Here is a 124,553-nt window from a genome sequence, read left to right as displayed (position 1 = left end):
GGCTGATGGAGGGATTTAGGCTTTGAGTACGTAGTGGGGAAGAAATACGAGTACAGTGCCGAGAGAAACACTCCTATTATACATATCGAGAAGTGGTATACTCAGTACCAAAGGTCAGTACCTATCCGGTGCACAATGTATTACACGTATAGAGCTATGTTTTACGGTTACAGAGTGGAGCATGGAGCGACTCTTTTGGTAGCTCCATGAGTAGAGTAACCGTTATATATTAGACCTCGCATAATATTTGGACCTGCGGTCGCCGATTCAAAGATACAGAATTTCGTTGTCGCGACAAAATAAAATGAGAAAAACAGGAGAAAACATTTAAGGTTTTCTTTTTGTAGGATTCGTTCATAGAAGACATTACGAAGTCACATGTCCTTCTTACGTAGGGATTACTCAGCATTTAGTTTCGACAGGAATCAGAGTCGACAAACCCTATAGACAAATCGATGATTTATTTTCAGGTATGTAGACATCGATATCGTGCACGTGGAACACATAGTTATCGTTTCGACAAAGTTGAGTCAAACTACTGTAGAACTCAGGACAAACCTTAACCCGTGCACACATGTTCGGAAAAAGGGGGGATTATTTTCCATCCCTAATGTATTTTGAAAGAAAATAAGCTATTTAGTAACCAATACGACTCCAATGTGATATTCCAGCCATGTGTGAGTCAATATTACTGACAGAGAAACAATTTGACGTTATACATCAAATCAATACGGTATAGCTGACGGCAAACTGTTTGACTAAGAAATGGAAATTAAATCATAAATCAAATACGGCTAAAGGTTTCTTCAGGACCAAAAATCAAAATTTCTTCCATAAGATTGTCTGATAAAACATGGAGGGTGCAGTCTTGCAATAATTCTGAGCCATGCCAAAATAACCGAAGGTAAGCTTAGCAGGTACTATTGAAGTACTATTGAAAAAATACTGATGTCCGAGACTCGGTTATATTAACTCGGGACACACGGCGACCGTGAAGGTTCTGGCTTGAGTAAAACAGTATGACGGAACTGCTGGATCTGTATTCTTTCAATAGACCATAGACATTAGAGTGTGTCCTTTCATAGACAGTAGAGTGTTTCTCTACTATCTATGAATAGACACACCTGGACTTGCTTAAACCACTAGTCCCTCCACCAAAATGTGATTACCAAAATTTATACTTCAGTTAGGGTATGCATACGCAAAAACAAATTAAAGATGTCTGATTCTAAAAGTGGCGGAATTGACATTTCTCCGGTAACAAAAGAAAAAAAACATGAAAAGAGTGAAATAAGTCTCGCCCGAGCAGTCGCACTATCAATAATAATTGCGAGAACGGTTAAAACAGCGAAGGAGGGTCTTTCGAATTTGTGTTGGAGACATAGACACATTATTGGAGAAGCAAGTTTGTGAAATCGTAGGTCAAGCAGATACTGAACGTGTCGTCACGAAAGATGGTATTCAAATAGGTTATGTAAAGTGATGTTTCATGCTTGCTGATCGTGCACATTTTGTATGACGATTCAGTCACTTCTGTGACGTAAAATTCAGCCTGCGCTTGTTAACACCTTGAACACCCTACACCTTTGTTTATAAATTGAACATCGATGCATCAAAGAATAGTGACTTATGTGAAGTTAGCCATTAACACGATTGGAAATAATTTGGGGAGAATCGGATCTCCATATTGTTCAAAATTCTCTTAGGTGCTCTATAGCTACCAGGTGCGCATAAAACAAGTGTATAACTTATAAAGAAAAGCAGATGGACTTACATTTGCAGATCCAACCGACACTAATTCATTATTCAATTACCCACTGCAAAACACACACATGTATGGCATTCGTTTCGGCGATGCGAGGGATGGTGGTAATATTTCGACTGATCTAGCAGTCAGACTGTACGCGAGATGTATCCCACATGACACGTCCAAATTTCAGATTTTGCCTAGTGAGTAATATTTGTTTACAAAAAGCTATGAGCAGTTTAAATTTCCAATCATCCCTCAGATTTCAGCAATTTATATCATGTTTGGAGGCATCAAAATTATAATTGGTAGTCGAATTTTCACACTTCATAATTTCAGTTTAAAGGCGAGTGGGCTGCAGTCAGAGTGAGTTACGTTCGTTAAACATGTTGCAATGATCCCTTACTGAGCTCACTCAGCCTTGGCTGAGTTATCCAGCGCATTAACTACTGCACAGAAAACACGTGATGTCATTTAAGAAGTAAATGATTGATATTGATGGGTGAAAAATTCGATGACAGCGATGACTGCCAATTTCTGAAGATGTCCAAAATTCGCAACAACGTAAACTTTGTTTGCGTATGGTTCGCCACTCACATGCTTGAGTTTTGTAACATCTCGCTACCCTGTTCCGCAAGACGATTTTTGAGAAGCTAGCCAAACCTGTAATTGCACTTTAATCGGGATTACCTTTCGTCATTTCCCCCTTCCACTTGATTAAAGGATAAACCTTTTCATTGGATTAATGTTATAGTGACAACACAACCGACTACTCGAATCGAAAAAATGGGGGCATACAGTCCATGTAGCCGACAATGAGATGCTAATGATATGCGTTTAAGGTCTCGACTAACTTTCAGCTGATTGCTCACTTTCCACTATTTTTATAGTATTTTATACAAAGGCACAGACTTATTCTACCTGCAACTTAAAACTGATAGTGATTTTGTAGCTCATTCTTTACTACTTTTCATAGTATTTGGTAGCCGGTATCAGATAGTTCGTGTTCGTGTCGGCTACATAGACGATCTGCCGAAAATGGTCATATATAAATGCACTAGTACCAAACTGAAAAATGCCGACTGCAGGATGTGAAATCACGGAAATGTGTCGATGGTCGTAACAGACGAGATGACGATATGGTTGTTGATCGACTTCCTCATGGTAAATCGTTTCCACAAACTTGAGTCATGCTTGAGTGAATATGTAACATAGATATCGATAAATTTGATCACACATTCTCTTGGTCTGTAGTGCTGTGACTAGATGAGAGTGGCAGCTCCTCAGTAATTATGTATATCTATTGCATTCTATAACGACATTTTAGTTACATTTTATCAGCAGTTTTAAGCCTAAACTGCTCAAGCATTTCTATTGGGGTCTAACCCCTCTAGATATTTAAAAGTTAAACCTGATCGGCAATACTTTCGATCTGAATTTGGGTGATACTGTTTGAGTGTTTCGAAAATTGCTATATGAAAACTGTAGTGGCACGCTTGCTGTTTTTTCGGGTTGAAACTATGCCATAGCATATTTAAAATTCCAAAATATCATGAATATTCCATCTGAAACACAAAAAACATTAAATATGTAAAGTGAACAGTGCATATGCATAAACTCTCTGAGCTTACAGGCTCTTATCACGTCTTCCTCGCGTGCTTTACGGTGGGAGGGACTGCAATTCACTGAAACAGCCAAGCCAGAAGACGTACGCGTGCAGTATCCAGTATAAACGAAGACTACGCATTTCTAGCTCTCGACAAAATTTAATTTTCCCCAAAATTGTGTAAATATTCAGTTTTTCGTACACAGTAACTGTTAACTAAAGCAAATGGGTTGATGTCTTGTAAGCAAATAGCTTGAAACCTATCGTTTTCACTTTCCGGTACTGAGGTAGCGTGGTTTTAAAAAATTCTCAAATGTCACAAGAATAATTTTTACAGATCTGTACATCTTCACTGTGATGCCGGAAGGTAGCAGTAAAGAAAACTACATTGCTACTAGCAGTGGCATAGCATGTTAGGCATATACAGTGACAGACTAATACAATACTCTCCTTTTCCTTGCGATCTGAGATACGGAAAGTTTTTAGCTCCTATGAACCTCGTGAACAGGTGAAAGGTCACCAACAAGCTGAGTGCATGTGTTTTGAGGTGTGGTGTACCCTGGTGTATACCATACATGTGATCAGACACGTGCCATTATAAATTTCAGAAAAGCCTGCATGGTCTTTGATTAAATGACAGTCATTTCAATAGTTTATTGCGAGAGATATCCAAATTTATTGAGCAATTGTACTCATGCTACGACGAATAAGTATGTATAGTGTTGTCGGTGAGGTTCTTGCCGGCCCGCAAATAATAGATTTTTATCAACGGCAACGCTGTCATTTATCAGCTGATCGGGTATAGGGTAAAACCGGTATAAATGTAAATGTATTTGGAATGCTATTTTAATCAACGGCAAATGTTTTCAAGAAGCAAAACCTTTGTTTAATCTCTCCTATCCTACAATATCTTCTCCGCCATGGCCGATAATGAAATGTATGGTAAAGATGTTAAAGGGATACACAGTCGTCGGAACTGCGCTCAAAGGTCGTATGGGGCCGATATGACCAATCTAAACCCTGTATGTATCCAAGGCACGATGGTGATTGATGAAAGGTAAACATAGTATTATTTTAAATGTTGCAGCTATGATGATGAGGTGCATCTAGATATCGTGCACGAATAAACAAGAAACTCGCAAAGCGCAGTTCCGACGATTGTTTCCGTTCACTTTAATTTATTCACGCTTTAGTCAAACTTTTTCGGCAGTTACATATACAAACAACAAAAACAAACAAGACAATGTAGTATTTGTTGTGAAAAACTTTATTTCATTTGCAAAGGACTGTACAATGAAAAAGGCAAGGTAAACAAGAATGCAATACCGGAGTGTAGGCACAGTTCGGTGGTGTTCAAACACCGGTTTTCATCAACCTAACTTAAACAAAATAACTGACTTTCTCTTAAGGGCTATTAACTTCAACAAAATATTTCAGTACAATTGACTGCATGGCTTGAAAAAAGCTAACGTTCAAGTAATAACTCTCCAAACACGAATGCCATACGTTGGTAGTATTTACACAACTTAACGAATATTATTCAAAGTTGACCTTCAACTCAAATATTTGCAAAGTTTTTATCCATTTCATGGAAGTTCAAAAATGCCAAGGGAAAGGTAAAGGATTATATACACAAATACAATATTCTTTAAATCTTAAACTATGGGTTATTATCAAGCCGCGGCTTTCAGTCTGAAATAACTTACAAAGGTAAATATAATTTGCGAATTCATCACGTTCGCTTTAATTTAAAGATCAAGTAAATATTGTTGGGATGTTCATCTTTGGTGTTCGCGTCGAATTACTGTATAATGCGGACTTTGAACATGAAAATGTCTCTGAGATCCGTTCGCGCCACGACATCACATGGTACTGTATCCAAAGGAAGGCGGTTGCTGAACGGAACAGCTTCGACTGGGTGACGAGTTAGTCATCTGAACGAAGTGTGCATCTTCCAATGCCGGGAATCTCAATGTCTTCGACGCACTTGGTTACCGCTTTGTCGCTTTTATTAGCCTTCACAACCACTGCAAGGCCGTCTAAATTAAGAGTTTCAGGAGATATTAGGGAGACAAGCCCATGCGGACCACTCCTTATCTGAACATTACAACGCATTGTGACTGCAACTGTCTTTTCGTTATAGTCTTTTTTCGTAACATGAGCGATTTCTTTTTGCACATCGCTGACGGATTCCACAACTGCACTGCCAATATGTCGATGATTGGAATCATAAATTCCAAACTCGTCATTCTCGAAAACTGCATGGATGCTAAAGGCGTAGCCCTGGTCGTGAGTGTCTGACCAGAAGAAATTGCTGTTTTGGTTCAACGATTTGCCGGCGAATGTGAGTCTTTTCCCGTAGCCTTTGCCAACACTCTGAAGTCGCAGAGGTTTTCCCTTGAATTGGTATTTCTCAGTGCCGTTTATGCGCACCTTATAACAGAAGCCGGTACTTATTCGCGGGTCTACATATGAGCCTGAAAATTAAGCAAAGTGTATGTTAACAGCTGTCCATAGAATGTTGACTGAGTGAGAATTTCAAAAAACAATCCAAGACATCGAAATTAACAAACAAGCACAAGAAAATTGTGAAAGTGATGCCAAATTCAGGATGACAGCATGCAGTACTTTAGAATGCCTAATTTCGAGGCACATGATGGTCTTTTTGACATCATGTGACGTCAGCACTAGTACGCAAACGTGACTTTTATCAAGTTCATCTGTAGCTTGTGACTAATATCAAATATTTACATTTTCCGTCACTACAATTCGCTTTACAGAAATATCCACCTATACTACATCCTGCCAAAATAAACGGAAAACCATTTCAACTGTTCATGTCGCATTTATGGACGATTTTTGTTATCATATTATTTCGCTACACAAATACATTGAAAAAAAATATCGTAAATTTCTACGTACGTACCGATTACGGCCATCTCATGGCGTCTTGGTTCGTAAATTTCATATTCAGTTGGTATATCGATGCCGTTTACTATAATCTTTCGTGGGCACTCGTTTTCACTCGGTGTAGGGCTGGGTGGCGACTGACAACGGACGAACCATTCCCGCCATACCACATTCTCCAAACGACGAAAGTTTCCTGTCTTTTTGAGGGAGAGTGTGTCAGACCGCTGTTTTCTCTTCCGTAGAGCCCTCAGCTCAGGCCAAGCGTGATCTTCTGTCATATTATCTAAGAGCAACGGAGACATGGCCTCGATAGGAGAGCTGGGCAAGTTAAGCAGTGTTGCTATCTCTTTGTTGATGCTGTTGTCGCACATCTTGTTCTCCTACCGGTCGTATTTAACAATGTCAAGGATAAGTCCGTTGCTTAAAACGTCTCTATTTGCTTTGGATCTAACTCAAGGTGGTTGCGTCCACAGAGTAGCCGGTACTGGTTTCTTCAGTTTAGTGTGAAACCTTAACTTGCTCAGTCGTGATAAAAGTCTAGTATATTTTCTTGAAAAAATACAAGACAGGAGCAAAGCTGATCTTGAACTTGGTGACCGACGTGCCCTCGTAAAATATACTGTTCTGGATTATTATATTGTCACTTGGTGTAATCGGTCGCAAACACAGCAGTCTACGATGCGTATCTGTTATTTTGATCAGTATCTGTGAGCACGGTACAACTTCCAACTTTATCAAATCGTGTCTACCCGGCAAATGGATATACGGCGATAACATGAACGATTTGTAGTAAGAATTTCCACACTTCGTGACTTTCACTTCTCCCGCACGTGTAGCACTGACTTGTGATTGGTTCAGATGAGTTCATTGAATATTAATGATCCGGCCGCCGGTGATGATTGGTTAGAATCTGGGTTTGCCGGGTCATGAGCAGAGCGTGATCACCTACGTGAAAATAGTCAATGAAACTCGTGGTTACAGCCTGGTAACGATGAAGGCGCGAAATTAACATGTCTCAACGGTGGCTATTCAAACGCAAAAACAAAGAAAAGGGAAAAAAGGTACAGAAATAATCGAAGAAATCGAAAATCAAAATCTGCTCCAAAAGTTCTGATTGAAACTCCAGGAACAGCATTTCTGGCCGCTGATATCTTTAATTTATACAGGGGGTTTCCCAGGTTTCGATATAGGTAAGTCAACCAGGTCATTTACGATAGGCGGTCAGAAATACACTGGAGTAACAGACAGACACGGCAGACCCTTGCAGTGCTTTAGGTCTCGTTCTTCATGGTTACCGTGGGCATTTTGGGATGCGTATTATTCGATGCAATGCAGAAAATGGGAAAAAATGTCATAAAAAGAGAACCATTTTTAAAAGACGAAGAGTTTTCTTGGCATTTTCATAATATTTTGGAAAACGCTGAGCCACCGGACCGGACCATTAGTATTATGGTGTGTGGATATTTACGCTTCATGTCAAAATATTCAAGACCGGAAACCTCATCCTTTACTGAGAAAAGATATGATTGATTTTTGAACTAAAGCATTAATGCAAACGTTTTTATCATCAATGCCTACCTACTATTATTATGAGTAATATTATCTATGTAAGAGAAATTGTTTCCCTCCTATCTATTAAATGGAATGTCTGTGATTGCACGCCACACACTCATGATGAATGAACTTGTCTGGCCACATGCTTTGTCCCAGTGAGTGAGAAATGGAAAATGAAGGCGCTATTTAAAACGCGTGTTTACCTCATTTTTCAAGGTGACACGTGCCGTACGGAATAACTGTGTGCAAATCACGCATCCTTGCAGAATGTGATAGACTGGCATACTGGGTGGTTCTGTACGATTGTTTGTCTTTGATAGATATGATAGTTGACTCATCCGTTTGATCCGCAAGCCGATGACCGTACCATATCTCGCTATTGATTACATAGACACTTAAAAAGACGAATACATAAAACTATATTAACAGACCACAGCGGACGTAACGAGCCAACGAACTTGACCAACAGCAGTGGATTTCAACTGGTGCTGAACATCTTTTCAGCTGTTAGAGAACGTATTGAAAAGGTAAAGGAGTTAAAGAATGAACGCCTTTAATATTTAGATTCACTCCCTGTTGAGGTAGATTTTGTTAATGCATCGCAATACCTTGTCAATGTACCATATTTCATGCATGGTCCTTAATCATTATAACATCTGTAAAGTAAAACTGAAGTGAGGGGGAAGTGCGGAGATCAAAGGCTGACACTGCGTATATTGTTCAAGCAAATCAGCTGATTGACCTATGACATCACTTCCAATGTTGCCAAACAAGTTTAGAGTCAGCAGTCACGCTGCGCGGCAGGCATGTTGGTTGACCTTGTCAGCACGGTCTATGTCGCCTGACAATCCAGAATGCAGACTAACATTTAAACGATAGATATGGTAACCCAGAAAATGTGTAAAATGAATACTGCAATGTAATCATGGTGAGCGCTAGTTGATCGTCCAAGTCGTCGGTAAGTCACATAGAAATTTAGGGAGACCTCGCTTTGACCTGCCATCTCATCATCAAAGATGCATCATGAATGATATTGACAAATTTGATTGAAAGTATGTACATATGAAACTCTCCGAGCAAATCAGTCTGAGAAATATTACCAGATGGAATTTCATACGATCATAGTGCATGAACAGTCAGAACACAGCTGATGAACTGTGTGATTGCTTGCACTACATCGAATATGTAGTCACAGCATACAGTTTTTACAGTTACTTGTATAGCTCTTTGTACATATCAGATATGATATCGCCTTGACAGTTGAGCAAATATGTACCATGGTTAGTTTTATCACCAAACGTTAAAACCGTAGTATAGTATTCGTCCAGAGGGCAACAAGCGGAATATATTCAATTTGCACAATGGATAACTCGGATGTGTGGAGTGCAATGTGTTCGGACCAAGGGGTGGGAGGGGCAACCATCCATGGTCTAAGAATGGTGTTGTAATATATTATTGTGAAAGCACGCCTGGTTGTTTTCCTCAGACTCAATATAATTTGTTTGACGCAAATTTCAGATTTTAAAAGGTGTTCAAGGAGTGGCTCTGAGTCGGTACAAAGGGCAAAATAATTATCAAAATCAATTGGTTCTTGTAGGTATCGAAAAATGATTAAAATTTCTGTAAATATGATTTTCCATTGTAATTTTAGTTTCTTCTTCTCTACCCAAAATAGTCTTTGATATATCACTAAAGACATTAATCAAAAACATTTATATAGATTGGGGTCAAAGTATCATGTTTTTATTAGGACTACGTGCAATGTAGAGTAGATACAACATGTACTACAAGGCACCAGTGGAATGTTTTGACCATCTTTAACATTTGCACCATTAATCTTCAGCACCTAAATTATCTTATAAGGACTAAAATATAATTTTAAATTGCTGATTTTAGTTCTGTGCCTGTAAGTGTTATCTCGATTTTGATAAATCGATATAGCTGGGCTAGATGCAAATTTTATTTGTCTGTTCTTGTGGCAGAGTGTACTCAGGAACAAATTTTCAAATCCTTTCAAAAATTTACATCGACTTGCTGGCTCACAGATGTGCTGATTACTTTTCAACTTCTCTCTTTGTTCATGCAAATTTATAAAATAATTATATCAAGTGAATGAAAAATAAAAATCATGAACAATAGTGTAAAATTCGCAGGATCATGGGTTTAGAATAAATTCCTTCTCCTATAAACCACCGTACTTTCTACACTGCAGTTTCATATATGTTCATGTTTGTGATGCAAATTACATACTTTGATAATCTTATTGTTGTATTCATAAAGTGAATCAAATCACACTGATCCAAGCCAATACAATAACAGTGAGTTTATGTGAACAGTTTGAAGCTACTCTACAGAACGAAAGACATTTTGTATTCTCTGTTTCTACATCTTAAATAATATGGATATGGAACTGCATAATCTGTATGCAAATTTTCTTTTTATGATTGATGCATTGAGAGTGAATACATGTATGGGGATATGGAGCTGCATAATATGTATGCAAATTTTCTTTTCACGATTAATGCATTGAGTGTGTATAAAACTTTGCCCATCATAGTCTTATATTTCATACACTGAATCTTTTCATGATTTGCCATGTGGTTATGCATACATTTGCCAAATGAATGAACATAATTTTCTATTTCTCAGGGATAGAGTAGCTAGGCAAGTTTATTCTTTAACACAAAAACCCTTTTGACAAAGAATCGTCCATTTCGAAAATGTTTTACTAATATCGCAGCTAACCAGAGCAGGTGTTCATATCACAGCTGTAGGAACGGTAGATTCACAACACCATGGCTAGCTGTAAACTGAAGTTAAAACATGGGTTACCTGAGAAGCAAGGACTGTACGATCCATCATATGAGAAGGATGCATGTGGTGTTGGTTTTGTTGTCAACATTGATGGATCCAGAAATCACAAGGTACTGTACATATATAAGATCAACAACAAATTAAGAAATAGAAGTCAGTTTTTCAGTTGATTCAAAATTACTGAAATCAAGTCTGTATATGTCTCTTCAGTGATTACAATAAGTCTTTCATATACAAATCCTATCGATGTCTCACTGCAAATAAACAGAAAATATGGCATTTCTTTCCCTATTTTGTATTGTTACAATGGTAATATGTACTGCTTAAAGGGAGACGGTCGTCAGAACTGCGCATGTGGGACTCTATTGTTTACAAACAATGTGTTTCATGCAAGATATCTAGATGCATCACTTCAACATGGCTGCAACATTTAAATTTTACAATATTCATCTTTAACAAACATGTTTCAACTTTCATCAATCGCCAACATACCCAAGATACAGTATTTACATTGGTTGTAGTGGTCCCTGGCAACCTTTGAGCAGAGTTCAGACAACTGTGTTTCACAGTTGATGTTTCATTTCTAGGGACAAAATATCACTTTTTGATATTTGTCATATCTTACCTTTTTTACTTTAGAAGAGATTTACTCTATTTAAGTGAGAGAAGTAAGTTGAATTACTCTCCACAATAACATGAAATTACTATTCACAGAAAAGTCTGACAAGATGTCAAAATAGGTTGATTTTTATCCTTTCCAGTAGGTTATGATACAAATGCTTGATTCATCATGTTTGAATTTTTATCACTTAGGCATTAAAAACTGCATTTCAGGTTGTAAAATGTAGATCTCTATTGCTGCATATCAAGTCACCTTTTAGACGGTATTTCTATTTTGAGTTCTGATTACATTTGACAGAAAGTAATTTAAATTTCATTTCAGAAAATATTAGATTAGATTCCTGGGTTTGTAATTTAGCATACATTATGTATATCATATCCCAGAATGCATAATTCTCACATGTAAAAGTAACAATATGACAGAAATATTATGCTTATAAAGCAGTGAAGGAACCATACAAAATGAAGGACTTTTTCGGTAATTGTAAAATGTATAGTATTTGTATATAGGCAAGTTACTGGCAGAAAAGGGTAACATTTCATTTTGTTTTAATGATTCTATGATGCTGCTTTGCATTGCAAGTTGGGATGTAAGGCCAGTATTCTGTGTCAACAATCTGAACAATGAATACACATACCGGTAGATTAATATCATAACTATCTGTTCTGTGATACATTCACCACGTTTTCTCCACTTCTATCAATAAATTAATATTTTAAAATTTCACTTATAGTGTTTGCAGGACATACAGTCATACACACTTAGACCATTACATCATACATGTACATGAAGTGTAAGTACAGGCAAATGATGTGAAAACTAGCACTGTAGCAGAGGTCATTTTATTATTTTGTTTGTCTTTTTTTCAGATTTTACGAGATTCTCAGATAATGTTAGAGCGAATGCAACACCGTGGGGCATGTGGTTGTGATGATGATACTGGTGATGGTGCAGGAGTCTTGACGGGAATTCCTCATGAACTCTTTGCTGAAGATCTCAGGTAAACAATATACTCGTACAAATGGTACTATAGCAGCTTGCTTACCATACAACATAGACAGCCAGTTATTGAGAAAACTTTTAGAAAGACCTTCAAGTGTGCTCTCAGTTTGCAGGTACATATCATATTACCAAGGCCCTAGCATTGGTTTTTGATTGATTTATACACTGGTATCTTCGTACGTTTGTTGTAAACACAATCTACTCTTTCACCATACATGTCAGTTAAGATATTTGACAACTCTTACATTTTTCAAAGTAAATGAAATCTGTCAAATGGAGGACCTAATCTAGTGTCCTCTTGTTGACACTGTCAAATGTGAAATTTAATGATAATTGAACAAAGTTGATGAAAGCCAGTAAATGTTATAAATAGAATATCTATAATTGTTGTACTATTTACTTCCAGTATTGGAAAATTTGTTAGATATTGTACTACCGGTATCTTATAAGGAACACTTTATCATTTGGATGAATTGACCCTTGAACTTTTGACAATGTCTGTTACATGTACAGGCAACTTAAGAAAATACCAACAAATTCACTTGTTAGGTAGTATGTGCCTTGAAAGTAAAAGTGAAAGACTTAGACTTTAGTTTAAACTTCCTCAAGGAATATTTCAACCATTCTCTTTCAAAATCAAGTCTTAGAATAAAAATCGGGGGTCATCATGCAAAATTTGGAACTGGAAGAACAAATAACCGATATTTGAAATTCAGAATGGCTGCCACCCTGTGTTAACTCTATGGACAAAAATAAAATTATGGATTTTCGAAAACTAAGATGGTGAAAAGTTTTCTTACACCAAGAGCTTTAAAATGAACCCCCACACCCACCCTCCGCCCCGACAAGTGGTAGATCAGAAAAGAATTGTAAAAGTTTGAGAGTCCGAATGCATGTATGTGTCCCAAAGGCACATTCTACCTTAATGAAGTTATTGACAGCTAAGCCAATACCTTATCCATGTAAAGTGCCATTGCACCATACGTTGATTGATATGGTATACTTACAGTGACTAAATTATAATTGAATGAGATGAGATGTGCTTATATAGACCATAGTCAGTAACATTTGTTTTGGAAGAAAGTTTTTAAGAAGCTCAACTCACAGAAGGAACTGAAGCCTTCTTCCAATTCTTTAATATTTGTGAAGGGTCTTGTTCTTCATCCTTTTCTTGCTCTTCAGAGGAACGATATCAAAAGTTTTTGTGTTAAAATTCTATTCTTCCACTTTGCAGGTCTTGTGATTGATCCATTATGAAATATTGGATCAATCACTACTATGACAAAGGAATACAATGTCCACCATTAAGTACACAGACTGTTCAGGATACGTGAACTCACTAAAATGTCATGCCAGATTCCATGTAAAGACATAAACTGATAGAATTATTGAAAGGCAGCCTGATTCTTCTCATGGTATCGATGTAATCTGTGACTGTATTTGGAAAACTAACCTTGATTATAATTTGGTTTCATATTTTATCATTGTTCTTCAGGAAACATGGCGTGACCCTGCCACCAGCCGGAGAGTATGCTACTGGAATTACATTCCTGGATAAAGATACTGCCAGTCAGTCTGAACAGTTGTTTGAAAACCTTGCATTACAATGCCAAATCAAGGTAACATATCAAGAAAAGTCAATTTTAATCAATTTCTACATTTTTCGGTACACTATAATAAACATAAATGTACCAATGTCTGCATTATCCAATTATAATATATATGTCCCATTTGTCCACGAACCATGGAAAATTTACAAGTAGTAGATTTAAGATTACTTCACACACCACTGACCACTTTTGCTGATTGAATAACGGGTCAGTGAGCAGATGTTCTGGCTGAGAGATTTTCCTGTAATTTAATTTCCAACTTTGCTGTTGGAATCTCAGACAGAATGAGCAAGTTGAAATAAACAACGACAGCAAATAAACAATCTTTCTTGAACGTCATGATTAGTAACGCTTGACATGAGGAAAGTATATTTCCTTGTCGCATGTCTTTGTGTCAAGGCAAACTGTTGTATACCCACTTTACTAGGTACATGCAGTTGGATGGTGAAGTACTAGTTTGTACAGTAGAGAAATATTTTCAACACACAATCATTGAATGGTAACACACAAATCACTGAGACTGTGCATACACATGACCTTTTATTTGTCACTCCATCTTTTACCGTGAGTGACATTGGTTACTTCAAAATACTTTAATTCTCTAAATATTACAAAACAAGTATTAATTGTTAAAGTAAATTAATCCAGACAATACAAAGCAAATATTAATTATCAAAGTAAATTAATCCAGACAATACAAAGCAAGTATTTTACAACAATCATGTTGTTTATTATGAGTTTCTGAAACTATTTACAATGAAATGAAACTTCCCACTTTACACAAAATTCTACTAAAAGCTAGGTTGCAAACCAGTAATATCTCTAAAATACTGGCTACTCCCACTTTTAGATATTGTTTTAGTGTACCATTGATTCAATTAATTTCTTATTACTCATATGTTTGAATATTGTGTACAAATTTGGTGTTGTCTTGATATACAGGTGATACACTGGCGTACAGTACCTACAGATAATAGCTGTATTGGATCATTAGCAAAGGAAGTGGAACCGTACATGAGACAGGTTTTTGTCGTCAGTCAAACTGAAAATGAAGAGATGTTTAGACAACAGGTGAATATAACTTTTCAAAATATCAGCTATCGGTTCATTATTTTTATGGTACAAACAGTGAAATGAAATACTACTGATATGCAAATCCTTGTTCATGAACAAGAAGAATAGCGCTGTTCACGGTTACAGGTTTGTTACTAAATATAGCTGTACGCGTGCAACTTTCTGACAAATATGCTGAAATTCGGACAAATTTTGTCGTTGTATGCGCAGCTGTTGTTGCAGCTTGTAGTCTCAGTCATCAATTCATACAAATAAGTGTGACACTAAATAGCCATTCTAACACTCGCAGGTTTTATTTTTCGTCGTTTTTGCGGAAAATGCAGACAAGTATTTATTGATGCATATTAATGAGAGAGAACAGTGACGTCTTTTGCGATCAGCGCTATTTGAAAACAAGTACTTCAAGCAAAAAAAAAGGTTGTTCACATTGGACAAATAGATTTACTTATCTGTGAAGTATAAGTTAATCACTTCATTACAACTTTGTTATTCAACGTTAAAACATTTGGTTTGCTAATTTGAAATACCTGAAATGGTCAAGTTTTCTTTTCTTAGAATCTTCCTCTGTGTGATTCTTAAGGAATGCATGTGGATATCATGTTGACTCCATGTTTTGTGTATGTATTTCCTCAAGATAATGTTAGCAGTCTTGATTTTATGTGTATGATGCAATGTTGTTTTCTTTGAATCACATTTCATCATAGATATTTTCTCTACGCAAACAAGCTACACATCAGATTCCAGCCAAGAACTACCGCTTTTACATTTGTAATCTGTCCATTGATACCATAGTCTTCAAGGTAAGTTGAGATAAAAATAAGTGATGTTGTGAAATAGGTCAATCACATAATACCCTGTGACCTTTAGATGTCTCTATCAGTGAAAGTGACTTGTTTTGGCAAAGGAAATGGGCGGTCAAGGTAAATGTTACTAGTGCTTGTTAATGGTAAAGACAGATGAAAGGTAGTGTCTTGTCAGTATATCGTTCTACAGTGATGGTCTATTGAGACTGATTTGTGTTTTGGAACAATATAGTTAGTATCTTTTAAGTTTGAAACACAGAGATCTATCTGAATTTCAAAGTTATGCAACTGACCTCACGTAAGGTTATGAAAGTGATCAATACACTACTGGTAGTTATAAAAACAGTGTACCTCTGTTATGAATAATTAATAGGCTACTGTAATGAGTATTCTAAAGTTGTATAAGGTCAAAAACCCAACTTGAAGAGAGTTTGACAAGCAGTAATAATGTAAACTTGCAGTATTGTAATAATTTTCTGGCCAAGTTGAATTCATAGAATTCCTCTAGTGTCTAGGACATCCCTAAAAATTTGTCAAAATATTTAAAAACTTGAAAAAATTTAAATTCAAGTGTACTGTACTTTTGATGAAATTCAGCCTGCTAATAGTTTGTTTGCTAAAATGTTTGACCATATCACTGTTTCCTCAGTGTACAGTTAAATTTGTATTTCATTCAGGCTAGAAATATGAATAAGAAATATCAAGCTACAGACAGTATACCGGTACTAGCTGATTTCAGTTCATTTTACTTCGATAACACCTACCACTTTATACATGATTATTTGGGCTTTTTAAAATTGAATCCATAATTTTTCACAGTATTTTTGCTGTTGATAGGGAACATAGGTGATTAGTTTTGAAGATGGGTAACATATTTGCTTCTAAAATAATTACTTTGGTATGTCAAGGGTATGTCAGGTTAAAAGACTGAAAAAAAACCCCCAGTGCAGTACATTTGGTAAAGGCCGCTGACTTTCATGCTAAATTCCATCAAAGTCTTTCACAGAGGATCTGATTAGTCTCTTGTTTTCTTCATAGAGAAACTATTGTTTTAGAAATAAAAGAGTAATTTTGCTCTTTTGTGCCAGTACTTCCACCATAGTCTCTGTACACATTCACTCTCAATGTATTAGTTAGGTGTTTAGTGTAGTCAGCTGTTTTACAAATCAGCCATTCATTGATGTACGTAATAACCATATAATTCTAGGTTGTGAGCATGACAAGTAAAGCCAAACTTATATATAATATCTTGAAAATGTGGTAGACACATCTTAGGAAAGATAATATGATTTGCATGGCCATAGCACAATGATAGCAAGGCTACTGTGTTACCAGTAGTTCGAAGTCAATAATCTCATGTAAGAAAATTAAGATATGATTGCTGCTATGTAACTTTTGAATGATACAATTTATTCTCACTGATCTTATGTTTTTAATGTACTTGTAATATTCCTATCTTTAATAAGGCACCTTGTGTAGAATGATCTTTGGACAAAAATGTTTTTATAAATAAAAGCATGTATGAGCTGCAAGAAAGTTAAAAGTAATGGCATAAAACACAGTTGTGATATTGTAAGAAAAATCCTTCTTTGTGAAAAATGTATAGTGGGACATGTTGTTTAATGAGAATTGTTCAAGCTTTTCAACAGTATGAATTGTTAAACTTTATAAGCATTTTCATGAAACCTATACAGGAAATGTTTAATAAGATAGCTTGGAAAAAGCAAGCAATGTGTTCTAAATATTACTTGGAAAATAAGCTATCTCTGAATCATGTCACTATATCATTGGAAATGAAGGCCTCTCAACCTTGAATTTCATCACAATTTAATTATCACCTTTGACCTTAGCAAAGCTAGGTGTTCATTGATGTATGTTTGTTGTGTGTGTTTCAGATTATATTAGCAAAAAGTGGATGTTAAAAAAGGAATTGTCTTCCTTGAATTAGAATTACATTAATATTCTTGAAGAAATCTTGATTTTACACCAATTAAAATATTGGATGTGTAGAATAGCAACAACAATAATTTTCATTCAGAATAGAAGAAGATTCTGTTGAGAAAAAAAATATTCACGATTGAAGTACCAAGTTTAGCATAAAGAGTTAAAAGTATATTTATAATGTTGTGGGGTCTGACATAGCAAACTTAATTTATATGTTAATTCTTATTCAAGCAAACAACCAATCAATTTCTGTATACACGTATTATACAAATGTGATGACATCAGCAGTCCGTGCGTCATTAGTTTCAATAAATGGGATTTATTTGATAACACAGTGGTCGCACGTTGATGTGTTTGTATAGTGGAGATTAAAATAACATTAAAGTTAATTCTCAAATAATCTTGTGTCATAGCGTACGACTTCATCAGAGTGATTGAGTTTCACCATATTTGGAAGTCAGAGAAAGCACATACAGCTAGAGTGAATGGTGATATGCTATTTTTATTTTATCTCATGAGGGTATCTTGTGCAGTTGGATTTGATTGAAATACTGTGTCTCTGCAAACTCAGATATTCATCTGCTTTGCATTGTTTTCCTTTCTATAATGAAATCTTCAAGACATTGGCTAAGGCTGTGTTGATGCTACATGCATTGTACTTTATATTCCTTAAGGAATTGTAAAATATTACACTTGGATGCTCTTTTTTCTTTTTTCTTTATAGTTGTTGCATAGAAAGAAATACAGTCACTCATTTGAAATACCATTAACCAGATAATAGTAATACCATTTTTGTCATATTGTAATTGTAATTGTATTTTTGATTGTGATTGTAATTGTTGATAATAGTAATACCATATTTGTCACATCTTTTGTCTATGAAGACACCAGTAATTGCTCTGATAATTATCCTCAGTCAGAGGCAACCAATCACAAACTGTGTTATATTTAGTAGAGGTGTTTTTTTAATTGGATTCAAACAAAAGTCTTGGTACAAAACAATCCATGGTTTTTACTCTATGTAACAAATTCTATTTTTACATTATATAACATTTGCTAGTCATATGATAATCAAACTTGGAAGCTCTCACACCCACAGATAAAGGCAAATAGAAGGCTTTTGAATATCCTCAGAATATTTGATGACGTCAGTTGAAGCTTTTAAAATCAATACCAAGTATTTATGTGTAACGCTTCATTGCATAGTCACAGCATTCAATTTCTATGTAAATAGCTATGGAAAGGTCTGTAGTTTCAGTATCAGTTTGAAAATTTATTTTATGTACTTGTGTTTGTTATAAGATAGAGAAATTCCATTTAAAGAGAAACTTGAATACTAGTATGTCTCAAAATGAAATAATTCCCCAAAGGAATTGATTTTTATTGCATTGTTATTGAAGGTTACAACATTGTTGCATACAGAATTTGGACCATTGATAAGAAAGCACATACAAGCTGAAAACTCGAATTATCAAGAGTAAAAATCTAGCATCTTGCAATAGCAAAATTTTTACCTTTTTCTACAAAGTGACAGCTTCAACTAGCCCATTATATTTGCCCTTCACCCACATCAGAGACTTGAGGTTTTACAATACAAGGAAATGGCTTTATATGATTAACATATCTTTTGATAGAGGGCAGTGACGTCAAGAAATCATGCCTTTCACTAGTGATTGTATGGAAATGCTGTGACCTTTGTCACTTCAAATTACCTACCTCTATTATAATCACTCTACCATGTTTCTGTCATGAATACTCTCAACAGTGATTCACGTGAAGTCTCTTGACTGTATTTCACGTGAAAACAGCATGTACTGTAGGTCCTGTGTGTTGATTTGTGATATCAGACAAATATCCAGATATAGAACCAAGCATCCTGTTACTGGCCTTCCAAAACATAATATTCTTAGAATCTATCCTTCCATTCTTTGGAAATAAAATGTAACCAGAAATTTGAGGTAAAAGTTACTTCGGAGGAAATAGATAGAATCTGCATCAATGGGAACTCTGAGATGTGGCTTTTGATACTTCAAGGATTTCTGTGAAAGGAATTGAAAGTGAAAGATTTACTAAAGATTTGTACAGGAAAATAAAGCAAGATATTGTTAGCTTTGGTATGCATTTCCTTGACTTCTACTACTTTATTCTACTAACTCTATCTGTATTATCATCTTTTGTACAAACTTTATATGCAATATGTAAATGAGTAAATATGTAATGCTGTAGAAATTTGTAATGTCGTGATTGTAAGAAAAGATATATCTGATCTTTGCTGGTGTATCAATCACTTGACATCACTGCTGATCAACAATTTGTTGAGATAACTCTATGGGGAAAATAACACTTTTGATTTTCAAAATACTAAGATGATGAGTTTTCTCACTACAAGGAGCTAGACTGAAACATTTTTGAAAAAATTGAGAGTCTAAATATCTGTCCCTGCATGAGGCACATATTTTTGGAGTTACTCCAGAAATGAAGTTGATGTTAAAAATCATCAAAAGTTGCAGATACTCGCCCTTTAGAAATGGAAAAACTACGTATGTTTCTCTGTATTAAAACTGTTACTTGTATGTGAACCATTTTTCTTGCAATGTATACTAATTTTCCATGTTTACTCAATTCTTGCTCCAAAGTACACAATTACTTTTAAAAATTATAGACTGCTTTGAAGTCACTCTCTCTTTAGTCTTTCTCTCTCTTCTGTTGTCTGTGTAGGCTAAATTGACTTGTAACTTGCTAGTATACTGTAGGGGTAGATGGCAGTTTGCAGGTTTGGCATGGTTTCAAGATCAAGGCATATTACTTTATGATAGCACCACAACCACTTAGCAGGGTATGGTACCTCATTCCTTCAAATTATTCAGTTATGACATTAATAAACCTGAAGTATTTTTGGTAAGCGGAATGAAAGCTATTGATGATCTCTCCAATCATGCATGTGCTTTTACAATGATGTTATCATACTGTATTGATTTTACTCTCAGGGACTGTTGACAACATCCCAACTGTGGAAATACTTTGTAGATTTGAAAAACCCAGCTTTCCAGACGCATCTTGCATTGGTACACAGCCGATTCTCTACGAACACATTTCCTAGCTGGGAAAGAGCACATCCCAATAGGTAAGTACATGACTGTACATGTAGCTCATAGTCTGCTTGGTAAACTGTATCAATTGTGTAAGTACAGCAATTTTATATGAAATATTTGTATCCCAAATATTTACTCATACCAAAGCTTATGTACATGATCTCCCGGCGGTTTATTAATAGTTAGCAAGATTCCTAAATAAGTTGAAAAATATTGACAAAATGGCATAAATGTCAAAAAATGACGATATGAAAGTACAGTGGGAGAATTTTCTTTGCATGAAATTGCACCATTAAATTTTGCCCTTTAATCAGCAAGAATGTTTCTTGTTAGTTTTGTCTTTTTGGTCAAATATGCTCTCATTTAATATTTATAGATATATGTGGATTTCCTATAAAACTTGACCCATTTGCAGGTCAAAGTAGGACATATGTAACATGGGAAGGAATGCATACGTAATCATTACACAAATTTAAAGGCAGTTGAATTTGATTTGTATGACATTTGAACAGATTTTATAACTTATACAAGTTCTGCCAGTACTTGTTCAAACATGATACACTGCATAGCTGTAGAATGATTAATTGTGACAAACTCATATACAGATACAAAGGTGTGTCTGATTACATAACCCTTTCCTGTTAGACAATCTGGAATGAGATAGCCGAACGAGATATGTCTCATTTGTTGCTGCAATCACAAAATACATCCACTGCACACCTTTCAAAGCAAAATTGTTTTCTCAAACTTCAAAGACATTGAAAGGCAAGTTTGAAAGAGTTATAAAATATATTAAATTTGATAGTTTCATTTACTTATCATTGGAGCTAATTGTTCACCTAACATTATGTGAAATTGAATTGGAGCAGTTTGATGATAAAGGAGGGGCCTTCTCAGGAATCTTCAGCAGACTTTCTCAACTTGGATATGCTTCATGGCAAAACATGAAATTCATGCTGACTTTTTTTTTTATTTGTTGATCAGATATCTAGCTCACAATGGTGAAATCAACACACTGAGGGGAAATGTCAATTTAATGAGAGCCAGAGAAGGTGTGATGAAAAGTAAGAAATTTGGAGATGATCTAAAGAAACTGTATCCAGTAGTTGAGGAAGGTTTATCTGATTCTGGATGTGTTGACTGTGTACTAGAATTCCTAATAAATGCGGGTGGACGATCCCTTCCAGAGGTGAGATAAGAATATTTATGTAACTTGCTACATTGTCAAACAGACTCCATGAAATTGTTCATGGAATTGTCTGCTGTCTCAGTGAAAAATGTTGCAATAAAATATGTTCCAGTTTGCTGTTTGTAATCTGACGGCTCTAAACCATCCACATTTACAAACAATTTTTGCTCAGGCCTGATGATGGAGTATAGACCATGTTTTGTTGAAGGTTTTGTCCCTTCGTTTTGAACTCCGGTACCTGGTTTCTGTTGTCCTCTGATAGGATTGCATTGATGTAACAGGAGCCAATGGTAAAATTTACCAGGTACCAACCTCAACATAAACGTTGCCAGCTTTACTTCCTTGGTGGTAAACATAATCAGTAACTTGTTAGGAACACACTGCTGTAGAGAATTTGCAGTCAGTTTGCAATGGCTGTCTATTATTGTGTATCATGGTGATGTAGCATTGTGTATGATAATGGGGAAATAATCCAGTGATTTCACCTCCTTTACTTTGTTTTTGAAAGAGAGGACTTGGTAGACAGTATATTTCCACTGAAATGCAAGTACATGTTAAAAAAATGTAATGTCTTTTTAGGAGAAGATGGGGGTATAGGTGCAGTTTTCCAGGAATAAAAGCATCTGGTCAGACTCGCAAGGTTACTAATATTTTTATAATCAACAGAATTTTAAAAAAAATGCATGTTGTGTGTACGATTGACTCAAAAGATGCTTCGACTTTCTCCAAGTTCACATTACAACATTACGTATCATGATATCTGAATGATCAAATCAAATTGTTGCTGTATTCTGACCTTTCAAATCTTGTACTTAATACTCACAATTGGTTTTTACTTCTATCTACCAACTTCTCTCATGTACAATTTGTTGCTAGGCAATGATCACCATGGTACCAGAAGCTTGGCAAAATGATGACTTGATGTCTGAGGAGAAAAAGGCATTCTACAAGTGGAGTGCATTTGCTATGGAACCCTGGGATGGACCAGGTATAGAGACATGATAGTACTAAATATTTGTAGTGTAATGGATCCATTGTGAAGTTTTCAGATTGCTAAGTATAGTTGTTTAACATGAATTCTACAGGATCATTTCAATAACCCATGGCAATACTTTCTGATTTAAGTTTACTGAAAAAAGTTTTGTAAAATTATTGCATGACGTTTAAACTGTTAGTGGTAATAGCATTACTCATGTGTCATGGTGATACATATATTATCTGAAAGAACTAAATGAATTTTTCCGAAACAGAAATTGTATAATTGGTATGAATAGGATAAATAAGTTTCTATTTCATCTCAATTGCTCAAAAAATCTGACTCCGTAAGTGATTTCTCTCAAGTACAAAATTCCATTTGTTTGTTTCAACATGAACCATTGCAGCTGTACATTCATCTGTTACCAACACTCGCTCTTGTCATGTTCATGCCTTCAACAAAATCAACTTATTTTGCAATTTGAATGACGCACATTATCTTCTGATTATTGTATTAAACAGCTTTATTTACGTTCACTGACGGGCGTTACATTGGTGCCATCTTGGATCGTAATGGATTACGTCCATCACGTTTTTACATCACAAAAACTGGTCAGATGTGTATGGCTAGTGAAGTCGGTGTGGTGGATATAGACAACGGCAATGTTCTTCAAAAGGTAAAATTTAACAAGTCAGGATTTTCAATCACATTGAAAGAAAGTTGATGATCTTCAGTCTTTGATGTACCAATAAAAAACAGACGGAATAATGATAGAATAATCACCGTCCAATTTGTTTGGGTTTGAATACATGTTTGAAATCTAACTTTTTTGTAGAAAATTGTTTTCATATTTTGGCAGGTGATAATCTTCTATCAATATTGGTGATATGACCAACTTTATTTTTGAAAAGCCACAAGTCATGTACAATAGGCTATGAATCATGGACTGCCAACAACCATGATTCTGTTCTTGATGTAATCTTGCAGAAAATCTGAAAATTGTAGGTCAGCATACGGTACTTGAAGTTCACTGAAGACAATAAAGGATGGACACATACAATCTTCCTTATGCGATTCAATTTCATCCATTGTGCACAAAATAATTGGCATTACAGAAATCAACAGGTGTCAAGTGATACTATAATGAATCCAAATCTCTCAACAAATCACTTTCCTCTTTTCTTGTGAAACTCTAAGCTTTATATCTGTAGCCTGAAAACCATTTGAGCTCAGTCTTTCACCAGTAGGGTACTGAAAGTTGACCATTTAAAAGAACTACAAAATTATAATAATAGCCAACTGCAATAGCTGACTCAAGAGGGCTCTCTCCTGATTTCTTGTTGATCAAAATAGGGTCACCTTGTAATTTTGTTCATTAGCTCAACACATTCACAGTTATGTAGATTTGTTTTATTTTCCTCTTTGTTGAAATAAATTTATCTTTTTCAAAAAAAAAATAGGGTCGTCTTCAACCTGGAAGAATGCTGTTGGTAGATACCAAAGTAGGAGCTGTCATCAATGATGAAGAATTGAAGATGAATGTTGCAAATTTGAGACCAGTTAGCCATTGGCTTCAAGAACAGGTACTACCTAGAAAATTTTTCTTTACGATTGTGTCCCTGAAATTTTAATATGAAAAACAATTATGGGTTTCTTTTTCTTAAAAATTTGTAAATCATTTTTAATCCATGTTCATGGTGTGCTTCAACTTCAAAGTTTATTTATGCTGTCTGTGATAGAATCATCTTTGAGCCAGCACATTCATTTTTCATTAATTGTAATTAAAGCAAGATTTAACCATTGTATGTGCAGTGTATGGTCACATACCACTGATTTTAAACTAATGATGGATTATTTTCACTAGATAACTCTGAATGATTTGAGAGCTGCACATCAGAACACCATGGTTAATGGTCCAGTTGTCAATGGTATTGCTGACGATGGTGACCATGGCTATGAACCAGTGGAAACAGACCGACGTCTGGTCATGTTTGGTTACACTGTAGAGCATATCAACATGTTGGTTTTACCAATGGTGAAAAATAGGTAAGTGTCGGTAAAAAGTCATTTAACAATAAAAGTAAGACAAGTGTCAGAACCTGTTGTTAACATGACTGTGAGTTGATTAAAGGTCATTAGTTATTGCATGATCTAGGTTATAAAAAGTACATGCAGGTATTGTGCAATGGATAGAATACCTCAAGGGGTGAAGTTGGGAAGAGTTATTGTATTGGGGGAATAAATATTGAGCATTCAAACGCTAGCTACAGTTAATCAGATGGTTGGACTCAGACAAGGCATGTTGTGCTCAGTACAGTTTAATAGCTGATATCTTAATTCTTAAAGTGTGGTAGTTACTATCTGAGAAAATTTAAGAAGTTTTACCAACTTCATTGTTTGTTCAACAGGAAAGAAGCCCTTGGCTCTATGGGAAATGATGCGCCCCTTGCTTGCCTGTCCACTAGAAATCCATTGATTTATGAATATTTTAAACAACTATTTGCACAAGTGACAAACCCACCCATTGATCCATTTAGAGAAAAGATTGTCATGTCACTGGTAAGGACTCTAGAGTTGTAGTTGGTAGTTTCTGAGTATTTTCACACTCAATACATTACTACAATGCTTTCTTTTCCAACTTGTATGCTACGTGTCATTTCTGTATACGCCAATAATATAATGTGGCTCCTACATACATTTTCATCATTCATCAATGATCATCAGGGTGTCAGAATTGAATCAAGTATCTGACAGTCGAAGATTGCTGCCTCTGATTTTACAAGAAGTCACATTTCAAGAGTAGCTCTCATATAAAATTTAAAACTTTCAGAGGAATGTTCACAATTTTTCCCTTACACAAGTTACCTTGTATTAACTTCTTTTGATGGTTGAAAAGGTGATGATGTATGTTTTCTTAAAGATTGTGAGTGACATAGAATTGAGCCAGTGACAAGGTGTGATTTGTCGCATCAAATATTTAGGAGTACTATTCATGTACTTGACTTTGAAAGTGTATGAGTAATCCAGAAGATATTGGAGGTTAACTGAATCTATACTCTGAAAACTAGTGATCCTCTAACCTGCATCATCAGCAAAAGTGTTTTGGATATATCAAACAGTTTTCTCCATGAAAATCTGAATTGAGTGTTTCTCGGTCAAATCCTTTCTGTAGAGACATTGACCTGACAAATTGATCTGTTTAATATAAATTTGACATACTTTGACAATTGATAGGCATGTCCAGTTGGCCCTGAAGATAACATACTGGAACCCAGTGCACAGCAATGTCAACGATTGTTCCTTCAGCAACCAGTGTTATCATTAGATGATATGAAAGTCATCAAAGCTACTACCTACAAAGGATGGAAGGTGTGTACATAGATAATCACAGCTACCAACTGTCTTTGTACTTCTGAAACATATACATCCATATTTTCTGTCCTGTGTATTTTGCATTGTTATTGCTTGAAACATACCACATGTTACATTGTAAATGCCATTTCAATTGACATTAACTGAACTTCACACCACAATGCATTTATGACTTTTGTATTTGAATCCACCATGGTCATGGCCACTGCCATATTGCTTTGAAAGATTAACATGCATGTGTCATATCATTGACAAAACAAGTGTCTACACAATTCTCAAACAAGTACTTGAGTCAGATTCCTAGATATTAGAAGTACCTTAAACATGCAATCCACAACATACCATCATTTCTTCCTCCTTCCAGTTAAATTGTAATAATTGCATGCACACTTTTTAGGCTTCATTTCTAGACATACAGTATGATATTTTCAATAATTTTAATGTACTTTTCAGACTAAAGTCATTGACACAAGCTATCCGGTTGATGATGGTGTTGAAGGGTTGGTATTAGCACTGGATAGAATCTGTAGTGAAGCCAGCAAAGCTGCTGAACAAGGATATACACTGATTATCCTGTCTGATAGAAATGCTGGAAAACAGCGTTTACCTGTCAGGTGAGTTCTTTATCTCATTTCATTTACAAATCAAAGCACTCTGTCTACCATGCCAGAAATTATTGTCTTGTTTTCATTTCATCTTTAGCAACTGTGTTTCCATGACAGCGAAGACTCAGAGAAGATTCAGAAAGAAGTTTTTTTCAGGAAAATATATGAATATATAGCTAGGGGGAAAATGGTGTCAGTTGAGTTCACAGTGGACAATAGTTAGCAACAGTGCACAACAACACTTGCTGACAGAAGCCAAAATTGTTTACTCTGATTTACAGAATGAGTTGTGTACCATCTTGAAACTGGTTTAAATGTAAGATATACTAAGGAAAGGATACAGATTTATTTCAAACCTGACAGCTATTTTAATATACAGCATTTGCTCAGAATTTGTCATCCTTCTTTATTTCAATTGAAATTACTAAAAAGATCAAGTACTAGGGAGAGACTCTTTAATTGAAATACTCCTTGTCTTATTAAAGCTCTTCATACTCTAGATATCAATCAGTGTACAATTTTTGAAATATGAATTCCAGGCACTTAAGAAATCTTGTAACAGAGTTGTATACACATGTCAGTCTTTGTTGATAATGTTTTGTGTTCTACCTACTGGCAGAAATTCCCACCAGTTGACAGTGTTTTGACCAGATAATGGGTGATTATGGCTTTGCTATAATCATGGTTAACGCGGGAAATAGGCAGGGAGACCAAAGTGTCTAATGATCCGTGCAGGCCACACGCATAATGTTTCACCTTATCACTCACTATATCTACCCTCATTCATTGCTATCTAATCTACTTGCATCATACCCTATGAGTCATCACCCACTCGCATATCTGCAGCTTGACCAATGCTTCCGTGCATTCTAGCTTCCACCACGATCAAGTACACATCGTTAAACTCCCACCCACCCTCCATCTATAAAAAAAGCACATTTTAACAAACATACAAATCATCACTGCAGGTTAGCAGCTCATAAATAAAGAGTACTAACTTTTTCATATTTTTCATATGGGCCCAAGTGTGTGCCTGGTACCATGTTCCCGATGTGCGGTTGGATCCTGTGAGGGACCCTATACTGCCTTCAAGGCCACTATGACACCTTGACTCCCCAGCTGTGGCAGTGCATGCATCCTGGTAACATGCTACCCTCCCCTGAGGCCATTCAGATCTGTGAGTGGCTTCAGGGGAAAGGTGCTGACAATGCCAGGATGTGCCATCGCCCCTGGATTTTGGCCAAACCTTTGTCTCCATGTCATTTCTCTGTGTTAAATCAATTTTAATGTATTAATTTTGCAGTGCTCTGATGGCAGTTGGTGGTGTACATCATCATCTGTTAAAGGAGAGACTTCGTATGAGAGTTGGACTTCTGGTAGAAACTGGAGAAATTCGTGAAGTTCACCATCTCTGTGTTATGTTGGGATATGGAGCGGATGGTATATGTCCATATTTGGTATTTGAAAGCCTCGCATCACTACGGCAACATGGACTGCTTGATCCACCTCTTTCTGATGAGGAAATTACAGCCAATTACGTCAAAGCTGCTGAGATTGGTATTTCCAAAGTGATGGCCAAGATGGGTATTTCTACATTACAGAGTTACAAGGTAAGTATTTTTGAAAATAACATATTTTGAATTATAAGTGTGTACAGATACTTTAATGTTTTTCATTTCCCATTGACTGCGAGGGACATGATTGTCCCGTATGCATTTTGGAATCTTGGTTGTGTAATTTTAAATTAATTTCAAAGCATTTATTATCATTTTGCTCTCCTACTCCTACTTTAAGGTGAAAGTTTACAATAAACACACCCATGATATTAATACCGGTAATGTATATTTATTGTGCATCTCCTGAGTACTTGATCTTTTTTAACAATGCCATCATTGGTCTTATTGCCTGTTGGATATTTTGCAGGGTGCCCAGATATTTGAAGCAGTCGGTCTTGGAGAAGAAGTCGTTGAAAAGTGTTTCACTGGAACTGCCTCCAGGATTGGTGGTGTGACGTTTGAAGTTCTGGCAGAAGAGGTATGTTCAAATTTAGTTCTCTTCAAGATGACCCTGTGTGAGACCTGTGTATGATTGTGATCAAAATCATCAAAAACAATTCTAAACACCGCTATTCCTGGGTCAAGGTTACAATCTGCTGTAATTTTGGATCAGAGATACAATCATGGTGATTCTACTGACATGCATAATGAAGTCCAAAGGAATCTGATAAGTCTCATGTGTTTTTCAAGATGATGTAATTGAGTGTACAAAGTTAATCATAGAGAACACTTTGATTCAAACTACATCATGATGGGACATTGGGTTCTAGTCAATGTAAAGGTTTACTGTCAATCATAAAATGATAATATTCTAGTCCCAGTTTCATACGAACATTATACCGGCATTAAAGCAGTTCTAATTTCGCTGTCATTGGCAAGAAACAACTAAAAAGTTAACTTCTAAGCAGAGAAACTCTTTTATACTCTTCAAGTAAAAATGATAAATTTGAAATTGCTTATATACCGGTACCTGTATCCTGAAACAATGCTTTGGGTTTTTTTAACTTGAAATAAAATGTAAATAATAACTTGGTAAATACATGTTTCATAACAAGTGTTTTCTTTGAATGCAGGCTTTACAACGTCATTTTGTGGCGTATGCTGATAGAAGCTGTGATAATCAGCTTGTGTTGGATCCAGGACAATACCATTGGCGTAGTGGGGGTGAGAAGCATATCAATGATCCCCTCAGCATTGCCAACTTGCAAGATGCAGCAAGAAACAAGAGTAAAAATGCATATGAAAAATTTGCTGAAGCTGCCTTGGAAAATGTAAGTCTTTTATTTTTCCTAAATAATACTTGCCTAGTCACTGAATTGCCTGAACACTTTCATCATTTAGATTTCATTAGTCTTCCTGTCACATTCCTTTTACTTCTCTAATTGTTTGTACCTGTCTGCGAAAAAAGAAAGAAATCATTGATATTATTACTGTAAAACACAGATTTTATCATTTCATAACCATACAACAAGGATAAATTATGAATGTTTAGTCATGGTTTCATAACAGATATTAAAAACTGATACACAGTCATTTCAAAGACATCCCCCATAGATCATAAACAATGATAACAAATACACAGTGAATAATGATTGACAATCAGTAGATCATATTGCTCAAACTTAACCCTTTAAGTGCCAACATCAATTTTTCTCACCTTTATAAAATATACACAGTCATTTTTTCTCAGATTTTTGCCAAAATTTTGATCAAAAACTGTAGCCAATAAAACATGATGTCCATCTGGTCTAAATTATCAAAAAGTTTCAGAACAAATTCATAAAAGATTGGTAAAATGTGGCAGTAAAATTTTGATGGGAAAAATTACAGCACTCAAAGGGTAAAATACTTGTTGCAACCAATGTGAATTATGTCTTCTTCACATGGTAGGTCCAGTATTGCTCCATACGAGGACAGTTTGACATGAAGACTGTTGAAGATCCATTAGACATATCACAAGTTGAATCAGCAGCTAGCATTGTCAAAAGGTTTGCTACAGGAGCTATGAGTTTTGGTAGCATTTCACTGGAGACTCATACGTCACTAGCCATTGCCATGAATAGGTATGTTTCATGTGACCAAATAGATAACTCTACGTACCTGTCAATTCATCAGGGATTGTTCATCTTTATGACATATAACAATAGATTATCTACAAGACCTACTGTACTTGGTGACATTTTTGTTCTCATCAATGCTTTTTACATTATGCAAACTACACATACAAATTATCTTAAGATGTCATTCAATGAAAGTGTATTCTCAAATATACAAATTGATAAAATGTATCAGCAATTATGATTGAAAGCTACAAGAAACATTTCAATTATTGCAAGATTGTAAGACCAATTGGGATCATGCAGTGACCATGCTGTAAAATGTCTTTGTCATACTTATTCGAAAGCCTAACTGTCCTCTATATCCACACAATAATTGTTACTGGTTTTCACATTTTCATACCAACTATACCCGCCATATATTAAATTATCATTTGTCATTTTCCAATATACAAAATGTATGCAATTAAAAGCCAAAATTACCTGTACCAGCTCATAAGTTACAGGAATTCTGAATGAGTTCCATACACGTATGATTTGCCAGACTTTATGAAGCATTGTCTGTTGTTAAGTATGTAAGTGAATTACAGGTAATTTTAAATATGCTGGTATCTTATTGATTATATTAATTTTTGTTGATTTACAGAATGGAAGCAAAAAGTAATACCGGAGAAGGAGGAGAGAATCCAGATCGATATCTGGATCAAGATCCAGAGAATAGTAAGCGATCTGCTATCAAACAGGTTGCATCAGGAAGATTCGGTGTTACAAGTAGCTATCTAGCTAATGCTGATGATTTACAAATTAAGATGGCGCAGGGTGCAAAACCCGGTGAAGGTGGTGAATTGCCCGGCTACAAGGTGTGCAAAATGTAGATATAGATTTTATTAAATTAGAAATCTAGAAAATACTAAGGGATGCATTAGACTTGATTTTTTCCAGACACAACCTCAGTTTTCCAAAACAACATTTAGTTCCTGTTGGAAGCTACTTCTCTCTTGGTGTCAGAAATTTGTCTTTCCAATCATGTACAACATCAATAATGATTGTACACATAATTATGATAAACTTCATGAATTTCACATCAGCAATTTTAGCACTCTAATATCTGAAGATTTGACATATTTGTTAATTTTCAAGCTGGAAAAGTCAACTCAAGGTTTCATCAATCTTATGATAAAGATAAGCTGATGGATAACCTTGTTCCCCAATGCATAGTTGAATGGATACTTTTTTGTTCTCAATGTGAGGGTTATAATTAGCTAAGGAAGTGCAGGACCCTTGCAAAAATATCAACTTTAGAAGGATTCATGTGGCCATTAATTTCCTGGCTTTGAAATCTCAATAATGTAATCAATGCCTTTGTAATTCTTATATGGCTTAACTACTGCATGTATGATAGTACAGGATTAGTGGTCTGTAGGGCTTTAATTCTGCTTATAATAGTACAGTATGAGTGGGCATGTAGGGCTTTAATGCTGCATGATAGTACAGTATTAGTGGGTATGTAGGGCTTTAATGCTGCACGTGTGACAGTTAGGTATGATTGGGTCTGTAGGGCTTTAATGCTGTACCGGTATGTATGATTGTACAGGATAAGTTGGTCTGTAGGGCTTTAATGCTGTATGTATGATTGTACAGGATGAGTAGGTCTGTAGGGCTTTAATGCTGTATGTATGATTGTACAGGATAGTAGGTCTGTAGGATTGTACATGATGTATGTATGATTGTACAGGATAGTAGGTCTGTAGGGCTTTAATGCTGTATGTATGATTGTACAGGATGAGTGGGTCTGTAGGGCTTTAATGCTGTATGTATGATAGTACAGTTATGGTCTGTAGGGCATTAATGCTGTACTGGTATGTATGATTGTACAGGATTAGTGGGTCTGTCGGGCTTTAATGCTGCATGTACATCTATGATAGTATGAGAGGGTCTGTAGGGCTTTAATGCTACATGTATGGTAGTACAGTGTGAGGAAGTCTGTAGGGCTTTAATGCTGCATGTATGATAGTACAGTATGAGTGACATGCACAGATTGAGTTCTGCAAATTTAGTTTGCAGTAATATGTGAAGTGTCAAGTAAAGAATCTACTAACTTCCATTGACTGCATTGATTCATAGTTTTTTTGGAAATCAGCCTTTGGTTGATCCTGTTAAAATACAGAAGACTGATATTTTCAGTTTGTAAGAATTGCACTGGAAAAACACTTTCCCAAGAAGTCATACTTCCTCCCAAAGTGGAACACATATCAATTCAAAACACAATTATTACCATGCCCTGTCCATCACGTTTTAATTGGTCGAGCTGAACCACGTGACTGCCCACAAATACACAGTAATGGTTTGTTTTCATGCCTGTGAATATGAATAATATCGTAAACATAGTAACTTTAAAGCTAAAACGAAAATTGTGATTTGTACAAAGATCATAATCAACCACAAAATAAAATGGAGCACTTGTGGGCCAAGTTTAGACGCATTTTTTCAAAAAAAATCTCTGAATTTGCAAAATTTTTGCAGCACGCGCACTACTCCCTGACAGGTTCTGGGGCCCAGTTGTCATTCGGAAATTTTTATAAATTTTGACAGTTTTTTTGGGTTCGTTGATAATAGAATGGAAATTACAGACTCCGCGCTGACCATTAATATTAAATATGGGCGCGGGCGAGAGGAAAGCCAAAATTAACGGGCTCGGCAAGCCTCGTCCATTAATCAATTAATTTTTGGCTTTCCTCTCACCCTTGCCCATAAATAAACGTTAATGGTCAGCGCGTTGTCCATTATTTCGACAGTAAAATCTGTGACTTTTCGTGAAACTGTTTAGCCTGTTGTCAGAGCCTATACTACTTGATCTACATTGGTTTAGTGTAAAGTGCCAACAATATATCAGTTGGTTATTCCTGTTAATATAATTGTTTTAAAGTCACTTCAGACAAATATTCATCTTTTTGCTAATGCCATGTATATGATTGAATTGTCACATCAATTGGATCTGTAGTATCAGCAGTATGGCTGCATCAAAATTACACATCAGGTCAAGGTCACTTCAAAAAGTGCAACCATAGACAGTAACTTATCAATCATAATTGTAGGTATCAGAAGAAATTGCAGCGACCCGTAATTCTGTACCTGGTGTAGGATTGATATCACCTCCCCCACATCATGATATCTACTCTATTGAGGATCTAGCAGAGCTGATATATGATTTGAAGTGTGCCAATCCCAAGGCAAGAATCAGTGTCAAGTTGGTGTCAGAGGTCGGTGTAGGGGTCATTGCATCTGGTGTAGCCAAGGTAAGTATTGTTATTGCCTGTTGTGTTATGGTACAGATATGTTATTGATGATGAAATTATTGTACAGATACTTACAAACTGTTCATAATTGAAGTCTGTGTTAATTGAAGACAGTCAATCAAAACTAAAAAACTGACATTCTTATGTTTTTGACATTGTCAATCTTTCCCAAAGGCCCTGAACTTGCACTTGATCATGGTAGACAACCATAGTGAGTGCTGATAAAAGATATTTCATCTTCAGAACATTCAGAGAGATGAAATTAGTTGACAAGGGTGATATAAAAAACTATCTGACAAATGACTTGTTATGTGTGGACAAGGCCATAGAATTTTTAGTGTATGGGAGGAAAAGCATTGTTCTTGGGCTGTATATTTGAAATCCATTCCCATTGGATAGATTTGAGGAACTCGTAACTCAAGAAATGGCAAAAAACTGCACCAAAATTCTGCCAAGATATTGGGATTTTTTATGTAAGCATACATACATGTATATACTGATCAGTCTTTTCAAAACTAATTTCATGAACATCAAAGTGTAAGCCATTCCAGTATATTGCCAGTCTCGATCAATACTCATGGCTTACCATTTTTCCTGCCAAACTTACACATTAATGAATGAAAGCTCCAGAACTATTCTGAAGGTCTCACACAATTTCAGTTTAGCTGAGTCGGCCTCTTACAGAAATTGTCATGATTGTTATTCAATGGGCTACATTGCTATGTTACACAATCATTCCATTTATTAGCAATGTTGAACTGACACCAGCACCCGATAGCATTGATCCATAATTACTGATAGTTAATAAAACAGTCTGTCTTTGCTGAGTAAAATCTCATCACTCCATTTACGTATCAATTATGAAGTGCAAGTTTGACATTTGTCATCTTTAATCTTTCTCTACAGCTAAAGAAAGATTTGGTAATTTAGGGTGCTTCTCTATTTCCAAAATGTGTGCATACAATTTGTAGAAGCTTTTTAAATAGGTTTTTGTTATAGTTCATGATGAGTTACCCAGAATGCATCAATAAATAATAAATTGAACTTAAGATTCAGATTACCAGAACTACACTTTTCTGTGATTACGTCATGACCAAATTTGTATTCTGGTGATGAACAGTGGTGTTTTAATGAAAGCTAACTCATTATTAGAATGCTTTTAACGACTTTTGACCATGATTTTGTTGATGCATACCCAGGGTAAAGCAGAACATATTGTGATCTCTGGACATGATGGTGGAACTGGTGCCAGTAGCTGGACTGGTATTAAACATGCCGGGTTACCATGGGAACTGGGAATTGCTGAGACTCATCAGGTGTTGGTTTTGAATGACTTACGATCAAGAGTAGTCCTACAAACTGATGGGCAACTGAGAACTGGTAAATATCTCAATTTACAGACTTACCTAATGTGAATATTTCTATGCTGACCCCTTTAGACAAACTCTGAAACCATTCTTTGTTAGCTTGACAAGCACATTCTTTATTGTGATTTCTGTTTAACTGTGAATAACTGCTTAGGAATGTCCCAAGTAAAAACAGACAACTGTTACTGCCTTTCCAAAGCATTGCTTGTCAAACTCCACCACGCCATCTCACATTTTCACCCTCCAGACCACTAGCTGTTGTACGTGTGTATTCTGCATGCATGCCATGATTACGTTTGTCAGTTATACATCTGTCTAGCTATACTGTTGAAAAATTGAATGTGTAGAGTGTGTTACATACAGTAAAGTGCTTAACCTCCTAACCATGTCATTTATTTCACCAGCAAATGTTGTTTTTCACAAGTATGGTAGAATTTTCAATCCCTGTATTTTTCTTTGTTCTCATTGATGAATAAAACTCTGATTTGAACATGCAATGTGGCATCACAGCATTCCTGCATTATTATACAGCTTATAGTTAAGCTGTAGAGTAACAACATCAAGCTCATCAAGGTAGCACTTTGAAATTGTAAAAATATTTACATCGAGGTCTGTAGCTGACACAATAACCTTCACATACAATATTTCAGGTAGTGGGTCTGCATTGATACCTGAACTTGTTGACTTGACATTATGTTGTCACATTATTAAAGTTTATGACATCATAGTATTAGTTGATCTTAGCAGGGTCTCTAAAGTTTTATGTAGAGACTTTACAGGACTTTCAGAGGATACTGAGGTGACACTAAGTCATACTTTGTGTCCATAAATAAGCCACCATTCGTATTTTTGTATCATCACACTACAATGCAAAAAGTTTATTATTTCCACTGCCGAATTTTTCAAGATTGATATCTAGAGATATTTAAAGTGTATCATACTTAGACATAGGAAACAAAGGATGTGATTTGGAAATTTTTAAAGGAGACTGAAAGTGAACTTATTACAATTTGTACTTTCATCTAACAGGTCGTGATGTTGTCATAGGAGCATTACTAGGAGCTGATGAGTTTGGATTTTCAACAGCTCCATTGATAGCTTTAGGATGTACAATGATGAGAAAATGTCATCTCAATACATGCCCTGTTGGCATAGCAACTCAGGTAGGCAGAGGAATGTCCTCTCAAATATTTTGTGTGATTACAATGTTTCTAACACAATTTCTGCAATTTGCTGCAAATTTATTTTATTCATGGTAGACAAGGTTTGAGAAATTAGTGACTGCCATACAAGTTCTACTTGTGTACATGTGTAATGTTGACAAACAGAATACTTGGTTTTTCAGGACACTGTAGGGAGTGCACATGATCCACAAAGATTCTCAAAATACGGTCATAAGTAAGTGTTCTCCTTAAAATGAATAAATTTCTTTTATCGTCTTACTTTTTACTTGTCAAGGATCCCGTCCTCAGGAAGAAGTTTGCTGGCAAACCAGAGCACGTTATAAATTATTTCTTCATGGTTGCCGAAGAAGTGCGTGAATACATGGCAAAGATGGGTTTCAGTACTTTCCAGGAGATGATAGGACGCACAGACATGTTAAAACCAGCAGAAGAACCAGTTATCAGCAAAGCCAAATTGCTGAACTTTGACCCTATCCTAAAGAATGCCAGTGATCTACGGCCTGATGTCAATATCATAGGTGGCAGCTTAAATCAAGACTTTGCATTGGAGAAGAGAATTGTAAGTTATCGTTTCAATATTGCTGTGTGTACATATGTCCTGCTGTCACTTTTAGTTATGCTTTGTTATGCTTTGTCATATTTTCAATATGCTTGTTCTAGATAATAAATAGAGTCTTATACACATTTTGATATGCAAAATAATAGCTTTGTTTAAACAACACCTCTTATGTAGTACAGGTATGCAATGTTGTTGTTGACAGATTAATTCATGACAAGACTAAAATTCAGTTTTTGACAATAATGTAGGATCATATTACACAATAATTACTGGCAGTACAGACAAGTTGAAAACTAGCTGTTTCATCAGCTGTTAGTTAGCTATTAGTTTTCAGCTATTAGTTAGTCCATGACGACACAGAATGATTGCTACTCAAATGTCTTTCAAAAAGCTGCTCTGACTGAAAAACATGCATGGAAATATATTTTTTGTGAAATACAACAATATGGGCTTGCTAGAAGTACACTCTCTCTAAAATATGAACAAAGCTAAATCAATTTCCTTTTATGTCCACACATGCAGAATGGTATCTTATGATTTCTATTTAGTTCTGCAATATATGATTATATGCCTTCATTGGTCCACTTTGCGAAGAGGGAAGAGATTTTCACTTGTGTTGTTATTAAAGCATGATTACAAAGACAAGATCACACTGAGAACTGTAGTTCAAATGCAGTGCAGATGAAACACCTGAATGCCAAGAATTCATAAATTGATTCAGTTTGCCCCCAAATATCTTAACTCACTCAAGTTTGTTGGTAAACAGTTGGAGTGTCAATTTGAATGTGTACAGGTGGAAACATTGATTTAATTTCTTATCTTTTGGATATAGGATAATTATCTGATTGAAAGCTGCAGAGATATCATCGATGGTGTAAACATGGACCAAGTCCATCTGGATCTGAAAACCAATAATGAATCCAGAACATTTGCCACAACTCTCAGCTATCATGTTTCAAAGTAAGTGACCAAAAGTTCAATGTCAACTTTTGTAACATTGTAGATTAAGGTAGTAATGCATTATTGATTCCTAGTATATTAGGATTTGAAATTGAGATTGTGAGTTCAGATATTGTATTCAAAACAGAGTAGAATAGTCACAAGCCAGTCAATTCACCTTAAATGTTGTACATCTCTAGATAAAGTGTTTCAGTGATTATACCATTGACTCATCGTGATAATGTTGACCAAATAGAAAAATACTATGAAAGTATTCAATTAACATATAATGACAAATGCCCTCTTTTTATAGGAAATACGGTGATAGTGGTTTACCAAGGAACACAATAAACATCAAGTTGACTGGATCTGCAGGACAAAGTTTCTGTGCATACATGGCTAAAGGTATTCATGTAACACTGGAAGGTGATGCCAATGATTATGTCGGAAAGGTAAATAAAAATGTGATATTATCTAAACGTTACTTCATTGCGATAATCACAGTATGAATGTTCTTTTAACTGAAGAGTTTTGTTGTTTCCATTGTTTTTATTTGCTTCTCACAACTTAAATGTTCTCGATGTACTCTGAATACGCTACATTGTGGTGTAGGAATTTCTTCACCTTTTTTAAGGAAGCAAAGTGTCAATTCCTTCTTTGTGGAAGCTTGTAAAAATAACTGTTCTGTGAAAATTCATAGTTTCACTAATATTTCATCAGCAAACATGGCTGCATGCCTGTTTTTATATACTATGGATATATAAACATTTCGGTTGACCATGTGACTTTGAGAGTGCAATCAGATCATCTTTGTTTGGTACATCACGATGATTAACCAACAAGTTTAGTACCACATCTTATCAAATTGATTTCTCACACTCTGATATTTGATAATTTCCCCTAAATGTGCATATTTACTTTTCAGGGACTGTCAGGCGGTGAGATAGTTATATACCCACCAAAAGACATTTCTGTTGAATTCAAATCAGAAGATAACATCATTGTTGGTAATGTTGTCCTGTACGGCGCCACCAGTGGCAAGGCATTCTTCAGAGGATGTGCTGCAGAAAGATTTTGTGTGAGGAACTCTGGTGCCATAGCTGTAGTTGAGGTGAGTGTTGTATCTTCTGCCTTGAAGTTCAAGGTATCACAGTTAACTACATGTTATGGCGCGTAATCAAGGCCAATATTCGAACTCCCAATTTTCAACTATCGAACTCAACATTCAACATTCAAACTCCCAATTTTCAACTATCGAACTCAACATTCAACATTCAAACTCCCAATTTTCAACTATCGAACTCAACATTCAACTATCGAACTCAACATTTGGGATTCCTATTCCCAATTTTCAACTTTCGAACTCCACATTTTCAACTATCCCTAACTTGCTTCATTGTAGTTACCCACGTTTTTCCTTCTGGGCTATACTACGTCAGAACGCGTCATAGATACGTCACATGACGTTTCGGAGTTTTAGAGTTATTCCTATGTGATGTTCTAGAGGGTCCAAAAATATGAACCGGAAACACTTGTGATGCTATAACTTCAAGATTTACCGCCGACCTCCGCCATCACTTAATTCGGTCGCTATCATGTCGTCTAATGACAAGAGCATGCGTGCGTGGCTCGCCATGGCTTATTTTAAAATTAACGACTCGCTTGTTAATTTCCACACTAACAGCCAAAACACAACTCAGACACTAAACACACCAAAGCACATACAAGACGAGATGGCTGATGTGTGAAGCCACTTTCCCTTTATTACACCGTGACCACTATGTTCAACATCATGTATTTCACGTTGAGCGGCTTGCACTAGCTGGACAATACGCTCACTACACATTCCAATGCCACTTAACTGTGACAAAAGTCTAACAAGACTACTTGACACATCTCCCCATCTGTCAGGCTGGTCAAGGTCAAGTAGCAGCCTAGACAAACTACCACTGACGTGGTCACGAACGAACTCGGTGTCGTCCATGTTCAAAATTAACTGCGAGGTCACCATGTGTTTGGGACTCCCTAACAAAGTGATAAGTAGTTTCATGTAAAATGACACCGACGATTTTTTAAAGTCGTATTTGACTATATGTATGCTCATTTTGGCTTGTGTTCGCTGGCTAGTGGTCTAGGGGGACCTATGACTTCGATAGTTGAAAATGGGGAATACGAATCCAAATTGTTGAGTTCCATAGTTGAAAATGTGGAGTTCGAAAGTTGAAAATGTGGAGTTCGAATGTTGAAAATGTGGAGTTCGATAGTTGAAAATGTTGAGTTCGAAAGTTGAAAATGTTGACTTCGATAGTTGAAAATGTTGACTTCGATAAGTTGAAAATGGGGAATAGGAATCCCAAATGTTGAGTTCGATAGTTGAATGTTGAGTTCGATAGTTGAATGTGTGGAGTTCGAAAGTTGAAAATTGGGAGTTCGAAAGTTGAAAATGTGGAGTTCGATAGTTGAAAATTGGGAGTTCGAATATTGGCCTTGATTACGCGCCATAGGCATGTATTAACAAATTGTTTGACAGGGTTTTGTGGCATGTGTCAGCAAGTTCTACTTCTCACAGTGTATTGAAATACCCAGTTATCAACACTGACTGTATATCTGTGCCCTGCCATACTCGAATTCATTGGTAAACAATAATAAAACATGTAAACAATAATAAAACATGCCATACTAACCCAATGCATTGACAAACCAAATACTGGGTATTTCAAGATGCTGTTCAATGTCAAACTGGAAACTACTATACGTGATACAATGGAAAAAAATACTGGAAAATTTGTTAAAAGTACAGCTGCTATATCTTTAAGCTAAAGGTTTATTTTTAATCAGTCTTGTTGCATCGGTGACCATATCAGCTTATGAGAATTTTCCTTCCTGTTAATTTGAAGTACAGAGGGAAAGATTGCGTGAGTGCTCTTTGATAATAGCATTCAATCAAACAGCCATAGGAAGTGGATGATCTGCTTTCTAAAGTATCTTGACATCTCTTGCTGTGTGTATTATCAGCTAGTCTTCATTCCATAAGTCATGGATGTTTGAAAATTAAAAAGATTGTTACAGTAATAGATTTTAAGAAGACACAAGAATCAATGTTTCCAAGCATTCTCAATCGCATAATGCCCTTAACGTTACATAATACAAATCATACACTGTATCCCTACAGTGTGGTTTACCCAGTGACATATATTTTGTGATTAATATTACATTTCTAATTGCTTACACAAAGTAACTCTTATTTTTACAGTAAAATGTTATTTTTCTATTTGTTCATGTTGTCATGTATCCGATAGTGTGCTTAAAACTTTATCCTGCCAAGTTCATTTGTCACCGTCAGGTCAAGTTGGTTGAAATCAGTGCTCAGGCATATGGTACATTTAAACAAAAACTTGAATGTTTGAAGGTCCTAAAAACAGAGATACTGTAAACATGATTTGCTATAACGTATGGAATCAAGTAGTTGAAAATATGAACCAGTGAGGCTCAATACTGCTTTTCACTGACTCTGCATTTGGGGAAGTGATTTTCCTTCCAAGATAAGGACGAGTGATAGTGAGTGATACAGAACAATTATATTCTATTTTCGCACTCACACACATTGCATTCAGACATAACAGGGATAGAAATACTTTTTAATTTCTTGTGGCAAAAGTTTGCCACCGGATATGAAATCTGGTGGCAATTATGAAAATCTGGTGGCAGTTCAACACATTATGTGATCAGTACAATACAACATTTTGTCATTGCCACATACTCATTCTAATTTATAAATTCTTGAAAATATGGTGAGTACACGTCACAAAAGTCAACCCATACTGCATGCCTCGAAAAAAATTTTCAAACTTACTAACCGTGGGACACGTGAATTTCATTTTTACTTGCCCGAGAGGAAAAAGTACTTGCCCTAAATTTCTAATAACTGTATCAGTAATTTGTAACAGAGAGCAAGAGTTTGGCCATATGAAGTGAATTCAAAGAGGGAAAAAACAGATTCAAACAAGAACTACATCTTGTTAAAATGAAGGACTATTACCAAATCTGAAATGTCCCAGAAGAAATGTGAGAATACTTTAGTCTTTTCTGTAGATTTTGCCATTTAGAAAACATCTTTGAATTTGGAATTTTTCCACAACCTAGTCCAAATTAAAATCTTTGCATAAGAGTAATAAGATTGTGTGATTTACAATGTGCATGGCTGGCTGCTGCTCTTTATTATCAAGCTGAGATCACAAACAACTGCTCTGCTAGTGTTTATCTGCCAATGCATACGCACATGTACATCTGCAACTCTTTTACCTGTTTACATGTTTGCTCACTGAGCACAGCAGTCTTTCAAAGTTTATTGATAAATGTATTCGTCAAGAGAGCAGATTCAAGTTTCGTTTTTGTTACTCTTCAGTGCAGATTTGTTTTCTGTAAGTGAGAGCCGATCCCTAAAACCAAGGTCACGTAATTTGAAACTGTCTGCATCTCACGCACTATATGTGGCCTCCTTGGTCGACTGAGCCTGTTTCGACTACGATGTAAACTTGTACTTTTTCATCTGGGTGTTGATTTACGTTGAACAGTAAGCATTGCCGAGATTTATGGCTTTGAATAAGTTTACATCCATTTACAAAGCACATGGTGCAATTACACTATCGCGTGAAGCCGATCGACTGTCATACAACTCATACGCTTGCACAAAGAGAATGGCAACCACTGTCAAGAGCATACCACTTTACGGCACACATACAAAACAGTGAGTTCACTCCGTGTCGTCGGAGAGAACATGTCGCAAAACTCTATTTTTACGACTTTTTGTGTTTTACAACAGCAAGAACGATTATTTTGCGATGTCGGGCGGATTTTCAAGGGTTTTCAGAAAACACTTCTGAGAGTTTGAAGGACTTACAATGATTGTAGACGTGTACAGACCTAATGAAATACGTTTTCAAGCTTGAATTGTCCAGAGCTTAGTTAAAGCCCCAGTATTTGTAACTTTTAACCTTTTTTATGTTCGAAATTACATATTATTCTCTTACATCCATCGTGAAATGTTGTTCAGTAAAGAAATAAGCCAAATTTGTGCTCCTGTAGTGACATACAAACGCTAAATATTGCCCGATCGAGTTGGATTGCCGCGCGGGTTTGTTGACAATTTGTAGGCTGTGCACGTGATCGAGAACGCCGATACTGATGACATCATCGAGCCTGCAACATTCCTGGGGCCTTGCCATACCACGCCACACTGCCCGGGTAATCGCCCATGGTCGCCGGCTGAATGACCTGCGAATGGTTTTATTTTGTTCTTCTCCGTTCAAATACGTACTGCTACTGTGTTTCAGAGATACAGAACTTTGGCAGAGGAGGCTAACATTCTATTCTGGTACCGTGTGCGTTATTTACGGATTATTCAAACTGCAGTCGGCAGTGCACCGATGCGAACCCTGCAGTTGGTCACTTCGAGCTCCGGGTACCGATGTAAAATCAAGACGACACTATATACACTTTGCTCACTTCTTTAGGCAAATAGCTATCAAAATTGAGTAACTTGAAGTAATAAATTACAGCTGATTGTCGCTTTAGGGGCAAGGTGATTGCGAAATCGAAGCAACATAGTTTGGCAGTGTATGGTTGCCTGTCGAATGCAGTGAACGCGATGGCCTTTGGCAGCAAGTAAGGGAACCGTCAGTATTTACAACCTGGGGGTCATTCAAAAATTGAAAGTTGTAAGGGGGTGCTCAAAATGTTTTTTCTTTGTCTTACTCTGTCCTCAATGACATAATGATTAGTTGATTATATATATTTTACTCTGATACATATTAAATAAAAACAAAATAAGTACTCTAACAGTACAAATAAATATCAACTAGATGAAGCAAGGCGAAAAACTACAAGAAGGTGCTACTACTAGCAATACTCATTATGAAAGAGAAGATAGTGACGATGAGAATGATATCGTGGTTTCATGTACTCAATGGCACCAGCGACATTAAAGATGAGGATCAACAGTGATGATGATGATGTCACACAGTAGTTTTCTGCAGTCGTTACCAGGGTTGGAAGGAGAGGCTGGGTCATGGAGAAATGTTCTCGACAGATATCACTATAAGTGCACAGGATCTAGGACAAAACTGAACTGTTGTGAATTCATCCTTTATATTATCGTAGAAGTGTATATTTTATTTGACTTGAGTTCAACAACCATTTGGACATTTAACCATACCATAATGACATGCTACCCATCCAAATTTAACAATACTATATGGTCGGAGACTGCTTATTAGGTGAGCTTCTACATATTATTACATGGGCTCAGGTAAGGGAAGCCAAACTTTCTGTTAGAGAGGGGGGTTACTCAAAGTCATCATGGTTGGCTGGGGTGCGACTCAAAATTTCGGAGTTTCTAATGTAATTCCTCCGACCCCCAGATCGTAAATAATGACGGCTCCCTAAACAGCTGTGAACGCCTGAGTCAGAACGATCGGGACCAGTATACGCACTGCTGTATCTCAGCGAAAATTTAGAAAAAAACGATGGAGCTACTGCTAAGAAATTTACAGACTCTTGGCTCTTGATGCATCAGTTACTGGGCTTTTATACTGGTAAAAAGGCATTCTGAATACAGCGGTAAATTTCCTCCCAAACGAGATAGGATAACACGCGGGCATTTTGCAATGAACGCTGTCAATTTTACCTTGCTGCAGGCCCCACACCAATCTCGGGCCCCGCTGCACTTGTACAGTCTACTACCTCCATGTAGTACAGCCTTACAGGTCTAGTAGCTGGCCAGACACAAAAAAAACAACGTCGCAGTGTAAATTCCGTAGGTTAGAACCGTTGATCATAAATTTTCAGAACCAGTGATGTTTAAAAGTTTTGTATTGATCACTTCATTTAGGTTTATGTGAATGACTTTCTCATCGAGCTGCGTCTATAATTGTCCCGGGCATTGTCCATGCAAATTTGGGGCCTGCCTTAGCTCCCTCCGATCGTCTGTAGACTACAGCCTGAGCAAATTGTACAGTTGTGAAAGTCAGACATGTATCATGTATTTTATACAAAAATATAAACAACAGAATCAAACCAAGAGGTTAGTTTGCTGTCGGGCCGGGTGCGCAGGGGACGACTTTGCAGTGAGGCCGGGATCTCTCTTGTGTTCGAACTTCCATCGCATCGCAGCTAGCCGATACTTGTTGTACTACTGTAGTCCTTGTGAGGATTAGATACCCGTTACGTTCGATATTATTTTGAAATACTTTTAAATTTAATAAGTAAACTTTTGTACTGCATTCAAGGTATAATTTTTCCTTTCTGAGTGTTTTCAATTACGCCGTACGGCAACGGTATGCGAAGTTGATAGGCTGTGTTGCCTGCAGCGTAGCCTGGCCGTACACAAAACTTCGTTTGAGTAGACGGAGCAGAATCAGTCCCGTCATTTATTTTCAACGAAATTTTCATTGTACTCCATAATGGAAGAAACGACTAGTTCAATGATTACAATGGTGAAGTGTTGAATTTTTATTCATATATGTTTTTCTCTCTCAATTCACTCAGCAAACTTGATCTCCGTACCATCGGTCACAACGTGCAGTGCCTTGCATGAAGCTTACAATCGACTGCCTCCGTCGTTAGTTTAGCTGTTCAAGACGTTTGTTTGCACGGCTCATTATAGTCGGAACAATCTGTAAACACTTACATATTTATATCTTTCCGGTATTTCACCCAACTTTAGCGCGTTTTTAGCTGAGTCTCCAGTTTCGATGGACCAGACCTTTTCGAAGAGCGTATGGTTTCTACGGACGCCACAGTAAAACTTGCGTAGATGTGGTTGAGCATGCGCGGTGGTGTGATTACGTTTCGTTTCGTGTGTCAACAAAGCTGACTTCTGGTCCGGACAAGAATCATTTTTCACTCCTTTTACTGTTAATCGTGAGGCGGGCTGGGCATGCAAACCATGCGATTCAGTATTAATTATGGTCTACTTTCACATACTGAGGATGTCATTTTAATCAAAAATATGAAAAAAATTGTTAAAAGTTACAAATACTGGGGCTTTAATTCAACCGCTGGTGGACTTGCCCGTCGGACGGGAAGCATATTATTGATTTTAATTGCCCGACCGCAAAATTCGCTAGCAACGCTTAACGGGCGTCGGGCGATAGGAATTTTTTAGCCTGTACTGGCTAATGAATTGCAAGTATTTATTATTATTAAATCACGCATGCTGCAGTATGGCTTTGTTTTCAAAATGTCACAACATGCTTTTATCTTGTGCCCTATGACTGCATTATGCGGCTATCACAGAGAACAACAACATGTCAAGTGTACAAAAGCTGCTGTCATCGATATGGAGATTAGCCAATCACAATTTGGATTCACGCTATGTTTTCATTCATGCCAAAATGTTGCAATTAGTTTTGGTTTTTTTTGCTAATGAGTTTTTTTTCCGCCGTCCGACAACGCGTGTTCCTTCAGTGTTCCTTCATTCAAGCCGTAGGATCGATGACATGATGACCCAAAATTTAGTGGCAGAAAAATACCACCAGAAAAAAATTTTGGTGGCAGATTGACAGTTTTTGGTGGCAAATGCCACCATTGCCACCGATTATTTCGAACACTGCATTCAGACATAATGTTGTCATGTATGGCATTTGTCAATTCCAGGGTGTTGGAGATCACGGCTGTGAGTACATGACTGGAGGTAGAGCAATTATACTTGGATCTACAGGAAGAAACTTTGCTGCCGGAATGTCGGGAGGTATTGCATATGTCTTTGATAGGTAAGATAATCTGGCATGAATTGTATTTCTCTGATAGGTATAAGGTTATCTGCTACGCGCAGTTTGAAGTTTTCAAGAAATGATTAGTGTGTAAAGTAAAAACTTGTTATACTACAGTGCATCACAGAAAGGTGTAACAAGACAGTTTTCAATTATCAGTTACTGTAACCATTCATTACTGTTACCGATAAAACATATTTAAATACAAAAGACAAACAACATGTGAAATATGAACTAAAGTTTGAAGAAAAAACCCCAGGTTTGTTGACAGAATAAACAGAGAACAGCTCCACCAGATAGTTTACCATCCAAGACAAAAGACCAGACTTTAGTTTAGAAATGTAAATTGATGTCTTAACTTTTTATGTGATTTTAGTTTGGAAATTTAATATTTTAACATTTCCAATATGATTGAGTTATATTCCATTAATTGATTGTTTGGGTTTGTTTTATGGCATGTTATTGTAAATTTGATGAAAGTCAGTCATATTTTGTACACACACATTATGGTGATAAAGCTTGTCGATCTGAGTGAAATTACTGTAAATATGGAGTTCAGATGACTGAAAGACAAAGTTCAGGCACAATATATTTACTAAACATTCCAGCAATTATATGCTACTCAATTTCTATGATGATATCATTGATTTTACATAAAAAAGAAATCTCATTGATTATCATGAACATGAAAAGCGTGATTCCCTTCAAAAGATACTACTTTTTGCTCTCCTTGCACTGAAAAATTGAAACAGTTTGAAAAACTCGCCAAATATGAATTACTATATGTGCTTTTCTACTGAAGGGTGGAAGTCATTTGTTAGCCATATCATGTTAATATAAAAATGTCGAAAATTTTTCAGGCAGAAGAAATTTGCAAGTCTTTGCAACAAAGAATCAGTTGTCTTGCAGAGTGTTACCAAGGATGTTGATGTTATTTTCATCAAGGAGATGTTATCAGAGTTTGTGTCCTGCACTGAATCAACTGTTGCTAAGCAGATACTAGATAACTGGACTGACAGTGTCAAAATGTTTGTTAAGGTCAGTTAGTGTGCATAATTTAAAGTTGTACAAGCATCAATAACAACTTTCTCTTTCAGTATGACTTATAGACCACACATCATTTCAGTTTACGTTTATCATAGAGCAATCTGGTTCAACATAATCTTACATCGGCAGATTAAGTCAAAGTTGTCTACAGTAATACGTAAAGGAACAGCAGCCTAATGATTTTGTTCACTATGCCTTCATCATTGTCGTTTTCTACTCACAAAGCAAGTTGAGATACACAGTATTCAGCTTGTGAGCTTAGCCTTTATATGTTTAAGGTGCACTGTTATTATTGAAAAGTGAATTCTGGTCCTGACTAGAATTCAAATGGTAACAACAACAGTGCATTTTACATGTATAGATGCTGTGTTGATGAACTCAACATAAATAGCAGCTGTTCAACATGTTTTGGGGAATAGAACAAGACTTTGCAATTGACATACAAAACAAAATTACTGAGAAATCATCAACAGTTACAGCTGCTTGCCCTTTTAATTATGAACTCCAAGAAGGAAGACTTTAGAGATTTTTTGGTAACTGTCATTTCATATGTTGGTTATATTTGAAACATGCTGTTATAGCTTCACCTTACTCGTATACAGGACAGGTTTTACAAAATCCGTGACATAATTTCTGATCAGCTAATGGCTGCTTGTACAAGCCACACAATAAAGTATGATGAGCTGAAATCACATTATACATCTAAATTATTTGAGGTTGCGATGTAATAAATCATCATTTTCTTGACAAAAAGCATTTTGAAAAACACTACTTTGTGCATGTGCCCTTCACAGACCAACGTAATCTATCCCACTGTCAGCTACCATTACATTCCCATTGACAGTCAATTTTTTTTGCAACTAGGTGTTTCCAAATGAATATCGCAGAGCCTTGAAATGCATGAAAGAGAAAGCTGCAAATGGTGTCACAAAACCAACAGAGACAGAGAAGAAAAAGGAGGAGACTAAATCAAAGCCAAGGAATGAAAGCAAGATTGTAGATATTGAAGAAGCTATACCTGACGCTACAATGGCACAGAAAAATCTTGACAGGGCTTTAGACAAGAAAAGGTGAGTCAGAAATTCAATATTCATTCAAATAAGTTTGATATTAGTTTTTAGTGGAGATGTCATGTGTTGTTTTGAAAACATCCTTGACCTTGAACTGGAAAATTGTCAGAATCTGATTGTTTGAGCTGTGTTGTATTTGAAAACTTATTAAAAGTTCTTTGCATTTGTTGCAGTGTTCAGTGTGTCAAAGTTTTTAGTATCTGCTTTGTCTGCAGAGAAATTCTCAAATAATGAAATACACATGACTTGATTTTGATATCTCTTGTTGATATACCCTTACAGAGGATTTATGAAGTACAACCGAAATACAAACCAGTATCGTCGTGTGCAAAACCGACTGAAGGATTGGAATGAGATTTACAACCACAAAGGAGTTCAAAGTGAAATCAAAGTACAAGCTGCAAGGTAATTTGTCAATGCAATATTCTGTACATTTACTGGTCTACACTCAGTATGACATGTCAGGTGTTGCCAAGTCCTTGGTTTATTCCCCTAAGACAGAAGGAAGATCAGCCTACAGCTGTCAGTGGGCAGTCTAGATCTAATTAGTCAGACAAGCAGGAGAGAGACGTCCCAAAATGCTATCTGCATCACTTTCAAGTCTATCTGGTTGACTACAAGATAATGTTTTTACATCCAAGTGTTTATTTACAGATATGTGTATTTCATCCCCAGATATTTATTTTTCAATGCATATAACTATAAAGCTTAGGTTTTATGAATGTGATGTGTCAGACACTGTAAGTCCTGATTCTTGGTAACTGATTATAATATATTCTACTATCAAACTTCAAGTACAAATTTTTAATGTCAAGCAGTACCAATCATTTACTTAGTATAAAAAATGTATGTAGTTACATAAAAAACGTAGATCTTAAGTTAGAAAAAAGGAAAAAAAGTTTTGTTTGAATTGCATATAAGAAATGACAGTGGGCTACCAAAGGCAAAAATGTTGATATCTGCATATGGAATATGCAGTTCTGTACAGTTAACATATTGTCATCACCTTCCTGCGTGTCAGGATTAACACTGAATATGAATATTCCTGACTTTGATATTGTCGGTAGTTGGGTCTTTTGAGTGCTATATGGTATATAATAAATAGGTATTAATTTAAGAATCAAGTCTGTACACTATTATCTCAGACGCCTAGGATACCAGACACATCTGTTATTTTTTGTGGTGCAATTGCAGTCAAAGTTCTTTTTCTGTGATATCAGTCTATTAATTCAAATTATGCGGGAAATGTTATTGTAGAAGGTATGCAGTCATTCTTGATGAATGCAGTCAAGGTGTTAAATGCAAGTTGTGTATGGAATGAGTTTGTTCAGCTGTTCCACATTGATTCATTTCAATTTAACAACAAAATATCATCGTTTATTATATTCTATTAGATGTATGGATTGTGGTGTCCCATTCTGTCAATCTACCACTGGATGTCCACTCGGAAACATCATCCCGAAATGGAATGATCTTGTCTTCCAGGATAATTGGAAGGAAGCCCTGAATAGACTTCTCCAGACTAATAATTTCCCAGAGTTCACTGGAAGAGTCTGCCCGGCACCTTGTGAGGTAGGTGCCGTTACATGTGGAATTAATGGTATACAGTCACCTGTAATCTAAATATGCCCATATATGGTCAAAGGGGCTTTCCTTGGTATTCAAAATGCCCATGTGAGGGCGCTGTTTTTAAAAAAGCGGCCACCCGCTTAAAATCTGTGATTGGTTAGATTTTTCTCTTTCCATGGTAACTGGCAAAATTGGAACAGGTGACAGTAGAAGTGGAATTAATAGAGTCAGTCTTTTGCTCAATTAGAAAAGTTTCAGTAAAATCTAAAATGATGGGTACTGGAGTATGTATGTCTTCCCAAACAATTTAATATGCCACTGACTTTAAAGAGTATTTTCTTTGATTTAAGAAAGGGTAAAAATCTCACTTATCATATAGGATTGACCCTAAAAACTTTAAATTAAATTATATTTATTGCCAAATTGACACAAAGAGTCAAGAATTCTAAAGTTGAATGACACAATGTTGAACAGAATCTTGAAATTAATTTGTGATGGAGTATAAATTCCAAACAAGTTACTTAAATTTTGAACTGCTGTGTATAATATTTTTTGTACCAAGGTTGAGCATATCTATTGGTTTGCGTTCTTAGTCCATTTTAGTTTTTCTTTGACAAAGAAATCAGCCAGTGCAGTGGTCAGGTGCACAAGTGAATGTTTGCAAGATTTCAATATTAGACTACAAGACAACTGGAATTTACCTTGGCCCTGTAACTTTTCACTTTACTTCAAATACTGTTAAACAATGTTACTGTAATATCTTTTCAGTATTGACTCTCTACCAATCACAGATATAAACATTACAGAAATTTTTCCCTACACAGCATTATTCATTTTAGTGAAAAAAGCTCAAAACTTTTGAAAAGGAACAATTTTTTTTCTATTAAAAATCTTGAAGAAAGCTGAAACCTGTTTGGATGGTGATAAGGCTTGGTTAACATAAGTTATGATGTTTTCTGCATTGCAATAACAATAATTTATTCTGTTGAGTGCAGTCCAGCAGGCAATCAGCACTGTACATGTACATATACAAGGAAACCACGGTGACAATGCAGACCTTAAAGTATCTTTCAAGTGTGTTTATTTTAATCATAGTCGTCTATCCTGTTTTGACACCAGGGAGCATGCGTCTTGTCAATAAATGCACCAGCAGTAACCATCAAGAACATAGAATGCACCATAATTGACCATGCATTTGAAGAAGGCTGGATGAATCCTCAACCACCAGCCTACAGAACTGGTAAACGTGTGGCCATCGTTGGAAGTGGCCCCTCTGGGCTAGCTGCAGCTGCACAGTTGAACAAAGCTGGACATGAAGTCACTGTTTATGAAAGAAATGATAGGATTGGTGGACTATTGAGATATGGTATCCCATCCATGAAACTAAGTAGACAGGTCTGTTTTGACTTCATGATTAATTGATTGATGTAGAACGCTCCTCGGAGACAGATATTTGTACTCTCAAGCTTTTACAATTCTTTACTGAATTACCACTTTTGCGGGTTCATTTTAAAGCTCTTAATTGGTGTAAGAAAACTTTGCCAGCTTAGTTTTTCTTTTCTCCATAGAGTTAAGTGGGATGGCGGCCATTTGGAATTTTAAACATCAGTAAATCTTGGATTACTTTTTTCGCTAGTACCAAAATTTTCACAGTGATCCCCGATTTTTATTCTTGATATTGAAAGAGAATGGGTGAAATATTCCTTGAGGAAAATTTGAACAAAAGTTTAAGTCTTCCACTTTCGAGGCGCGTTCTACCATAAAGAAAACTTCAATGTTATGTTTGTATTCAATATCTTTATTTCTGCACTGTACATGATCAGAACAAGTACACATGTAACCACAGCCAGCAAGATTATTCTAAATTGAAACAGTTCAATGGAGATTCTCCAAAAATGAATCAAACAATGGCTTTATTTTTCAATCATCCGTAGTGTTATATAGTGCATACATCAACATTCTTACATATATTGTACAGGATTGTATAACTCTGATTCAAATCAGAACCATCTGCTGATCACACTTCCATAATAAAAAAGAAATGAATTGCATTACAACAAAAATTGTTGTACCACATGTACACTGCTAGAAAACTACTAGCAGACATGAAGACATGCCTGCAACAGGGTCTGGTCAGAACCTGTAGCAGACCCTGAGAAATAATCCCTGTTACAAACTTGGACAGATTCCAGAGTCTATTAACAGAACTGAATCATTAAGCCTGACAGTACAGGACTGTGTAAAGTAGTGAAATTTCTGACTGGATCCAGCGCTGTAAACTCATCCATGAACTAATGAAATGTGTACAAAGCTGTGTCCAATACAGAGTCTAAATTTAAGAGCCGTAGTATATACTGGCTGGAATCAGGTCTAACACGTTTAGTATGGCTCTGTACATTTGCAGTCTCATAGATAAATGTGCTGATGTTTGCAGAAAGTTCAGATCCAGTCACATCACTGTGTTCACAGCACTGTATACAGTCCTGCATATACAAATGCTGAGACAGGCAGAAATGTCAGATCTTCTCACATCACTGTGAATACAGCAGAATGCAGTCATTCCCTTGCAGTGCTTTGTACAGATCTGTATATCAACCTATATGTCATCATTACTGACATGGTCCTGAAAAACAAGGTTATGTCAGGGCCTGTCACAAGGGCTGCTTTTTACTGTATTAGTTTAACATGATTTATTCAAACAAATTTACCTTGTTGGTAAAGCTAAGTAAACTTTCCTTGTCTAGATTTTCTAATTTATGATTTAGCGTTTGATATTCCTGAACTTTATAGACCTTTGCTATATACAACCTGGCCTGGCCTGGTCAAGCTAGCTTTTCTATTTAAAACTTATGAGCATTTCTTCAAAATGAAAAGACAGATGTTTCTTGATCAAATTGTGCAATGGAAGTTATTTTTTGATTTCAGGTTGTTGACAGGAGAGTCAAGTTGATGGCAGATGAGGGTGTGAAGTTCGTGACTGGATGTGAGATTGGTAAAACCATATCAGGAAAAGTCTTAGTCAATGAAAATGATGCTGTTATCATGTGTCTGGGGTCAACCACACCAAGAAATCTTCCAATTCCAGGTATGTATTGTTCTATAACGGAATTCTTAGGATCTGATCCTTCAAAATTATGCCTGTTGTTTTCTTAAGGTAGAATGCTCCTCACGGACAGATATGTGGACCCTCAAATTTTTAGCTCCCATAGCCATATGTATATATGGCAATGGAAGCTATTCTTATAGGCTAGGAAAATGTCTGTATGTATGTATGTCTGTATGTCTGTATGTCTGTCCGTCAACATCAAAAACTCCAAAACCGCTGCACATTTCATCTTGATATTTGGTGTGTACATGGATGATGGGCTGTAGATGAGATTTTGTTCAAATGAAGTTGTCATTGCCAAAAATATGCAAATAAGTGCCAAAAAGGCGTTTTTGGTAAAAATCTCCTTCTTCATAACCGCTGGTCAGACAGCTTTGATATTTGCTATACAGGTCCCTAGGGATAACCCAACTTGGATTTGTTCAAATTGTGATGAAATATGCAAATCTGTATTTTTAAGGAATTTTTTTGTCATTTTTGGTCAAAAATGTATTTCATCAAAACCGCTTGTCTGACAGCTTTGATATTTGGTATACAGGTCCCTAGGGATAGCCCAACTTTGATTTGTTCAAATTGTGATGAAATAAGCAAATCTGTATTTTTAAGGAATTTTTTTGTCATTTTTGGTCAAAAATTTATTTCATCAAAACCGCTCGTCTGACAGCTTTGATATTTGGTATACAGGTCCCTAGGGATAGCCCAACTTGGATTTGTTCAAATTGTAATGAAATAAGCCAATCTGTATTTTTAAGGAATTTTTTTGTCATTTTTGGTCAAAAATTTATTTCATCAAAACCGCTAGTCTGACAGCTTTGATATTTGGTATACAGGTCCCTAGGGATAGCCCAACTTGGGATTTGTTCAAATTGTGATGAAATAAGCAAATCTGTATTTTTAAGGAATTTTTTGTCATTTTTGGTCAAAAATTTATTTCATCAAAACCGCTCGTCTGACAGCTTTGATATTTGGTATACAGGTTCCTACAGATAAACTAAATATGATATACAGAATATATGATGAAATCTGCAATTTTGTATTTTTGGTGCAATTTTTGCCATTTTTGGTCAAAAAATGTGTTTCTCAAAAACTACTTGTCTGATGCCTTTGATATTTGGTATACAGGTTCCTGGGGGTTCTCTTAGTGTGATATAGTGAAATTTGATGAAATCTTCAATTTTTGTATTTTTGGGTCAGTTTTTTGCCGTTTTTGGTCAAAATATTTGTTTCTCAAAACTACTTGTCTGATGCCTTTGATATTTGGTATACATTTTTATACATAATTATGATGAAATCATCAATTTTGTATTTTTGCAGCTAATTTTGCCATTTTAGGTCAGGCCATCCTGAAATGAGCTATCAAAGATCTCAACCTTCTTCATCAATACATATGTCACAAAACGTTGCTCTCTTCATAACACAGCAGAGCTCTGTCGACCATTGGGTCGTTTGTTAGCTCCCATAGCCATATGTATATATGTTTACAAGTTTACATTTTATTGAAAATCTCAATAGCCACTGAGCAGATTAGATGAAAAATTAGCATGTAAGTACTTTGGGCTGACCTGAAATGATTGTGCACATCTTGGGTCAGTATCTTGGACTTGCTATTTTTCATGAATTTTTTTGTAATTTTCTCCCATTTTTGGTCAAAAATCTTCTTCTCTGAAACCACAAGTCTGATTGATTTGAAACTTGGTACGGAAGTGCATAGGAGTGACCTTTCTCAAATCTGGGCAAATCGTGGTGAAATTTGCATATTTGCATTTATTGGCTATTTTTTTCATTTTTGATCAAAATTTGTTTTTAACTCTGAAACCACACGTCCGATTGAGTTGAAATTTAGTGTAGAGGTTTTTACGGGTGACGTCAGTAAGATTTGATCAAATTCTGGTGAAATTTGTATAATTTTATTTTATTGGGGAATTGTTTCTATTTGTGATAAAAAAATCTTTTAGCTTGATTTTAGCTTGTTTTGATAACTATATGGGAGCGACCAGTGACATTGTCACTCTCAAATTTTTTACAATACTTTTTTGTTTGTCACATGTTAGAGCTCATTTTGAATCTCATGGAGTAATTAAAGATTTTGTTGGCTTACGCTATGTCTTGTGAAAATCAAAAATTTAATTTTTTCCCCACAGAATTAACACATGGATTGTGCCCATTTTGAATTTCAAAAGTTGATAAATATTGGGTAATTTGTTTCTCTAGTACCAAAATTTGCATGGTAACCCCCAAATTTTATTCTTGATTTTTAAAGAGAATGGTTTAAAGTTTCCTTTAGAAAAAGTTTGTCTTTGACTCTCAAGACACAAACTAACATGCTTACTTTGTCCATGAAGAAGACACTGATAAATCACATTGTTAACTTTATAGAGTACTTTTATAGTGGTATAACAGGGTAGATCAAAGTTCTCTGCAGAACATTTTTAGTGTAGGGCTTGTGTGGTGTGGACTGATTTTTCCTGTGGGATTGTTATTGTTCTATGAAAAACATCCGTTGCAAAGCATATTCAGAAGAGGGCAATTCAGCCACCACTAGAGGGCGCCATAACCTATCACCTCATTTTGACAGAAGTCTGTAGACAATACACATCAGTGATTTTATCACAGTGTCTATGTTAAACTCGGTAGATATGAAAGTTTTATTGCAAAATCAAAAATGTTATGATTAATGAAAGTAGCACATTTTTGAAATTGTATTATTCAGGACGCAATCTGAAAGGAATTCACTATGCCATGGAATTCCTGGAGACCTGGCAAAAGAACCAACAAGGAAATAAAAATGGTTATCTGGATGTGAAAGGCAGGGATGTCATCATCATTGGTGGTGGTGATACTGGTGTAGACTGTATTGGTACTGCTATAAGAATGGTAAGTAAATTATTCCATTTTGTACACAGGTTGGCTTTCACGATTTGAGAGGTATGTAAGACACTGGTACCTGTATAGCAATTGATTTCTCACATGTGTAATTGTATGTGTGTTTGAGTCATTTTTATTTGTCTTGTTTCTCATTGTTAAGTATGACAAAAGAGGTGGTGGTGCCTCTGTCAACTAGAAATCTGACTTCATCAAGATCAGTGCCATTAAAACCCAGCAACAAGGCATACACTGTCATAATGATCAGCTGTCTGTCAATTATTGATTTGATATGAAAAAAATAGAGGTTTTACATGTACCTGACTATTGAGATATTGCCTGTCTTAATTTCTAATAGTTTTGCAGAGATGTCCCTGAACTAAGAAATGCTCTTCCTTTGGCAAAATTTAATTAATGGATTATGAATTTTAACTGAATACAGATACTTCTCATGTGATCACAAAATGAAGTAAAAATTGCACTCACTCATTAGAAATAACATTCAGAGAAAAGTTTGCATCTATGAAACTTAAAGTAAGAATCTTAATTTCTTTCAGGGTGCCAAAAGTATCACAACTTTTGAGATTTTAGAAGAACCACCAAAATCACGAGGAAGGAACAATCCATGGCCGACATGGCCTCGTGTCTTCAGAGTGGATTATGGTCATGAAGAAGTCAAGTTGAAGTTCGGACAGGATCCGAGACATTTCTCTATTCTCAGTGAGGTATGTCTGTCCCGAAACTTCTGTTTGCCTGAATTGCCTAGAATGAATGAACCTGGTTGAGGGGCCTGAAACAAGGCTAGTGAGGTCAAGTGCCGAGTGCAAGAAAGGTGGGCAGCTAGATAACGCATACCAATATGTCTACGTCAGCAATGCATAAGTGGCTTGAGGACAGATGGGTCCTGCAAGGGGGTCTAGCTCTGTGGACTTACAAACTAGATATGTCTTATCACACAAATCTTTATTTATAGACTGTGATGAAGTCCCCAAACTTCTTTTTGCAATGTTCGTTCTTACCACTCATCCAAAAATAATTACAAAATGAGTAAATCTCTGTAAAATTAGCATTCTGTAGATTATTTATTCCTAACACTCCTTTTTTGCCACAGAATTGTCTCTTCCTTGGATTAAAATTGTTCAGACTTTCGTTCATTTTGTCCTCTGCCCTTACATTAAAACTTTTATATGTTAGGCCCTGACTGCTTGGTGCATTTATGTTAGCTGCCAATGAAGGGTCATATAAATGCCAACCCCTTCTTGATCAAGAAGAAAAAACTGTTCAGTACTTTTTATCACAACTGGAAGTTGTGATATAGTGGTAGTTTCAACCGGTGAAAGATGTCGTCCATTTCCGTAAACGACAAAAAGTCAAAAACCGCTGAACAGACTGCGTTGATATTTGGTACAGATATTTAGACTGGTTTCAAGGTTCCAATTCGGAAAAATGGAGCCAAACGGAGTGGCGGTTAGATAGTTTTGCGAAATTTCTAACCCCCCCTTTTAACTAATTGATTTTAGGGGTCTTTCATATATGTAGTTTTGGAATGTACACCAATCCTGCATTGTGGACTGTTTTATGAGTTGTGGAACAGAAATGAGGGTTTGATGAATGTTAGAAATATGCAGGATGGCTGATTCAGAGTATCAGAGATTTTCATGAACTTTTGGTGATAAAATTGATAAAAAAACAACATATTTAATGTTTTAGATTTCTCACTTTTGTTAAGACCCTTAACATTTATTACCCGACTTGATGACATAACTAGCTGCTGGACCTGTTTACTGGCGCATTGATTTAAAGACAAAGATAGTTTTATTTTGTGATAAGAACGTGTGATTTCGTAAAACATAGTCTATTAGCCTGGAAATGTGATTGTTGCGAATATTGTTTACCCCACTGACAACAGTGTGGTTTGAAAATGGCCGGAATGCGCTACTACGGAACTTCTTTTTGTGTGTGCATGTGGATCAAAACGTGTATGGTGTGATCAACCCGTTCAGTGAGAGAACAAAGGACTCTTGGCTTTGATATCGAAATCAAGAACAGAAGACACTACCGTAGGTCAAGACAAAGGTATGGTATAAATTATCATTATTTATATTGGAAAGAAGCTTGGTGACATTTTGTTCATGTATTGTGCGATAGAGAAGAGTGTGGGGCATGATTGTTGATATATATATGACGTCACGATAGGATGAGAGCGATAGGTGAGGTTGTGGTCGTGAATAGTTTTACATGTAAGTTTATTTGCATAAATCACAGAGGGACCGTGCATAAATGTTGCGTTGTAATTGAGTGTAACCATTCTCTCAAAGGGCTGTTTTCAGTGAAATGCTGCATGCTGAAGTCTCCTTCTGCAGGCCGTCTCATCAAAATGACGTTGATACTATGCAAGAGAAACTTATCACTTTGAGTTGCGGCTTGATAGGGACCGTGGGTGACGTGTAGACAACGTGTACACTTTAATTACAAATGGCAAAATATTGACGTCTTTGCATACTATATGTTTTTTCTTCTCATGAAATCATGTCACGATGCCTCCCCAACAGAAAACTATAGCTATAATAAAATGTTGTAAAGGTGTTGAAACAATTTACCCTCCTTCCTACAAAGTTGCAATGTATTGAAACACTTTACTCTTCTTTCTACAAAGTTACAAATTCCCTGGTACGTGAAGCAAACATTGTTGCTGTTCGATACTGTGCTACAATACATCATGGACGTACTAGTAACGACCATGGAATACACTGACTGAGGCTGGGCTTGGCTTTGCCTCGCTAGTCCACCGTACCGGTCGTCCTTTTAGTCCAAGTTTTACCTACCTTGCTTTTATCAAAATTTGGCCTGCAATTAGTCAGTTTGATAGTAAAAACCATTATTTCAAAGGAAACTTTCACAAACAGAGTCATAATACAAGAGAAAAAGGAGAAAAACTTGAGGTTTTCTGAAAGGTCAAATCTGGGTCATCTTATGTGATGTCATGAATGAAGACCCCTTAAGTACACAATTATGGTTCAAAAGAAACCACCTAGGGAGGTCCAATAGGTACAATCTTATGGTAATAGGTATAATTTCTTGGTGCTTTCCAACTAAATGGCATTTAGCTTGACTGACAGTTTTAAATTAAATTTATTAACAGTTATGGCAAACGGAAATTGTCAACAGTAGTTGCAGTAAGCATATCCATTTCAAATCTTTTTTTAGAGCTGCAATTTTTGCATGGTTACTTAACATCAAAGCAACAATTCAAAAGTAAAACAATTAAAATTATCCATTTGGACTATTTCAAACTGCTTTAACTTTTGCAAGAATGATGTGATTCTGAATGATTTTAATATTTCAGCAGATTCCTCCATTTTAATGATGTAATAGTGAACATCACCAGACATTTCTTGATCATATCAAAATATCAAATGAAAATGTTCCTGGGCTACAATGTTATCATTATCATTAAAACTATTATTACTCTTAAAAACATTTGAATTGAACAATATCATTGTGTCTTGTTTTAAAGGATTTTGGCCTAACCCTTTTTGTCTCAAGAAAAATACTTATGCTGAAGATGTTATTGAGCCTGCTTGATCACAACTATGACACAACACCACAATACTTGTATCTACCAGTACACTGCCACTATGCTACCGAATGCTTTCTCTCTGCAAGGAAAATTTGTATTTGTGTGGCTAACAAAATTTGACTTCATGACTTAAAGACTGCATAAATGTGGCACATAATTTGAGGAGCTTGTAGTGTATATGTATGATAAGTTGTCATACTGTGAACACTGACTGAATGCTGCAAAAGTATTCTGTATCTGTGGTAATATATTCATATTGCTACCAGTAATAATTCATATTGCTACCAGATTTTTAGAATTGCCACCTAATTATTTCTTGTGGCAAAAGTTTACCACCAGAAATGAAAATATTTCTATCCCTTTAATGTCATAAAAACACAGATAATTAATGTAATAAAAACTAACAAATATTTCTAAAAACTATGTAAAACTATCATGAACAACATACAAAACATTGTGATCCGTAAAATTAGGAACTCCTGAATGCCGAGAAAGCTGTTGCTACACTTGAGATCATAAAGTGTTTGAAAAATTTTTGAATTTGAAAGGAATATTCATCATTGTGGTTTAACTTTTTATTTGATAAGTGTAAATGTCAAGCACTTTAATGGTCATGTTTTGCTGATATATATTTCTTTAGATGTTTTTCCATAATTTTTCACTGTTTTACATTTATAGATGTAATGTCTATTTAATGATTACAAGTATAATTGTAGACTTTCATTGTTGAATGCTTATTGATTATTATAAACTGAATAATTTTTTTCTTGTCTCTCTACAGGATAGTGCGCAAGCTACAAAGTTTGCTACATCAAAAGACCATGAATGGACCTTGTGCAATGAAACCAATGAAAATACAAGTAACATTGTGGCTCAACATATTACTCATGATATGACAAATAAAAGTACAGTCAAGAAAAGCAACATAGTAACCTGTATCATGTAATCAAAGTAACCTATGTCATAATTTAAATGTAACCAAAGAAGTACACTTGAAAGTGACACCTGTAACACCAACAAAGTAATAGTACCAACAAACATGTAACTGATGTAACCAACAAGGGTGAACAAAGTAACTTGTACCATGTTAACCAACAAAGTAATTTGTGTCCAGATAAAAATGGAGACAATAGAAGTACATATGTTAGCAGTATTAAATAATATACAACAGCAAGTGTAGTTGATAGCAGCAACAAACATTAAACATTTTAAACTATATTAAATTCTGGTATGTGGTAGTACACATCAAGGAAGTACACAATTTAGTATTGGATCCAGAGGCAAACAGTGCACATGCAATGCATTAATTTCCCTTTGTATGTCATTACAGAGGCACCTTATGACAAGAGCAGATTAAGATAAAATTCTGCACCCGGGAGATGAACTATATATTTCCATCATTACAGATTTAAAACTGAATGATAAATTTGTTAATGACCTGCTCATGTTCGATGACATACCACACACTGTCTTCATAAATCCATGGCATTATGGCATCAAAAGGGGTCAAATATATACCTTTGTGATCAGTCACCTCGCAAAAGCTATTTTTGCCATTTATAACTCACACAAGTTTTTACAAAACCATAAATAATACAGTAACTTCGGTTTTAGGGCTTCATCAACTCCATGTAATTTGAATCATGGCAAAAAGCTCCAGGCTTGGAGCTTCCATCACATAATATGGAAGAGCCATCTTCCGATTGGTATGGCATTGTCCACTCACCTATGATCAACCAGGCTGTGGATATTTACATAACTATTGTTGAGACTGAGTATCCTTTGCAAACAATGAATCACTTATGATGAACTGTCCACTGTCAGATTCTGTGCTGCTGTTTACTACTAACAAGTGAGAAATTTGACAGTGGACAATTTATTATACGGGATTCATCGTTTATGCAAGGATACTCAGTATCAACAATAGTTATGTAAATACACACAGCCTGGTTTGAGCCTGGGTGACTGGACAATGCCATACACACCAGAAGATGGTCCTTTCCATATCATATGTTGCAAGCTCCCAAGCTTGAAGCTTTTTTCCATGCTTCAAATTACATGGACTTGATGAATCCCTAAAATGAAACTTCCTGAACATATGTAAAATCATCCTTGGTGAACTTCCCCTTTCAATGTATCTACAGTTTGTAACTTTATCATCATTTGCATATCCTTACATTTGCCGCAAGTTTGCTTAGCGTGATGACTTTAGCCGCTTAGATTACTTAATCCTTGGATTACTCTACAATTTTTATAATCATTTTCCATTACAATCAGAGTACATTTGCATTTTTGTTAGTATTTTATTTAACTTCGATATTTACTTTACACTTACTACCATTACAGTATATTTTATTTACTCATTACATTTCTACCATCAACAACCATTTACAATATATTGCCTGCTTGATTGTTCAGTGTTTATATATTGAATAAAATTTGTTTACAGTTAAAATCCATAGTTGTCCCATGTCACTTTTTCCCCAGCTGTCAGCTACAAATACCAGGTGGCTATTCTTTAACATTTGAAGTGCAGGCACAATCAACAACTTCTCCTCTATGTCAGTTTGTAGAGCTAACCCATTCAAACTCCCATATGGCCAAGAGTATATGCGCCTGTGAAAACTCTTCTTATAGGTTTGAGATTGCCTGTCTTTGAGTTTGTCTGTATGTATATGATATGATTGTGCGGGTGTGTGTGCTGCAAAAACTCCACAGCCGCAGCACCTACCCATTTAGTATTTAATGTACAGGTGCACCCAGAGATAGAGTAGTTTTACAATGTGCCAGTTGTGATCCAGTGCCATTGGCGCTATTTTTCAATACAGACAGTGGTATATGTACACAGTAGGGGACAAACTCTCACCAGACCATACATCCTCAGACATCGTACATCGTATGCTTTGGTATTGTCCTTGACGCTACGCGTCTCGGGACAATACGGTACCTCTGCTGCACGATGTACTCAGACATAAATCCCTGTATTTTGTGAATAACCTATATTATTGCCCGCATAGACAGCTTATTGGCCCTTTACAGCAGAAGACTGTTTGCCCTCCTGACATCAGGCAAATTGCTTCATGGTCTTGGACCCAAGAAACAAAGTATTCAAGCAATAATATTTACTGTCAAGCTGTTGTGAGATAGATTTACACAAAAATGACCAATACACTCCTACAACAATCTGGCCAGTAGCTGCCCTTGTATTGATCATACACCAAGGCATGTCTTACTGCTTAAGAATTGTGTCTATTGGCATTGTAAGCAGATACTGTGTGTATGCCAGTGTATAAATATATATGAGTACATTGTGTCTATGGGCATTGTAAGCAGATCCTGTGTGTATGCCAGTGTATAACTACATATGAGTACATTGTGTCTATGGGCATTGTAAGCAGATCCTGTGTGTATGCCAGTGTATAACTATATATGAGTACATTGTGTCTATGGGCATTGTAAGCAGATACTGTGTGTATGCCAGTGTATAACTATATATGAGTATATTGTGTCTATTGGCATTGTAAGCAGATACTGTGTGTATGCCAGTGTATAAATATATATGAGTACATTCTACAGCAATCCGATCAAGGACCTTTATTAAAGCAGTGAACTTGCCATTAAATGGTTATGGGCCAGTTTTTCATTAATTAAGAGAGCAAGACAACACAACTCACAGTTGAACACTTGATAATGCTCTCATTTCAGCAAATATAATTTATTTGGCACTGTCTTCAACAGGTATTTCTTAACCCTGCCTTCAGAACAAAAAAAAAATCGTTTTGACAATATTTTGTCAATGGATTGATGTCATTTATGATACAACCCAGGAAATTGAATAAGGTTGATTTCCTGTGATTTGTAAAGATGAATAAATAATCGTAAATTTTATTTCTGAAATTTCAGAGATTTGAGGATGATGGCAATGGACATGTTAAAGGAATCAAAACGCAACAAGTCAAATGGATTAAGTCGGCAAGTGGAAGATTTGATATGGAGAAGGTAGTTGGAACAGAGAGAGAATTCAAAGCTGATATTGTATTGCTGGCTATGGGATTTATTGGCCCTGAGAATGGACTGATGGATCAACTTGAACTTGAACAAGATCCGAGATCAAACATTGAAACTCCAAAAGATCAATACAGTACCAGTGTGGAGAAAATCTTTGCTGCTGGAGGTTAGTATTTACAATACTTAATTGTCAGGAAGGTGCAGATGTGTGCAATGTATATTATCTGCTCTTTGAATGAGCTGAACTACATGGGGACCAAATCTCAGCAGTAGACTCAGCAGTAGATTTTGATCAGGGAATTATGTGTAAATTAAATATGCATGTACAAATGGCAAAGATGCAGATATTAAAACCAACTCCAACACAAATTGTTAGCTTACTGACTCACTGTTCCGAACAATTTTCCACAGAGTTTTTGTTCATCACAAGCACAGAATGTTGACACTGAAACTCATTGTAATAATACTTCAATAGTAATTGGGAAAAAATAAAGTACTTTGATGCATGGAAAGTAGTAAAGACCTACAAGGCCGTACATTTTGTACAGAGCAATTGCTACATCTTTATCATGAGAGTATTACTGTGGACTATTTTATTTTCACTGGAATTTATTTTAGCTTAAAACAGATTTTTAATGTTTCACTGTGATCTTATTTTCACTTCGTCTAGTTTGACTTAGTATAGAAAATCAAAATTTTCACTTGGATTTTTTTAAACCGTAAAAGGTCAAGCGAATTTAGCAAAAAAAAAATTCCAAGTGAAAATAAAGTATTCCACAGTAACTGTTATTTGATGTAGCCATATATTTAAGTAATAAAGCACACCCAGCAACAGTAACACCATGAGATTTTGACCAGTTCACAACATATGCATGAGCAATAGCGAGTGCATATGTTGTGAACTGGTCAAAATCTATACCCATAGGATACACATTGCTGAGGTGGTTTTTTGCTGTTATATCACAATATTAAATTGAAATTCTGGTATGAGGAGTATTTCTCTAGCTTAGAGCTCGTGCCAATTTCAAACATGCAATCTTGCGAATATACATGGTTATTTTCAAGTCTCGACCAATCAGATCACATCATTTGTGCCATCAATATTGGTATGGCATGGTATAATTTAAATTGGACGATGTGCCAGTTAGTGACTTTAACATATGCCAACTCACAACGGCTACCAGACATATTTTTTAAAAGCTGAATTTTCTATAACTTTTTCAGATTGTAGGCGTGGTCAATCCCTTGTTGTACATGCTATTAATGAAGGACGACAGGCAGCGAGAGAAGTGGATATCTATCTGATGGGAAAGACTTCTCTAGCTGGACCAGGTGGTGTGGTGCATACACTGACCAAGAAAGATGAAATGCAAGAAATGATCACCAAGTTAAATACTTAAACTGAGATTTTAATCATTCTGTGTATCTCCATAAAATTTGTCAGGTGCAAGTGAAACTGACACCACTCTGTATCACTGTAAAGTAGATTGATAAATGTACAGTAGGTCTTCCAGTGTTTTTCTCTGAGTAAACATAATGTATAATAGAATTAAGAGACCAGTAAGTTCTTCTTAAATCAGGTTTCTCTTCTTCTGTGCATTGTCAAATCACCAAGATTAAGATTCAAATTCTTAAAAGTCTCTTTGATGAACTTACAAATATTAAGTTTAGATAAAGTAGATAGATTGGAATGAAATTCCAACTTGTTGTAATTTTCCTTGTAAAGTAAAATATTCTTGCCTTTTGAACAGAATTTGTGTGTAGCTTTTCCACTAGTGTCTTCAACAATTTTATTAGGGCCATGTCTGTTTAGAAACATGTTTCTGGTACTTGATCACTTCAAATTGGATATGTCCATATATGGTAACAGATTGGATATGTCCATATATGGTAACAGAGGAGCATCAGTCATGCTTATCAGTGGAAGACCAGTAGCTCTGGTCAGTTTTGGCAGCACATGTATTTTTCAATGGAAGACCAGTAGCTCTGGTCAGTTTTGGCAGCACATGTATTTTTCAATGGAAGACCAGTAGCTCTGGTCAGTTTTGGCAGCACATGTATTTTTCAATGGAAGACCAGTAGCTCTGGTCAGTTTTGGCAGCACATGTATTTTTCAATGGAAGACCAGTAGCTCTGGTCAGTTTTGGCAGCACATGTATTTTTCAATGGAAGACCAGTAGCTCTGGTCAGTTTTGGCAGCACATGTATTTTTCAGTGGAAGACCAGTAGCTCTGGTCAGTTTTGGCAGCACATGTATTTTTCAAGGCCACACAAACGAAATCTAATTATTGACCAATATGATTACTGATGACTAAATTCTTTAATTAAAATTCTTTATAGTTAAAAATGCTGTCTTTCAATTTTAAGCAAAGCTTGCCTTTATTTTGTTGCATGTATCTGTATATATTTTTGACTATGTCTTTGTTCAGTAAGGTACAAATGATGACATAAAGGAGAGGGGGCAGTGAACTGTAGCCAGTATCAGTGTGCAATGTAGCAGCTGTATAGTCCATAGAAACCACCAACAAGATGCTCTTATAAGTGTGAAACAACTTGCTCTGTTCACTGCAGCATAGAGGAATCAATGATCAGAGCAATGTCCTCTGTACAATAAAATGACCATTAAATGACCATAAAATTGCATACAATTACCATGAAGTTAGCGTAAAATTTGCTGGTTTTGCAGTGTTTTGTATAATTGTTCCATAACTGGCACAATATTCTTAGTTTAAACATTTTTTAGATTATATACAGTTAATATATTTCGTTCAATGCAGTTGTAGATTATAATTCTCCAGCTTTTCAGAAATCAAATGTAGCATATGGTTAGGGTACTGTCCGATATATTGTTTAGTCAGCATTTACATTTGAGCACTTTCATTTCTGTATTGCCTTTTTTTTTCCAAAGGATGTGTTTATTTAGTACACTTGACAACAATTGCTGTACAGTAGTTTTCATTATGCATGTTTAACTATATAGAGGATAGAGTTATAGAGTGTATTTTTCAACTGTATTGGAAATTTTATTTTCAAATATTTTTAGTTAAATATTAGTCTATGGGAAGGTCAGTTAATGGTCTATATTCATATTCATCTTTATTGGACTGTATATACACAGAGTAAAAGATAACCTTTTCCTGCAGTGCTTTATGAAGCAGCAAGCAGTGACAGTTCTATCTATTATCAGTGGCTATAGGTCTGTGTACATGTCTATGTAAGCAGCGAGTTGTCTTGCATGATTGCATGTATGATTAAAACATTATAAACCAAAGCATGTCACAAAGTTTCTCACTGAGATCGCTATGGGTTACTGACAGATTATTAATATATGCTAATTGAGTAATTAATGCTATCAATGTCTCGCACTGCAACAGTTCTGGCCAGCAAGTTGCTAGCTGAACAGCGCCCTCAATAGTCAGGAATACACTCTTACAGCCAGGGCTTTGTTTCTGTGCATTATGTAAACCACTAATAATAGATGTATGTGTTGTCTGCATGGTAAGTTGAATGCCCGTAACTTCCAGTGGATGACATTTTGAAAATGTTCAGCCATTCAGAATAATATGAACCAAACAGTATATTACATTTTTGTCTCTTTATTTTCAAAGCAATGACTTCTTATACAAGCATACTGCAAACAAGGAAAAGGGTGCATTTTTGAACACTAGTTCCAGCTTGAGAACTTGACTATACATTCTGTAGCTTTAAATTGAATTCTGTGCATCAAACATTTATTCAATTTGGAAAGTTACCAATGTACTCTTGCTTTAATTAAACAAAAACAGATTTGTGGCATAGAAGCAAACCAAAGCAATAAAAGTCACAACAAGAGCAAGAATTCTTTGACATGTTGTTTGTATGAAAGTGAAATTCTTCAATACAATGTAAACATAAACATTTAAGTTGGGTTTTGTATGAGTAATGGTGATGGTAATTTAACATATTGTAATGAAAAAGAAAATCTGTATAATACGTCATACTGCCATATTTCCAATACATTTAAACTTTGCTCAGAATGTCGTAGTTACCATTTAATTTGCCGGTTACCATTCAGAGATACCTGTTCATATCAGTAAATTGTCAGTATTTGTGTTGAATAGATGAGAATCAAGCAGACTCTTAAAACATGTTTCAAAGTTATACTTTATGTTAGGAGATCAGACCTTTGATATGTACCAGTGTTCAGTTTTTGTTGTGGTTAATTAAAGTATATCAGTACCAGTGAATCTTCAGATGTGTCTTATTTACAATGGCCACATTGACTGACTTGCAGTTGCCCCTCATTGACCTATAGTTGCCCCACATTGACTGACCTTCAGGGGAAGGGTAACCACTTTTCGATGACAGCAGTAAAAATCCACCTGCGCTCTCCCCCCCCCCCCCCCACACACACACACCCCTCCAAACCGAATAAACTAACCAGTCCCTCCCTTATGACACGTTTCTAGACACTTGTTTCAATATTGTATGCAGATTGTTGTGTCCATTATAATGTTAAAATTGATCAGGCACTCTTTGATACCTAGACGTGTTCTCAGGCTGCAGGGGAGGGAGACTGCAAAACATCTAAGCTACATGTCTGACCCGAAAAATTGATGTAGACGAAACTACAAGTTGAGGAACTGGTAAATGTGTTGTGGGACCTTCTGCTATTTGTTCAACATGAAATGAAGATGTAAGAGAAGAAACGCGATTGTCAATGTGAAACAGACACTTCACCAAGTTTGCGGACTGTGTGACACCTGTATTGCATGCAGCCCACGTATGTGTTCTTCGCATTGCCACGTGAATGTACTTAGGACTGTTGAAACCATGCCACGCTGACTTTTTATGTAAGGGACTGGTTTTAAATATTAACGATTCAAGTTCACGACCAAGCTGGGTAAATCATGATAACTTTTGTATAGATTAATTCCATTTATTAGTAACAGTATAGTGTTCTCAATATAAATTCTTTTCTTCTCATGAATTTATTTCCAAATACAGAAAATTTATTTGATATCAATTGTGCCAGCAATGCTATTACCCCCACAGATTTCAATAACACTTACAAATGTATGTTTCCAAATGCGTTTATTGTCTCTCACCTAAATGTTCGATCCTTGAACAAAAATTTTGAAGATTTTCAGTTACTGTATGAAGACGAGCTACACAGAGTTTAAAATTATTGGAATCACAGAAACTTGGAACATTGATAGCAGTAATTTGTTTAGCCTTGGCTCTTACTATATGGAGTCGCAACATCGACAAACTGGAAGGGGAGGTGGCGTTGCCGCTTATATCCATAAATCTGTCAGGTATAAAGTGTTGACGTATAGTGTTGACCACTCTGAGTCAATCTGATTAGAAGTCATTGATAGAAAGCAAACGTTTATTGTAGGAATCTTGTGTAGAAAACCAAATACAAATTTATCAGAGTTTCAAAACAGTCTGTTACGAGTTCTCAATCATATCAAATCAGATAAACAGCAATATATTCTTCTTGGAGATTTCAATATTGATTTTCTTAAAGGTGATAACAATGTAGAGGATTTTCTATGACTTTTTTCGTTCTTAATAATATGAAATGCCGCAAAAGTAACCCAAGTAGAAATGTGCCAAGGCTCAGCTGGTTAATATGCATTAAATAACATGACACATCATGGCATATACAAGAACACTCCTGTGTTGTCATGAGAACAGATATACTATAGCTCTAAACCCATGTCATCTTTGAATGTGTATACCGGTACATCGCACATGGTTAAACTCATGTTAAGGTGTACAATGTGTTCCTAAAAGAGCATTTTCTCTGAAAGATTTGGGTGGGTAACATTTCCCAAAAATTGGCAAAAATGTTTACTTGATAAGATTCGAACAAACAAAGCAAAGAGAACAAATTTCACAACTTTTTGATGAGATAAATACTAAGAAATGGCTGTAAATGGATGTTTATTAAAGGGAAAGTAACCGTGGAATTAACATTAAACAACCCTGCAGAACTTGTACTACAGCAGAAAACCAAATTTTGTCGGGAGCACAATATTCTTTTATTCTGGTGCAAGGATTTCATAACAACTGCTTTTTTAAACATTCCCATTGGTTAATCCATAAACAGTAGAGCGATGGTTAAACGCTGCTAAAATCAGCTATCTTGGAATTTTAGGTGCAATATTTTGCTCAACGGCACAAAAGTAAAAAAAAATCACCAAAAATTGCCCGTGATTTTAGGTATACACATACATGTACTTTAAAATCTTAAATCGAATGGTTAATCTCTTTTGTCTACAAACACTGTGAAGCTTGTTTCAAGTAGTCAAATAACATTTTCCTACCAAACAAAGTTCACCAAAGAAGTCAAAAGACAGTGACTTGTCCTTTTAACAGGAAAATTTCTTAAATTTAGTCAGTAAAGTTTGTCACCTAAGGTAGCAAAACTACTACACAATGCAGTTCAAACAACAATTTGAAAGTAAACTGTAAGTGTTATAACCAAGGCCAATCCTAGCCTCAACTGTGAATTTTAAGTTTTGTTCAATTTGTAAAGAATATCAGTCACACTGCCTTCGGTCACAAACACAATAGTATGGCTTTTGTCTTCCAGCATCTTCACTGCTTTCACTCCAACATCTGATAATGTAAAAAAAAATAATAAAATCTTTATAAGTGTTTCTACTATCACATGTCAAGTCTTGATCTAAAGCGCCTGTTTTCTGTCCACTGGCAATATGCTCCTTCAAGAGTTCACTTTGTTCAGAAATTTTCAGAAAAAATTAGCAAGTCCTGCAAGTTACAAAAATCAGAATTGTTTTCACAATTTTTTTGTGATACAATGCACTCAGTGGGCATTGGTAATTTTGTATTATTGAGGCTAATCTTTATCTCACTGAAATTTTCATGTTCTGTTATTGTCAGTGAACTTTCAAATTCTACCACTTCATGTATGGTTAGTATCATTTTCAAAGTCTACTTAAATTCTTCTGTATCCAGCAGGGTGTTTGCGTGGTTTTGTCCCTGTTCAATCTCCCGACTTTGCTTGAATGTCTGGATTTTGCATGTTTCAAATAATTGAAAATTTGAGATTGCACAGACTAGTTCTGAGTATCATTTTTTTGCCCAAGATTATTCATTAGATATTTACTTTAATTAAATTTTTAAATGCAAATGTTATATGGAACATGAAATTTGAGATGAATTTTGTAACTGTAATACTGAAATGGTGTTTTTCCCTTTGATAGATAAAAATAATCCTGTGGGTCACTTTGGCCATAACAATTGTTTTCAAGGAAATGACCTCGAGAAAGACACAAAATGTCTTTTTGTGCCATAACCAGTTTTCAATGACCTAAACACAGATGCCATGTATGACAGATGTAAAAGGGCCCGGTTTTTTCCATGACTTTAAAATAGGCATGATAACAAATGTCTGATATTGGCCATGGAACTGGAAGAATTGATCAATAAATGGACATTTTCTGAACAATATATTGAAGGCTTGTCACATAAGGTCCCTGGATTTAAGGTTGTCAAATAAATACAATAAGATAATACCAGTAGAAACTTACCCTGCTCAGTAATGAGTACACTTATGTTAGATACATTCCAGGCCAACATTGTTGACAATAATGCACAAATATCGTCAGCAGTGAAAAAATCCTCAAAGTTTCTTTGCCTTTCATTGCCATAGCTCAATATGAGGATGCCAACTACTTTTTTATCTGAAAAATAAGAATGGAGAAAAAAAATTGTATGTCTTATATGTTTACATCATGCCATGCTAAAATACACAAATATTGTCAGTTGTGAAAAAATCCTCATATAGTCACTTTGCCTTTCATTGCCATAGCTCAATATGAGGATGCAAACTATTTTTTATCTGAAAAATACCGCAAATGATACGGCATTAGCTCACGTCAGTAATTTGAAAACTTCTTGTAAATTTAAAGTGGATAACCTTTAAAAGATGTACTGTAAGGTATTCCTAAGATATACTAAATTTTGCTTCGTGTGAGGTGAGGTGATAATGATTGCATATTTCACTAAATTTAAAACATTTTATTTTACAACATTCTATTTTAAGATCATTTAGTAAGAAAAGTACTTCCAACATACAGGTACCACCAGATTTTAAGTGGGCAAAAGCCCATTCTGCTTCCAAGTTATATTGGTGCATGGTCTTCACATCTACAAAATACACAGGGCTCAAAATCCTTTTTTTCCACCACCTGTCCTGCTGGACAAGTGAAAATAAAAAGTACCTGTCCCAGTGAGAAAAGTACCTGTCCAAAATGGCATAATTTATTCTGATAAACTATACTAATTTCAACTCACCAGAGACATAATGTCCAGAGAAATTGAATGTCATTTTTAATTAGTTTGATAGGAAGTTTTTGACAGAACACAACAAGTGAATCCGGGAAAATTCAACAAACTCATGTCTGTACCATATGCAAATTGTGTAATAGCGCCCTCGGTGTTGAGATAGAGAATCTGAGAATCTCCCAATCTGAGAGATTTGAGACGTGTCCTTAGATAAATCAACATGCTGCCTCCTGTAAACAGTGATTAGATATTATCGAACTTTCTTTTACTTTTTCTGACAGGTAAACATCCAAATAATGATTTTCAAAATTTTAATAGGTACATAAATTTAAACTTATGAATATTTGCTGTAGTCAATAGGTTGAAATACTGTTTGCAGGCTGAAAAAACCTACCTGTCCACTTGGACAAGTACTTTTCAAAACTGCTTGTCCCAGGCCAAATTTCACTTTTCACTTGCCCAGGACAGGCAGACAGGTATTATTTCGAGCCCTGATACACCTGTATGATGATGTCAAGGTCTGCATATTAACATCTTTCATCATGCGCAAAATTACATTTAATTGTTCCAGTAAACAAAAGTAAAAAGTAAACAGCAATGAAAAGTGTCCATTTCTTGAGGATTTGTGACAGACTAATGTAGATTTGAGATTGTAAAAGGTTACAAAACATATTATTAAATCTACTTTTTTTCATATCTTTCGCTCGTCCAATACGTTGCGCCTGGAGCCCTTGTCCACACATGGCCGTATTTTGTGAATAACCCTATATTATTAGGAATTGGCCAATTTGAAGGGATACAATCACCTCCATATATGGGTAAAATCGGGTATGTGCAACTCCATTTAGAGTGACTGTATCCCTTATACTGGAAGTTGTGATCATCTTATCTTTTCAGGACTTGATCACTTGAAAATTATAAAATTATAGAGCCTATTTTCTACTTGTTTCCTGCATACAAACCAAGCAGGTACTTCAGGTAAAACATTGAAACTATGGTATGGTTGTCAAGACAGAAAGTTATATTTGCCACTTAAGATCAAGGTGAAAAGATGCATAAATTGCCCTAAAAAGACAAATATTGGAATTTCACCACATCTATACACATCCAATCAATTTGGACATGCTGCTACAGAGAAATAGATGTTTTGATCAAAAAAGGGCAAAAATTGCCCCCAAAAACCCAAATGTGCAAATTTCACTATATTTTGCAAACAGCTTCTCAGCTTGTCAAAATCAATTGTAAATCATGAGACATGTATGATGTTCGGTGGGGTGAATGTCGGCATAATTCACCACGCAGTAGAAAGGGAAGCCAGGAAACTTAAATAGTCAATTTTCAAAACTATAGAAAGCTATTGAGGAGCAAGAAGAGGAAGATGTGTAATCTGAAAAAATACTCCCCAAGTGCAACCAAATAACACCATTTTAATCTCTATTTTTCCAAAGCTCCAATGGCAGGAGGGGGGACACCCCCCTCCTGACCTCCCCCCATGACTGCTTGTGAGGTAGTTTGTGGTGCTTTGCACCACATGTTCGCCCTCTTGTACAAAAATTCTACGCAGCGAAACTCATTGCCAACATTTGAATAGTTTACAGAACCAGGAGTGACGGATGGAGTGTCATTGGTTGTGCAAAGACGAGACATATTTACCATATAGTTTGTTGAACAGCGAGGCAAATTGTTGAGCGTCTGAAGAACTTCTGAATTTTGATGACATTTCATTAGCTGCTACATTGAAGTATTTCATTTTTAACATGAAAAACTTTGGCAAACCTTTCTCATTTACAGCAGTCTGAAACTAAAGGGTAAAAGGAAAACAAATATTAAAATTAACCCTTTAAAAACAATGTCTAGTACATAAAATATGTAGCATGAAGTCACAAGTAGAAAATGTACATATTGCCCTTTGACACATATGCTCCGGTGATTTGAAAAATGAGCAAATGCATGCATAGACATGAATCACTAGAAAGTCTTGGATATTTCTGAAACAAATTTAAACAGTGACATCATGCCATGCGTGGCTCTAATAATGAAATATTACTGGAAACAAGTATGTAAATTATATCAGAGACACTCTTTAGAAGCATATAATTTCTCTCTAATAATTCAACTATAATCATTGTAGCATTTTTCTACTGGATGGCATAACAGATTTCAAAAGGTTCATTGCTAAATTGTCCTTCAGATCATAGACCCTTGAGAAGTTCTTTGATGACAGCAAATACGTTACAGGTCAAACTTTGTCTTATGTCTTGCCAATAGTATTGATTTCTATTTAGTTTACACCAAAAAAAATTGATTGCGTGGTTCCAATAACCAGACCTATCTACCCTAATTTTACCTACGAACCCTGAACTTTTCAGAGCTTACAAATGCATAATACATAATAATCGTGCATGTAATTTACCTGAAAATTAGCATATAAATAAAATTACAAGATCTAGAGAGCAAGAGGTGTTATCTTATTACAAGTTGGTGTCAGAATTTTAAACTTACCACAATCTTTTCTTTGCCATTAGTGTTTTTTCCAGTGGCACTAACAACCTGTGGTATTACATTCTTTTTATCTTTTCTTCTCTCATAGGAATTTTGCCCTTTTTTCACAAATATGTAGACATTTCTATCTTTACCATCACCATAGTTCAATACCCATGTTTTTCTTTTTGGCATCTGTAATTAAGGAAATTATTTTTAATCTTTAAATGATGCCAGGGAATGAGCTCGCTGGTTTTAAAATAAACTGAATGATAAAACTTGAATGCCAGCTTTTAATAAGCAAACCAAACTGTCAGGGCTATAATAAGGTAAGTAACCTCGTGTGTTTTGTGTGTGTGTGTGTGTGTGTGTGTGTGTGTGTGTGTGGGGGGTGCATGTGTGTAGGTTTGTGTGATCACAGGGAACAGAGAAATAATTGTGTTTGGTGTTTGCTCACAGAAAATTTACTTTCAAGAAGCCCCTGTTTCTTTTTGTGTTGCCCAAACCTATTCATTTCAGTAACGGTGTCATAAACCTTTTTGGCTTTTGTGTAGATAGTTGTGTCACAACCTCCACCTTCTGACAACACTGGAAAACGTTTTTTCAAAGTTCCAGACACTTCTTTGACTGTGTCATTCTTTGCTTTCCTCAGACCTTGCTATTGGTGATGATTTCAGTTTCATGGTCACGGCCACTATATACACCAAGTGACTAATTAATCAAATAAACAGAAAAAGAAAAAAAAAAGAAAACAATGAAAGCTCAGTATAATTTGTCTTTCATGGTAAGTATAAATCATTTTTAGGATTTTACAGGAAGATTTATTTTGGCAACAAGTCTTAAGCAGAAATTAAAGGTAAGTCATTTTATTTCTTCTTTTTTGACGTGTATTCCATTTATACAAGATGAGTACACTAAATTTATTAAATGAGCATTACTATTCTTTAAAACGAGGAACAGAATATTCAAGGTAAGTGCTTTTAACACTGAATGGCTTCTTTACAAAAAACTAACATCTAAATTATATCCCCTTTTCATCTTCAATCAATCAGGCACTGCTTTTGTTTGTTGGCTACACAGACTGACAGAGTGCATCAATTTATAACATAAATCATCAATGGCTTCACCCCATCACCATTACATTAATTAGGCCTTTTCGGTTCAAGTTATCGATCAAAAATCACGTCAAAAGCCAAGAAATTTATACTGTGACTCGTCTGTGAGGAAATTGATATCCTACTGATTCAAACTACCGGGAATGGAGCGTCAATAATGTCAATTTACTTACTATTTAGTGCGTAGTAAAAAACCAAACAGCGTAGCGACCTCTGTTTTGATAAAAGTTTCAGCTCCAATTTACATACACAAAGGACCCGGATGTGGTGAAACCAAAACGCCGCAGCAGAAAAAGGGTAGTTTTCTGCAAAGTGCGGTCGCAGGGATGTTCAAAAACGACATTTTAATTAACTGGTGAAATACCAGGGAACATAATGTAGGTACAAAAGAATAAAAGAAAAATGGATTTATTCGTTAATTTCGACGCCAAACTGATCATTTTAATGTAACTTCCCCATTTTTATGCCGATTTTTTATTTCTACCCCTCAATCGAAAGCTGGCGAGGAAAGGATTCTATATTCCCCATCAAAAAATAGAACAACCCAAGCGAGTTAGCAGATTAGCCAATCAAAAGTGAGATATACGTTCTGTTTACGGTCAGGAGTGGGGTCAATTTTCAGGTCACGGCCTGAGACCCGCAGTTACGTTACTCAATCGAGGAAAATGTACGTTTGACAATCGATTTTACTTATGACATTTTTGGAGTAGATAGTCAAGATATTTAATTTTAAAATCATACCAGTTGATTTAAGGTAAGCGATTCAGTTTTAGAGACAAGCCGAAGTAAATGTGAAAAAGTAAGCCCCGCGAACGCTATCAAATTATTTGCATAACATTTCTGACTTCAGCCTGCTGAGGCGTTGTCTTACAAAGTTTCGTGTTAGTGACCACAATTTAGAAATTGAGCTGGGTAGGAAAAAATCTCCTAAAATTCCCTTACATGAGAGAATTTGTCGTAGATGTAATATGAATGAGTTAGATGATGAATGGCATCTAGTTTTTTCTTGTACTAATTTTACCAAGGAAAGAAAACATTATACAATAGTTGTGAAATTACAGATGACGGACTCACTGATGTTTACAAGAGAAAAGCTGTTGTCATCAATATCATGAGTTACAATGCATTACCATTAGCAGTTTTCCTGAAAAATACAATTGCTTCCTCCAGTGACTCTGCCCAAGTTGCCACTGTTGGTAATTAGATACTTTGCAAAGTTGTTTACTCATGTACCGGTATGTTCATTGTTGCATTCATTGCATTCACAGATGCAATTCAGTAATGTAATTATGTAATTTTTTCCACTTTGTACTAAGAGTACTGTACCTTACAACACTCTCTGATAGTGTATGTTGAGTACTAATAAAATGTAAATGTAAATGTATCAACAACGTAGGTCACGTGACTGAAATCCAACTATATGCAATCAAGTGCTTTAATTTTAAAAAAATGACTCAATTTACCTATGGCTGGCATGTTTATAAATATCATATGTGTTTCACCAATTACAGGTGAAAACCAGCTGCCTCAACCTCTATCTCTGGCACTACCATAGAATCATGTTTAGCCACTGTAGAATAATTCTGTCCAATCACATCTATCTGACTGCTATTTTCAGACTTGCAGGGATATGAATTTTCACAGTGACAGTGTTAGTGTTTTTTCCCAAATGGACAGCTTTCAAACAAAAAAAGTTTGAAATATTTAGATTTCTGTATTTTCCAAATATCCACAATGGTAATCAAACTGCACGTACATTAAAAAAATATACCTACTTTTCTAATGAACTTTGTATGTTAAAAAAATATACCTACTTTTCTAATGAACTTTGTATGTTAAAAAAATATACCTACTTTTCTAATGAACTTTGTCTTTTCTTTTCTTCTTTTCAGGTGCATGTAAATTTCCTCATGAGAGGCCACACTCACGAAGGTACATACTGAAGCAGTTTTATTTTAGACATTCTTGAAATTGAAGTAAGCTCACTTTGACTTGAAGAGTCTATCAAAGAAGTTTCATTTAATTCTGCATGTCACCAGTAATCTAAATATCAGTGCTTGTTCTTGACATATAAAAACTACACTATTTAGGGCATAATTTGGTTGTTTTGAATTTCTGTCTGTAATCATTTTGAGGTCACCATACAGGCTTTTGACAATAAATTGTGCTAGGCTGACATGAAATACATGGTTTCTTTCAATGGTTCCTCAGAAAATAATCCAGGGTCAGTTATAGTTGTAATGCTCTTTATTTTATCAAAATGGTCCCTACTTAAACTTTAATATAGAAACAAAATTGATTTCCTTTGTTTTCTTTCCAAATCAGACATTGACCAAGTATTCAGCGTCATAATTATGCCAATCATATCAGTGGCAAGAATGTTGTAACTGTGTATGGTAAGTTAGTATTCTTAATTTTACACTACAGATAATTCATTAGTGCAGTATTTTTATTGGTAAACATTTCATCATGATAGCAAAAGGAGAAAAGGGGTTGGAAATATCTGATACCTCAAAATAACCAAGTGCAGTTTTGACAACTTTTTTTTTACCAGTTAACAGTTTTGGTTCATTTCAAAAGACAACAATTTAATGAACCAGCTGGTTGATGCAATTATATTTTTCCAGGAAGACACATTTTTTGTGATTGCCATAAGTAAAAAGTTTTGGAAATTTCCAACACCTTTAAATTGTAACCATAATGTGACATTGCATTGAATGAGAAAGGTGTTGGAAATCTTGAAAATCAGTTTACACTGCATATACTGGAGGGTGCACTCCAACAAGGACTAAGTGTGTGATTACACCACAGATTGTAAACAATGGGTTTTCTATTTTAATATTTTTAGAGTTACTTGATATTGTACTTGGAATCTTGGAGTCTGGCTATTCTAGAAGTGGTTCAAATGTGCACCTACTAGACAGAATTTTTGACATTCGTGACTGGATTCAATCTGTAACTGCTTATCTACACAACCACTCTGTACCACATGCATTTAAAATCTCAAAGGATGAGACTGGATGTGCCAAACTTCAGTATAAGATATGGAGCACAGATACTGATAGGATTCCAACTGATGGGTCTCTTAAACTTCTAAAGGTGGGTTGATCTTTTAAAGGAACAGTACTTGTAACCCAATATTCTGTCTTGATTTGTCCACATATAAATTTTTGTTCAACTCATGTTAATGCAGACTAATGAATTATAGTCAGGAATTTTACTATAAAAAGTCACAAAGCATATTTCACTTGAGCTAACATTATAGAAAGCAGAATTTCAATGGAGTAAAATTAAGTGAATTTGATGTTCGCAGATTATATCATGCCCACGTACTCAGAGTGATTCAGTTTAATGATGATTTTTTGTTGACTTTTGATGTGTGTGAGAAATGATTTGCCACTAGTGAAGTTCTTGTTATTCACCATAGAATACAGTTGTAATGTGACACAAGTACCATGTTCACTGATTTCTAGAACACAGTAAGTTTGCCTGAAATGTAGCATTCACATAGTACCTTGAGAATCTGGACTATTCTTCATGATCGTAACCCAAAATCAAATTGTTTGATAGGCCAAGCCACTGTGAATTCCTGGTATGGTAGTGCCATCTGATGTTAAGATGAATGTGAACAAAATACTGGAAGAGCATTCCAAACTGAGCTTATTAACAGCAGCACTGTCAGAGTTGTCACAGAAGAATTGGTGGGAAGACTTTCTGACTTCAACCATGCCACAGTATGTAGCAGAACAACAACAGGCTGAATGGCCTCTACAAGAAATTATTCATAAGTTGAGAAGAAACATGGAAACCTTGACCCGGCCTCCACTAGGATCTCCTCAATCTTCACCAGAGAACACTTCATTTAGATGGTTCAAATGAGGTAAATGTAAAATGGAGCTGTTAATGTCATAAGATTCACATGCAAGTGCAAATCAATCTCTAATGATAAACAAAGCAGTCAGTTGTAATATTAAGTTGTTCTTCTGGCATGGACATTTTCAGGTTTATACAGGAGCTCGTCCTTCCTCATCACAAGCAGTAGAAACTGTTAGGACACCAGGGGATGTCACTTTTGCTGTGGGTCAGATGGCAGCTGCTGCCCTAGAATATTGGAAAGAGGTTCCATTAATAGGGGAGGTAACGGTGATTGATGATTTATCAGTCACACTTCATTGGTGGCATGGCAGCTGGACCACTAAATAGAAACCACTCTCAAAACGTGTAGGAAGGCGTTATGGGCCATGACTTGAGAAAGTGCCAAAGGAGAAGATTCTTTTGATGGAATTTAATTCACCAAGCATAACCATCTGAAATGTAATATTAAGGACCAGCTAAAAGAACTGTATGGTGTGTGAATTTGCCATATATGATGAAGTTTCGAAGTTGAAGTAGGAAATATAAAATGTGGACATACAACTGACACATGATGTTTACAATTCCATCATTATGGTCATTTCAGATGTAATAAGTATTGGAAATTTTTGTTCCCTTTTAATAGCAAATAGCTTTCTCATTGACTTTGTAGTTTTACAGTTGAACTGCCAAAAATGTGGACACGCAACTGTGCAAGTAAGTTAAGGCATGGGTTCAGGGTTAAAATGGCATATTTTGACCAATAACATATTTCTTAAAAAAATAAAACTCAGATGAAAGCCAAAATTTGGTACAAACTTTGAGTGCTGTAATACTTAAATTTTGGTGTTGAAAAAATTTGCATATGACCACATTGCTGCCATTTTTTTGGTAGAAAATTTTTATCCTGATTTCAGTCTTGTAAACTATGCTGCATTTTGGTTTTGCAGTGAATATGGAAAAAATGAATTGTGTTTGACTGATTTTAACCTTGGCAAGAATAAAATCAATTTCCATAGGCTGTATAATGAGGACTAAATAAGAGACTATCATGAACAGTCTGTCTTTAGGTTGTCTTTTGGCCTACATATGAAGTTTATGGAAAATAAATATTGTTGCTAAGATTAAAATCGATCAAACATAATTCAGGTCTTTCATATCCACCACAAATATCAAAATGCAGAATGGTTTGCAAGTTGGATCCCATCTTGATCAGTTTTTGCAGCAAAATGGCAACAATCTAGTCATGTGACATGGTCATATGCAAATTTTTTCGACACCAAAATTTAAGTTTTACAGAAATTTAAGTCTGTACCAAGTTTGGCTGTACCAAGTTTGGCTTTCATCTGAGTTTTCGTTTTTAAGTAATATGATATTGATCAAAATAAGCCAATTTTAGCCATGTACCCATGCCTTAACCTACTCGTGTGACACGTGATATCCAACATTATGGTCATTTCAGATGTTATTAGTATCGGAAATTTCCTTTTTAGCAAATAACTTTCTCATTGCTATATGTAGTTTTACTGTGGCCTATGTTAAATGTTCAAACCACCAGTAAACCACCATAAAACAGGCTAAAAATCCATATCATCCAAGTAAATGACCTGAAATAAACACCTTACATATCAAGGGGTAAAGTAAAATCATTTAATTTAGAGAAACACATTGAAAACTAGTGGAAACCAGCCAGCAAGTTAGACCATCGTAAAAATCCTATGTGGTATCAGTGACTTACGGGGCCGATTTCTCCTTCCATGATATGTTTTCATATAATCCCCATAACTAGTATCAAAAGTAACAATACGGCTGCTGATTGCCACTAGTTTTAGATGAGGTTCTCTAGATTTTGTAATTTTATTTTATCCCTTAATATGTAATATAGGGTTACAAATATAAGCATGAAGTATTGGACGAGCCACAGGCGAGTCCAATACTTCCTGTACAGAGCCCGAGTCAATACATGGCCATATTTTGTGTATAACCCTATTATTATACACCCTTTAATTTGTGCTTGATTTTAGAGAGAAAAGAGCTGCACGCCATGAAATCAGAGTAGACGACAACCGAATAAAATTGTTGCAAAATTATGCAAATGAGCTGGCATTCAGCAAAACCAGACGCGCATCAGTCAGCTCAGTACATAGGTTTACACACACTGAAAAACGCGTCGTGCGTCTCCCGTATTGGGACTCTGCATACTAAACAAATACAATAATAATAATAATAATAATAATAATCTTTATTACCCTTAATCATAATAATATTACAATTCAATGATGAATGTACATCTGAGTTGTGCTGTGATAAAGGGTAAATGGAAACGGAAAATAGCAAATGCTAGTCTAGTCCGTTCCCAAAGCCATTTGATGTTAAAGCAAGGAAACGAAGAAGAAAAAAGAAAACTGAAGTATATCGAGGGTAGTGTACGTGAAAGTAGTGGGATTGCAAAGTAACCTAATTGTAACAAAGTAACTAAGTGAATAAAAGAACAACGACATAAATAAATATATAACTAAATAGATACATTACGAGTAAGTAGAAATGCGTAAAAAAGAAAACGATAAGAGAGAAAAAAAAAAAACGTATACGGAAAGTTATTGTACGGTCAAACTTCATAGGTTACGGCAGTAGGTGTATAATAAGGTGTTATTATTGGCCATTTACTTGATAATATATTGGTTGTTTTAGCCTGTTTATAATGGTTTACTGGTGGTTTGGCTGGTTTAAAACATTTATCATATGCTGTTTCACAGTTGAATTTGGAAAGATAAAATGTGGACATACAACTTGCACCTGATGGGTATAATGTCCATTGGTCATTTCAGATGTTATAAGTATTGGAAATTCTTGTTCCCTTTATAGCAAATAACTTTCTCATTGCTATATTATGTAGTTTAGTTGAATGTGGGAAAATAAAATGTGGACATACAACTGGCACCTGATGAATAAAATGTCTACCATTATAGCCATTTTAGATTTTATTCGTATTGGGAATTCTATTTCCGGGTTAGGGGTAGCAAATAACTTTCTCATTTTCACAAATGTGATTGATATACTAAAAGACATCATAAAATGTACACATACACAGTACATGCATATGAAATCAATGTTTTGGGGTTTCTGATTTTCATGTTTCAGTGCATGTTTCAGTGAATAAAATTGAGAGAAAATAATACTGTGTCGCCTTGTACCTTTATTTAGTATGTCTTTACCACTTCTTACACAAAGGAACATGTTCTTTCAGTGAAAGTGAAAGAAAAATAGAGAAGCAGAAAAATGATTACACAAATTTTTAAGTTATTTCTCACTTTTTACCATAGTAGTACACAACCCATGACCATACACCCTTAATTCACCAGTTTTTAATGAGTACCTGTCTTGTGCAGAGCATTACTGCAATGAAAACTGTTCAGAAGCACAATAAAACTGCTACATAGAATATTGAGGTTTTTTAGGTGTTATAGGTACATTTATTGATAGGTATATAGTGTGCATGTGCTCATGTACATACATATACTCTTAGCTAGGTGCTAATTAAGACATCGCAAAACACATGAAATTTTTCACTCTCAGAAGATAAAACAGCTATTTTTAATCATGTCAATTTACTTGACAGAAGTAAAGTGACTGAAAGTAGGTGTGTTTTCAAAAGCTTAATGATATTTTAATTTTAAGCAATTCTTTTCCAACACAAACTAGCTACATATCTGGGCATTTATATGTATGTTTGACAACTGATGTAAAATCTACTTGACAAGAGTACAATGATAAGCTATGCATATGTCTCCAACATATATGATGGTGTAAATTCATTCAGATATATTTTTTGTCCGGCCATCCTAGAGGTGGTAATACTTTGTGTCAACCCATTATTGTTTATTATATCATAGCTTTGTCAATACCAGTGCATTTGGTGATGTCATCCTTCCAGATTATTACTGGTAATGTAGACATGAAAATCGAAACTTTAATATTTCCAAATACAGTTAACACAGAGATGGTCGCCATTATTTCAACACTGGTAACTTTGTATCCATGGTAACAACATTTGCACGGCAACCTGATCGTATTCTTGATTTTGAATGAGACTAGTTGAAAATTTCCTAGAGAAAAGTTTCAGTAAAAGTTTGTCTTTTAGTTTTGAGGAACACACTACCTTACATTGTAACAGGACATTGTTGACTCTAATGGTCACCTTTCTACTAGGCTATATGACAAGAGAGATGATTTCAACTTTAGTATAATTAATTTTCCACACACCTCATCAGTAATATTCCACTCTCACCTGCTTATGGGGTATACATTTCCCAGCTTATTCGATATGCAAGAGCATGCAGTTCATATGGTGATTTTGTAGAGAGACATGCCATCTCTCTTTCAAACTGTTAAATCAAGGTTACACCAGAGCAGGCTTGTCTCTACATTCAAACGCTTTTTTGGCAGGTATCGCAAGCTGGTTGATAAATACGATATCTCTCTTCGACAAATGATCACTGATGGCATCGGGCCTTAGTTAGTGACCACTACCTATCTGACTTACAGATTGATATATGGCGGGTGCCACATGTGGGGCAGGATGCGCTTACTATTTTCGAAACACCTGACATCACTTCTTGGTCTTCTGGCCAGAGGTCCATATATCTTTCTTTCATGAATATGACTTTGTTTGAGTACCGTCTATTTACTGTCTGTTCTGTGCTGTTTTGTGTCTATGTTTACTACTATTGTCTTACAAATTTTGACCTAGTGTTATTGGATTACGGATTGGTATGATTGCGATTATTTTGCAAGCATACCACTATATATAGGGAAGGATTCTACCATTACGATTGATGCTGTTAGGGTCTCTCTATGGAAGGGAGGGTTATATTTTAAACACACATACAAGTTCAGGCTGCACTAGCATGTTGAACACCGTATATTTTGGCCTGATGTTTGGAGTTGAATCGAGAAACTGTTTCTTGTAAAAAAAAAATGAAAAATACACAAAGGTTAATAGATAATGGAAAACTTTAATGAAAGCCAAGATCAGCATAACTTGTAGAGAATTACTGCTCACATTCATTATCATGCTTTGCTTCATAGAATTTTGTAAGTGTCATGTCATTGTAAGGTATAAAAGCATGTAAAAACTTGTGGGATTTTTCAAACATCTGGAGCAATCCAATGCCTGATAATTAATCATACAGAGATATGACTTTATATATATATATACTGATATATACCGGATATAATATATATATATATATATATATATATATATATATATATATATATATATACTCTCTGTGCCCAAGTTCAGAGGTTGCCATAAAGCCATTATGGTGATAACCAGGAGGGCACATTGTATACATTTTGTGTATTTCGCTCACTGCTTTAATAGTAGTTAGAGCACTCTGAGATTGTTTGGGCAGCCTCTTGCGTAATATAAGAAGGGGCGTTCACTGTTGGCACTATGCTTCGCTCATGGTATGTATTGCCGTTGGAGCACTCTGGTGAGTCCATATTTTCAATCCTCAACAATGTGTAACCGTACTCTCTGTGCCCAAGTTCAGAGGTTGCCATAAAGCCATTATGGTGATAACCGGGAGGGCACATTGTATACATTTTGTGTATTTCGCTCACTGCTTTAATAGTAGTTAGAGCACTCTGAGATTGTTTGGGCAGCCTCTTGCGTAATATGAGGGGCGTTCACTGTTGGCACTATGCTTCGCTCATGGTATGTATTGCCGTTGGAGCACTCTGGTGAGTCCATATTTTCAATCCTCAACAATGTGTAACCGTACTCTCTGTGCCCAAGTTCAGAGGTTGCCATAAAGCCATTATGGTGATAACCGGGAGGGCACATTGTATACATTTTGTGTATTCGCTCACTGCTTTAATAGTAGTTAGAGCACTCTGAGATTGTTTGGGCAGCCTCTTGCGTAATATAAGGGGCGTTCACTGTTGGCACTATGCTTCGCTCATGGTATGTATTGCCGTTGGAGCACTCTGGTGAGTCCATATTTTCAATCCTCAACAATGTGTAACCGTACTCTCTGTGCCCAAGTTCAGAGGTTGCCATAAAGCCATTATAACCGGGAGGGCACATTGTATACATTTTGTGTATATATATATATATATATATATATATATATATATATATATTACACATATCCTACAGGACAAAGAGACTTGATTGTAATGTATGTATGTATGCATGCATGCATGCATACATACATACATTACAATGAAGTCAATTTGTCAGGTAAGAAGAACATAACTGGCAAAAGAGATCACTTATTTCATCGGCCATACAACGGCTGAAGTTGCCTTTATTATACAGTCAAACAATAAAGACTATACAAGTCATAAGAAAATTAATAAAGCCAAAATAATTTTATTGGTCGAATTATAAGGGATTTCATCTTATTTGACAGTTCATAAATGATATGTTCACCATCTTGGATGATTGAAACATATAAAGGTGACTTTCCTGAAGTCCCAACTTAGACATTTCTGTGCTGTACATTTTATTGTTCTGTTTATTTTATTGAAAATAAAATGTTCAAAACAGCTTGTCATGATTGGTTGGTTGAATTATTAGAGATTGATAAGGGGTAAAATAAAATGACGTTTTGAAATAGGGTGATTAAATTAATAGAATTGAGTGCTTGAATTAATAGAATGAGTGGTTGAATTAATAGAATGAGTGGTTGAATTAATAGAGTGGTTGAATTAATAGGGTGGTTGAATTAATAGGGTGGTTGAATTAATAGGGTGGTTGAATTAATAAGGTGGTTGAATTAATAGGGTGTTCGAAATAATAGGGTGGTTGAATTAATAGGGTGGTTGAATTAATAGGGTGATTGAATTAATAGGGTGGTCGAATTAATAGGGTGGTCGAATTAACAGTGGTTGAATTAATAGAGTGGTTGAATTAATAGGGTGGTTGAATTAATAAGGTGGTTGAATTAATAGGGTGGTCGAAATAATAGGGTGGTTGAATTAATAGGGTGGTTGAATTAATAGGGTGATTGAATTAATAGGGTGGTCGAATTAATAGGGTGGTCGAATTAACAGTGGTTGAATTAATAGAGTGGTTGAATTAATAGGGTGGTTGAATTAATAGGGTGGTTGAATTAATAGAGTAGTTGAATTAATAGGGTGGTTGAATTAATAGAGTGGTTGAATTAATAGGGTGGTTGAATTAATAGAGTGGTTGAATTAATAGGGTGGTTGAATTAATAGAGTGGTTGAATTAATAGGGTAGTTGAATTAATAGGGTGGTTGAATTAATAGAGTGGTTGAATTAATAGAGTTGTTGAATTAATAGAGTGGTTGAATTAATAGAGTGGTTGAATTAATAGGGTGGTTGAATTAATAGAGTGGTTGAATTAATAGGGTGGTTGAATTAATAGAGTGGTTGAATTAATAGGGTGGTTGAATTAATAGAGTGGTTGAATTAATAGGGTGGTTGAATTAATAGGGTGGTTGAATTAATAGAGTGGTTGAATTAATAGGGTGGTTGAATTAATAGGGTGGTAGGGTGGTTGAATTAATAGGGTGGTTGAATTAACCCTTTGGGCCCCATTGCAACAATGTTGCAACATTTTTGCAGAGCCCAGCAGAAAATTTGCATACCGGGGTCCCCAAATCCCAAAACTTTCACTCACTGAACACCTCAGTGGAAATACAGTGAACGTATTTTTTTTTAACTTCGGTGTAAATTTCTTGGTCGGTGTTTTTATGAAATGATTTCTTTTACAGGCAGGAAGAACTTGAAAAATAAAATAAAATGATTTTCTCATGATAGATATCGCTGTTGTTTTTTTTTATGTGTGACAGAAATGACTTAGTTGAATAGTTGGAAAAATTGTTGAACGTCATGAAACTTTCCTGTGTAAAATTTAAATTTAAACACCTTATCAAAATAAACAATTTGGACCAAAGACTAAACTTATTATGTTATATCTCGGTAACGTAGTTCAATTTTATCATGAATTCTACACTCTGAAATTCTTACCTGAGGCAGTGTGGCACGTCGGTTACCCTGACGGTAAAGTACTATTTAAAATTTTCTAAGACTTCAGAAACAAGCAAATGTCACGAACGTTCATGAACGCAAAAGTTTTGGCGACAAAAATAGCCAACGTTTTTAAGTCATTTGAAAGTATAAACGTTTCGAAGCAATAATATATATACAGTACATATCTCCGTGTGAAATCTAGACGGGGTTCCCCTTCAAGGTCATCAGAGTTCACGTAGACGTTGTTTTGTCTTCATACCGGAAGTCACTCAACGCCGCAAAATTGACGCATGGTACTCCAAGAAACACTCGTTCTTACACAGATGCACGTTGCACTGCTTACATCCCCAAGTTGTTTCAACAGGGTAGCCCTTCGGTGTTTTCTTGCCAGTCTTGCTGCATTGCCGACAACATTTCTTCTTACGCTTCGCGTTCGGAGAGAGTACTTCGCAGATGTGGTTCGCGATGTTGTCGGCGTTGATGCTATTCTCGACTTCTGTGACTTGACTTTGCGGCCCGCGCTTCCGACGACTTGTAAAACCGCCAATCAGCTGACTTGCTAGATCAAGGCGATAATCTTTCTGCCGATATCTTCGTCGAGGGTTTGGTGAATGTGCAATGCTGTACAATATAAAGGCGTTGATGATCATCCGATCGACAAAAAAAAAGAACAAGTACTTCCAAAACTTCATGTACTTGTTGTTGATCGGTAGTACGAAGCCATCTGGCCACTGAGGTTGACGCCGCCCATGTACTTATTGTACTCCCTCACCACTGTTGGGACGAATATCTCCTTCCCCTTCCTCTGAACTTCCAGGCCGCCAGGATTGCAGTTGGAACTAAGCAGGGTCACATCACGCTTGTCGTGCCACAAAGTAGCTGTGATTTCACCGCTTGCTCGGTAGACGTAGTCACCTGGTTTCAGCTTCGTCGCTGGCTTTGACACTGCAGCCGGAAGTCCTTTACTGTTCTTGCGAACTGTGCTACAAACATACGTTTGCCTGTTAAACAAGTCGACAGCAAGGTGAAGGGAACTGAAGAAATTATCATAGTAAATATGATGTCCTAATCCACAATATCTGCTGGTCAGATCAACAACGACACTGTAGCCAAGACCATGTTGCGTGTGCTCTCCCTTTCCAGCGTACGGGATCATATCAAACGTATAACCAGTGCGTGGACATGCAGCTGACCAGATTTTAAATCCCCACTTCACAGGCTTCGCTGGCATATACTGAATCATCGGTGATTGCCCGGCGAATTTACACATAGCTTCGTCGATGGAAATTTCTCTGAAAGGGATGAACTTCGTGGGAAATTTAGAACGAAGTTGATCGATCATCGGCCGAACTTTGTACATCCGATCTCTGCCTGGGTCTTGTCGGTCGGGTTCGCCATAACGGATCGTTGACATGAAAATACTGGTTCAACTTCAGGAAACGATTTTGGGACATGACTTTCGCTATCCCCGGTACATGAAGACGGTCGTCCGTTGACCAGTAGTCGGGTATTTCGGGCAATGAGAGAATACCAATCAAAATGAGAACACCAATATACGCTTTCATCTCATTTCTGTCAACTGGACTCCACTCAGTGTCGACTTTCTGTAAAAGATCCTGTCTGAACTGCGCGTATTTGTTGGTTTCGCGGACAGGATGATCGAGAAAGTCATCTGTCATGAACAATTGGAAAAATTCCAACTGATCACCCATACACCCCAGATTGTTAAATGGGCCAGATTCGTCGCCGTTGAAAGGAAATAAAGTTATTTCGTCATTTGAAGTTTCTGACCACTCCAGATCGGCTACAGTAACGTCATCTGCATGTAAATCTTCGATCAAACGCTGGGCGAGTTCAGCAGGATCGATGTCACTCGCGCTGCCATTTTCCTGTCGATATGTTTCCCTTGCAATCTCCACTCGCATTGTTGTTCAGATATTTCCTCTGTTGTGAAACCTTCAAAATCGCCGTCGGAATCAGAGTCCCCGAAAATGTCCCAAACGGTGTTGTTTCTCACTTCCGGGGTCGTCATATCAAAACAAACTTTAAATAAATGAATATTTAAATTTGTAGAGTTTTCCCACGGTGCGGTGTCATGTCACACAAAGAAAAGTTCAGGTCGTCTGTGTGTGTGGGGCGGGAAAAAATCTTTTATTCATGAAGGGGGCGGGAAAATGTATTCATGTATGTGTGATGTCGTAGGCAAGATGTTGTTAAACGTCATTGAGGCATGTGTAGTCGTCACGACAAAAACTAACGATGTAATCAATCCTTGTTTACTAATTAAAAATGCAGGCCTATTGAGGCCGTAACGGGATCACTGTACTGCGTTTACACAGGCCGTGTCAGGCCTAACCGGGCGTACGTGAATACAATTAGTGGGGCAGTCTCAGGCCGAATCGGAGCGCAAAGGGTTAATAGAGTGGTTGAATTAATAGGGTGGTTGAATTAATAGGGTGGTTGAATTAATAGGGTGGTTGAATTAATAGGGTGGTCGAATTAATAGGGTGGTCAAATTAATAGGGTGGTTGAATTAATAGGGTGGTTGAATTAATAGAGTGGTCGAATTAATAGAGTGGTCGAATTAATACGGTTTTTATGGTACCTTTTAAGAAGCAGGTGAAGTTGTCTTTCTCAAGGGAAAGCTGGTATGGAAACATTTTAGTCAATGTCCTTTGGAAAAATTCAATATTTAGCGTTTGACAAATAGGTTAAGCTAGGGAAGTCATGCTTTTACCACATAGCAGAAACTGTTAATATATGTAAACACAAATTACTTATGATATATGCCAAACAAAATACTTCTTATTGGAATTTATCTCTAATGTGTATAAAGTAACGGTAACTTTTACAATCACATTTAACCTTTTCACCATTTTTTTGGCTACTGTGCAACATCTTGGAAGCGGTTATTCAATTGGTTGGCTGAATCTTACCGGTATCATTGAATTATAAAAAGTAGACTCCCTAAGTTGCTGTGAATAGTGAAAATTGACCAATGAATAACCTTCCAAGCTAGCTGCACATCAGCAGTATTTCCCTGGTCCACACTCATAATAATGTCTGGTCAAACCATTGTGGTGAAAGGGCAGGGTTAAAGATTTATGGTAGCAGCAAAAGTTTCAAGATGTACTTATGATGGACGGTTGAAATCTCAATTGTCATCACTGACGATATCCATCTCCTGCGTTGCTAGGGAACATTCAGTTATCATAGCCTGGGAGGGCATGCAAATTCTTGTGCCTCCATCAAATTAACAATAATAATTTGATGCCCCTATGCCATTGGTAGATGTGCTTTGTATAAAAGCTACAGTAACTTTTGACAGTTTTTTGTACTTTCAGTGTTATGTTAGATGACTTGGTTTAAGTCAGTGATTGTTAAAAAAATAAAATCATTTGCAACAGTATCTCTAGTGTCTCTTCTATTTCATACCAACTTATTTGAAATTTGGCAGCCCATATCAGGTTTTCCCAGTGATCTTTGCCTTTGAGTCTGTGAAGTAGTGGTGAGTTAGTGATGAACCCCCCCCCCCCCCCCCCCCCGAATTTGATTGGCCACCCCAGGCCATAATATTTGAACTCTCCCTTAGTGTACACAATCAAATTCAGGTCTGAGACTTGAAATGGGAGTAGTTTGATTTTGATTGAGGCGCAAAAATAAATTTGCTGCTCATTCCTGGCCATAACTATTAATGTTACCTCACTTGGTCTGCAGTTTTCCCCGTGGCATATTAAAACATAATACCTCACATACCTCTCTACTTGTTTAAGGTTGAATGTGCCTCCTGGGGGGATATTCAAACTCAAATTGTTACAATACGGATCTCTCTTATTGATCACTTGTTAGGGCTCATTTTGAAATAAGCTTTGGTGCAAGCAAGATTTTCGCCATCTCTAATCTTTGATATTAAAAATTTTATTTTTCCGCCACAGAGTTGACACAGGGATGATGGCCATTTTGACTTTCAAATATCAGTAAATGTTAGGTAATTTGTTTCACTGGTACTAAAATTTGCACGGTGACCCCTGATTTTCATTCTTTATTTGGCAATACAATGCTTGAAAGTTTGGTTTGGGAAAGTTTGAGCAAAAGTTTAAGTCTTTCACTTTCGAGGCACATACTACCTTACGTCAACAAATTTTGTTGCTTGAATTAACTCACACTGCCATAATTTCAAGTTAACATGGGCCATTAAGTTTGGCCAGATGACCAGATTAAATTCCCTGCTTCTATGAACTGCTGCCTGTGCTGTAATGACGAAGGTCAAAGTGCATCTGGTGGCTGATATCAAGAGGCAATGAACTCTGAAATACATGGTGTCTCCAATAACCACATATACTGTTGTCCAAGTTTAGAGCTGCAAACCAACAAATTGGCTGCTACATTTATGGCTGAACCTTATACCTGTGCATAATCAAATGAAAAATAAGGATGCAGGTTCAGTATATTGTGTACACACACACACACACAATAATTTGTACTACTGCAAAAACCAAGCAAAAGGCCAGACATGTACATATTGGCAATTAGTAATGAAGTAAAAGATTTGTACAATCAAGATTATTGCACAATGATTAAAGCCCCAATAGCAGCGGATGTGTAATAAACCACTCTCAAAATGTCATGAGTTTTCCAAGAGTTTGCTTAGAATAAGATCCATTAAAGACTGCAAGAAATACTGCATTTTTGTACTCTTCCCTGGGGACGCCATTTTATGAGTGCAGCACTCCTTTATTTTTTAACCTGCTAAAATGCATTAGGCATGGTCCAAATCAGCGAGCAGTGATACTTCATAAATATCCTTCAGTTAGCAAATTTACACGAACCAACTTTGGTTTGAAAATAAAATCATGAAAACAATGCATAAAATTCGCAGCTATTGGGGCTTTAAAGCAGGACATCTCAATTAACATATCATGACGGGATGCTTGCATCTAAAAAACAGTGCACTTTTTTGGGCTCTTTCTGCACTGATAATATGCAATCTAAAGTGGTTATATCAGATATAATCAGACATTACATAACGCTTGGTCAACAACTTCAGATACCAATAGCTGGGCCGGTACTACTTTATGCCAAGGTATTGTACAGTGAAGCGGCACAAACTCAGTCTCGTGTAAACCTTGACAACAGTATTATCATTTCAGGACATCGGAATTTGTTCCTACTTTTATTAATTTGAACTAACATATGGCTTGTAGTATACTTAGGCTATAGGTCCTATTCTGCGAAAATTAGGGTACAATGTTCAAAGAAGTTCAAGGCGAACGATTATCTGTGTGAGTGAAGTGTATAAGGCAGAGAGCTCTTCCCTGTACACTCGCTTAATCGCTATCTCTAATCACATATTGCAAACAGCTTACGAGATGGCAAATAACTTTAATTAGGAGCTCCATACCCCTTCAAACCCCTATTTCAAGGGGTGAATGTGCATTGAATGTGCACTGTTTTTTAGAAGGGAACGTCCCGTAATGTGTTTACTTAAACGTCAAGAAATTTCACAAAGTGGCAACATACCAAATGTAAGGTAATTAAGGCGGGACAGGTCAGCCAAAATCACCTTACATCTAGAGGGCCAAATTCAACAAAACAAAGAAAACCAATACTTAGTCCGTGGCGTCTTCTGCAGCTCCATCTTTATCACCAGTCACCAGCAACCTGCAGAGAGAAAATTCACTTGATACAGTTAGTGACATGTTTACAATAAAGTCAAGAAATTCAAAAAAGGGGCAACATACCAAATGTAAGGTAATCAAGGCTGACCTGTCCAGCCAAAATCACCTTACATCTAGAGGGCCAAATTCAACAAAAAACAAATGAAAACCAATACTTAGTCCATGGCGTCTTCTGCAGCTCCATCTTCATCACCAGTCACCAGCAACCTGCAGAGAGAAAATTCACTTGATACAGTTAGTGATATGTTTACTTAAACGTCAAGAAATTTCACAAAGTGGCAACATACCAAATGTAAGGTAATTAAGGCGGGACAGGTCAGCCAAAATCACCTTACATCTAGAGGGCCAAATTCAACAAAACAAATGAAAACCAATACTTAGTCCGTGGCGCCTTCTGCAGCTCCATCTTTATCACCAGTCACCAGCAACCTGCAGAGTGAAAATTCACTTGATACAGTTAGTGACATGTTTACAATAAAGTCAAGAAATTCAAAAAAGGGGCAACATACCAAATGTAAGGTAATCAAGGCTGACCTGTCCAGCCAAAATCACCTTACATCTAGAGGGCCAAATTCAACAAAAAAAACAAATGAAAACCAATACTTAGTCCATGGCGTCTTCTGCAGCTCCATCTTCATCACCATTCACCAGCAACCTGCAATGAGAAAATTTACTTGATACAGTTAGTGATATGTTTACTATAAAGTCAAGAAAATTCGCAAAGTGGCAACATACCAAATGTAAGGTGATTAAGGCTGACATGTCCAGCCAAAATCACCTTACATCTAGAGGGCCAAATTCAACAAAAAAAACAAATGAAAACCAATACTTAGTTCGTGGCGTCTTCTGCAGCTCCATCTTCATCACCAGTCACCAGCAACCTACAGAGAGAAAATTGACTTGATACAGTTAGTGATATGTTTACTTATAAAGTCAAGAAAATTCGCAAAGTGGCAACATACCAAATGTAAGGTAATTAAGGCGGGACAGGTCAGCCAAAATCACCTTACATCTAGAGGGCCAAATTAAAAAACAAACAAATGAAAACCAATACTTAGTCCATGGCGTCTTCTGCAGCTCCATCTTCATCACCAGTCACCAGTCACCTGCAATGAGAAAATTTACTTGATACTGTTAGTGATATGTTTACAATAAAGTCAAGAATTCTATTAACAAGTCATCGTTGATGACACAGTCCCCACTTGTTAATGGGTACTTTGATTACAGGTCCTCAGAGAGGATAGAGTCCTCTTCATTAGGTCTGTGATAAAAATACTTTTGAATAAATTCGCTTGATACATGTCTGAGTTGTAGTTCAAGACATGAAAAAATCGTAATAAAATTGCCACACGGTGGCCATATTGGATCGTATCCCAAACAAATCAATGTGCATATGTATGACATAGGTGAATGTCCTTGTACCAACTTGGATTAAAATCGGTTGAGATATGCCTGAGTTATGGCTTTGTACATGAAAAAAATCATAACAAAATGGCCGCACAGCAGCCATATTGGATTGTATCACAAAAGAAATTAAGGTGCATATATATGACATTGGTCAATGTCCTTGTACCAACTTTCAATAAATTCGCTTGATACATGTCTGAGTTTTGGTTCTGGACATGAAAAAAATCATAACAAAATGGCTGCACAGCAGCCATATTGGATTGTATCACAAAACAAATTAAGGTGCATATATATGACATTGGTCAATGTCCTTGTACCAACTTTGAATAAATTCGCTTGATACATGTCTGAGTTATGGTTCTGGACATGAAAAAAGTAATAAAATGGCCCACACAGCGGCCATATTGGATCGTATCACAAAACAAATCAATGGCATAGCTATGACATTGGTCAATGTCCTTGTACCAACTTTGAATAAAATCTGTTGAAACATGACTGAGTAATGGACTCTATACATGAAAAAATCATAATAAAATGGCTGCCTTGCGGCCATATTGGATTGTATCACAAAACAAATTGACGTGCATATGTATGACATAGGTCAATGTCCTTGTACCAAGTTTGAATAAAATCGGTTGTGATATGCCTGAGTTATGGCTCTGTACATGAAAAAATCGTAACAAAATGGCCGCACGGCGGCCATATTGGATCATATCACAAAAAAAATTCACATGCATATCTATGACATTGGTCAATGTCCTTGTACCAACTTTGAATAAAATCAGTTGAAACATGCCTGAGTTATGGCTCTGTACATGAAAAAATCGTAATAAAATGGCCGCCTGGCAGCCATATTGGATCGTACCACAAAACAAATCGACGTGCATCTGTATGACATATGAAGTAATCCTTGTACCAAGTATGAATGAAATCGCTCCAGGCATCTCTGAGATATCTGCGTGAACGGACGGACGGACGCACGCACGCACGCACGCACTGACGCACGCACGCACGCAAACACGCACGGACATGACCAAACCTATAAGTCCCCCCGGACGGTGTCCGTGGGGACTAAAAAAGGGCAACATACCAAATGTAAGGTAATCAAGGCTGACCTGTCCAGCCAAAATCACCTTACATCTAGAGGGCTAAATTCAACGAAAAAAATGAAAACCAATACTTAGTCCCTTGCGTCTTCTGCAGCTCCATCTTCATCACCAGTCACCAGAAACCTACAGAGAGAAAATTGACTTGATACAGTTAGTGATATGTTTACTATAAAGTCAAGAAAATTCACAAATCGGCAACATACCAAATGTAAGGTGTGTGGCTGACCTGACCAGCCAAAACCACCTTACATCTAGAGGGCCAAATTCAGGAAAAATAATTCAAAATGTATACTTAGAGCCCATTGGCAGCACCATGCAAGAACTTCTTATCTTCTCGTAAAACAGCAACCTGAAAGTAAATTCTAGAAATACAGTTAGTGGCAATTTGTTGGGTTTTATTTTATCAATCTTAATCTAAGCATTCAGGAACCTGAAAGAAATTGTAATGAGTAGTTAATAATGAATAATTATGCAAATGCAAGGTTGCCTTTGCTGACCAGAACAGCTAAAGCAACCTTGAATTCACATGCAAAAGTTAAATACGGTCTTGTGACAATTCCCCAAATTGCTGGTCATAGTATCTGAAAGAAATTCAAAAAAGGCAGTTAATAATATTTAGGCAAATGCAAGGTTGCCTTTGCTGACCAGAACAGCTAAAGCAACCTTGTATTCATATTGGCAATTAAAATTAGTCACATAACAACATGCCATATAGGTAATCATTGTCATCTTTATCTCAGCAATGAGGTACCTGAAAGAAATTTCAAAAGTAGGTTGTTTATAACAAGATTAAATGCAAGATTGTTCTGGCTGACCAGCACAGGCAGAACAATTTTACATCGAAAAATGAGACTGTGTTGCAGTGCTTAAATATTTCCTGTGCATCTCAGAATCCATCGACCTGAAAGAAAATTGAGAACTTCATTTATGAATGGTACAAAACGCAAAGTTGCTTCAGCTGACTGGTTCAGCTGAAACAGCCTTGTCTCTTAATGATGTTATGAAGAAATTTTGGATGGAGGCAGACATTTTCTCCATTTCATAATTTAATAACCTACAGAGGAAAAAAAAGAAATTCAATTGTTAATGTTGTATCAATAATTCATTGATAAGTAATTGTAATATATGGCCATGTAGTAAATAGAAGGTCGCATCGTTTGACAAATCGAACCAAAACCAACTTACATATTGACAGCAAACTTAAAAAATACCGTCAATGACGCTGTACCTTCTCTAATGTGTGGCCAGGTCAGGTAATTGGTTGTTGGCATGGAGTTGTTGGTAAATAGTTGATGATGTAGGGGCATGAGGTGGGATATTGACCCAAAGAACCCAAAAGATGATTAAATACATCAATCAAAAAAATTCTAAGCTACAGTAGGGCCGTTCACATTAGCCAAAAAAGACTAGGCCCTTGTCCTAGCCAGGTTCGTGGCCGACCCAAAAAACAGGTGTGAACGGTTCTGGCCGGCCACTGTCCGGACAATTTCTGTCCTAGTCGAGAGGGGTGGTTTGTGGCCGACCCAGGTCTCTGGCCGAGCAGTAAACAGCGTATGTGAACGCGTTTTGTCCGACTCAGGTCCCAGTTGACGCCCTCTGTAGTTGACATGCAGTGTAGTCTTTGACCTATTCGACGATTCAGTATCATTTTAGACATGGCGAGTCGAGGAGTCAACTGGGCTACGGAGCGAAGAACGAAGATATGGTGAAAAATCTGATGGACGGCACGTCAAGGGATCGAATCGCCTACAATATCATCTCACAGCGTTTGTAATAAAGGGAAAGTGGCTGCACACATCGCCTGCACTATTTTTTCGTTCTCTGTGTTAGTGTTTGATTTTGTGTGTTTGGCTATTGGTGTAGATATAAGCCATGGCGAGACGTAGCCGTAATCTCGCTGTCGAATGACAGGGTGATCCTTTGACGCTACGTTTCGAAACCAGTGTGTGGTTTCTTCCTCAGTTGCTTTTCTTTGGAGATTGCTCTCCTTAGATTTATGTTTCACTGTTCGTGGTTTAATTATTGTCAGTGTTTTGTTCGTCTAGCAAGGAGGCTAGAATACTTATGTTTGGCCATTGGGTCAGTTTGTTGTGTTTCATTTTGTTCGGCGTCGTTTCTCTAAGATTGTATACTTGTGCATTTATGAGTGTGTCGCCAATGTTTGGATTTCTTTTGTAAGCGATGATCGGTTTCATCGTGAATAAATTATTTAGTGTTTGGTCTTTTTCTATTTCTTCCCAGTTCTTCAGGAGTGCTTGTTTGATGTCTTTTTTTTTTAGATGTGTGGACTATATTTGGTAGCAAATATCAATTTATTTGTGTTGTTGTTGTGTATTTGTTTGTGATTTAAATGTGTTCTTCGTGTAGCGTAATTTGTTTCCGCATTGATGTTTGATATTTCTTGTTGTGGATATTCTCGCAGTAATAGCTTTTCATTAAATGTTTTGACTTTGTTGTTGAAGTCTTCTTCATTGTTACATGTCCTCATGTACCTTAATGTTTCGCCTTTGATTAGGCCCTTGAAGTTTGATTTTGGATGACATGATTTTCTATGTAGGAACTGGAATGTATCTGATGAATGTATTTTGACCTGTATAAGGTCAACGGTCGGCTAGACGCTACCAAATGATCTAGGCTAGGACAGCGTTGAACGTAATGTGAACGCGGACAAAAGATTAGCTTATCTTCTCACATTCTGCCGGATTAGTTCTGGCGCGGCCCTGGGCCTAGATGTGAACCCCATAAGTATAAACTGCGTAAAGATAGATAGTTCATGTGGAAAAAAGTTAAACAATTCAGAAATAATTAACAGTCCAAAATAGTAATGACGCACTTCCTTACTGACCTGAGTGCATGTGAAATACACAACCTGCCATCTGTAAATTAAATGTATACCAAGTGATCATTTCCAGTCACTTTTAACTGTTTTTAATGGATTTTCCAAAGAGTCCTGTGGAAATGATGAAAAACGCCTATCTGGTCTTGTGTTAACCTCATGGCTGATAATTGTCATAGTATTGAAAAAAAATTGAAAGTGAAGAAATTACTGTTTTTAATAGGCATATTTTCCTTGAAATACATGACCGTGTAAAGAATATATGCTAAAAGTGTTTAAGAGTAAATTTCTTTTCAAAAAATAATTTAATTTGTGACCAAAGGATTTTTATTCTTTGAGTTTACAAATTCAAACATTGCAATTTGTTCAATCATCTTGTGCAGTGCAAAATTTATAAAATGACTGAAAAACAAAAAAAATTGGCAGAATTACAGTCTTTGTGATGTAAAATTATGGGTTGACATCACGATAACTGTTAATCTGTTTGAAGTACTAATATACTATAATTTAAAAAAGAAAAATTCATGCAGAAACGGTAAAATATATTGTCAGCAATGTAGTGTTAATTTTGACTTTACATCAAAATATGCCTTTGCTGGATACCAAATATATAGGGCGAAATATCAGCCATGTTCAGCAAATCCACACAACAGCATCGATCCTTTTCTAATTTGATTTGATTTGTTTATGTTATCCTTGTATGACAGTCAGTACAATATGGAACTTGAACACAACACAGTGAATAAGTATGCTGTAAATGAATGGTGTGGCTGCATCCACATGCAGCAATAGGAGTGCCTTTGTCTCTCACCCCTCATTTCCAACCTGTCCCATCCCTGAAAAAATAGTTTGGTCTTATATTTAAATGTTAATAATTTCTGTATTTGTTAAAATGTGCGCATCTCAAAAACTTTTGATCATAAACATTTTCATTGTTTTTTATAGCTGACCAATCAGTTAACCTGTTTATTTTGAATATTTGCGCATATTTCCTCAGTATTTGACATTTTCTGAATACCTTCTTATTCAGTTTGTCATTTTCTAAAAGTTTAAATGCTGCATTGTGTGGTCAAGCTTTCCACAAGCATCAAATGTGGTACTTCATATAGGAGGGTCTGCCTCTAGAGGGCGGGCATCATGAACACTCCTGTGTTTGTTGGTTAATTCCTCCACGTAAACTTCTGATTGTACTGTAAACATTGAACATGGCCGACATCCGATTTTCCTGTCTAAAACTTTCACTCATTTTCGTTCATATGACTCTGAAACTCCAGGAAACGATTGGGAAGAAAGGGTTATCTTGAAATATTGAGGTACTCGCCGATATTTTGCAAAATTAAATGAGAAAAAATGCAAGGAAAATGCCGACAGGCTTACACAATGACAGTTTTCAGACTCGGAGGCATATGATCATCTCTGCAGATTATGCAACAGCCCCAGATCACGTGAGGCCATGAGGGGATATCCACGCAACTCAGTACCAAACACTAGCGCTCACAGAGTGAGCAAACACAAAGTGAGTACCCCTAATGTCAGCTCAGTAGTCTGTAATAGATTGTAGTCAACTAAGAAACCTTGGAGAAAGGCTTAACACTGTGGCTATGCCGCTAAGTCCCTTTTGATTTTTGTCATAGCTCAAAATCGTTCTCCCACACCTCAACCTGAGCCATGAACACCCCCACCAGTTTATGATATGACCCATCACAATGGCATGACGTCAACGGATCTTGACAGACGGAAGTCTTGACAGACGGAAGTTCTTGACAGCAGCATATTGGTTTTCAACTCTAATACCTTCTCTGTCTATAAATAGACACGAGAAGGTAAAAATGAAAATGGCTACTTATCCGTGGTGACCATCTTCTATGAAATTATATGTTTTCTCGATCTTCATCGCAGCAACCTGCATAAAGAGATCAACCAACACATTTAGTAAAAGTTAATGCCAATAAGTAAATGTACTTAATGCATGGGTGCTAAGGCTAACCTGTCCAGCAAGACTATCTGCCACAGGGTGCTAAGGCTGACCTGTCCAGCAAGACTATCTGCCACATGGGTGCTAAGGCTAACCTGTCCAGCAAGACTATCTGCCACATGGGTGCTAAGGCTGACCTGTCCAGCAAGACTATCTGCCACATGGGTGCTAAGCTGACCTGTCCAGCAAGACTATCTGCCACATGGGTGCTAAGGCTAACCTGTCCAGCAAGACTATCTGCCACATGGGTGCTAAGGCTGACCTGTCCAGCAAGACTATCTGCCACATGGGTGCTAAGGCTGACCTGTCCAGCAAGACTATCTGCCACATGGGTGCTAAGGCTAACCTGTCCAGCAAGACTATCTGCCACATGGGTGCTAAGGCTGACCTGTCCAGCAAGACTATCTGCCACAAAATTAAAGGGCCAGTAGTGCTAACTTTTGATTTTTTCATAATTTTAATTCTACATGTTAATTGTAAGTTCTTATTCTACTCCAAAAAGACTGTTGAAACAACTATTATTTAGCTTGTCAACACAGAGAGTTGGACAGTTTTAACTCTGAGTTGGACAGTTTTAACTCTGATGCACAGCTACAATCCTTGTAGTTTGTTACAAATGGCAACTGTTGGCCTAACAAACAGTCTCTCTCACCAGCTGCATGAACATTTTGAGCTAGTTTGCTCAAGGCGAACAAGAGCGCCCTCATGGGGTGTATCCCAACAAAGGACTGAGCCAAAACTGAGCCAACGGTAAACAACATTAAAACATTAAAATTGTCGTTACACTTTATAAACAACTTTACAAACTGAAAGTAAGTTACTGGAACAACACGACTGTAACTATATCTTCTTTTGAGTGTTCAACGGGAAATAATTCTGTAACGCCCCATCCACCCCAAAATTAATTTTCTTCGGTAATATACACAACACTTTTAAGTATGCTAACCCTAAAACTAAGCCTAACCCTTATTCTGAACCCCTCCAGGCTCCAAAAGTTGTGTTTGATGTGCTTCTCCCAAGGAAAGTCCGCGATTGAAGTGATTTCCAGGTATGAGGGGCGGAACTCTTGAACTATGAATACTCGGCTGAAGCTAGCAGCCAAAACCTAGCAGCCAAAACTATGGTGTGGAAGCTAGCAGCCAAAACTTACAAGCCACTTTCCTCCTATACTTTGAAGTCAAGTGGACATCATTCTAACGTACAAGGTTCTTTGTACATGTATCAACACAAACACATCATTTACTAATTAATTTCTTTGCATAAATTATCTCCATTCTAATTAGCACCTGGTATCCCAGCTAGCCTATGGCATAAAGCACAATGCATTGTCTGCTGGAATGAAAGAAAGAGTGTGCACCCATTACACCTAGCATGTCTTACACATATACATCCATACTAACAAACCACACTTCTCTCATTTCTTAATTAATTTCTTTGCATAAATTATCTCCATTCTAATTAGCATCTATATGCTAGCCTGTGGCTATAAAGCACAATGCATTGTCTGCTTGAATAAAAGAAAGAGTGTGCATCCATTTCATCTAGCATGTCTTACACATATACACCCATTCTAACAAACTACACTTGTCTCATTTCTTAATTAATTTCTTTGCATAAATTATCTCTGCTTTAATTATCACCTATATGCTAGCCTATGGCCATAGAACAGAATATAGTGTCTGCATGAATGAAGAAAGAGTGTGCATCCATTTAACCTAGCATGTCTTACACATATACATCCATACTCAAAAATTTCACTTGTCTCATTTCTTAATTAATTTCTTTGCATAAATTATCTCAGCTTTAATTATCACCTATATGCTAGCCTATGGCCATAGACCAGAATGCATTGTCTCCTGGAGTAAAAGAAAGAGTGTGCATCCATTTCACCTAGCATGTCTTACACATTTACATCCATACTAACAAACTACACTTGTCTCATTTCTTAATTAATTTCTTTGCATAAATTATCCAATTAATTAACATATATATGCCAACCTATGGCTATACAGCACAATGCATTGTCTGCTGGAATGATAGAAAGAGTGTGCATCCATTTATCCTAGCATGTATTACACATATACATCCAAATTACCAACCACACTTGTCTCATTTCTTAATTAATTTCTTTGCATAAATTATCTTCAATAATTAACATATATATGCCAACCTATGGCTATACAGCACAATGCATTGTCTGCTGGAATGAAAGAAAGAGTGTGCACCCATTACACCTAGCATGTCTTACACATATACATCCATACTAACAAACTACACTTGTCTCATTTCTTAATTAATTTCTTTGCATAAATTATCTCGATTAATTATTACCTATATGCTAGCCTATGGCCATAGAGCACAATGCATTGTCTGCTGGAGTCAAAGAAAGAGTGTGCATCCATTTCACCTAGCATGTCTTACACATATACATCCATACTAACAAACTACACTTGTCTCATTTCTTAATTAATTTCTTTGCATAAATTATCTCTGTTTTAATTATCACCTATAGCCAATGGCCACAACAATATAGTGTCTGCGTCAATGAAAGAAAGAGTGTGCATCCATTTAACCTAGCATGTCTTACACATATACATCCAAATTAACAAACCACACTTGTCTCATTTCTTAATTAATTTCTTTGCATAAATTATCTCCATTCTAATTAGCATCTATATGCTAGCCTATGGCTATACAGCACAATGCATTGTCTGCTTGAATGAAAGAAAGAGTGTGCATCCATTTCACCTAGCATGTCTTACACATATACATCCATACTAGCAAACTACACTTGTCTCATTTCTTAATTAATTTCTTTGCGTAAATTATCTCTGCATTAATTATTACCTATATGCTAACCTATGGCCATAGAACAGAATATAGTGTCTGCCTGAATAAAAGAAAGAGTGTGCACCCATTACACCTAGCATGTCTTACTCATATACATCCATACTAACAAACTTCACTACTCTCATTTCTTAATTAATTTCTTTGCATAAATTATCTCCAATTAATTAACATATATATGCCAACCTATGGCTATATAGCACAATGCATTGTCTACTGGAATGAAAGAAAGAGTGTGCACCCATTACACCTAGCATGTCTTACTCATATACATCCATACTAACAAACTTCACTACTCTCATTTCTTAATTAATTTCTTTGCATAAATTATCTCCAATTAATTAACATATATATGCCAACCTATGGCTATATAGCACAATGCATTGTCTACTGGAATGAAAGAAAGAGTGTGCACCCATTACACCTAGCATGTCTTACTCATATACATCCATACTAACAAACTTCACTACTCTCATTTCTTAATTAATTTCTTTGCATAAATTATCTCCAATTAATTAACATATATATGCTAACCTATGGCCATACGGCAGAGTATAGTGTCTGCCTGAATGAAAGAAAGAGTGTGCACCCATTACACCTAGCATGTCTTACACATATACATCCACACTAACAAACTACACTTGTCTCATTTCTTAATTAATTTCTTTGCATAAATTATCTCTGCTTTAATTATTACCTATATGCTAACCTATGGCCATGGAGCAGAATATAGTGTCTGCCTGAATAAAAGAAAGAGTGTGCATCCATTTCACCTAGCATGTCTTACACATATACATCCATACTAACAAACTTCACTGCTCTCATTTCTTAATTAATTTCTTTGCATAAATTATCTTCAATTAATTAACATATATATGCCAACCTATGGCTATACAGCACAATGCATTGTCTGCTGGAATGAAAGAAAGAGTGTGCATCCATTACACCTAGCATGTCTTACACATATACATCCATACTAACAAACTACACTTGTCTCATTTCTTAATTAATTTCTTTGCATAAATTATCTCAGCTTTAATTATCACCTATATGCTAGCCTATGGCCATAGACCAGAATGCATTGTCTCTGGAGTCAAAGAAAGAGTGTGCATCCATTTCACCTAGCATGTCTTACTCATATACATCCATACTAACAAACCACACTTGTCTCATTTCTTAATTAATTTCTTTGCATGAATTATCTCCAATTAATTAACATATATATGCCAACCTATGGCTATACAGCACAATGCATTGTCTACTGGAATGAAAGATCTTTAAGAGTGTGCACCCATTACACCTAGCATGTCTTACTACATATACATCCATACTAACAACTACACTTGTCTCATTTCTTAATTAATTTCTTTGCATAAATTATCTCCATTCTAATTAGCATCTATATGCTACTAGCCTATGGCTATACTCAGCACAATGCATTGTCTGCTGGAATGAAAGAAAGAGTGTGCATCCATTACACCTAGCATGTCTTACACATATACATCCATACTAACAAACTTCACTGCTCTCATTTCTTAATTAATTTCTTTGCATAAATTATCTTCAATTAATTAACATATATATGCCAACCTATGGCTATACAGCACAATGCATTGTCTGCTGGAATGAAAGAAAGAGTGTGCATCCATTTCACCTAGCATGTCTTACACATATACATCCATACTAACAAACCACACTTGTCTCATTTCTTAATTAATTTCTTTGCATAAATTATCTCCAATTAATTAACATATATATGCTAACCTATGGCCATACGGCAGAGTATAGTGTCTGCCTGAATGAAAGAAAGAGTGTGCACCCATTACACCTAGCATGTCTTACTCATATACATCCATACTAACAAACTACACTTGTCTCATTTCTTAATTAATTTCTTTGCATAAATTATCTCTGCTTTAATTATTACCTATATGCTAACCTATGGCCATGGAGCAGAATATAGTGTCTGCCTGAATAAAAGAAAGAGTGTGCATCCATTTCACCTAGCATGTCTTACACATATACATCCATACTAACAAACTTCACTTCTCTCATTTCTTAATTAATTTCTTTGCATAAATTATCTTCAATTAATTAACATATATATGCCAACCTATGGCTATACAGCACAATGCATTGTCTGCTGGAATGAAAGAAAGAGTGTGCATCCATTACACCTAGCACGTCTTACTCATATACATCCATACTAACAAACTACACTTGTCTCATTTCTTAATTAATTTCTTTGCATAAATTATCTCAGCTTTAATTATCATCTATATGCTAGCCTATGGCCATAGACCAGAATGCATTGTCTCCAGGAGTCAAAGAAAGAGTGTGCATCCATTTCACCTAGCATGTCTTACTCATATACATCCATACTAACAAACCACACTTGTCTCATTTCTTAATTAATTTCTTTGCATAAATTATCTCCAATTAATTAACATATATATGCCAACCTATGGCTATACAGCACAATGCATTGTCTACTGGAATGAAAGAAAGAGTGTGCACCCATTACACCTAGCATGTCTTACTCATATACATCCATACTAACAAACTACACTTGTCTCATTTCTTAATTAATTTCTTTGCATAAATTATCTCCATTCTAATTAGCATCTATATGCTAGCCTTTGGCTATACAGCACAATGCATTGTCTACTGGAATGAAAGAAAGAGTGTGCACCCATTACACCTAGCATGTCTTACTCATATACATCCATACTTACAAACTACACTTGTCTCATTTCTTAATTAATTTCTTTGCATAAATTATCTCCATTCTAATTAGCATCTATATGCTAGCCTTTGGCTATACAGCACAATGCATTGTCTGCTGGAATGAAAGAAAGAGTGTGCATCCATTACACCTAGCATGTCTTACACATACACATCCATACTAACAAACCACACTTGTCTCATTTCTTAATTAATTTCTTTGCATAAATTATCTCCATTCTATTAGACTGCTTATGCTAGCCTTATATATGGTGATACAAACAGTGCAATGTCTGCTGAAATGAAAGAATGAGTGTGCACCCATTACACCTAGCATGTCTTGCACATATACATCCATACTAACAAACCACACTTGTCTCATTTCACAGTTAATATCTTTGCATAAATTATCTCCATTCTAATTAGCATCTATATGCTAGCCTATGGCTATAAAGCACAATGCATTGCCTGCTGTAATGAAAGAAAGAGTGTGCACCCATGTCACCTACCATGTCTTACACATATCCATCGATACTAGCAAACTGCGCTTGTCCCACTTCTTAATTAATTTCTTTGCATAAATTATCTCTATTATAATGAGCATGTGCATGCTGGCTAATTGCTGTAGAAGTGAATGCATGGTCTGCTGGAACAAAAGAAAGAGTGTGCATCCATTTCACCTGCCCTGTTTTCTGCACGTACATCAATACTTACAGACTTCATATACCTCAACTCTTTAATTATTTTTTTTGCATAAATTATCTTTATTGTAATTAGCATCTGTATACTGGCTTGAAACAGAATGCATGGTCTGCTGGAATGAAAGAAAGAATGTGCATCCATTTCACCTACCCAGTCTTATACATACACATCTATACTAACAGACTACTCTTCTTCCATTTCTTAAATAATTTCTTTGCATAAATTATCTCAATTATAATTGGGACGTATATGCTAGTTTATGGCTGTAGAACAGAGTGCATAGTCTGCTGTGAAGTTTGTTTGTATAGATCTAAAGACACAGGACAGGCTAAGTGAAAAGGATGCACACTCTATCTTTCCAGCAGACACTGCATACTATGTATAGCCATAGGCTAGCGATTATGTGGTAGTTAATGGAGATAATTTATGTAAAGAAATTAATTAAGAAATGCGAGAAGCCTTATTTGTTAGTATGGATGTATATCTGTAAGACATTGGTAGGTGAAATGGATGCACTCTTTCTTCTTTCCAGCAGACAATGAATTCTCTTGTATTCACAGGCCAGCATATAGGTGATAATTAAATTAGAGACAATTTATGCAAGGGAAATAATTAAGAAATGAGACAAGTCATAGTTCTTAATATGGATGTCTATGTGTAAGACAGGCTAGGTGAAATAGATGCACACTCTTTCTTTCATTCCAGCAGACAATGCACTCTGCTGTATAGCCATAGGTTAGCATATATATGTTAATTAATTGGAGATAATTTATGCAAAGAAATTAATTAAGAAATGAGACAAGTATGGTTTGTTAGTATGGATGCATATGAGTAAGACATGCTAGGTGAAATGGATGCACACTCTTTCTTTCATTCAGACAGACACTATATTCTGCTGTATGGCCATAGGCTAGCATATAGGTGATAATTAAACCAGAGATAATTTATGCAAAGAAATTAATTAAGAAATGAGACAAGTGTGGTTTCTTAGTATGGATGTATATGAGTAAGACATGCTAGGTGAAATGGATGCACACTCTTTCTTTCATTCAGACAGACACTATATTCTGCTGTATGGCCATAGGTTAGCATAAATATATGTTAAGAAATGGAGATAATTTATGCAAAAAAATTAATTAAGAAAAGAGACAAGTGTAGTTTGTTAGTATGGATGTATATGAGTAAGACATGCTAGGTGAAATGGATGCACACTCTTTCTTTCATTCAAACAGACACTATATTCTGCTGTATGGCCAATATAGGCTAACATATAGGTGATAATTGAAACAGAGATAATTTATGCAAAGAAATTAATTAAGAAATGAGACAAGTGTAGTTTGTTAGTATGGATGTATATGTGTAAGACATGCTAGGTGTAATGGATGCACACTCTTTCTTTCATTCCAGCAGACAATGCATTGTGCTGTATAGCCATAGGTTGGCATATATATGTTAATTAATTGGAGATAATTTATGCAAAGAAATTAATTAAGAAATGAGAGCAGTGTAGTTTGTTAGTATGGATGTATATGTGTAAGACATGCTAGGTGTAATGGATGCACACTCTTTTCTTGACTCCAGGAGACAATGCATTCTGGTCTATGGCCATAGGCTAGCATATAGGTGATAATTAATTGGAGATAATTTATGCAAAGAAATTAATTAAGAAATGAGACAAGTGTGGTTTGTTAGTATGGATGTATATGAGTAAGACATGCTAGGTGAAATGGATGCACACTCTTTCTTTTATTCAGGCAGACACTATATTCTGCTCTATGGCCATAGGTTAGCATATAGGTGATAATTAAACCAGAGATAATTTATGCAAAGAAATTAATTAAGAAATGAGACAAGTGTAGTTTGTTAGTATGGATGTATATGTGTAAGACATGCTAGGTGTAATGGATGCACACTCTTTCTTTCATTCCAGCAGACAATGCATTGTGCTGTATAGCCATAGGTTGGCATTTATATGTTAATGAATTGGAGATAATTTATGCAAAGAAATTAATTAAGAAATGAGAGCAGTGAAGTTTGTTAGTATGGATGTATATGAGTAAGACATGCTAGGTGTAATGGATGCACACTCTTTCTTTTATTCAGGCAGACACTATATTCTGCTCTATGGCCATAGGTTAGCATATAGGTGATAATTAAAGCTGAGATAATTTATGCAAGAAATTAATTAAGAAATGAGAGCAGTGAAGTTTGTTAGTATGGATGTATATGAGTAAGACATGCTAGGTGTAATGGATGCACACTCTTTCTTTCATTCCAGCAGACACTATATTCTGCTCTATGGCCATAGGTTAGCATATAGTTGATAATTAAGCTGAGATAATTTATGCAAAGAAATTAATTTAAGAAATGAGACAAGTGTAGTTTGTTAGAATGTGTGTATATGTGTCACCATGCTAGATGAAATGGATGCACTCTCTTTCTTTTATTCAAGCAGACCATGCAGACCACTATATTCTGCTGTTTGGCCATAGGCTAGCATATAGGTAATAATTAAAGGAGAGATAATTTATGCAAAGAAATTAATTAAGAAATGAGACAAGTGTGGTTTGTTAATTTGGATGTATATGTGTAAGACATACTAGGTTAAATGGATGCACACTCTTTCTTTCATTGACACAGACACTATATTCTTGTGGCCATTGGCTACAGGTGATAATTAAAACAGAGATAATTTATGCAAAGAAATTAATTAAGAAATGAGAGAAGTATGGTTTGTTAGTATGGATGTATATGTGTAAGACATGCTAGGTGTAATGGGTGCACACTCTTTCTTTCATTCCAGCAGACAATGCATTGTGCTTTATAGCCATAGGTTAGCATATGGATGCTAATTAGAATGGAGATAATTTATGCAAAGAAATTAATTAAGAAATGAGACAAGTGTAGTTTGTTAGTATGGATGTATATGTGTAAGACATTCTAGGTGTAATGGGTGCACACTCTTTCTTTCATTCCAGCAGACAATGCATTGTGCTTTATAGCCATAGGCTAGCATATAGATGCTAATTAGAATGGAGATAATTTATGCAAAGAAATTAATTAAGAAATGAGACAAGTGTAGTTTGTTAGTATGGATGTATATGTGTAAGACATGCTAGGTGTAATGGGTGCACACTCTTTCTTTCATTCCAGCAGACAATGCATTGTGCTTTATAGCCATAGGCTAGCATATAGATGCTAATTAGAATGGCGATAATTTATGCAAAGAAATTAATTAAGAAATGAGACAAGTGTAGTTTGTTAGTATGGATGTATATGTGTAAGACATGCTAGGTGTAATGGGTGCACACTCTTTTTTTTATTCCAGCAGACAATGCATTGTGCTTTATAGCCATAGGCTAGCTGGGATACCAGGTGCTAATTAGAATGGAGATAATTTATGCAAAGAAATTAATTAGTAAATGATGTGTTTGTGTTGATACATGTATAAAGAACCTTGTATGTTAGAATGATGTCCACTTGACTTCAAAATATAGGAGGAAAGTGGCTTGCAAGTTTTGGCTGCTAGCTTCCACACCATAGTTTTGGCTGCTAGGTTTTGGCTGCTAGCTTCAGCCGAGTACTATGAATTTGCATTGCAATCTCGACACGATTCGTGAAAGCGAGCAATCCCATAAAAATCAGACAGATATGGTTGTTTCGGTACTCAACGTTTTTTTAACAGTTCGATATACGTTGAGATATAACGACGACTATATGGCCTATTCTTGATCTTTCCTGTCATATATTGTAAGGACACAACAGCGGAGTAGAGCACTTGAGAACAAACAATACTGCCAAGTCGCCATTTCCGTACAGCGTTCGAATTTTAATCACAGAATGGAGCCAAAGTTAATAAACGCATCTACTTACGGGCATCTGCACTTCTGTCGTTTCATAGGTGTTCGCATCAGAATTTCGTCCATGAGGGCAACTTCTTGGATTGTTTATCATCCATTTCACAAGCTCTGTCGATATCCATTACAACCATTTGTCACTATGCAAATTGTCATGCGCGAACAACAATAATTTACATAATGTGGTGCTTTACGATATATGCAAATATCTTGAGCAGTTTCCTAGCAACTGTCAATCACAGATGCAGCGAATTCCCGTACTTGGTGCTACGGAGAGAAAGATATTTGGTGACTCGTTAATCACATTAATAGATAATCAACTACAAAGTAGACATAACCAAAGACGATTTCACTTTTAAATAAAAACTTTCTCGGTATTCATACGGAGGAAAGGAAGAGCTGCTCTCAACTGTCACAGTAGTTCCTAAATACTGGATTTCTGCTTCGTGGTTTGGGCAATTTGAAGTCAAGAAATCATTCACTGACTTTGTAAAGGACTGGTAAGTTTCTTCGACCGGGGGGGGGGGGCAGTGAATTCATTGGGGGGTCACCCTGTTTTTACTTTGGTGATAAGGGGGGGGGGGGTCACCATGTTTTTGAAATACCCAATGGGGGTCAGTGTATTTTTTAATTTCGACACAGGCTCATCATTGCCTAAAATGCATCGTGTCAGCCTCAGATTTCATCATTCAGTTGCACTCATTCGGCGCGCCCTCCGGGCGCGTAACTTTAATAATCAGACATTTTTCAGCATGCCCAACTTTAACATATCAGGCATACATATATCAGAGATATTTGTATGTTCAATATTTTTCAGCATGCTCTTCGAGCGCATTACCTTAATATATCAGACATTTTTCAGCACACCCTTCCTGTGCATGACTTTAATATACAAGACATATGTATCAGAGATATCAGGATGTTTCATATTTTTCTCTGCACCCTTTGGGCGCCATATTTTAATAAATCAGAGATATAGCCAGAGATATCTTGATGTTTTCTAAGTGAAAGTGTACCGTTATGAAATCTGCCTTTCATAGATAAGCAAGACAAATTCCTGATACTTTTCTGATCTCTCTATGAGAATTCAGTATGAGGAAGCAACATGCACAAATATTTCACAATATATATTTGTGGAGTGACTTATTTTAGCCTAGAGATAGAAAAAAGACAAAATATCTTTCGTTCTCATTGATGCAACTGTTTTCCTTTGTGTCTCAGGTTTTCTGTAGAATGATCCTTTTTTATGACCAATATAACAGTTAAAAAAGGCAGCTTTTGTCATTATTAGTTGCAGTGCTTTTATGGTTTCAATGTTACAAGAAAAGGTCATCTCAGACACTGCACACATCAGATTTGGCTAAAATGCCTCTCTATAGCTCCTCAGGAGATTTAATTGGATGGCTGGCAAGTCTTAACACCCATCAAAATTTTTGATTCACTGCTTTTTCCTCGTTGATATTAATGATTGACATCCATTTCTGTAAAACAGTTCAGGACATCTGGTTAAGCACAGAAAGTGTGAAATACATTCACAGTTCATTCAAAATGTACTGTATTCAAACTTTAAGATTGACACTTTGAAAGTCCTATATAACATTGACATGTCAACAATTTCTTTAAAACACAGAATGACTGTTAATATATAAATGTATGTAAAATATAATATATTATATATATATATATATATATATATATATATATATATATATATATATATATATATATATATATATATATTTGTGTCCACCTTTTGTTTTACAGTTGTCGCGTGCAGTGGGGGTCACCCTGTTTTCGAAATTTGGAATAGGGGGGTCACCCTGGTTTCAAAATTTGGAATAGGGGGGTCAGCCACTTTTTGACGTCAGCAAAAAATAACCCCTAACTGTGATTCGTGCAGAAAAGATAGCGCAATAATTTAGGCTATAGGCCTACTTGACGATGATAGGTAGTTCGCTTCTAAAACGAAGTAAGGAGAATGATAATGGTAAGAACAGTTCAAGAGTCATGTGCCAAATTTCACGGCCCCACGAGTACATTCATTGTTGACCGACCCAATAGCCTATAGCTAGCTGTACACGTATATGTGCGTGATATGAATATACAAGTGCGTTGGTGGCAGTAATAAAGAGGCAAAACGATATTGTTCCTACTTATTAACAATCCGGGGAAAATTTGTGAAGGAAAAAAATTATCAAGCCGATTCAGTTCAAGCATGCTGACACAATTTTTGAGTCGGGCGCCACCTAGTGGCGAGGAGTCTATGGGATAACATGTACACGGGAGGTTTTTACAGCACAATTGCCTTTAAAGCAACTAGGCAGAATTTCGATCGGATGCCCGTAAACAAAGCGACTTGACTTGGCACAACATATTATCAACTCTGCAAGATCTTCGATCTTCTCAACATCCACGCCATGTTATCACGTTTTTGCACTGCAGATTAACAGATTTGGAATATGATATGCGGGTTGGAAACTTTCCAATCAACCGCTACTTCAACTCAGAAATGTCAGAAGAATTCGGAAACTAAAATAATGTTACGGAGACTGCACACGCATACAAAATGAATTATATTTCGACTGTAATACCTATGAACAAAAAATAAAAATTAACATTTCCACTATAATGCTATCGCCATACAACAATAAAACTTACGCCAGGAATTTACATAGACTCATGGCACAGGGTGTCCAGTCCTGAACTTTAGCGGTGGTGTGGCAAATGACGACTTCGACGATTCCTTTAAGGACTGGTAACGCCGCAATACTTGCGGGCACATACCAAGGAGCGCATTTCTCACCGCTCACCAGTGAGAATCAGGTATCTGCTAAAGTGCGGGCTACGGGTTGCGGGCTGCGGGTTGCGGGCTTTTAGAATTATGGCTAGATTTCTAATATATGTAATATGGCATTTAGTATATACGAAATAAAACCTTTAGAAGGTGTCTATTATCAATAATCATGATCAGGTCTATCGTACAGTATCCCTTTCCTGCCAAGTCCATATTTCATCATTAGGTCAAGATGGTTAAAATTAATGAAACACAACATATTCCATATGATGTATTTTAACATAATACTGTACATTTGAAGGCTGTTGAAAACATAAATGCTGTAAACTTGATTTTTGGACTAAATATGCTATAACAGACCAAACCAAGTGGGTGAAAATACGTCAAGTTTCTGAAAAAAAATCAAAATCTGCTAAATTAAAAGCGGCGATTCCGAGGACCACTTTATTTATTCCGAGCTGCCTGGCCATTACAAATAATTTCGGATCTGAATCACTTTTCTTTCTTGCCATGGATGTCAGTGAGAAATAATACCAGACTGACAAAAAAAATTCGCGCCTCGGAAATGTCGCCACTTATCGCGGAATGAAAATTGTTACATTTCTAGTATCAGGCCATAGGAAGTAAATTCTTTGTAATGCATCCATTCACAATTCGGTTCCAGGGCAACACATACAGAAAATTAAACAATGCCTACTTAAATGCAATGTGTAAGGAATAGAAAGATTTGACTTCAAAAAGCGTAGAAGTGATGTGTATTTAAATGCCTTGTATTTTTCATGAAATCTTTAAAAAGAAAAAGACTACAACAAAGGACTTAGTTTACTCTGCCGTTTCGGTTCAACCGAGGTCGCGACCGACCGCAGAGAACGACATTCCGCTAACATTTTCATGTTTTACGCGAGAATTTCAGCGGGAAAAACACACCGGTGCGTTGACTTATTTTCAGGAATCGATCTAATAGGAATATTTTTGAATGAGTTTGTGTTCTGTAGCTCTCAATAATTGTGTATCTCTTAATATCATGAACGTGGTATGACTTGCACCTGCAGCTGTATGATAGTCGCTCCATGCATTTGATCTAGCGTGACTATGAAAAGTTTCCTAGGACTATTATCGTGTTCACCACAATAGAATAATTTTAAACGGCATTGAAAACGATTTTGAATATTGTGCTTTTATCGGCGGTTGAACTAATCTGAAGTGTGAGAAGGGCATGGCATTCTATGAAAAAGTAACAAATTACTAGGCGGTCCAGTTTCAACGAACTGAAGTTCATCTCCCAGTTCATCTGTGCTGTCAACGATCCGAAACTTACTTTTAAAACTATCCATCCTAATCATAACATAAAAAGTTAATATAGCGAGTTGTTGTGAAATCTGTCTTGTGCTCATATTGTTACTCATCCGTGTTCAGTCATATCATTTCGAAAGCTTCGATCGGCAGTGCGCTGTGCAACGGCGAATGTTGGATGGGAAATGGACTGTTCTGACGTTGGTGGCGCTTTACCAGATGTAAGCTGAAATAACGGCATTATTCAAGAAGTTCACGGCTTTTATTCCATAAACAAATACATCTAGATACTATTTTGGCATTTATTCTAACTACTAGCGAAAATGATACCGAAAATCACGCATTTTTTATGCCCGCAACCCGCACCCGCAACCCGCAAAATAGCGCATCCGTGAGAATCATTGGTAGCAGTAAGAATAACAAGAGCTTCTCACCAACTGCGAGAAAGCGTCACTTTCTTGTTCCAGTCTCGCAATTTTTCCTATAGTGTACGTGGCAGACAGGCTTTTTGTGACAAATAGCTCCTGGTTCGCATGTAGAGTGGTTAATTGACACAGTGGCTGGAAAATGTCCGTGATGTTGGTAACTGGCTCGTTGGTTTTATAAAATCCCAGGCTAGACAAATCATATTCCGCGGCCGTGCAGCATAAATCAAACACTCGAGCTGAAATGAAACGCGATGTCTTGCCAATCATCCCTTTATAATGTCGGTCTCTAGTTATTCTGAATCTGAACCACATCCTCGAGGTTGATTGATTCTGTTCATGACAACCAGATGCAGGATCTACAATATGCAGATCACTTGACCTGTCAGCACTCACCCGGTCAGTTACCCTACAGCCAGCTTGATTAGACTCAAATGTTGAGGTGTCCACCTCTGCCCGTTGCAAGATTTATTGACCTCGTGACCTGAGTATTAGCTGACACTAACAGCTAACGGAAATAGCAAAGAACAAGAAAATGTTGAAATGTTGCCATCTCTTTATCTGACTTTAATCAGATTAGAACACATTAGAAATGTTACAGCTTAGTTAATGAACACAGTATGACTATCTGAGAGTATAAAATTGCAAACGCACTTGTTATCTATAATATGGCAATTCTCTTCAATGGGAATCAACGATGAAGAGGTTAGGGTAGCAATAATTCATCTCTTGACATCACTTCCCCTTTCAGAACAAAAATTGAGGACTACAAATTTTTGTCAAATTGACGTGTTATCCGACCATATCCGATCGATTGAATCTACAGTTAAGCCCAAATTGTACCTTTTATCAAGAGTCAAGCAATTCTTGACTCTACATTCAAGGGAGATATTTTATTGTAGTTTTATTTTACCTATTTTGTTACTCCTCTATTGTTAGGGGTTAAACATTAAATACTAATTTTCGTATACAGATTCTCAAGCGTCTACAAAGACGTACAATTCGTATTATTCTTGATACTGATTCCAGTGTGCCAACCAAGGATCTTAGATTACGATGGTTACCACTCGCTTTTAAAATTCAAATAAACAGGCTGATCCTAGTTTTTAAAGCTAAGAAAAAGCTCGTACCAAGCAATATAATGAACTTTTCAACGAATACCGTCCTTCGAGAAACTTACGATCTGCAAATAAGCATCTTTTAGACATTCCAAGAGCCAGAAGAGAGTTTTCAGAAGTCATTTCAAGTAACAGGTGCAATTGAATTTAATAATTTACCTTTTTATCTTTAATAGGGAGCTGGAAGATGTTAATGATTTAAAAAGGCTTGTCATAATTATTTATTAACCAAGTACATCGAAACTTGTTGATGCTGTTTTCTCACGCCCTGTATCATTTCTTGCGTGATTTGTACTGTGTCTCTTTTAATGTTTGATTGTATTTGTGTTTGATGTCTTTCTGTGTCTCGGCCTCCATGAAAGGAGGTTTTCGTAACCTATGGAGTTATCGAGATTAACAAATAAAGTTTAAATAAAAAAATGAAATAAAATACATCAAAAAGAACAGCAAAATATGGTAAAATCACGCTTGACCCTTTCAAAATACGAAAAAAAAAAGTTAGGTGCAGGTGGGTTTTAAATAGGGCAGGTAAGGGTTACTTGGAACATGTATTTGGCCTTACAGGCGAAGCATTGCGTTTACTAGTACTTTCAGTGGAGATTTCCAAAACGTTCCGAAACAAATTACTCAAATTTCGTGAATATACAAGTACGTTGGTGACAGTAATAAAGAGGCAAAACGATATTTTTTCTATTTAATAACAATCCGGGGAAAATTTGTCAAGGAAAAAAAAATTATCAAGTCGATCTAGTTCAAGCACGCTCAAACAATTTTTGCGTCGGGCGCCACCTAGTGGCGAGGAGTCTATGAGATAACTTGTACATGGGAAGTTTTTACAGCACAATTGCGTTTCAAGTAAATAGGCAGAATTCCGATCAGATGTCCGCAAACAATGTGACCTAACTTGGCACAACCTATCAGTTCTACGTGACCTTTTGAAAATACGAAAACAAAGTTTAGTGCAGGTGGGTTTAGAATAGGGCAGGTAAAGGTAACTTGGAACTTTATTTGGCCATACAGGCGAAGCATTGCGTTCACTAGTACTTTCAGTGGCGATTTCCAAAACGTTCCGAAACAAATTATTCAAATTCGATGAATACAGAAGTGCATTGGGTGGCAGTAATAAATGGTAAAACGATATTGTTCCTATTTAATAATAATCCGGGGAAAATATGTCAAGGAAAAAAAAATATCAAGCAGATTTAGTTCAAGCACGCTGATACAATTTTTTAGTCGGGCGCCACCTAGTGGCGAGGAGTCTATGGGATAACATGTACACGGGAGATTTTTACAGCACAATTGCGTTTCAAGCAAATAGGCAGAATTTCGATCGGATGCCCATAAACAAAGTGACTGAACTTGGCACAACATATTATCAACTCTGCCTGATCTTCAGTATTCTCAACATGCAGGCCAGGCAGATTACTTGACTCGGTCAGTTACACTTCACCTAGCTTGATAAACCTCAAATGTTTAGGTATCTACCTCTGCCTGTAGCAAGATTTATTGATCTCGTTAGCTGAGTGTTAGTTGACACTAACAGCTGACGGAAATAATAAGAGATAAGAAAATGTTGAAATGTTGCCATCTCTTTATCTGACTTTAATCAGATAAGAACACATTAGAAATGTTACAGCATAGTTAGTGAATACAGTATGACTATCTAAGAGTATAAAATTGCGAACGCACTTGTTACTTGTTATCTGTAATATGACAATTCTCTTCCATGGGAATCAACTATAAAGAGGTTAGGGTGGCAATAATTCATCTCTTGACATCACTTCCCCTTTCAGAACAAATATTGAGGACTACAAATTTTGTCAACAGAAAATAGGTGAACAAATTCTTACTGAGTACTTGTTTAAAGGGACAAAGTCGGCCAATTTCCGCAATTTCTCGTTAACCTCTTTCTTGCAACTTTTTCTTCGTTCAAATAGATCAATGCTTTGCGATCTGTTTGTCATGAGTTTTTAGGGACGGCCATTAGATCTTGGGAGGGGGGTGGTCAAAAACAGAAAAAAAAAATTTCAGAGCAGAAAGTTAGGAAAAAAAAAATCTTCAAACTAGTTTGCAAAATAAAAAAAAAATAAATAAGAAGACAAAGGCGTAAAAAAAAAATCTGCAAAAGTCTTTAAAATTTTGAATTTTTTTTAGATTTTACCGACAGAAAGCAACTTTCTGTATTTTTTAGTACATCCTCCCGACACATTTTTAATTTTAATTTATACATTTAGAGTGACTGTATCCCTTATACTGGAAGTTGTGATTATCTTATCTTTTCAGGACTTTTGTATTCTGATCACTTGAAAATTATGAAATTGTAGAACCTGTTTTTACTTGTTTCCTGCGTACAAACCAAGCAGGTACACTAGGTAAAACATTGAAACTATGGTATGGTTGTCAAGACAGAAAGTTGTATTTGCCTTTAAGATCAAGGTAAACAGATGCAGGCCACATCAGTTTCATTTTTTTCACAGCATTTTATTGCAATGATGAATGCAAGAATGGGTGAACAAGTAGAAACACGTCAATAATGATAAAACAACATATCAAGTCATTATGTATTATTATGCTTTTAAAAAGGCATTTTCAATTCTTTTTTCTCAAAAAACAGCCTCAAAAAACAACAGCAACACATGTTTTAACATTCAACAATACACTACGTAGAATGCCATCTATCCAACAAATCCCAACACAAAAACACACAAAAGGGGTTGAACTCTGAAAGTTTATCGATAGCAAATACTGAATAAATCTGCATGAATAATCGTTTTTGTGTAGCAAATTTCAAAGAAATTGGACAAGCCCTTTCAGAGAATACAGATTTTTTGACCATGAATGGCATAAATTGCCCTAAAAAGACAAATATTGAAATTTCAACTCATCTATACATCAATTTGGACATGCTGCTACAGAGAAATAGATGTTTTGATCAAAAAAGGGCAACAATTGCTCTAAAAACACAAATATGCAAATTTAACTATATTATTTAGCTTATTTTAGCTTCTCAGCTTGTCAAAATCAATTGTAAATCATGAGATATGCATGATGTTTGGTGGGGTGCATGTAGCCATTTCACCACGCAGTAGAAAGGGAAGCCAGGAAACCAAATAGTCAATTTTCAAAACTATAGGAAGCTACTGAGGAGCAAGAAGACCATGTTTCAGAGGAAGATGTGTAATCCGAAAAAAATGCTCCCAAAGTGCCACCAAATAACACCATTTTTATCTCTATTTTTCAAAAGCTCCAACAGCAGGAGGGGGGACACCCCCCTCCTGACCTCCCCCCCCCCCCGCAAAAATACTCCCCAAGTGCCACCAAATAACACCATTTTAATCTCTATTTTTCAAAAGCTCCAACGGCAGGAGGGGGACACCCCCTCCTGACCACCCCCGGAAAAATACTCCCAAGTGCCACCAAATAACACCATTGTAATCTCTATTTTTCAAAAGCTCTAACGGCAGGAGGGGGACACCCCCTCCTGACCTCCCCCTTCAAAAATACTCCCCAAGTGCCACCAATTAACACCATTGTAATCTCTATTTTTCAAAAGCTCCAACAGCAGCAGGGGGACACCCCTCTCCTGACCTCCCCCCCCCCCCCGTGACCGCTTGCGTGGCCGCTTGTGGTGCTTGGACCACATCTTTGCCCTCTTTATCTTCAGACAGCGACGAACTAAAAAAAAATATAAATCTGAAATTTACTCAGAAAAAAAAAATTTGCACAGCTAATCTCAATTGGAAAAAAAAAATTTCAGAAATTTACAATAGTAAAAAAAAAATTTCACAATTTCATTGTGACCACCCCCCCCTCCCAAGGTCTAATGGTCCATCCCTTATAGCGCCAACAATACTGCCAAACATAGCCTATCAATCGCAGAATACAATTTTCAACTGGAAATTTAACATCAAGAAGGGCTTGAGAAATGCCACCCGTGATGTTTAACCTGCTAACACGGATCCTGAAATAAAATAAATGCATGGTTTTCCGAAATCTACGAGTTTTGAAACTGGTTCCATACTTAACGTGTCCGTCAAAACTCGCCTATGCATGACCTTTATCGAAGCCATGACCGACAAACTTAATGACAAGTGAGAGTAACATTGCCCGTCTGGCTGTCAAATTAGCATCACGTAATCTATTCAGGATTTCATCTACATTAAAAATATACGAGCGTCCGCTGAAAAAATACTTGTCTCCTCACATTATCAAACGCTGAGGGCGCATTCTTAAGACAACAAAGGACGTTTTTCAAGAAACGCAGTTTTTTCTTGTGTTCCGCTAAGAGAATTTGCTAATAACTGTCGCTTAAACCTATCTTCGTAAAATAACGCCCGACAAATAACCTTAACAAGCAGCTCTTCTGAATGTGGCATAGGTCAAACTCTGGGTCTTGTAAGATTTCTTAAATCGATACAGGACGGACAGGTAACATGATCCTTAACTTCTTTTTACCAAAGCTATGAGCGAATTGGCTCAACAGAGTGTAATACCATGTTTTCCCATTGTGCTGTGCCTTGGGAGATCTGATAAAACATCTGAGAATTCCTTGAGTCGATAGATATTTATATATGTTGTTGATTGTCATCTGACTGATTAGGTGATATATGAAAATCTGCCGTTTATTCAGTTGTTCAGTTGACAAAATATCAACAAGCTGTGATTTCCAAGAGGACAGATCTGAATCAGATTTCTGGCTTATAGTAATAGTTATAGTTTATTGCATTTCAAGGCCTCCGGCCCATCTGCAGAGGAGTTAGGCCTACAAGTCAAAAAATGAAAATAAATTAAAAATTTACGATACAAAAATAAACCAATCTGTAATTAATAATTTCTACATTAAGGATTGTCTTAATGTTACTTACAAAATATTTCTTTTCGCGACTGAAAAGCTTTAAATTGAAAAATACCAAGCTTTACGTAATACACGTTCATCGGTAGAAGGTAATAAACGCTGACACTTACATATATTTGGATGAATACAGATATCTTAAGGTAAGTACAATGATCTGATATTATGATAAGTGGTACATTCCAACAAAAAATGAAACTCATCATCGACTTTGTTAGAATTACATATTTCACAAAATCTTTCAGTTGAAGCTAAACCCACATGTCTACCTTTTCTATATTTAAAGGAGGGCATGACCAACGAAGTACGCTATTGTTTGGCGGATTTTAAAATTAATATTTAAAGAAATGTATTTCTCTGGTTCGAAGGCGCTCTTAAACTCAATGTATGTACGCATTTTATGTCTTTTCATAATGTTTCCCCACCATTGTTGCTTGCAAATATCTTTTAAGAACATCTCTTTGTTACCAAACTCCTGTGCTAGCCATACAAAGCCAAAACCATAAGAATACAAAGCACTCTTAATCGATGTAAACCAGTTAGGGACTTGTCACTCTTTCTTCGGCCTCGGGGGCGGGATTATTTTTTGCCGACGTCAAAAAGTGGCTGACCCCCTATTCCAACTTTCGAAAACAGGGTGACCCCCCCCTATTCCAACTTCCGAAAACAGGGTGACCCCCTGCCCCTGTGCGAAACAAAGGTAAAACACAAAGTGGAATATGAATTGAATTAATTCAATATAAATATTATATTTTAAGCAATAAAGCACATCCAGCAATGGGACACCACAAGATTTTGACCAGTTCACGACATATATGCACAAGCGATAGCGACTGCATATATGAAGTGAAGTGGTCAAAATCGAGTGGTAAAACCGTGACTGGGTGTGATTTATTGCAATTATATCATAACAGCATATTGAAATTCTAGCGTGAAACCTCAAAAAAGGATTTTTCCTTAAGCTAAGAGCACACGCTCATGCCAGCCGTTGTATATCGCCAATATACCACGGTTCTTTTGGCACCTCAACCAATCAGATCAATGTATTTGCGCAATCAATATACTGGCATGATATATATATATATATATATATATATATATATATATATATATATATATATATATATATATATATATATATATAATTTTTGATATATTTTAAACTTCCAGTCATTCTGTGTTGTAATGAAATTGTTGTCATGTCAGTTGTAAGAAAAGGAACTGAAAAGTGTCAATTCTAAAGTTTGAAAACAGTATTTTGAATGAGCTGTATGTATTCTGACTCTCTTTATGCATAACCAGATGCCCAGAATTGTTGTAAGAAAAATTTGATAGTGAAATATTAGTGCATGTCGCTTTCTAATACTAAATTCTTATAGAGAAAACAAAAGTATCAGGAAGTTTTCATGCTTTTTAGCTCCGCTGTCAGCGATGCGGAGCTTATCAAATAGGTTGATTTTCCGTCGTCGTCTGTCATCGTCCGTTGTCTGTCGTCGTCGTCCGTCAACAATTGCCTTCTCCTCTGAAACCGCAAGTCCAATTGCTTTGAAATTTTATATACAGTTCACTTGGGGTGACCTCACTTAAGTTTGTTCAAATCGTGGTGAAATTTGCATATTTGTATTTTTGGGGCATTTTTTGCTGTTTTTGGTAAAAAAATCTTCTCTGAAACCGCTTGTCCGATTGCTTTGAAATTTGATGTGCAGTTTACTATGGGTGACTTCAGTCCGATTTGTTCAAATAGTGGTGGAATTTGCATATTTGTATTTTTAAGGCAATTTTTGTCATTTTGTGTAAAAAAATCTTTAAACATCTTCTTCTTTAAAACTACCAGTTAGATAGCTTTGATATTTGGTACATATGTCCCTTGGGATGATCTTTTTCAGATTTGTCAAAATTGTGCAGAAATATCCAAATATGCATTTTAAGGCAATTTTTGCCATTTTTGGTCAAAAAATGTATTTCTCAAAAAGCACTGGTCTGATAATTTTGAAATTTGGTATAGAGGTTTCTATACATGAACTAAGTAATATATATTGAATTTTTGATGATATCTATAATGTTGTATTTTTGGGGCAGTTTTTGTCATTTTGGTCAAAAAATGTGTATTTCCGAAAGTACTCATCTGATAGCTTTGCAATTTATTATACAGGTTCCTACAGATGAACTTAATGATATTTATTGAAATTATAATGAAATCTGCAATTTTGTAGTTTTGGGGCAATTTTTGCCATTTTTGGTCAACAAATGTGTATTTCCAAAACTTCTCATCTGATAGCTTTGAAATTTGGTGTACAGGTTCCAATAGATGAACTAAACGATAAATATTGAAATAATGTGGAAATCTGCAATTTCGTATTTTTTGCAATTGGGGCAATTTTTCCATTTTTGTCAAAAATGTGTTCTTAGAAAAGTTCTGGTCTGATTGCTTTGAAATTCGATATGCAGGTTCCTACACATCAACTTTATTTGATCTTTTGAAATTATGATGAAATCTGCAATTTTTATTTTTGGTCAGAAAATTGTATTCTCAAAAAATTCATCAGATAGCTTTGGTTGACATGTTCTTGGGGATGATCTGATGTGATATATTCAAAGTATGATGAAATCTTCAATTGTGTATTTTTGCAGCTATTTTAGCCACTTTTTCTAGCCACTGCATTTGAGCTATCAAGATTTCCATCTTCTTCTTCAACATGTGTCAAAAATAGTTATTCTCTACATAAACACAGCAGAGCTATATCGGCCACTAGGTTGCTTGTCATTGAACTGCGGATTTCATAATGATTAAGTACACTTTCATGACGGGACGTTCCCATCTAAATAACAGTGCACTTTAAAGGCATATTCACCCGGCAAATGGGCTTTTCAACAGGTATGGAGCTTCTAATTAAAGTTATTTGCCATCTCGTAAGCTGTTTGCAAAATGTGATTAGAGATAGCGATTAAAGGCAGTGTGCGGGAAGAGATTTTGCCTTACACACTTCACTCATACAGATAATCGTTCGCCTTGATCTTCTTTGAACATTGTACCCTAATTTTCACAGATTGGGACCTATAAATATACTACAAGCCATATTTTAGTTCAAATTAATAAAAGTAGGAACAAATTCCGATGTCCTGAAATGATAATACTGTTGTCAAGGTTTACACGAGATTGAGTTTGTGCCGCTTCACTGTACAATACCTTGGCATAAAGTAGTACCGGCCAAGCTATTGGTATCTGAAGTTGTTGACTAAGCGTTATGTAATGTCTAATATATCTGATATAACTACGTTAGATTG

General features: G+C 36.2%; 2 protein-coding genes across 4 annotated transcripts; one reads left to right on the top strand and one right to left on the bottom strand.

The window, feature by feature from the left end:
- Positions 1-4,599: 4,599 nt before the first annotated feature.
- Positions 4,600-7,061, bottom strand: LOC139141802 (uncharacterized). The gene is made up of 2 exons (XM_070711466.1): positions 6,280-7,061; positions 4,600-5,830 (listed from the first exon to the last, which is right to left on the bottom strand). Exons 1-2 carry the CDS (start codon positions 6,632-6,634, stop codon positions 5,280-5,282), a joined length of 906 nt encoding a protein of 301 aa, XP_070567567.1. The 5' UTR covers positions 6,635-7,061; the 3' UTR covers positions 4,600-5,279.
- A 240-nt stretch (positions 7,062-7,301) lies between these two features.
- Positions 7,302-68,117, top strand: LOC139141801 (uncharacterized). 3 transcript variants are annotated; one of them, XM_070711462.1, is made up of 39 exons: positions 7,302-7,453; positions 8,138-8,344; positions 10,586-10,741; positions 12,123-12,253; positions 13,751-13,874; positions 14,808-14,936; positions 15,644-15,739; positions 20,674-20,810; positions 21,763-21,967; positions 22,844-22,955; positions 23,465-23,619; positions 24,404-24,526; positions 24,808-24,989; positions 25,352-25,502; positions 26,178-26,312; positions 26,769-26,929; positions 28,224-28,530; positions 28,844-28,954; positions 29,550-29,747; positions 30,367-30,539; positions 31,180-31,393; positions 33,629-33,829; positions 35,029-35,209; positions 36,226-36,359; positions 36,655-36,939; positions 37,772-37,899; positions 38,192-38,330; positions 38,804-38,989; positions 46,534-46,649; positions 47,510-47,687; positions 48,561-48,766; positions 49,049-49,171; positions 50,161-50,338; positions 51,455-51,730; positions 53,261-53,420; positions 56,152-56,315; positions 56,861-57,028; positions 63,787-64,057; positions 65,116-68,117. In XM_070711462.1, exons 3-39 carry the CDS (start codon positions 10,613-10,615, stop codon positions 65,289-65,291), a joined length of 6,243 nt encoding a protein of 2,080 aa, XP_070567563.1. In that variant the 5' UTR covers positions 7,302-7,453; positions 8,138-8,344; positions 10,586-10,612; the 3' UTR covers positions 65,292-68,117. The 3 variants fall into 3 exon arrangements, with proteins under 3 accessions (XP_070567563.1, XP_070567564.1, XP_070567565.1); XM_070711463.1 differs by lacking the exons at positions 7,302-7,453; positions 8,138-8,344 and having other exon boundaries at positions 10,565-10,741; XM_070711464.1 differs by lacking the exons at positions 7,302-7,453; positions 8,138-8,344; positions 10,586-10,741; ... (3 more) ...; positions 15,644-15,739; positions 20,674-20,810 and adding an exon at positions 22,547-22,607 and having other exon boundaries at positions 21,767-21,967.
- Positions 68,118-124,553: the final 56,436 nt, after the last annotated feature.

Source organism: Ptychodera flava, chromosome 10, assembly GCF_041260155.1.
Source record: "Ptychodera flava strain L36383 chromosome 10, AS_Pfla_20210202, whole genome shotgun sequence".
Lineage (NCBI taxonomy): Eukaryota > Metazoa > Hemichordata > Enteropneusta > Ptychoderidae > Ptychodera > Ptychodera flava.
The sequence above is the reverse complement of the archived record's forward strand: the minus strand, read 5'-3'. Positions and strand labels throughout refer to the sequence as shown.

What these genes read in the sequence shown, in the direction of transcription:
- LOC139141802 (XM_070711466.1), bottom strand. Translation starts at nt 6,634, where the DNA reads ATGTGCGACAACAGCATCAACAAAGAGATAGCAACACTGCTTAACTTG. An exon ending in CCATGAGATGGCCGTAATCG is followed by an intron (nt 5,831 to 6,279) that starts GTACGTACGTAG and finishes CTTAATTTTCAG; the next exon opens with GCTCATATGTAGACCCGCGA.
- LOC139141801 (XM_070711462.1), top strand. Translation starts at nt 10,613, where the DNA reads ATGGCTAGCTGTAAACTGAAGTTAAAACATGGGTTACCTGAGAAGCAA. An exon ending in GAAAGAGCACATCCCAATAG is followed by an intron (nt 20,811 to 21,762) that starts GTAAGTACATGA and finishes TTTGTTGATCAG; the next exon opens with ATATCTAGCTCACAATGGTG. An exon ending in TCTGCCCGGCACCTTGTGAG is followed by an intron (nt 50,339 to 51,454) that starts GTAGGTGCCGTT and finishes TTTTGACACCAG; the next exon opens with GGAGCATGCGTCTTGTCAAT.